General features: G+C 36.6%; 2 protein-coding genes across 3 annotated transcripts; both read right to left on the minus strand.

Annotated features, from left to right (window-relative positions):
- Nucleotides 1–3,004: 3,004 nt before the first annotated feature.
- Nucleotides 3,005–75,435, minus strand: LOC117325421 (prostaglandin E2 receptor EP4 subtype-like). 2 transcript variants are annotated; one of them, XM_033881609.1, is made up of 3 exons: nt 75,123–75,435; nt 16,816–17,873; nt 3,005–6,360 (listed from the first exon to the last, which is right to left on the minus strand). In XM_033881609.1, the coding sequence occupies exons 2-3, from the start codon at nt 17,578–17,580 to the stop codon at nt 5,827–5,829; spliced, it is 1,299 nt and encodes a 432-aa protein (XP_033737500.1). In that variant the 5' UTR covers nt 17,581–17,873; nt 75,123–75,435; the 3' UTR covers nt 3,005–5,826. The 2 variants fall into 2 exon arrangements, with proteins under 2 accessions (XP_033737500.1, XP_033737501.1); XM_033881610.1 differs by lacking the exon at nt 75,123–75,435 and having other exon boundaries at nt 16,816–18,274.
- Nucleotides 75,436–76,774: 1,339 nt separating this feature from the next.
- On the minus strand, nt 76,775–78,634 carry LOC117326423. The gene has a single exon (XM_033883172.1). The coding sequence runs from the start codon at nt 78,632–78,634 to the stop codon at nt 76,775–76,777; it is 1,860 nt and encodes a 619-aa protein (XP_033739063.1).
- Nucleotides 78,635–111,571: the final 32,937 nt, after the last annotated feature.

A 111,571-nucleotide genomic window follows, 5' to 3' on the forward strand; every position in this document is an offset into this window, starting at 1 on the left:
TCAAAAGCAAAATCCAATTATCTCTGAAATCGTGTCCTCTCCGGCACCGATACCAGTATCGTCTGCCACTTAGCAAAAACAATGTTATGGCATTACAAAAATCAATAGCACTTACATGGCAGGACTATTGTATTACCTGAACAAATCAGAATTCATCTTTGTAGACAGAGTGCGTAAACAACATCGGCGTGTGTGCTTAATAAGAATTAAGAACAACTGTTTTATTGTGACAAAAATAACTAATTTTCACCGAGTATCTATGACTTTGTACAGTAATAATCATTATGTCGCTGTCAATATCAGCTTGTCTATAACTATGCAAACAGATAAAATAGTTTTAGTTACCCAAAACACCACAACAGACTGCTCACTAAAATAGGGTTATTTTTAAGAGTTATTCCTGGGAAGATGACGCAGAATTATGGGCCGGGCTCGTCATCCAATCAGCTCACACGATATGTCCGTCGACGAGATCAACCAATCAGCTCACACAATATGTACGTCGGCGTGATCAACCAATCAGCTCACACAATATGTACGTCGGCGGGACCAGCAACTCTCACGTAATGTTGCTTTTTGTAAACGAAAATATAGCATGTAAGGTTTAAACCAAAATGGTGATTAGTCAATGTAGATTTTATCATGCTTTTCATAGAAAATGTATATTCATATTGCCAATAGACCTGATCAATAGCTTCATAAAACTGTGTCCTTCATAACTAAACTTCGTGCTTGATGCGCTGTACTGAATATGGATGCATGTCCCAATTAATAGTAGATCGAATATAGTACATTTGCAGAAATGGTGTAATGTAATTTACACAAAATGGTTTTTTTTCTGAATCTAATTGAATAAATTAGATTACAATGTCGACCACGCTACCTGTCGAAACACATCAAAACCTCTTCTGAAAAAATTTGAATACAGAACATTTCACCACGAATCGTGATACTACTACTGTCTCGGTGATAAAATGATTTACTTTTGTAGTAACTTAAATAGCAAGGAATGTTGAAACCAAGCTATGGCGTCATCACTATTCTCATACTATTCTGTATGGAGAATTATGATTGCATTTCATATTTGAGTGTAACCAAAGTAACGATCTTTCCATTGCTGTCTCTGTTTTAACATATAAGGAGTGTACAAAATAATAATATACAAATATATAATGGATATCTGTGCAATAGTCCTGAATATTTGACACGATGTAGTGGTAATCGATGGTCGTTCTATTGCACGAGACCGAAAGCCAAGCGCAATAGAATATCGGTCGATTACCAGTACCGCGGGTAAACTATTCTGGACTATTGCACAGACACCCATATAATATACTTGTTTTATTACATAATTCACTAAAACACACTTAGACTCACTGAAATCTCTACTTTCATGTAGGCCTAAAAGTCGCCATGACAGTCGTCTGGCAATGTTGACATCTCGGTGAATTAGACGCTTGAGAGGTTAGGACTAAATTCCGAAACGTCACGCGGTGCTCAATAGTTCGCTCAAGACCGTGCAATATTCATTTCAACTGTGCAAAAGTATACAGTTATTGTATTAGTTTGAGGAAAATAACACTTCTATTGTAGCCCAGATATTAACTATTTCTGGAGGCGAAGCCGAAGGAAATAGTAAATGTCAAGTGGGACAGTAAAAGTGCTTTTTCTAGAAATACCCATACAATAACTGGTTTAGTATACCCACATAATAGTTAAATTATGATATCCAATACATATTTACTCCTACCAATGTTCATATCCTCTATTGTTCCTAATGTATTTCCCCCCCAAAGATAGTCTTTTAATATGTTAATTGTCGTTTTTATTACTTGTTGTGTGTTAGCACTGTCTTTTTTCAGAAACAATCCTCTCGGACGCTTTTTCATACCGATTATAGAATCTTGTAGATGACGCCATTTTCCGAAATGTTCCCGTAGCATTCATTCGAACAATTTTAGTAAACAAACTGTGTCTGCTTCGTCTGGGTCGCTAACGTTTTCGAAAGCGCTTTCGGACTTCCCATACAATGGATGATCCGAAGCAAAAAAATCTGCGAAAATTTGAATGCAGGTTGAATAGCTCATCCCGGGTAAATATCACTTTTGACTATTTACCTGGTTAATAACATTTTTGGAGGATGTGTTTCAATTAGCATTTCTATTGCCTACTTTTTATGCAGTGTAAGGTAAAGGAATGTTTAATAATTCAAAATATAGCTTATGCGTATAGTTAAGGAAAATCAAACGTATTACATAATTATTATATTGATTACGGCTGTTCACTTAAAGTTTTACTTCACATGTACTGGCCATACTATTATATCAAACCCGAGATGATTGTTAATTTGTAGATATGAAAGATAGTGATTTAGAGATACAATGACGATCTGAACGAGTCGGTACATCGTATAACTCTTAACTGATTCCATTATACATTGAACCTTCTCCGTTATATCATACATGTTTCAGGAAGACAATTGCCTATTGCCTATTTACTTAAAAGAGCTAGTGCAATCTTGCTTTCAAAGAAACTCTGAAATGTCAATGTTCAGAGCTGTCAGCGAATTTCCGCAGAAAAGTGATGATGTCATAAGGACACTTCACAAAAATGGCGAATTTCAGACTTCCAGTGCCGAAGATGCTCTTGGTGAAAAATGTTCTTTGTAGAGAAATCATGGGCTGTCAATCTAATGGAAAGCAAACATGTTCAGTGTTAATCTCGCATTTCTACAGATATTTAATAGAAATTACATAACGAGTGATTATTGTTCAGTGAATTTCCTTATTCGAGTTTTCAAACATTACAAAAAACACTCGCTAAAGCACTTGCTTTTTGTAACTTTTATCAAATAGATAACCAGAGTGGCAAAAGACATACCATATCCTATAACCTGTAGCATGTATGACCTATTTCTGTTACACTAAAAAGAGAAGGGCTATTCCATGGATGAGTTGACCACGTGTGTTTTGCTGCTAATTGATATGCAAAACTAACAATTTCAGAATATTTGGAAACATTATAATTTATTGAAAATCAAGTATTTTACATGTTTATCATCTTCAAAACATCAAATCGATAGAAATCTATATATAAAAACACATGACATGTATCAGGAAAACAGACGCGAACAACCTTCTGCATTTCCGTGTCCGCAGTTGTAATGATTAATTGATGAATTGAGAGTTGAATAACACCCACCTATTGTATTAGAAAAATGATGCACAACATTGGAAACCATGATGATATTTATTTATGGTATATAAAGATGGAATGTCAAAAATTGTATCATAGTACGAATATAAACTCAACTGTAAAAACAATATCTGTCGAAAGTTAAGCTTATAAATTATTTGAAAATTAGAAACAAATATTTTCTAATCCTGGTTACAAAGATAATGATTATCGTTATTATGGGGCATCATACGTACACTGGTTTCATGATTAATAAACTCTAAAACACCAAGTGTCAAAATATCAGCTTGGTTTATCGTGTTACAATAAATACAGGCACAACTCATTATATCGATGTTTTCATACTTCGGGATAAAGCATACATAATAATTAACTATGCATTCACTGCACTAAACAAAACGTGACGGTTACTAGACAATTATCAGTAATAACCGATATTCTGATAATTTGACTGGCATTGTTACAGTCAATGTAAGGTAGGAAAGCCCAGCACATTTGTTCCCGTAACAAAGAAGAGTTCTAAAATCTTTATCATGTCTAAATGTCCTTTTCCTATTACAAAATGGTATAGAAGACAGAAGATACATATGTATTATGATGCATGTACATTAATGAAAAAAAGGTCTTCTCCAATGGTTATGTGAAGATAAAGAAAATAACGTTATTTACTCATGAAAAAACAAGGATTCTCTACCTTAGTTTTAGGCCTACGTGTGTGAAATCGGTGTTTAAATCTTTCCAAAAAAAAAAAAAAAAAAAATTTAGTGTTTTTTTTTTTATAAAGTACAGAGAAACAACTACATATACATTAGACTGATGCTAAAACTCATACAACTTTTAAGTACGCTACACCTTGAACGTTCTGTTTTGGATCACAGTAACAGTTTCTGGTTTCGTGGTAGGAACCCAACAAGATGTTACATTTAGTGAAAATTATAAAGCAATCTATAATTTTTGTTTTATTTCTAATGTATTCTTGTTTCGCACTTTAATTAAACAGAAACAAAATTAGCAAAAAAAGATTGACCTTTTCAGTATCTAGGTAGGATATAGTTTGTATTAAGCTCCACGGTTGATGATACTTTAACTAATAATTTAAGTCACAGTATTTTCCAATCCACCAATTGTGTTTTCATTGTTAGATAAAATCATTCTAAACATTTTGTCCCGATATTTACGATTGAAGTTGAATGTTAAATGGAATCAACATCAAATTCAGACATAGCTATTACACCTCTTTAAAGGAATAGTTATCAAAGTCGATCAATTTCACCAGTCAAATGTTGGCTTTAACCTGCACAGATATATCAATATTTGCTAAAACGAAGATAAAATTTAATCTGGAATGCTTTCGGAATCATTCAACTTTTAAACCTACTAAATTATAAGCGGAGGCAACTTTCATTGACAAGGGAGGTAGCTCTCATTGATATGATTATCATGGGAGGCAACTCTCATTGATATTATTATCATGGGAGGTAACTCTCATTGTGTTTTCGGATGAGAAAACCTTTGAAAACGGTTAATTTCAGATATCAACAAATGTTATTGTATCGAATATCACGTGCCATTGGGTTAATGAAGGTCGATACAACTTAGCGACGTATCAATATTGTCAGATATTTTCGCGGACCTTGTATCGCCACCAGAACTCCCAGTACCTATTATCAAGGATTTTATTTTTTTGATGCAAATTAAAGTTTTTGAAAATAAATAGCACAATAAATTTATCAAATGTACAATATCTACAGAATTATACAAAATATGGAGCATACCAGCTGTGTGAGCATGGAATACATTGCATTACATTGTTGCATGATATCGTATGAACACTAAACATAAGGAAATCCATCAGTATAAGGGACGAGGTACCACTTCACGAGAATATTATCATTTATCGACATAACATATTAGGTCGCTATTTCTATTTTGATAAAAGGGTTCTTTTTACCACCAGGGAAATACTTATTGAAACAGACAATAATTGTCTGTTCTACCAATGTATTAGCAATCTACTACATGGAAATTTATATATTTCACAAAACTTTATGGTTTCTTTATATCTTATATAAAATACCCCCAAACCTGCATTGTAATGGAGCCCTGATCAGTCAAACTCTCAGAGCGGTATCCATTGTGTCAAAGCGTGGTCTTACACATCTATGTCTTGGAACTTTTTCCTGTGAATAAAGTTAAAATCGGAATAGCGTGACAAAAAAATCGTAGCCTGTATAACACACCTCGTTGTTTTGTCCTTAGAATTGTCATAAGATCAGGTGTGACAATATGGACCATTCATATTGATGACCGATACATTTTGACGAAATTGTCACAGTATATACATAAATTGTGTCTTTGATTAAAACCTGATATCGATATTTGTAATCTACCATACACGATTGTTCTTAGTAGACGGAATGCCCACTAGGTCATACTGTCTTTATAAGACCCGTGTTCATGGTGAAGTCCTGATCATGACTTAACAATACATTTCGTATATCTTTTTTTCAAAAAGAATAAGGTATGCACACACTTTCTTTCAACAAAATAAAACCGCCGTCACTGGAGTCCATTTCCTCTACGTAAATACAAAGACCAATGGGAACAAAATATCAGTATGAACGCGTTTTATCAAAGCTGAGAACAGATGATCGCGCCATTGGAGAGTTCCACAATCGTTGGGGTTTCTTCTGTGTCACTCTGACTAAATCCGCCATTAGACTGACCATTGTCGTTTGGAAGCTTAGTAAATGAACCGTTTTCTTTCACTTTTTGATCACCCCGGCACGTTCCATTAGACAACACAAGTGCGCCATTACTGATGGTGGCGACTGACGTCCCGTTTAATCCATTCAGAGTTATACTACTACTATGGGTCGAGTCTAGATACGACCCATTGGTGTGTCCTGTAACATTCTGACTCGATGAAGATGTAATATCAAATCGATCAACCACATCATTTGAATTATCCGATGTCGATTGATCATTTTTACACCTGCACACTGATCTACGAAGACCTGTTATTATCTTGAACACTAAGTGTCTCCGTAACAGGATGTAAATCCAAGGGTCTAAGATTTGATTAAACGCGGCACATCTGATCACTATGAGGTCTATATCCAAGGAAAAACTCGTCATCTTTGTCTGTTTAAGTAACACCACTACCTGTAACAGAATAAAATACAATATATTATCATAATGTACGTATCACACATATACAACTATGCAGCATGCATATCAAGATTTCATAAAAAGACGAGTGTACAAAAGATAGATGATCTTAGCACCCTTCAAGACCAGGGGTTGTATGTAAAAACACATTTCAAGACAATGGATTAAATGTAAAAACAAATTTCAAGGCAAAGAGCTGTATGTAAAAACAAACTTCAAGACAATGGGTTAAGCATAAATACACCTTTCAAGATAAAGGGTTATATATACAAAAACACCTTTCAAGATAAAGGATTATATGAAAAACACCTTTCAAGACAAACGGTTGGATATAAAAAAATACCTTTCAAGATATAGGGTTATATGTAAAAAAAACACTTTTCAAGATAAAAGGTTATATGTACAAAAACACCTTTCAATATAAAGGATTATATGAAAAACACTTTTCAAGACAAACGGTTGTATATAAAAAATACCTTTCAAGATATAGGGTTATATATAAAAAACACCTTTCAAGATAAAAGGTTATATGTACAAAAACACCTTTCATGATAAAGGATTATATGAAAAACGCCTTTCAAGACAAACGGTTGTATATAAAAAATACCTTTCAAGATATAGGGTTATATATACAAAAACACTTTTCAAGATAAAGGGTTATATATACAAAAACACCTTTCAAGATAAAAGGTAATATGTACAAAAACACCTTTCAAGATAAAGGATTATATGAAAAACACCTTTCAAGACAAACGGTTGTATATAAAAACAGTTTTCAATAGTTAAAAGGTATATAGTTAAGAATATTCTGAATCGTGCAACAATTCAAATGAATTAAAACATGACATGCAGATTACGAAACCTCGGGAAATAACATCCATCGGCAGTGTCTAGGATCTACAACATCAAAGAATTGTAGAACAGACAAACAAGACATTAGCATTATGTTGTCTCGTCCCGTAGAGGAGTTATGGGTTTGTTGTGTACAAAAGGTCGATGTATGTTGTTTTATAGATAGTTACAAAGGTGGCAAATGCACAATTTTCTCAAAATATTCTAGAAATGTAATACTTATTCACGCAGTGTAATTATGTGAGGTTTTAATCTTAACAGTACCGCCAATACCAGTCGGTAAAAATAAAGTACAAATGTTACATAAATATCACCTGCGGATTGGGTTTAATCCCATCACCCGTATTGAAGGAAATGTATTTTATTGATTAACTTCAATTTCCCCTACTTGGCCCGCCTCCTTGCACATGAAAGCGAAATGTTTGTGTGAGGTTTTAAGACATTGTATTGGATAATCTTAGATAGATCCCAACCTTTGTTCTGTTCAAAGCAATTGGTATACATGTTGTATGTCGATGTAGCGACCTGATCTATACCACGAATCCATCCGACATTTATTGTATGTATACCACCGATAATTAAGTTTTAATAATTCAAAATTATTTTCATATTTTCTGGTATAAAATATCATTATATCCAATGCTTGTATTGAAAAGAAAATGTCAGAAAATTATTTAATTTCTACTATACTACACGTAGAGGAGATCCGAGGACAGTATACAGACATGTCCAGGGGTAAAACTGTTCGACAAGCCTGTATTTCGGATAGGTTCTTTCAAAATCAATAACATTTGTTTTTATCTTTAAGAGAAAAGTAAAAATGCTTATTGCACTTGCATGATTTACGGAATGTCGTTTCCCTATGAAAATGTTTTGCAAATGCTATATAGCGTTTTCTTTGAAAAAATATCAATATTTATTTGAAAACACATCCTGTTCTCGCCATTTTTAGTGTTGTATGTAAGTTATTATTTAACACATGCAAATTTACCGAGGGAATATCTCAACTTTTACAAGAAATTATTGTAATGAGAAATAAGCACTGGTCTGACATGTCATGCAATAGTTCAATATGTACAGTGTTATCATAATGTGCATACTTTCATTAGGTTTTACATTCCAAAAAGACCTTGTTGGTATCATTTGATGGCTAATATTGTATGACTATAAGAAAATAGAAATATTTCGTTGGATGGCTTGGACATAAAGGGAAATAAAGAGGAGTAAATGGAAGTAAAGGGAAGAAAAGGGGAGTCAACAAGAGTAAAGGGAAGTAAATGTGGTAAAGGGAGGTAAATGTGGTAAAGGGAGGTAAATGTGGTAAAGGGAAGTAAATGTGGTAAAGGGAGGTAAATGTGGTAAAGGGAGGTAAATGTGGTAAAGGGAGGTAAATGTGGTAAAGAGGAGTAAATGTGGTAAAGGGAAGTAAATGTGGTAAAGGGAGGTAAATGTGGTAAAGGGAGGTAAATGTGCGTCCCGGGCTTCCGGGCGTGCCGTGCCCGCTCGCGCGGCGCTCCCGGCCCTCCCGGCGCGTCCCGGGGCTTCCGGGCGTGCCCGTGCCCGCTCGCGCGGCGCGTCCCGGGCCCTCCCGGCGCGTCCCGGGCTTCCGGGCGTGCCCGTGCCCGCTCGCGCGGCGCGTCCCGGGCCCTCCCGGCGCGTCCGGGGCTTCCGGGGCGTGCCCGTGCCCGCTCGCGCGGCGCGTCCCGGGCCCTCCCGGCGCGTCGCGGGCTTCCGGGCGTGCCCGTGCCCGCTCGCGCGGCCGTCCCGGGCCCTCCCGGCGCGTCCGGGGCTTCCGGTGCGTGCCCGTGCCCGCTCGCGCGGCGCGTCCCGGGCCCTCCGGCGCGTCCCGGGGCTTCGGGGCCGTGCCCGTGCCCGCTCCGCGGCGCTCCGGGCCCTCCCGGCGCGTCGCGGCTTCCGGGCGTGCCCGTGCCCGCTCGCGCGGCGCGTCCCGGGCCCTCCCGGCGCGTCGCGGGGCTTCCGGGGCTTGCCCTGTGCCCGCTCGCGCGGCGCGTCCGGGCCCTCCCGGCGCGTCCCGGGCTTCCGGGGCGTGCCCGTGCCCGCTCGCGCGCGCGTCCCGGGCCTCCCGGCGCGTCGCGGGCTTCCGGGCGTGCCCGTGCCGCTCGCGCGGCGCGTCCCGGGCCCTCCGGCGCGTCGCGTGGGCTTCCGGGGCGTGCCCGTGCCCGCTCGCGCGGCGCGTCCCGGGCCCTCCCGGCGCGTCCCGGGCTTCCGGGGCGTGCCCGTGCCCGCTCGCGCGGCGCGTCCCGGCCCCCCGGCGCGTCGCGGGGCTTCCGGGGCGTGCCGGGTGTCCCGCCGCGTCCCCGGCCCCACCGGTGTTCCGGGCCAGTCCACGGGCAGACCGGGGCGTCCGCGCGTCCCTGGGCCTCCGCAGGTCACGGCGACCGCGTAGTCTGGCCTGCCGCGGCGTCCGGACCTCCAGAGGACGTAACGGGCTTTGCGCCGCGACGTAAGGGTCTCCGGGCCGTAGGGGGGGCGGGACAAAAAAGGGAAGTAAAGAGGAGTAAAGAGTAGAAAGGAGGAGTAAAGGAAGTGACAGAAATGAAGGGAGTTAAGTGGATACAAAAGGGAGTAAAGGGAAAGTAAAGAAAAGTAACGGGGATTAAGGAGGAGTCAAGAGGAGAAAAGAAGAGTAAAGAGGAGTAAAGAGGAGAAAAGAGGAGAAAAGAGGAGTAAAGGGATGAAGGTGAGTAGAGGGGATTAAGGGGAGTGAAAGTGACAGATAGAGAGGAGAGTAAAGGGAAATAAAGGAGAGTAAAGGGGATTAAGGGGAGTGAAAGTGACAGATAGAGAGGAGAGTAAAGGGAAATAAAGGAGAGTAAAGGGGATTAAGGGGAGTGAAAGTGACAGATAGAGAGGAGAGTAAAGGGAAATAAAGGAGAGTAAAGGGATTAAGGGAGTGAAAGTGACAGATAGAGAGGAGAGTAAAGGGAAATAAAGGAGAGTAGAGGGGATTAAGGGGAGTGAAAGTGACAGATAGAGAGGAGAGTAAAGGGAAATAAAGGAGAGTAGAGGGGATTAAGGGGAGTGAAAGTGACAGATAGAGAGGAGAGTAAAGGGAAATAAAGGAGAGTAGAGGGGATTAAGGTGAGTGAAAGTGACAGATAGAGAGGAGAGTAAAGGGAAATAAAGGAGAGTAAAGGGATTAAGGGGAGTGAAAGTGACAGATAGAGAGGAGAGTAAAGGGAAATAAAGGAGAGTAGAGGGGATTAAGGGGAGTGAAAGTGACAGATAGAGAGGAGAGTAAAGGGAAATAAAGGAGAGTAGAGGGGATTAAGGGGAGTGAAAGTGACAGATAGAGAGGAGAGTAAAGGGAAATAAAGGAGAGTAAAGGGGATTAAGGGGAGTGAAAGTGACAGATAGAGAGGAGAGTAAAGGGAATAAAGGAGAGTAGAGGGGATTAAGGGGAGTGAAAGTGACAGATAGAGAGGAGAGTAAAGGGAAATAAAGGAGAGTAGAGGGGATTAAGGGAGTGAAAGTGACAGATAGAGAGGAGAGTAAAGGGAAATAAAGGAGAGTAAAGGGGATTAAGGGGAGTGAAAGTGACAGATAGAGAGGAGAGTAAAGGGAAATAAAGGAGAGTAGAGGGGATTAAGGGGAGTGAAAGGGATGTAAAGAAGAGTAAAAGGGACTAAACAGGTGTTAAGGGAAGTAAAGGGAAGAAAAGGGGAGTAAAGAGGAGTAAATGGGACTAAAGAAGAGTAAAGGGAAGAAAAGAGTAGTAAATGGAAATGACAGGAGGAGTAAAGGGAAATAAAGAGGAAGTAAAGGGGATTTAAGAGAAAGAAAGAAGAGTAAAGAGGTCTAAAAGGAAGTAAACAAGAGTAAAGGGAAGTAAAGGTAAAAGAGGAGTAAAGAGGAGTAAACAAGAGTAAAGGGGGTAAAGAGGAGTAAATTGAGCCAATGTTTTAACACAATGCAGTAGATACAGCCAATAGTTTAATACAATACAGTATATTAGACTGGAGGACCAGATACAGCCAATATTTTAATACAATATAGTATATTAGACTGGAGGACGAGGACTAGATACAGCCAATATTTTAATACAATATAGTATATTAGACTGGAGGAATAGATACAGCCAATATTTTACAATGAGGTATATCAGACTGGAGGACTAGATACAGCCAATGTTTTAACACAATATAGTATATCAGACTGGAGGACGAGGACTAGATACAACCAATATTTTGACACAATATAGTATATTAGACTGGAGGACGAGGACTAGATACAGCCAATATTTTAACACAATATAGTATATTAGACTTGAGGATCAGGACTAGATACAGCCAATATTTTAACACAATATAGTATATTAGACTGGAGGACGAGGACTAGATACAGCCAATATTTTAATACAATTCGGTATATTAGACTGGAGGACTAGATACAGCCAATATTTTAATACAATACAGTATATTAGACTGGAGGACTAAATACAGCCTATATTTTAATACAATACAGTATATTAGACTGGAGGACTAAATACAGCCAATATTTTAATATAATACAGTAAATTAGACTGGAGGACCAGATACAGCCAATATTTTAATACAATACAGTATATCAGACCGTTCCATTGGTAGTTTGTGCCCCAGCTGTCTATTACGATAACTGTACTAAGTTCATTACAGCTTAATCACGGGGTGAGGGGACCAGCAGGTATATTGATATTTATCCTCGTTCCCAGGTATATTGATACTTGTCCTCGTTCCCAGGTATATTGATATTTATCCTCGTTCCCAGGTGTATTGATATTTATCGTCGTTCCCAGGTATATTGATACTTGTCTTCGTTCCCAGGTATATTGATATTTATCCTCGTTCCCAGGTGTATTGATATTTATCCTCGTTCCCAGGTATATTGATACTTGTCCTCGTTCCCAAGTATATTGATACTTGTCCTCGTTCCCAGGTATATCGATACTTGTCCTCGTTCCCAGGTATATTGATATTTATCCTCGTTCCCATGTATATTGATACTTATCCTCGGTCCCAGGTATATTGATATTTACCCTCGTTCCCAGGTATATTGCTACTTGTCCTCGTTCCCAGGTATATTGATACTTGTCCTCGTTCCCAGGTATATTGATACTTGTCCTCGTTCCCAAGTATATTGATACTTGTCCTCGTTCCCAGGTATATTGCTACTTGTCCTCGTTCCCAGGTATATTGCTACTTGTCCTCGTTCCTAGGTATATTGATACTTGTCCTCGTTCCCAGGTATATTGTTATTTATCCTCGTTCCCAGGTATATTGTTATTGATCCTCGTTCCCAGGTATATTGATACTTGTCCTCGTTCCCAGGTATATTGATACTTGTCCTCGTTCCCAGGTATATTGATATTTATCCTCGTTCCCAGGTATATTGATACTTGTCCTCGTTCCCAGGTATATTGATACTTGTCCTCGTTCCCAGGTATATTGATATTTATCCTCGTTCCCAGGTATATTGATACTGTCCTCGTTCCCTGTCAGATATTCAATATGTCTGTATAGTATACCTGCTGTATATCAGGAGACACAGCGATTTCTCTGATTTCCTACATCAATCGAAAAACATACACGGTATTATCCTTTCCAGGATATACTAATGGAAATACGGGAATTAAAGTCAATGAGGTTAATACAAGTTCATTGTTGTAAGTATCATGATCGACAAAAGGTTTCCACTTTCATGCAATTTATATAAGATTAAAAACTGTTTTGCCATGAGACGCCATTCAACAGAAGTTATATATTGCGGGAATGATTGAATTTCCGGTCAACAACATCTTTATTAGATATGCTGACAAGATCTCCCAAAAGACTGTTGGATGCCAAAGTGAATAAATTGTGATCCTCTGTTGGCCGATTTTTTTTCATGAACTTACATCTGATTTTACAGTTACATTTACATATATTAAACTCTTTTTTTTCAAAAATAAATACGTCCTTTATATTCACATGTTTCCACGTATATTCATATGAATTTACCAAAATACGGAAATTTGAACAATTCGAAAACAATATTTTGTTGTGAACTAAATTATAAAACCTTATACGATTATTGTAGATGTTAAATTACTAGATTAATGAAGAATGAAAATCAAACATGAAAATAATACAATACATTACTGTTTTTTTTTATTATCATCCCCATCGCGCTGCTCAGTCGTTTCCCTGGTATCACAGAAACAAACATCTCTCTGACAACATCTGATATGTATCAAAGCTCACAAGGGGATAATTTTCACGAGCTGTACAATGCAGGTCTGATGTTAAGCTGTAAATCTTTTTCTCAGTAGATAGTATTTTATTAGTATTTCATATCCTACTGATCAATCTTTCCTCACAATGGATCGCTTTCTACCTGTACAGAAATGGGTTGTTTACAGCACGGTCCATTAATTAGTTTTTACTCCTTGTTCACCTCCTGAGACTTATTTCAGAAATGGTTTGTTTACAACACTGTCCATTGATTAATCTGTACTCCCTGTTCACCTCAGACTTATTTCAGGGATGATTTGTTTACAGCACGGTCCATTCGTTGATCTTTACAACTTATTTATCGCCTAATTCTAGTTTCAGGGATTGCTTGTTTCAACGCCCATAGACAATATCTAACTCTCCATTCATAGCTAAATACTCAAATATTTGTGCTTTAGACATTGTCAATCAAACATCTACCTCCATTATTGTATCTGAATTGGTTTAAAATACTGTTTCATAATATGACGTCGGCTGAATTTGCTTTCTTTTCATCATCAAAATCCACTAGTAAATGATAATAATAATATTGATCCATTGCCGTGTTGTTTGTAGTATTACAATTTCATGTCACAAAGTGAAATGAAAAACCACATGAAACGAAAGAATTCATCTAATTTTAATCCTTATAACAATTAAATGCTCTGGCCATCAAATTATAATTTCCTGGTAATTATTTACCATCAAATGTCCCCAGGGAGTTTCTTTTTCTGAGAAATATTTACCATCATTGGCAATGCTGATTTTGCCAATAGCCTTATGGATTTTATCATAATATAGGCATAGACCTATTCAACACGTGGATTTGGGACCAACGGGGTTAAAACCATTGACGCAGGTTATACTTCCCCAGTTACATGTAGAAAAGTGTTTCTATTGGTCATATTTTCACGATTTAACCACGACGTTACAATTGTTGTCAATTCATTTCATTTAAAGGTTGTGTTTTCTCCAAATTAAACACTAGAACTACTTCTCTTGAACATAACATATTCATAACAACCTTATTCTCAGGAGTTTACTAAAATACTAGAGTGATATTGCGAACAATAACCAAAGAAACTTTTCTAGATAACAAGTAAATAGTGTAAAAGTGGGGCTATATCAGGTCCTGGTATATAAGCCAGGAAATAGGATTAACTGTGAAAATAAAATATACTAGACAAGCCCTTTAATCCTACTAAAACAAAAAGCTTACAATGTTTTGGACTCGTGAAGTGAAGCGGTTCGCTGACTATAATTTAGCTGTAGATTGTCTTCCGGTGATACGATTTTCAATAACGCCATGTATGATTGTGTCAGCCGAGGTGTGGATCCATTCCCTAATCAGAATCAATATAAAGAAATGTTTTCCGAAATAGGGTCATCCGTATGGTATAGATGGGGCAGAGTTTTCAGTTAGAGTGTTCCCAATACGACACGTGTATACAGAGGTTGGAGACATTCATATCATAAGATGTATGTATCATCAAACCTTCCTTTACCTAGAAAAATACTCGCTACCAGGCGACCTCGATAAGCTCCCCGTTACCTAGAAAAATACTCGCCACCAGACAACCTCTGTAACCTTCCCTTTATCTAGATACATACTGGCCATCAGACAACCTCTGCAAGCTTCCCTTTATCTAGATACATACTCGGCACCAGACAACCTCTGCAAGCTTCCCTTTATCTAGATACATACTGGCCATCAGACAACCTCTGCAAGCTTCCCGTTATCTAGATACGAACTCGCCATCAGACGATCTCGACAAGCTTCCCGTTACCTAGATAAAAATTTACTATCAGCAAACCTGCCGTTGCCTACAGGTATATTTACCGATTTAAGGCATCAACATATTCCCCTTCCCTAGTGACATACCTCAGAGGATACCTGGACACACAGGGCATTAGCTCAGGACATTAGCTCAGGGCATTAGCTCAGGACATTAGCTCAGGACATTAGCTCTTTCAAATATAAATTTAGAGTTCGATAGAATAGAAATAAAAAATAATCAAACTGCATAATACAGCTATATCGTCCTTTTAGGGGGACTAGTAAGTGATGATAAGGGCCTAAAGCGTTGAAGGAAACTCAACATGTAAAACTTACACTCAGAGTGGATTAGCAAACATTGTTTTATTATTGGTATTCATTTGCCAATTGCCAGCACAGTGAATCAACACAACATACTCTTTTCCGTGTCAGCTATACCCGATAAAAATGGGAAACTCGGTCACCATCGAAGCATCAAACGACCACACATGGCAAAACCAAACTTACATCACAGAGGAACAGCCAGCTCTTCTGACTAATAACTTATCACTACATGACAGCAGAATTTTTCTTTTGGGGAAAAAGCTCTTAGAATGAGGAGACCATAAGCTTCCGTTCATCAAAGAAACCTAACATATCGTTAGCTAGCAGCAACAATATTCATTTGAGGAGGAGACTCGCGACATGACAAGACAACGATCTTCCGTTTGTCAAAAGGAATCCTTTATCATCAAATGACTGCGGCAATATTTCATTCAGGAAGGAATTCGCCAAATGAGGAGCCGATAAACTTCCGTTTATAAAAGGGAGTAAACATGCTATGAGTTGACAGCAGCAATATTCTTCTGAGAAAGAGAGACTCGCAAAATCAGAAGAGAGTATACTTCCGTTTGCCAAAGGGACTCGTCATCAAATGCGACAACCAAACCGCCTTTTAACCAGTGGTCTATCTATCTACGACCAGACAATACCAGTATCATGATTACTTCTACTCCTTATCATTATCTCGGACAATTCATTGTCCATACTAGATTCCTTCAAACAGGACATTGGACAGCAAAATTAACTTACAGTCCAGTTATTTAAGGGCATTTTTTTTTCGATCATAGAATAAAATTGTAAAAATCAAATACCTTAAAAACACATTAGATAGAGAAAATGACGAGCTGTTTAATCACTTCCGCGAGAATATGTCAAACAATTAATAAAATCGCGAAATTTTAAACCATAGAAAGTAAACAAAATTTTAATACGCATTTTATGTTATATACATTGTAGGTTTGCGGAAGAGGTGTTTAGCTAGCATTATTTCACTAGTTTTTAAAAAAGTACCATGAGAAGACTATAAAGAAAATATTTTCAATTTAAAAAAGCCACAAATGACCCATTTCTTTTCTTTGGTTCTGACAAATTTTTGAAATAGTTATTAATTCCGATTTTTTCCCTATTTCCTTATAAAAGACTAAAACTTTGTTATGTCATGGTGTGTTATTGTATTACAATATCTTGCAGTACATTAAATGTATGTATGGACACAAACTCAACCCTTTAAAAATTTGCCAAACTACTTACCATTAGAGGCGACCAGCAGGCTACAAAAATAAATGTAATTCCCGAGAGGAACACGATCATTTGGAGTTCCTGTTCCGGTGGTCCTGTGTTACTGCTGTAGTGGGGAAGAGCAGACGACCGTCTCATCTTTATCAGTAGACAAGTGACAATCACATTGGTAAATATCAGCATGAGTATCATCAATATACCTACACAGGAATAAAGAAAGGCATATATACTGTCTTCAATCGTATCACCATTGAAGTTGAAGAAGCACCAAGTATCGGGGTAATGGACAATGTTGGATCCAAGTCCTAATAAAGGCAGTGACCCAAGTATCAACGCCGCCACGAAAAACCCTATCAGTGTCTGGGTCACTTTGGACGTCGTCACCTTTTCATTATACAAGAAAGGATGCATTAGTGCCAAATATCGTTCGACACCCATTACAGCCACCACAAAAACAGTGGCAAATCCAAAGAATATCATCATAAAAGAACTGTAGTTGCATATTTGTGGTTTTTCCTTTAATCGAATCTGATTGGCGTATACCATGAAGGTTACCGGTGACGTTGCACAAATTCCCAAAAGATCCGTAAGGGCCAGAACTCCAACCAGTCGGTAGAAAACAGATCGACGCTGTTCCTTCGGGGATTTGATGAGAACTATTAGGGCTAACACATTTCCTGTTACTCCGGCAGTGAACATAACAATGGCGGGCCAAGGCGTCGCAGACTCGCCGGCATTCAGATCGGCGGTCGAGTTCTGTAAACTATCCGCCATCATCAATATCTACATGGTGTTACCATCAAGGATACCGGAACCGGAAGTGGTAAAGGTAATGACTGTCTATCCCATCATTTCACAATCAGTTTTGATGATATACATGCTGTTGTGAGCCATCTTGTTAACACGACATGTTCACATGTATAGTTTGTTCCAATTAAATATTCATCACTTTCGGGAACATTCCATCCCGGTGTATTTGTAGATGACAATTATCCTCACATAACACCATTTTCTATTTAGATCCACGATACTTCACGTTTTAATCCATACGATTTAAGTCTTCTGTAGGTCTGAAACACACACACAAAATTAAAACTAATTAGATCTTAATTGATAAACATGGTAAGCAACAAGCAATGTCCTCATCTACAAAAACTGATCAATTAAGGCGCGAAGAACTATCGCTTGTCACGCACAGACCTATAACTGTTGTCATCACGATGGCTTCCTGTGTCATAGAGTCATAGAGCCTGGAGTATCTCCCAGACAGGTATATCCAGCAGTTTTCACATAAGAGCTCTATATCTGAGCTGAGCTATGAATTTTTTATCCTGTGTAAAAGCCGTATTTGAAATCGTACCTTTCGAGTTAATAAATAATATTTGACAACAATAGGCTTCAGACGTGCTATTGAAACAGCCTACTCTTGAAGCCCACTCTCAATCTCTCATACGAGAAACCTTAATCGGAGACCTTATGTATTGTTTACATTCTGAGCCAGGATGCAGCTATCACCCAAGCCTCGTACTATAATGTACGTTCCTATCTACTCACGACCCGATTACCGGTGACTATATAACGATCGGATAACACAACGTTAGACTTGCGGTAATGATTTTATCCGTCCCTGAACAAAATTATCCGAATCCTGAATTGTAAGCAGGTGTGTTATTGGAAGAGTTAAACCGATCGATACATCAATACGGTTTATGTGACTTCGCTTTACGTCTCTTCACAAATGTCATTTTAAGGAATTTTAACATGATGCTGTTAATGTAGCGACGATGGCTATCATTGCAAAAATTTTATATAGACATGTCGCCGAGCTGTAAAATTTTATATAGCCATGTCGCCGAGCTGTATAATTTTTATATAGCAATGTCGCCGAGCTGTATAATTTTTATATAGCCATGTCGCCGAGCTGTAAATTTTTTATATAGACATGTCGCCGAGCTGTACGTATAATTTTTATATAGTCATGTCGCCGAGCTGTAAATTTTTTTATATAGCCATGTCGCCGAGCTGTAAATTTTTTATATAGACATGTCGCCGAGCTGTATATATAATGTTTATATAGTCATGTCGCCGAGCTGTATATATAATTTTTATATAGACATGTCGCCGAGCTGTATATATAATTTTTATATAGCCATGTCGCCGAGCTGTAAAATTTTTATATAGACATGTCGCCGAGCTGTAAAATTTTTTATATAGACATGTCGCCGAGCTGTATATATAATTTTTATATAGTCATGTCGCCGAGCTGTATATATAATTTTTATATAGTCATGTCACCGAGCTGTAAAATTTTTATATAGCCATGTCGCCGAGCTGTAAAATTTTTATATAGTCATGTCGCCGAGCTGTAAAATTTTATATAGCAATGTCGCCGATCTGTATAATTTTATATAGCCATGTCGCCGAGCTGTATATATAATTTTTATATAGACATGTCGCCGAGCTGTATATATAATTTTTATATAGCCATGTCGCCGAGCTGTATAATTTTCATATAGCCATGTCGCCGAGCTGTAAAATTTTATATAGCAATGTCGCCGATCTGTATAATTTTATATAGCCATGTCACCGATTTGTATAATTTTATATAGTCATGTCACCGAGCTGTATAATTCTATATAGCAATGTCACCGAGCTGTATAATTCTATATAGCCATGTCGCCGAGCTGTATAATTTGTATATAGCCATGTCGCCGAGCTGTATAATTTTTATATAGCAATGTCGCCGATCTGTATAATTTTACATAGCCATGTCACCGATCTGTATAATTTTACATAGCCATGTCACCGATCTGTATAATTTTACATAGCCATGTCAACGATCTGTATAATTTTTATATAGCAATGTCACCGATCTGTATAATTTTTATATAGCAATGTCACCGATCTGTATAATTTTACATAGCCATGTCAACGATCTGTATAATTTTATATAGCCATATCGCCGAGCTGTATACTTTTTATATAGCAATGTCACCGATTTGTATAATTTTATATAGCCATGTCGCCGAGCTGTATAATTTTATATAGCCATGTCGCCGAGCTGTATAATTTTTACATAGCCATGTCGCCGATTTGTATAATTTTACATAGCCATGTCACCGATCTGTATAATTTTACATAGCCATGTCACCGATCTGTATAATTTTTATATAGCAATGTCACCGATCTGTATAATTTTATATAGCCATGTCAACGATCTGTATAATTTTATATAGCCATATCGCCGAGCTGTATAATTTTTATATAGCAATGTCACCGATTTGTATAATTTTACATAGCCATGTCGCCGAGCTGTATAATTTTACATAGCCATGTCACCGATCTGTATAATTTTATATAGCCATGTCGCCGAGCTGTATAATTTTTATATAGCTATATCGCCGAGCTGTATACTTTTTATATAGCAATGTCACCGATTTGTATAATTTTACATAGCCATGTCACCGATCTGTATAATTTTATATAGCCATGTCACCGATCTGTATAATTTTTATATAGCAATGTCACCGAATTGTATAATTTTACATAGCCATGTCAACGATCTGTATAATTTTATATAGCCATGTCGCCGAGGTGTATAATTTTTATATAGCAATGTCACCGATCTGTATAATTTTATATAGCCATGTCGCCGAGCTGTATAATTTTTACATAGCCATGTCGCCGATTTGTATAATTTTACATAGCCATGTCACCGATCTGTATAATTTTACATAGCCATGTCACCGATCTGTATAATTTTTATATAGCAATGTCACCGATCTGTATAATTTTATATAGCCATGTCAACGATCTGTATAATTTTATATAGCCATATCGCCGAGCTGTATAATTTTTATATAGCAATGTCACCGATTTGTATAATTTTACATAGCCATGTCGCCGAGCTGTATAATTTTACATAGCCATGTCACCGATCTGTATAATTTTATATAGCCATGTCGCCGAGCTGTATAATTTTTATATAGCAATGTCACCGATCTGTATAATTTTTATATAGCAATGTCACCGAGCCGTATACTTTTATATAGACATGTCACCAGTCTGTATAATTATATATAGCCATGTCACCAGTCTGTATAATTATATATAGCCATGTCACCGAGCTGTATAATTTTATATAGCCATGTCACCGAGCTGTATAATTCTATATAGCCATGTCACTGATCTGTATAATTCTATATAGCCATGTCGCCGAGCTATATAATTTTATATAGACATGTCACCGAGCTGTATAATTCTATATAGCCATGTCAACGATCTGTATAATTCTATATAGCCATGTCATTGAGCTGTATAATTTTATATAGCAATGTCACCGATCTGTATAATTTTTATTTAGCCATGTCACCGAGCTGTGTAATTTTTATTTAGCCATGTCACCGAGCTGTATAATTTTATATAGCCATGTCGCCGATCTGTATATTTTTTATATAGCAATGTCACCGATTTGTATAATTTTATATAGCCATGTCGCCGAGCTGTATAATTTTACATAGCCATGTCACCGATCTGTATTATTTTATATAGCCATGTCACCGATCTGTATAATTTTTATATAGCAATGTCACCGATCTGTATAATTTTACATAGCCATGTCAACGATCTGTATAATTTTATATAGCCATGTCGCCGAGCTGTATAATTTTTATATAGCAATGTCACCGATCTGTATAATTTTATATAGCCATGTCGCCGAGCTGTATAATTTTTACATAGCCATGTCACCGAGCTGTATAATTTTTATATCGGCATGTCACCGAGCTGTATCATTTTATATAGCCCTGTCACCGAGCTGTAAAATTTTATATAGCCATGTCGCCGAGCTGTATAATTCTATATAGCAATGTCACCGAGCTGTATAATTTTATATAGACATGTCACGGATCTGTATAATTCTATATAGCCATGTCACCGATCTGTATAATTTTATATAGCCATGTCAACGATCTGTATAATTTTTACATAGTCATGTCACCGAGCTGTATAATTCTATATAGTCATGTCACCGAGCTGTATAATTTTTACATAGTCATGTCACCGAGCTGTATAATTTTATATAGTCATGTCGCCGAGCTGTATATATAATTTTTATATAGTCATGTCGCCGAGCTGTATATATAATTTTTATATAGACATGTCGCCGAGCTGTATATATAATTTTTGTATAGCCATGTCGCCGAGCTGTAAAATTTTTATATAGACATGTCGCCGAGCTGTAATTTTTTTATATAGACATGTCGCCGAGCTGTATATATAATTTTTATATAGTCATGTCGCCGAGCTGTATATATAATTTTTATATAGTCATGTCACCGAGCTGTACAATTTTTATATAGCCATGTCGCCGAGCTGTAAAATTTTTATATAGTCATGTCGCCGAGCTGTAAAATTTTATATAGCAATGTCGCCGATCTGTATAATTTTATATAGCCATGTCGCCGAGCTGTATATATAATTTTTACATAGACATGTCGCCGAGCTGTATATATAATTTTTATACAGCCATGTCGCCGAGCTGTATAATTTTCATATAGCCATGTCGCCGAGCTGTAAAATTTTATATAGCAATGTCGCCGATCTGTAAAATTTTATATAGCCATGTCACCGATCTGTATAATTTTATATAGTCATGTCACCGAGCTGTATAATTCTATATAGCAATTTCACCGAGCTGTATAATTCTATATAGCCATGTCGCCGAGCTGTATAATTTGTATATAGCCATGTCGCCGAGCTGTATAATTTTTATATAGCAATGTCGCCGATCTGTATAATTTTACATAGCCATGTCACCGATCTGTATAATTTTACATAGCCATGTCACCGATCTGTATAATTTTTATATAGCAATGTCACCGATCTGTATAATTTTACATAGCCATGTCGCCGAGCTGTATAATTTTACATAGCCATGTCACCGATCTGTATAATTTTATATAGCCATGTCACCGATCTGTATAATTTTTATATAGCAATGTCACCGATCTGTATAATTTTACATAGCCATGTCAACGATCTGTATAATTTTATATAGCCATGTCGCCGAGCTGTATAATTTTTATATAGCAATGTCACCGATCTGTATAATTTTATATAGCCATGTCGCCGAGCTGTATAATTTTTACATAGCCATGTCGCCGATTTGTATAATTTTACATAGCCATGTCACCGATCTGTATAATTTTACATAGCCATGTCACCGATCTGTATAATTTTTATATAGCAATGTCACCGATCTGTATAATTTTACATAGCCATGTCAACGATCTGTATAATTTTATATAGCCATGTCGCCGAGCTGTATAATTTTTATATAGCAATGTCACCGATTTGTATAATTTTATATAGCCATGTCGCCGAGCTGTATAATTTTACATAGCCATGTCACCGATCTGTATAATTTTATATAGCCATGTCGCCGAGCTGTATAATTTTTATATAGCAATGTCTCCGATCTGTATAATTTTTACATAGCCATGTCACCGAGCCGTATAATTTTATATAGACATGTCACCAGTCTGTATAATTATATATAGCCATGTCACCAGTCTGTATAATTATATATAGCCATGTCACCGAGCTGTATAATTTTATATAGCCATTTCACCGAGCTGTATAATTCTATATAGCCATGTCACCGATCTGTATAATTCTATATAGCCATGTCGCCGAGCTATATAATTTTATATAGGCATGTCACCGAGCTGTATAATTCTATATAGCCATGTCAACGATCTGTATAATTCTATATAGCCATGTCACCGAGCTGTATAATTTTATATAGCAATGTCACCGATCTGTATAATTTTTATTTAGCCATGTCACCGAGCTGTATAATTTTTATTTAGCCATGTCACCGAGCTGTATAATTTTATATAGCCATGTCACCGATCTGTATAATTTTTATATAGCAATGTCACCGATCTGTATAATTTTACATAGCCATGTCAACGATCTGTATAATTTTATATAGCCATGTCGCCGAGCTGTATAATTTTTATATAGTAATGTCACCGATCTGTATAATTTTATATAGCCATGTCGCCGAGCTGTATAATTTTTACATAGCCATGTCACCGAGCTGTATAATTTTTATATAGGCATGTCACCGAGCTGTATAATTTTATATAGCCCTGTCACCGAGCTGTAAAATTTTATATAGCCATGTCACCGAGCTGTATAATTCTATATAGCAATGTCACCGAGCTGTATAATTCTATATAGCCATGTCACCGATCTGTATAATTCTATATAGCCATGTCACCGAGCTGTATAATTTTTTATAAAGCCATGTCATCGAGCTGTATAATTCTATATAGTCATGTCACCGAGCTGTAAAATTTTATATAGCCATGTCGCCGAGCTGTAAAATTTTATATAGCCATGTCGCCGAGCTGTATAATTTTATATAGCCGTGTCACCGAGCTGTAAAATTTTATATATCCATGTCGCCGATCTGTATAATTTTATATAGCCCTGTCACCGATCTGTATAGTATTATATAGCCATGTCACCGAGCTGTATAATTTTATATAGCCATGTCACCGATCTGTATAATTTTATATAGCAATGTCACCGAGCTGTATAATTTTATATAGACATGTCACCGAGCTGTATAATTTTATATAGACATGTCACCGATCTGTATAATTCTATATAGCCATGTCACCGATCTGTATAATTTTATATAGCCATGTCAACGATCTGTATAATTCTATATAGCCGTGTCACCGATCTGTATAATTTTATATAGCCATGTCACCGAGCTGTATAATGCTATATAGCCATGTCACCGAGCTATATAATTCTATATAGTCATGTCACCGAGCTGTATAATTTTTACATAGTCATGTCACCGAGCTGTATAATTCTATATAGTCATGTCACCGAGCTGTATAATTCTATATAGTCATGTCACCGAGCTGTATAATTTTTACATAGTCATGTCACCGAGCTGTATAATTTTATATAGTCATGTCACCGAGCTGTATAATTCTATATAGCCATGTCACCGAGCTGTATAATTTTATATAGTCATGTCACCGAGCTGTATAATTTTTACATAGTCATGTCACCGAGCTGTATAATTCTATATAGTCATGTCACCGAGCTGTATAATTCTATATAGTCATGTCACCGATATGTCTAATTTTATACAGACATGTCGCCGAGCTGTAAAATTTTATATAGCCGTGTCACCGAGCTGTATAATTTTGATAAATCTCCGATCTGTATAATTTTATATAGTCATGTCACCGAGCTGTATAATTCTATATAGCCATGTCACCGATCTGTATAATTCTATATAGCCATGTCACCGAGCTGTATAATTGTTATATAGCCATGTCGCCGAGCTGTACAGCTTTGATTACGTGGTTACATGAAAAAGACGACACAGTCTGGCAATCAGTTTTCCAAGAAGGTGTTCAAGTGACCTTGAATGCAATGTGTTTATCTGACGTCGGTTAAATCGATAAGGTTATACGGTGTTATTTCCCTGTTGTAGAATATTAGAACATTGAGGATTTTCAAATCATCATTTGTATGAACATTTTTGTCTGAACCCAAAAAAATTGTCATCGTAGAAAGTTCTAAGTGAGTTAATCTAGAAAATTTATCAGATTATGGTTATATATTCTAATAGTTATTGAAATGTCATAGAATGTTATAAAATAGATGTCCCTCGATTCCGGTGTTACGTGTGTTAAATCCGGGTCAAGCGAAATATCACACATGTTCGTTAAGCAGTAGCTGTATAGCTCGGGTCGAATGTTTACCTTACCCCTAGAAGACATTCTATTTCTCTGTTTCGATCTACATTGTATTGAAAATACAATATCAAATAACATGTGTTTCTTCATTAATTCAACAACGGTGCGCAAGGGCCATATCAAAAGACCTAAGGCGCCACCTATGTGTGTCATTATTGTTTCACTTCGTTCTGTTAATTGGACAAACATTGATCAATAAATCTTAGTGTTTTATTGTTGATATTGGTAGACACATTTTATTTTAATCAATGAAATCCGTTCACTTTCGTAAAGCCAAAACACAAAGAATCAAAGTAGCCACGCAATACAAAGCTCTCCTCAGCAGCTTGATAACCAGAAAATTGTTTAAGTTCAACACTGGATCATTCAAGCATACTACTGTAAAATTAGTAATATTCGCGGGGGATTCAATGTCGATATATTTGCAGTCAATAAAGATAGCGCGAAAACATATTCATCGAATATTTATACAAAACGAACGCGCAAGCATGAACTAGAAGATGTGTGTTTACAAGGCGGTGTTGCAAGAAATTAATACCCGTAAATTAGTTCCGATAAGGTTAACTGGGAAATAGTACACCCGTGAAAGTTAACAAATAAAACATGTCATGTGGGCTTACCATCAATAGCTGCATCAACAGTCCTCCTAAAATACTAGCCCTGTGAATACTTGGGAAAATGTTCACTTCTCAAATTGAGAAACAATATTCCCCGTGAATACTAAAGAAGTTCTCCTCAAACTAGAAGGATCTAACACCACCAGGTGACATATATCTACATCACCAGGTGACATATATCAACACCACCAGGTGACATATATCTACATCACCAGGTAACATATATCTACACCACAGGTGACATATTTACACCGCCAGGTGACATATATATAAACACCACCAGGTGACATGTATCTACATCACCAGGTGACATATATCTACAACACCAGGTGACATATATCTACACCACCAGGTGACATATATCTACACCACCAGGTGACTTATATCTACACCACCAGGTGACATATAACACCACTACCAGGTGACATGTATCTACATCACCAGGTGACATATATCTACAACACCAGGTGACATATATCTTCATCACCAGGTGACATATATCTACAACACCAGGTGACATATATCTACATCACCAGGTGACATATATCTACAACACCAGGTGACATATATCTACAACACCAGGTGACATATATCTACATCACCAGGTGACATATATCTACACCATCAGGTGACATATATCTACACCACCAGGTGACATATATCTACAACACCAAGTGATATATATCTACACCACCAAGTGATATAATCTGCAACATCAGGTGACATATATCTTCAACACCAGGTGACATACATCTACAACACCAGGTGACTTATATCTACAACACCAGGTGACATATATCTACACCATCAGGTGACATATATCTACAACACCAGGTGACATATATCTACATCACCAGGTGACATGTATCTACATCACCAGGTGACATACATCTACAACACCAGGTGACATACATCTACATCACCAGGTGACATATATCTACACCGCTGGTGACATATATCTACATCACCAGGTGACATATATCTACATCACCAGGTGACATATATCTACAACACCAGGTGACATATATCTACACCATCAGGTGACATATATCTACACCATCAGGTGACATATATCTACAACACCAGGTGACATGTATCACCACTACCAGATATATATCTGCGATATCCGATTGTCTCCTCTCATGGTAGCACACATATTTCTACCACAACGTGCTGACTGGAGGATAAATATATGTTGTATACCACTATTGGTACATGTATATGACCTTCCGGTCTTTTGATTGTTAGAGAAGTTGAACTTTGACGGAACTACTTTTTCTCGCGTGCATTGTTTCTACGTGCATGTTCCACGAGCTCGTTTGTTTACACCGTCTGCTGTCAACATTTGCAATGTCAACACGGAACTGTGGACGAAGACATGGTAAATATTGGCGACAGAAAGGTTATGTGATGGAGAAAGGGGTTATCACGGCAATCTCAAAAACAGATTGGAATTTTTTGTTTGGGTTGGTTTCAAATCGAATTAGATTCTGGTAAGATAGCAACAGTGGGCATCACATACAATAGATTAACATCTTGTGACGTAAAGGTTATGTAAACAGAATAGGTCAAGGTCAGTCCGTTGTTTACGTTTGTACACAGGGGCTTGTATACAAAGATTAGATGAAAGATGTAATAACTTGAAATAGAGTCGAGATCGGTATTACAGTACTGTAGCTATTTCCAACTCGACTGTTTTACATATCGGTATTACTGCTGGGCGCCACACAATAAATGATAAATTTTGTTATCAGGTCTGACGAACAAGTCGGTGGATTGTGGGAAACGCTGCACGAATCACAGCGCCAAAAACATCTTTGTAGAGAAATTGAATGGCAAAGGATGCATGTAGGCTGCATACTTGATATCACATACATTGAATTTAATTTAATCAAGTAATTGAGTGGCCATGGTCTATGGCATTGAAGTTACCAGATTTAAAAAAAAAATATGTCATTTACCTGTTTTTATGGAAATAAAATCCCAATCACTGAATATAAGGCCCAGTAAAATATAGCTAGGTACAAACAGACCAATAATCTCTAACACTGTAAACACACTTTATTGCGATCAACGTCCAGTCAGCCGATAGAACTAGGACACTTCATCACTTAAAGTAATGACAATATGGCATAACGATCCGGGCATGCTGTTTGAAATCTTGTTAGTTCCTTCCATATTTCAGGACACGATAACATACAGAGTATTAATAGCCTACACATTCAACACCAATCAACAAACGACGAACTTAAGAGCTCTCGAACTCGGAGTAAGTTGTCAGACCCGCCCGTTGGCTAGATCATCCTTGAACGAGGTTCCAGGAACAAGTGAGAGCATCACCAGACACAAAATGTCCTTCCATCATTATTTGCAGGTCCTATTTACGATGGTTCCTTTACAATAAACATAAAACAGTACGTCCGTCCGCGAGAAACGTCCCAGACCAAGGTGTTGAACTCCGATAGTGATGGCGACTAGTTCGTGGCGGAAAACTGACGTCATCGCTTCAAAGATACTTGTTTCCGCGCATATACAAATGTAGTCCAAAATTTATTTACAATGGACTAAATAAAAATGACAAATTCAGGGTATAAAGACTTTCAAATACCATTATTTTGTCAAACATAGTTGTTAGTTATTAAATAAATTGGAAATTAATAAAAGAAAATGAGAAATACTATTTTTTAATACTAATTTGCTTCTTTTTCATATGGGTCATATCACTACGCCTATTTTGCATATGTTGGATTGTTTGTTCAAACCACAAAACAACACTGCCACTACCTACTGAATCTACCGTGGTAGAAACATGTCACACGACTCGTGCGTATTGGAAACGGAATTCGCTAAAGATCATGTCTTCTCTAACTTTTCAAAATTGGACCATATCCAACAACCACTCGTTGTTTGACCTCTTTATACCTATTAAAACTGAATTGTTTTAATTAACATATAATTTGGTAAATGCTAAATTATTAATATTTTCGTTTCTGATTTGTCGTTCACCTGTACTCAATATATGTTCTGCTACAATACGCTGTGTTATTCCATTCTCGGACTATCGTTAAAACGTGTTGTCTGGTGGATATATTGATATACCACTTGAGGTATACATATGGATTTCAGGCATTTGATTGGTTGATATTTTGAATTTTGTTTACGTCATCAGGAAAAGCTTCAATACCATACCGTGGTGTCCATGTCGTGACGATGTACAGAGGCTACTGAAACTAGATATGTCGCGGTATCGGAAACTGTTACGTTCTCCACACTCATTTAAATATATACATGATCAATGTAACGACTTGTCCTACAATGATTCCAAGAGCGATTTTAATACCATAAGCTTTGTTGCAACAATGTCACCATACACACAGGGACTTGAGAATTTGTTACAGTCTACATGCATTTGGACCTTCCCTAGTGTGTATAGCAAGCACATGTTGAGACATTAAAATTAGATTAAACTAGATTAAAATTCGTCACGACGGTAAACATGACACCCCCGGTGTTCATATATACGGATATGAACACAGGAGTGTCATTTTTACCGACTTTTATTCTATCCACCCAAAACGTCTCAAAATATGCTATACACACTAGTAAAGGTCCAAATACATGTAGACTGTAACAAATTATCAGGTCCGTGTGACCATACATAGGACATACCCGGTACCTGTCGTTATACCTGGTACCTGTCGTTATACCCGGTACCTGTCGTTATACCTGGTACCTATCGTTATACCTGGTACCTGTCGTTATACCTGGTACCTGTCGTTATACCTGGTACCTGTCGTTATACCCGGTACCTGTCGTTATACCCTGTACCTGTCGTTATACCTGGTACATGTCGTTATACCCGGTACCTGTCGTTATACCTGATACATGTCGTTATACCCGGTACATGTCGTTATACCTGGTACCTGTCGTTATACCTCGTACCTGTCGTTATACCTGGTACCTGTCGTTATACCTAGTACCTGTCGTTATATCTCGTACATGTCGTTATACCCGGTACCTGTCGTTATACCTGATATATGTCGTTATACCCGGTACCTGTCGTTATACCTGGTACCTGTCGTTATACCCGGTACCTGTCGTTATACCCGGTACCTGTCGTTATACCTAATATATGTCGTTATACCTGGTACCTGTCGTTATACCCGGTACCTGTCGTTATACCCGGTACCTGTCGTTATACCTGATATATGTCGTTATACCCGGTACCTGTCGTTATACCTCGTACATGTCGTTATACCTGGTACCTGTCGTTATACCCGGTACCTGTCGTTATACCCGGTACCTGTCGTTATACCTGATATATGTCGTTATACCCGCTACCTGTCGTTATACCCGGTACCTGTCGTTATACCCGGTATCTGTCGTTATACCCGGTATCTGTCGTTATACCTAGTACCTGTCGTTATATCTCGTACATGTCGTTATACCCGGTACCTGTCGTTATACCTGGTACCTGTCGTTATACCTGGTACCTGTCGTTATACCTGGTACCTGTCGTGATACCCAATACCTGTCGTTATACCCGGAACCTGTCGTTATACCCGGTACCTGTCGTTATACCCTGTACCTGTCGTTATACCTGGTACATGTCGTTATACCCGGTACCTGTCGTTATACCTGATACATGTCGTTATACCCGGTACCTGTCGTTATACCCTGTACCTGTCGTTATACCTGGTACATGTCGTTATACCCGGTACCTGTCGTTATACCTGATACATGTCGTTATACCCGGTACATGTCGTTATACCTGGTACCTGTCGTTATACCTCGTACCTGTCGTTATACCTGGTACCTGTCGTTATACCTAGTACCTGTCGTTATATCTCGTACATGTCGTTATACCCGGTACCTGTCGTTATACCTGATATATGTCGTTATACCCGGTACCTGTCGTTATACCCGGTACCTGTCGTTATACCCGGTACCTGTCGTTATACCTGATATATGTCGTTATACCTGGTACCTGTCGTTATACCCGGTACCTGTCGTTATACCCGGTACCTGTCGTTATACCTGATATATGTCGTTATACCCGGTACCTGTCGTTATACCTCGTACATGTCGTTATACCTGGTACCTGTCGTTATACCCGGTACCTGTCGTTATACCCGGTACCTGTCGTTATACCTGATATATGTCGTTATACCCGCTACCTGTCGTTATACCCGGTACCTGTCGTTATACCCGGTATCTGTCGTTATACCCGGTATCTGTCGTTATACCTAGTACCTGTCGTTATATCTCGTACATGTCGTTATACCCGGTACCTGTCGTTATACCTGGTACCTGTCGTTATACCTGGTACCTGTCGTTATACCTGGTACCTGTCGTGATACCCAATACCTGTCGTTATACCCGGAACCTGTCGTTATACCCGGTACCTGTCGTTATACCCTGTACCTGTCGTTATACCTGGTACATGTCGTTATACCCGGTACCTGTCGTTATACCTGATACATGTCGTTATACCCGGTACATGTCGTTATACCTGGTACCTGTCGTTATACCTCGTACCTGTCGTTATACCTGGTACCTGTCGTTATACCTAGTACCTGTCGTTATATCTCGTACATGTCGTTATACCCGGTACCTGTCGTTATACCTGATATATGTCGTTATACCCGGTACCTGTCGTTATACCCGGTACCTGTCGTTATACCCGGTACCTGTCGTTATACCTGATATATGTCGTTATACCTGGTACCTGTCGTTATACCTGGTACCTGTCGTTATACCCGGTACCTGTCGTTATACCCGGTACCTGTCGTTATACCTGATATATGTCGTTATACCCGGTACCTGTCGTTATACCTCGTACATGTCGTTATACCTGGTACCTGTCGTTATACCCGGTACCTGTCGTTATACCCGGTACCTGTCGTTATACCTGATATATGTCGTTATACCCGGTACCTGTCGTTATACCCGGTACCTGTCGTTATACCCGGTATCTGTCGTTATACCTAGTACCTGTCGTTATATCTCGTACATGTCGTTATACCCGGTACCTGTCGTTATACTCAATACCTGTCGTTATACCCGGCACCTGTCGTTATACCCGGTACCTGTCGTTATACCCGGCACCTGGCGTTATACCTGGTACCTGTCGTTATACCTGGTACCTGTCGTTATACCTGGTACCTGTCGTTATACCTGGTACCTGTCGTTATACCTGGTACCTGTCGTTATACCTGGTACCTGTCGTTATACCCGGTACCTGTCGTTATACCTGGTACCTGTCGTTATACCCGGTATCTGTCGTTATACCCGGTACCCGTCGTTATACCTGGTACCTGTCGTTATACCCGGTACCTGTCGTTATACCTGGTACCTGTCGTTATACCTGGTACCTGTCGTTATACCTCGTACCTGTCGTTATACCTGGTACCTGTCGTTATACCTAGTACCTGTCGTTATATCTCGTACATGTCGTTATACCCGGTACCTGTCGTTATACCTGATATATGTCGTTATACCCGGTACCTGTCGTTATACCCGGTACCTGTCGTTATACCTGATATATGTCGTTATACCTGGTACCTGTCGTTATACCTGGTACCTGTCGTTATACCCGGTACCTGTCGTTATACCCGGTACCTGTCGTTATACCTGATATATGTCGTTATACCTGGTACCTGTCGTTATACCTCGTACATGTCGTTATACCTGGTACCTGTCGTTATACCCGGTACCTGTCGTTATACCCGGTACCTGTCGTTATACCTGATATATGTCGTTATACCCGGTACCTGTCGTTATACCCGGTACCTGTCGTTATACCCGGTATCTGTCGTTATACCTAGTACCTGTCGTTATATCTCGTACATGTCGTTATACCCGGTACCTGTCGTTATACTCAATACCTGTCGTTATACCCGGCACCTGTCGTTATACCCGGTACCTGTCGTTATACCCGGTACCTGGCGTTATACCTGGTACCTGTCGTTATACCTGGTACCTGTCGTTATACCTGGTACCTGTCGTTATACCTGGTACCTGTCGTTATACCTGGTACCTGTCGTTATACCCGGTACCTGTCGTTATACCTGGTACCTGTCGTTATACCCGGTATCTGTCGTTATACCCGGTACCCGTCGTTATACCTGGTACCTGTCGTTATACCCGGTACCTGTCGTTATACCTGGTACCTGTCGTTATACCTGGTACCTGTCGTTATACCCGGTACCTGTCGTTATACCTGGTACCTGTCGTTATACCCGGTACCTGTCGTTATACCCGGTACCTGTCGTTATATCTGGTACATGTCGTTATACCCGGTACCTGTCGTTATACCCGGTACCTGTCGTTATACCCGGTACCTGTCGTTATATCTGGTACATGTCGTTATACCTGATACCTGTCGTTATACCTGATACCTGTCGTTATACCCGGTACCTGTCGTTATACCTGGTACCTGTCGTTATACCCGGTACCTGTCGTTACACCCGGTACCTGTCGTTATACCTGATACCTGTCGTTATACCTGGTACCTGTCGTTATACCTGATACCTGTCGTTATACCAGGTACCTGTCGTTATACCCGGTACCTGTCGTTATACCCGGTACCTGTCGTTATATCCGGTACCTGTCGTTATACCCGGTACCTGGCGTTATACCTGGTACCTGTCGTTATACCCGGTACCTGTCGTTATACCTGATATCTGTCATTATACCTGGTACCTGTCGTTATACCTGGTACATGTCGTTATACCTCGTACCTGTCGTTATACCCGATACTTCTCGTTATACCTTGTTCTTCTCGTTTAACTTTATTTGAAATCCAGGCTTGCCATCACAATCAAAGAATCCATCAATCAAGAAAACTATCAGGTTTTTTTTCAGGGACACATTACGATGTATACATCGTCAGTTTTCTGTGTCGGTACCAGTATCGTACGTGTCATATGAGACAGCTTTAAATCGATAACGTCACACTCATTTCATAGCGGTAATCCCTGGTGGAGTGTCCTGATTGTGTTCATGTCGATAGCAATATTAATCTTCTAAATGCCGATTAGATGACTAGCATCGTCCTATCAACGTGATATATAACAAACTATACTATAGTACAAAAACCTTATGTAAATTAAATTACAGAAATAAATATTCATAAAAATACACTTATCAATAAGAATATATATGTTTATGTCACAGAGACGTTCCTAACGATACAGCATCAGATACATAGTCGCTATATATGGCGTAGGTATCCCAAAGTATTTCAGGATTTAAATAACCACAAGCTTCAAGGAAACACGGAACTCTGAACCTGGACCACAGTTCCTAGTTCCGTACGGAAGTCTGAACCTGGACCACAGTTCCTAGTTCCGTACGGAAGTCTGAACCTGGACCACAGTTCCTAGTTCCGTTTACGGGAACTGAGATCCTCTCTCACGCTCCCAGGAAAAACGATTATCAACTTACGGAAAATGACAAGGAGTATCTAGTACGTCACTGTAACCTTGACACGGCACGTTCGAGTTGAGCCATAGAACTTTAGAAATGTGAATAATACGTCTGTAATCTAGTCACCCCAGCTGACACAATATCAAAATACTATTGATTTCATCTTTTGATGATTTTGCATGCATTCGTCTAATGGCGACAGAAACACTGCGGGTAGTACGTGTCTACAGGAATGTCTCTTCTTTAACATGTAGTTTAGGTCCTATTATCATATTATCCGCGTTAGCCGTATCAGCTATACATCCTAGCCGTATAACCTATACTTCCGCACGATTTACAACATTACACACTTACAACAAAGTTCGAATAAAACAATGAACAGTTGTGTCGTGAATGACTTATATACAAGGAAACCTAAGGATATTGACTGGAACGTTAACTATGCATTAAAAACCAACATTTTATTATTTAGCAATAGTATTAATGTAGCCGTGTGGGGTGAATCATTCACAAAACTTACACACAAATCTCTTTCTCAAATATACTGTGAAATCGCCAGACACTCAGTTACTTTTAGGCCACAACTATGTTTTGAACATTCTAGATACTATTTAGACGTGTGATCAGTAACGTATTAGAAACTCGTGTGAATATATGAGATCGATACCGTTTGCAGAATGCATGAGCCAACATTGTCATATATCGAACCTTTACCAACGTACACGAACCTATACCTGCGTACACCAACCTATACCAACATACACCAACCTAAACCAACGTACACCAACCTTTACCAACGTACGACAACCTATACCAACGTACACTAACCTATACCAACGTACACCAACCTATACCAACGTACACCAACCTATACCAACGTACGACAACCTTTACCAACGTACGACAACCTATACCAACGTACGACAACCTATACCAACTTACACCAACCTATACCAACATACAACAACCTATACAAACGTACACCAACCTATACCAACGGACACTAACCTATACCAAAGTACACCAACCTATACCAACGTACACCAACCTATACCAACATACACCAACCTATACCAACATACACCAACCTATACCAACATACACCAACCTATACCAACGTACAACAACCTATACAAACGTACAACAACCTATACCAACGTACGACAACCTATACCAACATACAACAACCTATACCAACGTACGACAACCTATACGAACATACACCAACCTATACCAACATACACCAACCTATACCAACATACACCAACCTATACCAACGTACACCAACCTATACCAACATACACCAACCTATACCAACGTACACCAACCTATACCAACGTACACCAACCTATACCAACGTACGACAACCTATACCAACGTACGACAACCTATACCAACGTACGACAACCTATACCAACTTACACCAACCTATACCTGCGTACACCAACCTATACCTGCGTACACCAACCTATACAAACGTACAACAACCTATACCAACGTACACCAACCTATACCAACATACACCAACCTATACCAACATACACCAACCTATACCAACGTACACCAACCTATACCAACGTACGACAACCTATACCAACGTACACCAACCTATACCAACGTACGACAACCTATACCAACTTACACCAACCTATACCTGCGTACACCAACCTATACCTGCGTACACCAACCTATACCAACATACAACAACCTATACCAACGTACAACAACCTATACCAACATACACCAACCTATACCAACGTACACCAACCTATACCAACATACACCAACCTATACCAACGTACACCAACCTATACCAACATACAACAACCTATACCAACATACACCAACCTATACCAACGTACACCAACCTATACCAACATACAACAACCTATACCAACGTACACCAACCTATACCAACATACACCAACCTATACCAACGTACACCAACCTATACCAACGTATAACAACCTATACCAACTTACACCAACCTATACCAACGTACGACAACCTATAACAACGTACACCAACCTATACCAACGTACAACAACCTATACCAACGTACAACAACCTATACCAACGTACTACAACCTATACCAACATACACCAACCTATACTAACGTACGACAACCTATACCAACGTACACCAACCTATACCAACGTACACCAACCTATACCAACATACACCAACCTATACCAACATACACCAACCTATACCAACATACACCAACCTATACAAACGTACAACAACCTATACCAACGTACGACAACCTATACCAACATACAACAACCTATACCAACGTACGACAACCTATACCAACATACACCAACCTATACCAACGTACACCAACCTATACCAACATACACCAACCTATACCAACGTACGACAACCTATACCAACGTACGACAACCTATACCAACATACACCAACCTATACCAACGTACGACAACCTATACCAACGTACGACAACCTATACCAACATACACCAACCTATACCAACATACACCAACCTATACCAACATACACCAACCTATACCAACATACACCAACCTATACCAACGTACACCAACCTATACCAACCTATACCAACGTTCACCAACCTATACCAACGTACAACAACCTATACCAACATACACCAACCTATACCAACATACACCAACCTATACCAACATACACCAACCTATACCAACGTACACCAACCTATACCAACGTACACCAACCTATACCAACGTACGACAACCTATACCAACGTACAACAACCTATACCAACGTACGACAACCTATTCCAACGTACACCAACCTATACCAACATACACCAACCTATACCAACGTACAAAAACCTATCCCAACGTACAAAAACCTATCCCAACGTACAACAACCTATACCAACGTACTACAACCTATACCAACATACACCAACCTATACTAACGTACGACAACCTATACCAACGTACACCAACCTATACCAACGTACACCAACCTATACCAACATACACCAACCTATACCAACATACACCAACCTATACCAACATACACCAACCTATACAAACGTACAACAACCTATACCAACGTACGACAACCTATACCAACATACAACAACCTATACCAACGTACGACAACCTATACCAACATACACCAACCTATACCAACGTACACCAACCTATACCAACATACACCAACCTATACCAACGTACGACAACCTATACCAACGTACGACAACCTATACCAACATACACCAACCTATACCAACGTACGACAACCTATACCAACGTACGACAACCTATACCAACATACACCAACCTATACCAACATACACCAACCTATACCAACATACACCAACCTATACCAACATACACCAACCTATACCAACGTACACCAACCTATACCAACCTATACCAACGTTCACCAACCTATACCAACGTACAACAACCTATACCAACATACACCAACCTATACCAACATACACCAACCTATACCAACATACACCAACCTATACCAACGTACACCAACCTATACCAACGTACACCAACCTATACCAACGTACGACAACCTATACCAACGTACAACAACCTATACCAACGTACGACAACCTATTCCAACGTACACCAACCTATACCAACATACACCAACCTATACCAACGTACAAAAACCTATCCCAACGTACAACAACCTATACCAACGTACGACAACCTATACCAACATACACCAACCTATACTAACGTACGACAACCTATACCAACATACACCAACCTATACCAACGTACACCAACCTATACCAACGTACAACAACCTATACCAACATACAACAACCTATACCAACGTACACCAACCTATACCAACATACACCAACCTATACTAACGTACGACAACCTATACCAACATACACCAACCTATACCAACGTACACCCATACCAACGTACAACAACCTATACCAACATACACCAACCTATACCAACATACACCAACCTATACTAACGTACGACAACCTATACCAACGTACACCAACCTATACCAACGTACAACAACCTATACCAACGTACAACCCATACCAACGTACAACAACCTATACCAACATACACCAACCTATACTAACGTACGACAACCTATACCAACATACACCAACCTATACCAACATACACCAACCTATACCAACATACAACAACCTATACCAACATACACCAACCTATACCTGCGTACACCAACCTATACCAACATACACCAACCTATACCAACATACACCAACCTATACCAACGTACACCAACCTATACCAACATACAACAACCTATACCAACATACACCAACCTATACCTGCGTACACCAACCTATACCAACATACACCAACCTTTACCAACGTACGACAACCTATACCAACGTACGACAACCTTTACCAACGTACGACAACATATACCAACGTACACCAACCTTTACCAACGTACAACAACCTATACCAACGTACACCAACCTATACCAACGTGCGACAACCTATACCAACATACACCAACCTATACCAACATACACCAACCTATACCAACATACAACAACCTATACCAACGTACAACAACCTATACCAACATACAACAACCTATACCAACATACACCAACCTATACAAACATACAACAACCTATACAAACATACAACAACCTATACCAACGTACAACAACCTATACAAACATACAACAACCAATACCAACGTACGACAACCTATACCAACGTACAACAACCTATACTAACGTACAACAACGTACAATAACCTATACCAACGTACAAGAACTTATATCAACGTACAACAACATATACCAACGTATACCAACGTACAACAACCTATACAAACGTACAACAACCTATACCAACGTACTACAACCTATACCAACGTACACCAACCTATACCAACGTGCGACAACCTATACCAACGTACGACAACCTATACCAACGTACACCAACCTATACCAACATACACCAACCTATACCAACATACAACAACTTATACCAACATACAACAACCTATACCAACATACAACAACCTATACCAACGTACGACAACCAATACCAACGTACTACAACCTATACCAACGTACGACAACCTATACCAACGTACACCAACCTATACCAACATACACCAACCTATACCAACATACACCAACCTATACCAACGTACACCAACCTATACCAACATACACCAACCTATACCAACATACACCAACCTATACCAACGTACTACAACCTATACCAACATACACCAACCTATACTAACGTACGACAACCTATAACAACGTACAACAACCTATACCAACGTACACCAACCTATACCAACATACAACCTATACCAACGTACGACAACCTATACCAACGTACGACAACCTATACCAACATACACCAACCTATACCAACGTACACCAACCTATACCAACGTACACCAACCTATACCAACGTACACCAACCTATACCAACATACACCAACCTATACCAACATACACCAACCTATACCAACATACACCAACCTATACCAACATACACCAACCTATACCAACGTACAACAACCTATACAAACGTACAACAACCTATACCAACGTACGACAACCTATACCAACATACAACAACCTATACCAACGTACGACAACCTATACGAACATACACCAACCTATACCAACGTACACCAACCTATACCAACATACACCAACCTATACCAACATACACCAACCTATACCAACGTACACCAACCTATACCAACGTACGACAACCTATACCAACGTACGACAACCTATACCAACGTACGACAACCTATACCAACTTACACCAACCTATACCTGCGTACACCAACCTATACCTGCGTACACCAACCTATACCAACATACAACAACCTATACCAACGTACAACAACCTATACCAACATACACCAACCTATACCAACGTACACCAACCTATACCAACATACACCAACCTATACCAACGTACAACAACCTATACCAACGTACAACAACCTATACCAACGTACTACAACCTATACCAACATACACCAACCTATACTAACGTACGACAACCTATACCAACGTACACCAACCTATACCAACGTACACCAACCTATACCAACATACACCAACCTATACCAACATACACCAACCTATACCAACATACACCAACCTATACAAACGTACAACAACCTATACCAACGTACGACAACCTATACCAACATACAACAACCTATACCAACGTACGACAACCTATACCAACATACACCAACCTATACCAACGTACACCAACCTATACCAACATACACCAACCTATACCAACGTACGACAACCTATACCAACGTACGACAACCTATACCAACATACACCAACCTATACCAACGTACGACAACCTATACCAACGTACGACAACCTATACCAACATACACCAACCTATACCAACATACACCAACCTATACCAACATACACCAACCTATACCAACATACACCAACCTATACCAACGTATACCAACCTACACCAACATACACCAACCTATACCAACATACACCAACCTATACCAACATACACCAACCTATACCAACATACACCAACCTATACCAACATACACCAACCTATACCAACGTATACCAACCTACACCAACATACACCAACCTATACCAACGTACGACAACCTATACCAACGTACGACAACCTATACCAACATACACCAACCTACACCAACATACACCAACCTATACCAACATACACCAACCTATACCAACGTACACCAACCTATACCAACCTATACCAACGTTCACCAACCTATACCAACGTACAACAACCTATACCAACATACACCAACCTATACCAACATACACCAACCTATACCAACATACACCAACCTATACCAACGTACACCAACCTATACCAACGTACACCAACCTATACCAACGTACGACAACCTATACCAACGTACAACAACCTATACCAACGTACGACAACCTATTCCAACGTACACCAACCTATACCAACATACACCAACCTATACCAACGTACAAAAACCTATCCCAACGTACAACAACCTATACCAACGTACTACAACCTATACCAACATACACCAACCTATACTAACGTACGACAACCTATACCAACGTACACCAACCTATACCAACGTACACCAACCTATACCAACATACACCAACCTATACCAACATACACCAACCTATACCAACATACACCAACCTATACAAACGTACAACAACCTATACCAACGTACGACAACCTATACCAACATACAACAACCTATACCAACGTACGACAACCTATACCAACATACACCAACCTATACCAACGTACACCAACCTATACCAACATACACCAACCTATACCAACGTACGACAACCTATACCAACGTACGACAACCTATACCAACATACACCAACCTATACCAACGTACGACAACCTATACCAACGTACGACAACCTATACCAACATACACCAACCTATACCAACATACACCAACCTATACCAACATACACCAACCTATACCAACATACACCAACCTATACCAACGTACACCAACCTATACCAACCTATACCAACGTTCACCAACCTATACCAACGTACAACAACCTATACCAACATACACCAACCTATACCAACATACACCAACCTATACCAACATACACCAACCTATACCAACGTACACCAACCTATACCAACGTACACCAACCTATACCAACGTACGACAACCTATACCAACGTACAACAACCTATACCAACATACACCAACCTATACCAACATACACCAACCTATACCAACATACACCAACCTATACCAACATACACCAACCTATACCAACGTACACCAACCTATACCAACGTACACCAACCTATACCAACGTACTACAACCTATACCAACATACACCAACCTATACCAACATACACCAACCTATACCAACATACACCAACCTATACCAACGTACACCAACCTATACCAACGTACACCAACCTATACCAACGTACGACAACCTATACCAACATACACCAACCTATACCAACGTACAAAAACCTATCCCAACGTACAACAACCTATACCAACGTACGACAACCTATACCAACATACACCAACCTATACTAACGTACGACAACCTATACCAACATACACCAACCTATACCAACGTACACCAACCTATACCAACGTACAACAACCTATACCAACATACAACAACCTATACCAACGTACACCAACCTATACCAACATACACCAACCTATACTAACGTACGACAACCTATACCAACATACACCAACCTATACCAACGTACAACCCATACCAACGTACAACAACCTATACCAACATACACCAACCTATACCAACATACACCAACCTATACTAACGTACGACAACCTATACCAACGTACACCAACCTATACCAACGTACAACCCATACCAACGTACAACAACCTATACCAACGTACAACCCATACCAACGTACAACAACCTATACCAACATACACCAACCTATACTAACGTACGACAACCTATACCAACATACACCAACCTATACCAACATACACCAACCTATACCAACATACAACAACCTATACCAACATACACCAACCTATACCAACATACACCAACCTATACCAACATACACCAACCTATACCAACGTACACCAACCTATACCAACATACAACAACCTATACCAACATACACCAACCTATACCTGCGTACACCAACCTATACCAACATACACCAACCTTTACCAACGTACGACAACCTATACCAACGTACGACAACCTTTACCAACGTACGACAACATATACCAACGTACACCAACCTTTACCAACGTACAACAACCTATACCAACGTACACCAACCTATACCAACGTGCGACAACCTATACCAACATACACCAACCTATACCAACATACACCAACCTATACCAACATACAACAACCTATACCAACGTACAACAACCTATACAAACATACAACAACCAATACCAACGTACGACAACCTATACCAACGTACGACAACCTATACCAACGTACACCAACCTATACCAACGTACGACAACCTATACCAACGTACACCAACGTACAATAACCTATACCAACGTACAAGAACTTATATCAACGTACAACAACATATACCAACGTATACCAACGTACAACAACCTATACAAACGTACAACAACCTATACCAACGTACTACAACCTATACCAACGTACACCAACCTATACCAACGTGCGACAACCTATACCAACGTACGACAACCTATACCAACGTACACCAACCTATACCAACATACACCAACCTATACCAACATACAACAACTTATACCAACATACAACAACCTATACCAACATACAACAACCTATACCAACGTACGACAACCAATACCAACGTACTACAACCTATACCAACGTACGACAACCTATACCAACGTACACCAACCTATACCAACATACAACAACCTATACCAACATACAACAACCTATACCAACGTACGACAACCAATACCAACGTACTACAACCTATACCAACGTACGACAACCTATACCAACGTACACCAACCTATACCAACATACACCAACCTATACCAACATACACCAACCTATACCAACATACACCAACCTATACCAACATACACCAACCTATACCAACTTACACCAACCTATACCAACATACAACAACCTATACCAACATACAACAACCTATACCAACGTACACCAACCTATACCAACGTACAACAACCTATACCAACGTACACCAACCTATACCAACGTACAACAACCTATACCAACATACAACAACCTATACCAACATACACCAACCTATACCAACATACACCAACCTATACCAACATACACCAACCTATACCAACGTACAACAACCTATACCAACATACACCAACCTATACCAACATACACCAACCTATACCAACGTACACCAACCTATACCAACGTACACCAACCTATACCAACATACACCAACCTATACCAACGTACAACAACCTATACCAACGTACACCAACCTATACCAACATACACCAACCTATACAAACGTACAACAATCTATACCAACGTACACCAACCTATACCAACGTACAACAACCTATACCAACATACACCAACCTATACCAACATACACCAACCTATACAAACGTACAACAACCTATACCAACGTACAACAACCTATACCAACGTACACCAACCTATACCAACATACACCAACCTATACAAACGTACAACAACCTATACCAACGTACGACAACATATACCTACTTACACCAACATATACCAACGTACGACAACCTATACCAACATACACCAACCTATACCAACGTACACCAACCTATACCAACATACACCAACCTATACCAACATACACCAACCTATACCAACGTACTACAACCTATACCAACATACACCAACCTATACTAACGTACGACAACCTATACCAACATACACCAACCTATACCAACGTACACCAACCTATACCAACGTACACCAACCTATACCAACGTACACCAACCTATACCAACGTACACCAACCTATACCAACATACAACAACCTATACCAACATACAACAACCTATACCAACGTACACCAACCTATACCAACGTACAACAACCTATACCAACGTACACCAACCTATACCAACGTACAACAACCTATACCAACATACAACAACCTATACCAACATACACCAACCTATACCAACATACACCAACCTATACCAACATACACCAACCTATACCAACGTACAACAACCTATACCAACATACACCAACCTATACCAACATACACCAACCTATACCAACGTACACCAACCTATACCAACGTACACCAACCTATACCAACATACACCAACCTATACCAACGTACAACAACCTATACCAACGTACACCAACCTATACCAACATACACCAACCTATACAAACGTACAACAATCTATACCAACGTACACCAACCTATACCAACGTACAACAACCTATACCAACATACACCAACCTATACCAACATACACCAACCTATACAAACGTACAACAACCTATACCAACGTACAACAACCTATACCAACGTACACCAACCTATACCAACATACACCAACCTATACAAACGTACAACAACCTATACCAACGTACGACAACATATACCTACTTACACCAACATATACCAACGTACGACAACCTATACCAACATACACCAACCTATACCAACGTACACCAACCTATACCAACATACACCAACCTATACCAACATACACCAACCTATACCAACGTACTACAACCTATACCAACATACACCAACCTATACTAACGTACGACAACCTATACCAACATACACCAACCTATACCAACGTACACCAACCTATACCAACGTACACCAACCTATACCAACGTACACCAACCTATACCAACGTACACCAACCTATACCAACATACACCAACCTATACCAACATACACCAACCTATACCAACATACACCAACCTATACCAACATACACCAACCTATACCAACGTACAACAACCTATACAAACGTACAACAACCTATACCAACGTACGACAACCTATACCAGCATACAACAACCTATACCAACGTACGACAACCTATACCAACATACACCAACCTATACCAACGTACACCAACCTATACCAACATACACCAACCTATACCAACATACACCAACCTATACCAACGTACACCAACCTATACCAACGTACGACAACCTATACCAACGTACGACAACCTATACCAACGTACGACAACCTATACCAACTTACACCAACCTATACCTGCGTACACCAACCTATACCTGCGTACACCAACCTATACCAACATACAACAACCTATACCAACGTACAACAACCTATACCAACATACACCAACCTATACCAACGTACACCAACCTATACTAACATACACCAACCTATACCAACGTACAACAACCTATACCAACGTACAACAACCTATACCAACGTACTACAACCTATACCAACATACACCAACCTATACTAACGTACGACAACCTATACCAACGTACACCAACCTATACCAACGTACACCAACCTATACCAACATACACCAACCTATACCAACATACACCAACCTATACCAACATACACCAACCTATACAAACGTACAACAACCTATACCAACGTACGACAACCTATACCAACATACAACAACCTATACCAACGTACGACAACCTATACCAACATACACCAACCTATACCAACGTACACCAACCTATACCAACATACACCAACCTATACCAACGTACGACAACCTATACCAACGTACGACAACCTATACCAACATACACCAACCTATACCAACGTACGACAACCTATACCAACGTACGACAACCTATACCAACATACACCAACCTATACCAACATACACCAACCTATACCAACATACACCAACCTATACCAACATACACCAACCTATACCAACGTACACCAACCTATACCAACCTATACCAACGTTCACCAACCTATACCAACGTACAACAACCTATACCAACAAACACCAACCTATACCAACATACACCAACCTATACCAACATACACCAACCTATACTAACGTACGACAACCTATACCAACGTACACCAACCTATACCAACGTACAACCCATACCAACGTACAACAACCTATACCAACGTACAACCCATACCAACGTACAACAACCTATACACCAACCTATACTAACGTACGACAACCTATACCAACATACACCAACCTATACCAACATACACCAACCTATACCAACATACAACAACCTATACCAACATACACCAACCTATACCAACATACACCAACCTATACCAACATACACCAACCTATACCAACATACACCAACCTATACCAACATACAACAACCTATACCAACATACACCAACCTATACCTGCGTACACCAACCTATACCAACATACACCAACCTTTACCAACGTACGACAACCTATACCAACGTACGACAACCTTTACCAACGTACGACAACATATACCAACGTACACCAACCTTTACCAACGTACAACAACCTATACCAACGTACACCAACCTATACCAACGTGCGACAACCTATACCAACATACACCAACCTATACCAACATACACCAACCTATACCAACGTACACCAACCTATACCAACATACAACAACCTATACCAACATACAACAACCTATACCAACGTACACCAACCTATACCAACGTACAACAACCTATACCAACGTACACCAACCTATACCAACGTACAACAACCTATACCAACATACAACAACCTATACCAACATACACCAACCTATACCAACATACACCAACCTATACCAACATACACCAACCTATACCAACGTACAACAACCTATACCAACATACACCAACCTATACCAACATACACCAACCTATACCAACGTACAACAACCTATACCAACAAACACCAACCTATACCAACATACACCAACCTATACCAACGTACAACAACCTATACCAACATACAACAACCTATACCAACATACACCAACCTATACCAACATACACCAACCTATACCAACATACACCAACCTATACCAACGTACAACAACCTATACTAACGTACAACAACCTATACCAACGTACACCAACCTATACCAACATACACCAACCTATACCAACGTACACCAACCTATACCAACATACACCAACCTATACCAACATACACCAACCTATACCAACGTACACCAACCTATACCAACATACACCAACCTATACCAACGTACACCAACCTATACCAACGTACAACAACCTATACCAACGTACAACAACCTATACCAACGTACTACAACCTATACCAACATACACCAACCTATACTAACGTACGACAACCTATACCAACGGACACTAACCTATACCAACGTACAACACCCTATACCAACATACAACAACCTATACCAACATACACCAACCTATACTAACATACACCAACCTATACTAACATACACCAACCTATACCAACGTACACCAACCTATACCAACGTACAACACCCTATACCAACATACAACAACCTATACCAACATACACCAACCTATACCAACGTACAACAACCTATACCAACATACACCAACCTATACCAACATACACCAACCTATACCAACGTACAACAACCTATACCAACGTACAACAACCTATACCAACGTACACCAACCTATACCAACGTACGACAACCTATACCAACGTACAACAACCTATACCAACATACACCAACCTATACCAACGTACAACAACCTATACCAACGTACGACAACCTATACCAACATACACCAACCTATCCCAACGTACAACAACCTATACCAACGTACGACAACCTATACCAACGTACAACAACCTATACCAACATACACCAACCTATACCAACGTACAACAACCTATACCAACGTACGACAACCTATACCAACATACACCAACCTATCCCAACGTACAACAACCTATACCAACGTACAACAACCTATACCAACATACACCAACCTATACCAACATACACCAACCTATACCAACATACACCAACCTATACAAACGTACAACAACCTATACCAACGTACGACAACCTATACCAACATACAACAACCTATACCAACGTACGACAACCTATACCAACATACAACAACCTATACCAACGTACAACAACCTATACCAACATACAACAACCTATACCAACGTACAACAACCTATACCAACGTACGACAACCTATACCAACATACACCAACCTATACCAACATACAACAACCTATACCAACGTACAACAACCTATACCAACGTACACCAACCTATACCAACATACAACAACCTATACCAACGTACGACAACCTATACCAACATACACCAACCTATACCAACATACAACAACCTATACCAACGTACAACAACCTATACCAACGTACAACAACCTATACCAACGTACAACAACCTATACCAACGTACGACAACCTATACCAACATACACCAACCTATACCAACATACAACAACCTATACCAACGTACAACAACCTATACCAACATACAACAACCTATACCAACGTACAACAACCTATACCAACGTACGACAACCTATACCAACATACACCAACCTATACCAACATACAACAACCTATACCAACGTACAACAACCTATACCAAAATACACCAACCTATACCAACGTACAACAACCTATACTAACGTACAACAACCTATACCAACGTACAACAACCCATACCAACGTACACCAACCTATACCAACGTACAACCCATACCAACGTACAACAACCTATAACAACGTACTACAACCTATACCAACGTACGACAACCTATACCAACATACACCAACCTATACCAACGTACGACAACCTATACCAACGTACGACAACCTATACCAACGTACAACAACCTATACCAACGTACAACAACCTATACCAACGTACGACAACATATACCAACGTATACCAACCTATACCAACGTACGACAACCTATACCAACGTACGACAACCTATACCAACGTACAACAACCTATACTAACGTACACCAACCTATACAAACGTACAACAATGTAAAACAACGTACGACAACCTATACCAACGTACACCAACCTGTACCAACGTATCTTCAAACATTCTCATATCTTATTTCACGTACACCAGAGTATTCGCCATTTTCTTTTCCTTTTTTTCACTTTGGCATACGCTGGCTAATTCGTCAAGGTATGAACGGGCTTCTGTAAATAAACCAGCTTAATTTACTCAGAACGACAAACACAAGTTTAACTACGTTAAAGTAAGTTTGAAAACGATTTACTAGGCAAATAATAAAAGTATGTACGTTTATATTTTGAAGTCCTTCGACTGGTATAAATGGAAGTACCTTAAAGTATGTTACAGAAGTACGTCAAAATAAAACTACAAATTAGCTACAGGACTTGCGTACATGTTCAAAAGATATAGATCGCCACTCACGGCTCTTCCATCGATTTTAGGAATTATTTGGAAGTTAAAATACCACTGAGTATGTTATTTAACGCATATGTGATATAGGTTTAAGATTTATATTAACAGTTAAATTTAATAGTGAAACATATCAAAACATTTTGATCTGAAGTCCAATTATTGATAATTAAATACATTATCTAATAATTAATAACCCTTCCCTTCAAAAACGTAAAATTTTAAATAGAAACCGTACAAGGTATAACAGATCTAATACTTAATTCTATTTCCTCAAACGCCGTATAAAAACATCGATTGTCTTGACAAACTCTCCGTGAAAACGTTCATGAATAAATAAAACGTCCATAATCAAATAATCAATAATAACATTCTATTGAATACAAAAACTAAAATTAAACGGGAATTCTAAACAGTTGTTTTGTTGTTTAAATCGATCGCACCGGAAATGACGTTGCAATGAACAATATGAGTAAAACAAAACATCCGGAGTACCCCGACTCTCGTTACCGATAAGGTATGTAATGGTCCGATCATTACATCACAGATCCATAGTTTAGTATCCGACAGTGACACACGACAGTTAGAATTATTTATAACAGATGAAGCCTAAAACTATTTCTGTGTTTGTCATTTACATTGTCTGTGCATCGATCCAACCTTGTCAAAGACAATGGTGTCTGTATAGTATCAATCAATTCAATAGTGAGAGGCTTTATAACTAAAACATTCAATACACCAGCTCGTTAAGTTGATATACGTCATGTTTATACTATTCAAAAACACATAAGTAGATTTTAAATCTATTCTAGGAATAAATGTATGAGAACTGTATTAACAGACCTTCATTGACCAAATCATTCTCACCTAACTTCCTATCGTACAATTTTAATTGACGATGTAGTAATTATATTGTCACAATTATGAAGTATGCCAGACTTTTCACATTCTTTTCCCGATTGCATTTAAGCATTGATGTCATTTTTGTTTTAGTTCCGCTACGCGGATTCTTACAGAAGTTTGCAAACAAAATTTGTTTCATACCCCGATGAAACTAAAAAATAATTGACATCAACGCTTATAATTAATTTTTGAAAATGATTTTCTAATTTAAAACATGTTTTATGTACAATTTTACTGGTTTTAAATGGGATTCTTTTTCACAAATCAATACGCAACGTCAATTGTCGTATTGTGACGTCACATTTTTCGCGCCATTCTCGGAATTTCTTTCATAGAAGAATATTTATATTCTGTGTTGCATTTGCCTATATATCGTTAGTAAACCAAATTGTATTCATGAGACTGTATACTACAATTTACAGTGATTCGGTCAGAGTAGGAATACAGCCCCAGGTGTTGCTGGTCAAAACAATGGCGCCGGTTACTTTCGGCCTGGAGAGATTTCGAATACTAGCAATTATTATCCACAACACAAAAAATAAAGCAACTTCACAAGTTATGAGAGTAATATTTTATAATTAAAACAAAATGTAGTCAACACAAAATAACTATAAGCGCCGTTTTTGATCTAAGAATTATCAAATTGTCAATGTCGTCGCACTCACAGGGGCTCGTTTCCGAATTTTCAGAAATGTAAGACACGACAACATTAAAAGTCCAGTATTTATAAAAAATAATAAAATAAAAATCTTGTGAAAAATCGGGAGCATCGACATGGTTTCCGGTTGTGTATGTACAATGTATATTGGATTTTAGTTTTGTGGTTTTTCACTGATGTTAAAGGCCTACCTTACAAAATCGAGCCCCTTTGAAGTTGAAAATCGTCTGCTAAGATGCGACGGGTTAGACTTGAATCTGTTTCGACCGAAATATCGTTGGAATCGTTTTCACCTACTGTCAAGACGACTTTCATTTAGAATTTAAGAACTGCTATTCTTCTGAAAATAATGTAAATCCAGTCGACAGAATCTGAAGTATTTCCGAATAATCGAGTCTGTCCTGTGCAATACCCGATCAAAGCCGCATCACGTCTAAATGTTAACCGTATAGCATTGCGCCGAAAAACGGCTTGGATTTTAAACAATCAGAAATTATGCAATTGTGAATAATTTGGCGACATCAACAAACGTATATGAAATAGAAAATAAAGCCAAATTTGTGCAAAACCATTGTATGTGTTTGGTATTAATAACGGCATGAGGGACTATATTAATCCTTCTGGAAATTTCGGCTGTTCCGGTATTTGAACCTGATGACGTCAGTGGTAGGGGAAGCGGCAAATTTAAACGCGTCTTAAGCTACAGTAAATAAAAAAAAATATGAATGTAAATATAAGCATTGAACTGTTAGCAAATGGTAGTATACAGTCGATATGAATACAATTTGGGTGACAGATAAATAGAATGTCGCCCGTTAATTGTATTCATATCGACTGTATACTACCATTTGGTAACAGTTCAATGCTTAAATATTTACCATTGTATGGCACTGCCACTATATAACCCTACCAATTCAGTTGCGAGTTCACCAGCCTATGAACTGCCAACTGAAATTTGAATTTGAAAATTTCAAAAAAAAAATCGCACCACAAATAAAAAATCGCAGATGGTAAATATAAGCATTGAACGGTTTTCAGTTGGCATTCATAGTCAATATAAATGCCAACTGGACAGAGGCAAATTCCATGAAGCGCGCTAGTTCAATGCTTAAATGAAAAGAATTTTTCGACCAATCACATTTGAGTATTTACCATGAAAACAAAGAAAAATTAATTATTTAATTGTGGAAACGGAAAAATGACCGTTTACAACCAGCGATTAATAAACGTGAAAACATAAAGGTGCATGGAAGAATGTTTCCGAATTCCGCAGGGAAAAGAGAGGGAATTCGTTTCCAAAGATTTTATGAGGAGTGTTTTCCAGAACAAATAAATACATGTACAGTATGTTTTCCATATATCAATTTTTATTCACAATCAATATGAATCCCACATGGAAACGCTGTATTCTATGAAGTGGTTATTATATGAATGTCATTGGAAAGCAATGAACTCGTCGATGAGACGGTTGAGTGTCCAACTAACCTGTAAACAATTCATGGAATAGCTTTGTCCTCCAGATAAAATAGCCCAGGTGGCTCTAAACAATCAACACCAACAATTAAACTACCCTTTCTGGCACCTGTTTTGATATGGTTAATACATTATTGATAGACAGGTTAACTGTGTCATGCAGATCAAGCCCTGTTAAACGTAATATATATATTTATTTATTATTTTACTCGCTTGTCCTCGCGTACGGTTGACAAGCCACGCACAATGAGCCGGCGAGTTCATTGTTCTGTTAACGAAAGTGGGTTACAGTTCATGCATGTATGAATCTGTGTAGGAGTGGGAATTCAGCGGGGTATATTCATTCATTTGTAGAAGGACTTGTACATATAAGAATATATTTACATTTGCTCCGCATTTCCCCATTGACACAATGCTAAGAGGCAGTTGCCACCATACGCCTATCACACCCAGTGCCTCAGGCCATAACACCCAGAATTTACTCAAGATTTCTTTATTCACTCTGACACACAGTACAGCGTGTGTAACAAGAGGTCAAATATTTTTTTCATGTTACAAGCATGACAGGCAATATCAATACATGTAGTTTTCTTACAATATTGGAATCATTCAAAATATTATAATATAGATAGAACTGGTGAAAATATTGAATGCAAAAAAGGAAAACAGTACCACTAATTATTGTGATATCATCATAACATATTACATAGTTTTTGGACAAATAGGCTAACGTTTATTAACAGATTTTTATTAAAGATTGTAAACATTCCTTTCATTTTATAAGAATTGGTTTTTTTGTTAAAGTAGGCAGGAATATATCTACGTCTTAGCTGTATTGCGTTATCATTATTACAAATAAATAAAAAATGGAATTCATCTCCTATACCGGTATAACAAAGTGGACATATTCTGTCTTGTCGTTGAATGCCTGTCCATCTTCCTGTTTCGACCGGAAGCTTTATGTTGGATGTTCTAAATTTACAAAGTACCTTTCTGTCCTTTTTGTTTAATCGTTTAAGGTAATCTTCCATGCCAAAGTTGTCTTCAAATATACTATAAGTTTGCCCTCGTGGCGAGTTTTCCAGCTGATCAAACCAAGTCTGAATGAACTGATCGTGTAATTTTTGTGCAATTATTCTTTTTTAAGTGATTAATATCAGGTAAACATATTTTCTATTGCATCCACACAAAACTTACTCCAACATTGTCTAAGAGATCTTTAACATAATCAATCCATTTAAATTTAATTTTACCAGATTCATGGAGAGAATACATCAATTTGTACATACGGCTAGACAGTTTATTTTCACTTTTAATAAGAGTATACCAGAATTTAATAATTCTCAATTTAATATCAACTGTAATTGGATACCTTCCTGTCTCACTATATATCATGAAATTAGAGGTATTTTTTCTTAAACCGAGAATTCGTTTGCAAAATTGTAGATGTATTTTTTCAAGTTGACTTACATTCTCATACCCCCATATTTCACTCGAGTATAACAAAATTGGAGCAACTAATGAATCGAATAATTTAAATTGTAGGTCAACTGGTAGATTTATATTTCTTATTTTTCGATACACAGCAAAAAGTGCTTTTTTGGCTTGATCAGATAAATGGTTTTTAGCCGTCGTAAACTTTCCATTATAATTGAAAAATACCACTAAGTAGGAAAAAGTGTCTTGGATGTCTAATTGCTGATCATCGAATAAAAAATTATGTATTGTCTTTGTCCTTCTTTTAGAGAATATAACAATCTTTGATTTCTTAGCATTAACTGTAAGCTTCCATATTTGACAGTATTCGTTGAACTTATTCAACATTGTTTGTAAACCTTCTGCTGTTTCCGACATTAAAACTGTCTCATCGGCATATAAAATAATAAACATTTTTTACAAACATACCCATATTGTCACGGCATAACTCATCAAGTTTAACTAAACATTCAACATTTTTTTCAGCAAAAAATGTTTCAATGTCGTTAAGGAACAAAGCAAATAAAAAAGGTGAACAATTTTCTCCTTGTTTTAACCCGATGTTACACGTGAACATTTGAGATACATCATTTCCATTTGTCACACAAGATTTGGTATCGGAGTACATACCATATAAGACATTAAATATTTTGCCAGTTATCTTACTTTTGAGGATCTTTTGCCAGAAACCTATACGCCACACCGAATCGAACGCTTTTCTGAAGTCGATGAAAGCGCAACAAAGTTTTTTGCCCATAGACAAGTAAATAGATGTCAGTACATGTAAAATAAAAATATTGTCCATGGTTGAATGACCTTTTCTAAAACCCGCCTGAGCGTCACTGATAAGATTTTCATCCGACAGCTGGTACAATCTCGAGTTAAAAATTGATGTAAAAACTTTACCCAAACATGAAACAAGCGTTATTGTCCTATAATTATCCAAATCCTTACGATCACCTTTGTTTTTATATATGGGTTTAATTATCCTAGTACTCCAACTTTCTGGTTTATACCCGTATCTAGTACAATGTTAAATAGTTTCACATATCTCGGTAACATAGTATCAATCGTACTCTTAATGTACCCATTATATATATGTTATCTATAGACCTATCCACATAAAGCCGCCATATTGGATTTTTAGAGTTACGTGCCCTTTGATCGGAGTAAAGACACTTCCGGTTCCATTCATTCACATGGCCGATGGTCAATAGTTTACCATATTAGAGACGCTGTTCTTTGACAATCGGAAGGTATGAATTGTTCGTTGTTCATAACACTAACTTAAGGAGTTTTCGGTTTTATTTATGCCACCAAATAAAAATATTACAATGATCATGACAAATTACGATCATCTGTTGGACTGACCCGCTTGGCTGGCTGTATTCCTATAACATAAAAGGCCGCTGGTCGGCTCTTTTTCTATCGGATATGATTTTGCCGACTGCGACGCCTGTCAAAATTATCTCGCCGTGTAAAACCTCTAACATCGTTGGAGTAGGCTGGCTGGTGATCATAATCAGATGGTCACGTCACCAGTGTATGGTTTTGTGTATGTTTTAATAAGTGCATTGATTTATGGGTCTTACATTTAATCATAGAACTTGGGTGTTATACTTCGTTGATCACCAAAGTTCACCACACAGACACGTACCTCAAGGAAAACAAGCTGAACATAGTCCTTCCTCCTTATTTAGTGGAATATTGAAATGAATCGACACCAGTTAAATGAAAAGAAAACATTTCACTTATTCCATCGATTTCGATCCAAGTATGACATCTCTATTCTAACAAATACACATAATGATTCAATTACTGAAATGTATGGAGAAATGAATGGAGAGGAAAAGTATTTTTGCCTCTTTCTCTTCTCAAAGCAGGGGTATTGCAATTCTTTTTACAAACTCTTTTGAATATTAATTAAGTTAAAGATATTGTCCAAGACCAAAATGGAAACTATTTGTTATTAAATATTATGATACAAGATATAAAACTAACCCTTTGTGGCATATATGGCCCTAGTGATGACAATCCAGAATTTTTTACTGACATACAAAGGAAAATTGAATTCCTTGGAAATAATACTGTAATGATTACAGGCGATTGGAATGTCCCTTTAGAATATGAAATTGATACAGCTAATTATAGGAATCATAATAATACAAAGGCCAATAGGGAATTCATAATATCATGCAAAACACAGATTTAATGGATGTTTGGCAAGAGTTAAAAGTCAAGAAAATATACATGGCGTAGCCCTTATAGGAAAAAATGTCAGTTTGACTATTTTCTGATCTCGTCAAACTTGCAAAATTATATTCAAAATGCAGATATGGACATAGCATATAAATCTGATCACTCGCCTGTCTATATTGAGTTAGAATTTAACAAAACAGAAGATATGGTACATTGAAGTTTAATAATAGTTGATTGGGGGATCCAGAATATGTAAACATAATTAAAAATACCATAAACGAAGTGATTTCTCAGTATATAAAGGACAGATGATAACAATGATATAGAGAATGCAGTATATAGCATAGATGATAAATTGTTATGGGAAACTCTGCAATTAATGATAAGGGGGAAAACTATCAGTTACTCGATCAGCTTTTAAGAAAAAAGAAAGAGATAAGTCAGAAAAAGAGATTTGTATAATATACATCGGTCAAATGATGTTGATAGCGTAAAACATGATATAGCAGACATTGAAGGACAACTTAAAACACTGAGGGATAAAAAAAAATACAAGGTATTATAACCAGAGCAAATGTAAGATGGAAGATTGGGGGAGAAAAGAGTACCAAGTACTTTTGTAACCTAGAAAAAAGGCAATATACTGAAAAGGTGATTACTAAACTAATTTCATCAGAGGGAAATGAGATTTATGACATTCATGATATATTAAAAGAACAATCTCAGTTTTCTTCAAATTTGTATAGTAAAAAAAACACTGTTTTTACAGAAACACACATTTTTGGGATGAAATTTTACAGATTTGGGGTTCTCTTTATGAATAGCTCCCCGCCACCCCTGAGGATATTCTCTCCCAGCCTTTATGGTTTAATGAAAGTATTAAAATAAATAGACGCCCTATTTTTTTTAAAGAAATTATGTGATGCTGATATATATACTGTCACGTAGTTAGTTTTTATTTATGTATGACATGTAATTATTAGCCTGTGTATGTATGTATAGATACGTGTGTTGATGTGAGTGAACGAGTGCCTTTATTTATTGTCATGTTCATGTGCACGTGCTGCTCTCCAGGTGAGGCAATCTATATTTAGCCGCCACACCTGGATAACCGGCTCGGGTACCTGTTCATTGCGTGTGTGTGGGTCGGAATGTCTTGTCACAAGAGAGAGATGGCTTGTGTTCTTTAACGTAATAGTGTGAAGTCGAGTCGTAATGTGCGTAATAGTGTGAGGTCAAGTCGTCACAGAGTTTCTTTGTAAATCGTCTGCCTTTGTTCAGGCAGACTGAGCCTGTTCGTTGTGATGAATGGACGTGTTTTTGACACTCTGTTTTATCATTGCTCATGTCTTATCTTATTGTGCCTATGCTTATGACATAGTATTCGTACATGTTTTCCTGAATACACATTATTTTAAGTAATACACAGGCCTTTTGAGTCGTTATTCCGATATACAACTATTCGTCCCGTGAAACATGGCCATTGGCCGAGTCCAATTCAATATGTTGACAACAGCATTTGTCACAATACTATGTAAAGGACCTTGTTGCTGGAAATGGAATTTTTTTTGACATATGAACAATTTATACAAAAACATCAAGTTCACATTAATTTCATGAACTTCAATAGTCTCATTAGTGCCATTCCAAGAGGCTGGAAGAGATTGGTCAATGACCACAGACAAAATATTAAAAATATAGTACATAACAACTTAAATCAAGTTAAAAGTATTGAAAAACCATCAAGATACTTCAATAAAAAGATTATTTTAAAGGTGCAGAATGGCCTGTTAAATCTCATGAGAGATGGCATACCTTATTAGATACATTGTAATGCAAAAACGAGTTGGGGAAAAAAACCCATGTTATTTCGTTTCAGGAAACAATTGTCTCTAAACTACAAAGTCTCCCATACAGAATTACTAATAGAGTGTTCTTTACTAATGCACTGTTTTTAAAAATGAAAGTTCTTGAACACGGAGAGTGCAGTTTTTGTAGTGGAGCACCAGAAACAATTTGCCATCTGTTTTGCTATAGTTTAAGGCTAGAAAGAAAACCAGACTCTTTCTTACTTGGTGTCATATATGATAGACAACCAATGGGTCTTAATCTAGTAATTCTTTTGATAAAGAAATACATATCTCTGCAAAAACAATACAAACACATTCCAAATAAGGAAACTTGTAAAACCTTTATTAAGAATTATAGAAGTTTAGATCTATATTAGGTCTACAATCTTCCAACCAGTATGGCTCAAAAGACCCGGCAAAAGTGGGAAAGTGTCTGATCTATCCTTATCTAAATCTAACAATTTCAACTATATAAGTCATGGAATTTACTGTTGAAACTTTGTAACATGATGTAAATCAAATGTTGAAATTAATGATGCAATGTAAAATTAAAAAAAAAACAAAAAAAAAAAAACACTTTTCAAAAGTTTAATACATTTTTAAGTAAAAAGCAAAGTTTAGTTCACAAGAGGTCGGAGGTAGCAGATTCAACAACCAATAAGTCCTCGTAAGCTTTGTTATTGACTGCTTCTATTTCTTTTGATGAAAGTTTTATTGGGATGCTGAGTCTATTGGCAGCATAACAAAGAGCTGCAAGTTCTGCTTTCGTTCTTTCTGTAGATATACCTCGTTTCTCTAGAAATTGTTTGAGGGAATCGACTCTCCACATAGAAAATAACTCCAAAGTCATATCACTAGGATCGTCTATATCCATGATGCAGCCGGCTGCTTACGTTGTAAATATGCGTGTAATTAATAATATGGCAAACAATAGGTTTTGAAAATGTAGAAAATTGATGTATTTATCGCAAAATATCATACGAAATCAAATAACATGGGAAACGTAGTGTTGATAGTAAAAAACACAACTCACTTCGATAGCGTATCCATAGACGCCTACCAAAACCGGAAGTGTCTTTACTCCGGGCGCCACTATCGCGTTACAACGGGGGATAACTCAAAAAAAGTTATGTGGATAGGTCTATACCACATGCTTTGTCATTATCTAATTTTTTGACCGAGTTAACGATCTCTACGGAAGTGATTTGGCCATTTAATATATTATCATATTGACCTTCGTACTACTTATTCTTCCTCTTCTCCATTATAAAAATTCAAAAAAACTTCGCCACCAGATTGCAAAATTCGGTCGCAACAGTGTGACGCAAGTGCGTCACTTTGTAACATTGTTATACTTATCGTACATGTGTGCAACAGTAGTGGAACAGCAGACAGTCAACTATTCTCGTCGCCAAGGCAACACAAAATATAGTGCCATACACGTTTTGATTATTAACGATGTTGATACACATAGATACGATATTTTCAAGGTAAAATATTCATTTATAACAAATATTTATGATATTGTATAATAAAAACTTAGCAATACCCATATAAATACGAATTTAAAGTACAGTGTTGACAGTAACAGTATGTGTGTGATTTGGTCACTCGAGACACAGGGACTCGGTTAAAAAAATGATGTGATGCAGTCTAATAGCCGGAATATTCAGAGCTCGAGAAAAGTGTAACAATGTGGATTTTAGTCGCAGGTTAGCTGGTGATATACATGGTGTTCTTGAAATATTGGATTTCATTGTCGCACTGGCGTTTTGGGATGTAAATTCTGATAATAGTAAGTAAAGAAACATTGATTTGAAAATTGGCGGTATTCGACGGCCGGAAACTTGTGTCCTCCATGTTTAAATTGGGTCAAATTACGACAATAATGTGTCCCTGTTCTCGATATAGCATACTTCTGCTACGTTAAATAGTGTTTAAATTGAGCTTTATTTTCAGTGACCACTGAAATGGTATTAAGCATGGCATTCGAGATACAGCTAACGTTAGACCTACTGCGCTACGTAGGTCATGAGCTCGGTGCTATCGAGAATGTCAGTGTTCTGTCAGATCCTGTTTTCTAAACTGCCATTATACTGGCATTTTTATTAGCACATAAAGCTGCTATTCCACTTGTGTTCATATACGTTTATAACAATTGTACACAATTCACAAAGTGAAAGTGCATTCAAGTCTGAGGCGGTACAGAACTCGATCGCCATTGTAAACTCAGTGAATGTATTCACACGCCGGCAAGAAAGTGATTCCTCTCTCAATATATTGGATTGCGATGCATCATGCTTCAATAGGAGATTTCTGCATGTTATCAATTTTCATATTTAAATCTCGCAATTTATGATTGGTATCCGTTCGTACTTTGTCTATAAACTCGGGTTTTTTTCATTCTCCCACTTCCCTACTTTTTCACTTATATGAAATTGCTCTTTCTTTTCATTTGACATGTCAGAACATTTTAAATGAAACACTAATCTACAGTGAGGGAATCAAAATCAAGAACTTCAAAATGATTCAATAATGTAAAAACATTTGAGGATACAATCAAGTAGTCAACTAGGCTCACATTTTTACATGTATTCTTTTCAATATACTTGTCGTTGCCGACTCTGCCGTTAGCAATATAAAGATTATTATTTTTACAAAAATCCAGCAACTTTATGCCAAATGAATTTGGTTTAGCAAGATGTTTGCTATTTCTTTGCAATGGGATCCCTTATTGCGGGAGAACTTCATAATCATACAGATAATTATGTAACTCATTATTCTCAGATATGTTTGACGCCTTAATCAATTGATCACCTGATAATGTATAATCATTATAACAATGTGTTCTGGCGTTAAAGTCTCCAATAAACATAACTTTTTGTTCGTTTTTCATCAACGTTATCATTTCATTTTCAATCTCAAAAAATACCTCATCAGATGTATATTTAGATGTTTCGGGTGGTACATACTCACAGCCTAATAGTAGAGTAGATGAAGTAGTACATGTACGTATCTCTACCCACTGGATAAATTCTGATGGGGTTTTGAGAAATACAAACAATGAATTGTGTATCTCTTTATGAATTACGATTACTCCACCCGACTTACGTTTCGCATTTGGTCTATTTTTAACTACATAACTGTAACCAGATGGCAATTCCAGAATGTCAAAATCATCAGGTTTGATCTCAACTAATACAATGACGTCATATGATTTAATAATGTCAACAAATTCTGGTAATAGTAGCTTTGATCGTATGCCACACGCATTCAAAAATGTAAATTTCAAGTCCTGGGTCACATGACCTCTTGTCGCGTGGTCCTAGGGACGGTCCCTCTGTCTATGTGTTGGTGGTTCGTTTGATGGGTTTCTGGAGGGTGGGGGTCTGTAGGGTTCTCCGTTCACATACAGAGTGTCATAGTTGATGACGGCCCTGTTACCACGCCGCTTCTGTTCTCTCATCATTGGGTACAGGGCACCTCGCCTTCGCGCGATTTCGGGCGGAAATTGCCGCAATACACTAATCTCGGGTTTGTCGCGGAGTTTGGTAGGAGCCGCCTTAAGGACACGTTCCAAGTCATTATACCTGGCTACTATGGAGCGTGGTTTGCGGTCGTTTCTCTGTCGGAGACGATGAACGTTATCGAACATTATATCCTCAGCGTGCTCGACCTCCAGCGTTTCGCATAGAAAACCTTTCACGACGACTTCAGTGTTTTCCATTGGATCATTGTTGTCTGGGATTCTCGAGAATATTAGGTTGATTTTCATTGACTGGGTTTGGAGTTTAAGAAAGTTTTCATTGAGGTCGTTATTCTCTCTCATCAAGTTTTCATTAGTTTTCTCCAATTCACATACACAGGATTCCAGATTAAAGTGATGTTCCTCCTGTTTGTCATTGATCTTTTTGTTCTGTTCGGCCATTTGTTTTACATCTGTTATTTCTTTTTGAAAATTTCTAATGCAACTTTCAAAACTGTTTATTTTGTCATTAATTTGATCAAGTAAGCTCAACTTTGGTAAGATTTGATCTAATTGAGCTAGCCTCGCATGTAAGTCATTGATCAAAAACATCGATGGTGAAGGTGTCGTCGAAGGAGGAGGAGGAGGAGGAGGAGGAGATATTTGCTGTTGTAACTGTTGTAACTGTGGTGCTGAGCTGTCGCGTCGTACTACTGGTATGTTATAGCAACTTGTGTATTGGGCTGGTGATGCCCCGCACGTGCTAGGCGACATTACGAGACTCGGTATACAGTATGTACGTTATCGGGCACTGGAGTAGATGTACACTGGCCACTGTATCCATTTAAATAACTACCCATCATAATTGGTGCTGAAAGATTGAATTGGTCTTGTCTATTATAAAGTGACCCATGAGCGTCTGTAATCACCGACGATAACACCGGGGTGGAGGTAGGGGTGGCCATTTGCATTACGCGCAACTTGTCGGTTGGAGAGACACCGGTTGACGAAGTTTTTCTTCCTTTACGTTTGTTTTTCCCCATCACAAAAGTCAAAATCTATCCACTGGAACATTATTGAGCATTAGTTGAGCAAATAACACTTTTGTAAATCTCACAAAGTGGATGTAATGTAGAAATGTAAAAAATGAATCCGGAGCACATACCTGGGACACCCATTCACCTGCCTGTCATGCGCACTTCCAAAACAGAAAACTGTAAGAATCATCATATAACTTGGTCACGGTATTGTACACATGGTTAATAAAGAAAGTCGGTTAGGTTCCGTTGTGGCGGTCATACCCCGGCAAATGCTAAAGCGTAAAATAACAAAGTCGTGCTTAATTGCACAATTAACAATTGAAACTTAAACGAGAATTATTTATCTTTTATTTTCAAAATATGCATGTTCGTTGATTTATTCTTCAAATTGACATCATACACAAATGACTGCTTTTTCACATAATTAAATTTGATTAATGGCGATTTGTCGTGACTTCCTGTTCCTATCTTAAATACAACAGTGTCGGCCATGACGTTTGTCGATGTTGATATAAACAAGGTTTTTACTATTACAAGTACAGAAATAGAATTCTTTGGTGTTATTTGCTCACGGAAAATTTGAGGAATAATCTCGGTTTGGTCAACAAAAATGCACGCTGTTATATAAATTAAACAAACAAGATATTATCATAACAGACTTTGTCATTTTTTAGTTTTGAAATCAAATTATCAGGGCTGAACTACACACAACGAAAATCGAAGTGACTCTTTTTTACAAATCGTTTGGCTGTTTATTAAGAGTACACCGCGATAGGCCTTTTGTCCGATCCTTGAACGTTTGGTGGTGATATTGTGGATCATCTTCCGCTCAACACAATTAATGTAATCGTTAGCAGCTATCACATCAAGTGAATTGTTATCCAAATTAGTAAACAGTCCGACCAGAAAGCAAATGTTTCCAATGTTATTAAAATCAACAGTTTATAAATTAGAATTAACAGTTTACAAATTAAAATTAACAGTTTAGAAATTAAAATTAACAGTTTATCAATTAAAGATCCGATTATATTCTGAGTGTTTCTTTTATCCATTGTTTTTTTTTGTTTTTTTGTTTTGAAATTCATAAACATACAAGATTGGTTTAATCTGTTTGAGATACCGCCCGTATACATAAACCACCTGTTAGAAGAGCGCATCTTCTAAATCATCACCCCTGTTAATAGATCACCTGTATCAAAACCAATTACAAGTACAATTGGACTGACATCCCGACAGTGACGTGTTGTGCTTTTTTCTTGTTTTGTAACAATTCCGCGGACTATGCGCCCTTAATAGTGTATACATTCATTATTCTCAGGATGTGATAAGATTTGAATAATCGTATATTTCTGGTGCTCTCCATACTTACATAATTTTGTATTTGCATGGCTATAACAAATTATGATCCAGTTTATCTAAAACACACATACATTGTATCTATATTATCGCACAGCACCAATTAACATATACTCCAACGTCCTAGGTTTTACCTTTACAGAAACAAAAGGTGCTGTTATACTATATATGATGCAAACCACCGAATTTTAGTGTCTATTACGAATTGAAATATCAACAAATATATTGTAGTGCTCAGTGATTCTTATGTCAGCTATATTACGGTTTTACTCACATATTATATTTTGAACTGTTATTTATACATTATGTACTCGAATTAAAAAACATTCTAAGCTAGAAAAGCTAAAATGCTATCAAATGCTAGCCTATACATAGTCAGAAAATTGTATTTATATGTATATATTGTATATACATATTGTATATATGTATACATTTCTCTCGGTACAACTGCGACAGGAAATTCAAATCTTTATCTTCGGATCACCAACACATAGTGTTTATGATACATTGTGCTAATAAATAGATATAGCTTAGAAACACAAATGACGAAGGAAGACAACTTTTTGACTCGTGCCCTGACCGGGCCTCGAACTCACGATCTACGGCACCCAATCGCCTAGCCAGAAATATCCGCAGCCTATACCGCTGCGCCACATCGGCGTTTTTAAAAAAGAACGTTTCAATGGCGCAGTGATGGTCGGCCCGATACCCTGACATGATCATTGTGGAAGTCGTCTATAAGATGATATAGAATACCTGGATCGCAATGTATTTACATACATGGATACGAATTGTACATATATTATATATATTTCTCTCGGTACAACTGCGACAGGAAATTCAAATCTTTATCTTCGGATCACCAACACATAGTGTATATGATACATTGTGCTAATAAATAGATATAGCTTAGAAACACAAATGACGAAGGAAGACAACTTTTTGACTCGTGCCCTGTCCTATTGTATATATACATTGTATACAAACGGTTTCGAATATTGAATACAGTGTCCACGTGCTTGTACGACTGATCTCACTCGCTAACACAGTCAGTTGAGTGTACAATGTTTAAAGTTGTAAACATCTATATTTGTATGAATTGTGCACTATGCAATCATTCTATCCACGTCGCATTATGATGGCTGAGTATTTAGTGCTTCTAAGTATACGTCATATGCATCAGTGGTAGTAATGTGTCCCGTATTGAATTTAAAAAAAAACAACAAACAAACAAACTTGCAGTCGAAACTATAATCTAGTGATTCCCAGCTATCCTATTGCCTTTTTGTACATACTCCCGAAATATATTACTGCCTAAACAATATATTTATATATACATAAAAACCTATTGTTGTTATACAAACCTAACCCCCTTCTTATTTACACGATGGATATTTCACCCATTATATTATGTTTCTCTACTATTCATATTCTCTCATCCTACCTAACTTTTATTCTTACACTATTACCTCCCCTTTCCCTCTACCCAGGTGAATAAGCGCGCTCTGCCTCACAGTACATACTACATAGCTGACTATATACTCCATATTGGTATATGTTTTTATTGTCCTATCCGGATACGAATTTTAATATTCTTACTGAGGTTAACCTCTGTAACCTGAATGCCTATATGTCCTAATCTTTTCTGTGTCCGGATAGGTCTTTTTTACAACCGAATCAATTACGGATCCTGTAATTATATATACCTGGGCGGGTCTGTGCTTGTGGGTATCTTATTTGTATTAATTATATTATATGCATTACATAGACTAAAGCATGTTCTAAGAGCTTCGATTAAACTTAAATGTGTATTTCATACCCAAACCCATTATATGCTTTACGAAGTGAAGAGTGTCATATATCTCTGTTCTACATTGTGTATATCTCTTGTATTTCTCCGAATATTGCTCATCCTCTCCGGTGATATTGAAAGTAATCCTGGGCCTAGCGAGTCTGACTTATCGTCAGTCTCCTCGTGTGCATGTAATTATACTACATTATTTGACGAAGAAAAATACACTTTTGTTAATCTAAATGTACAAAGCATAAAGCAAAAAATTGATATTCTCCTCAGCGAGCTGCACAAGATTAACATCCTATCCTTTACTGAAACATGGCTTAGTCCAGAAGAAATAACTAACGATACCGATTTACTGGTTACTCTCCCCCATTCTGTTACGGTAGACCTCATAGGCAAGGAGGAGGACTTTCAGTATATGTTAGTAATACTATAGCATCCAAACGACGATCAGACTTAGAATTACCCTCTATCGAGTGCGTATGGGTCCAACTTAACTGATCAGGTAATGTATTTCTATATGGGATATTCTATAGACCCCCTGACGAACCTGTTTCTACTTGGGACCATATTGCCCATTTTATCGAACTTGCTATCATTACTGGAACATCTAACATTATCATAACTGGAGATTTCAACGCAAACTTACTTCCTGATAATAATCACTCTCTTCATCTTCGTAACCTACTAACCACTTATAGTCTAACAAATAGTGTCACTAACCCTACCTTTTACACTGAATCTTCTTCTTCTCTCCTACAGTTGTTGACTGGGGTTGAGGGCAACAGATGATTTGTTGAACCCGAAGACAAACTGTTGCCCGAGGCCGAAGGCCGAGGGCAGCAGTTTGTGTGAGGGTCCAACAAATCATTTGTTGCCGAAAACCCAGTCGATAACTGTTTTGTTATACACCGTTGACGTCACGAATTGTAGGTGTGACGTCACTCCGGTCCAACAGCACATTTTAACAGTCGATTTTAACAGTTCTTTGGACCGCTCGACGGAACAGTTCATTTATTGGCATTTTTGTCAATAGAGTTTATATAGAAACTATTTTATAGGGGTATAACAATCTGTGCTAGTGATCCTTCCCTAATCAATCTGTGTGTCATGTTGGTGAAAGCTTCCCTAGATCAGCCAGTTAGATATCATTGTCCCGTGTATGATAGTATTAATATTTCCAAACCTATTCAATCATGTTTTAAACGTAACATCTGGTTATATGACCTCGGTAACTACGACGAATACAGAGACTTTCCAAAATTGACTGGGACTCCATTTAAGACAATAATGACGTCGACAGAAGTACCGAGATGATTACCAACAATGTACTTAAAATATCTAGAGAATGTATACCAAATAAAACTATAACTGTAACGCTCCTGCATGGTTAACAACACCGCAAGAAAACCTATTCGCAAAAGAAAAAAACTGTCATCAGAAAGGTAAACGGGAATATCTAGATAAACTCTGCGATAAACTTAACCACAGTAATAACACTAGTACTAAGTAATGGTGGAAAATTATAACTGCTTTTATGTCTAACTCTAAAAGAAAATCCGATATCCCTCCTATCTCTGTCAACAATGACATTCTATACATACGACGATCTCGATAAAGCCAACTCTTTTAACACGTTCTTCTCCTCACAATCTACTATTGATGACTCTAATATCGACCCCCTGTAATAACTCGAATAATCATATACTTACCGACATCGTAATATCTCGCCAAGACGTCCTTGATTCTATACACTCCCTCAACACGAAGAGAGCCTCTGGTCCCGACCTCATTAGTCCACGTTTGATAAAGGAAGCTGCTTATATTCTCAGCTACCCATTGCATATCCTATTTAACCTCTCACTCGCTGCATGTACTTATCCGTCAACTTGGAAAACTGCTAATGTTACACCGGTATTCAAAAAAGACGATCCATCTATCTTAAGTAATTATCGCCCCGTATCTCTATTGTCCATTGTTTGTAAACTGATGGAACGCTGTGTATATAAATACGTTTACAACTACCTTACTAACAAATCTGTATTAACACCCTTTCAATCTGTATCAACCAACATGTATCTATTTCTAATGATATTTTCTCTGCTCTAGATGAAGGTAAAGAAGTCCGGATGGTCTTCTGTGATATCAACAAAGCTTTTGACCGGGTATGTCATCGAGGCCTTCTTTCCAAATCAAAATTTTTCGGCATCACAGGAAATCTGCTTAGCTAGTTTTCTGATTACTTACATAATCGCTGTCAGCGTGCCGTTATAAATGGCAAACAATCTGATTTAGTATATATCTCAGCAGGAGTTCTACAGGGATCAATTCTAGGACCACTTTTATTCTTGATATTCATAAATGATATTGTTCATGACACTAATTGCACCATTACGCTATTTGCCGACGATACATCTCTATATGTCGAAGTGGATTCACCTGGCTTGACCGCAAACCTGTTAAATAATAATCTTTCGAAAATTCACGAGTGGTCTAATAAATGGCTTGTTAATTTTAATCCTAACAAAACTGTAACAATGACCGTTAGCAAAAAACTCCATAAACCATTCCATCCTCCCCTGCTTATGAATAACACATCCTTAACAGAAGTCACGTGCCACAAACACCTCGGTGTGTCGTTTTCATCTAATGGAAGTTGGACTGACCATATACAATACCTTATTGGTAAATCCTCTAAAAAACTTAGTTTGATTAGGAATTTTAAATTCATCATTGATAGGAAGTCTCTCCAAACTATCCATTATACTTTTATAAGACCATTACTTGAATACGGAGACATCATATGGGATAATATAACTTTAGGCCAAAGTCAGATGTTAGAAAATATACAGCTTGAAGCAGCCAGAATCGTCACTGGGGCAACCAAGCTCACAAGTCACAATAAATTATATATGGAAACCGACCCCCTTGTCGTCCGAAGAAGAAAACACAAAATTATTCAATTTCATAAGATTGTTCATGGTATTTATCCTTCATATCTTACTAACACCCTGCCTGCTCGCCGTTTAAATATACATACATACAACACAAGAAGAGCTAATGATTTCTGTCAAGTTAAGTGCTGAACTAATCTATCTAAAGACTCTTTCCTACCCTCCTCTGTCGACTTATGGAATTCACTACCCGACGACATAAATATTGTCCCTCAGTTACCAAACTTAAAGCATTCTTAAATACCGACACTCACTCTGTCCCTAAACACTATTACTGCTGCAATAGCAGACATGGTCAAATTCATCATGCAAGGCTTCGAATGAACTGCAGCTCTTTAAACGATCACATGTTTAAACGGAATTTAGTTGATAGTCCTCTTTGTTCATGTAAATTGTCTTCTGAAACTACTGAACATTTTCTCCTCCATTGTCCTAACTATCAACAGCTTAGAATCAAATGCTTTAGTCATCTACCCCCACATATAATGTTAACATCTTACTTTATGGCAGTCATGAAATACCAGATCACATGAACGAAATTATTTTTGATTGTGTACAAAGTTTCATCTGTCAGTCTAGACGCTTCTAAAAATTCAAAATTACATCATGTTTTTTTACGTACTAATAATTAGTTACTTCATACAATATGCACAGACCCAATGCCCCCTCTTCATATACGGAATTCGATGAATAAATCTGCGCTTGTCCTACCTTCACCGTAAGCATTATCCCCAGCCCCTTTCAATCCCCTGCACCCTTTCCCTTAATTTCCATGCACATGTTAATATGTAATTAAATGTTCAATGATATACTATATATCAAATAGCATTAAGTATTGTCAGTACTGTTCCATTAGCTACTTTATGTCTACAAGGTGACAGATTTACATAAGTACTTAGTACTTGTTTCGGAATCCTTTTTGAAATTATATTGTATATATCATATTGCCATGTATTATTGAATAAAATACAGTTTAAACTAAAATCAATTATGTTTATATATCAGCAAGTGCTATGCTATATATATATATAAGAAATTGAAATCTGTCCTTGCGAAGGTGAATGTATTAAAAATAACAAAAAACAGACTTTGCCGCAAGGCCTTTCTGTCCTCTCAGGCTTCTTCAGGCGCCTGAAGAAGCCTGAGAGGGCAGAAAGGCCTTGCGGCAAAGTCTGTTTTTTTTTTTTGTTATTTTATATATATATATGCACAGGCACAATCCCACTGCTAATCGAGACGATGGTTATTGGTCTAATATGAATATGTCTAAAGAAAGTAAACTTAATGTTGACATGTATCATATGTACTATCATGTATTTATTAATGAAAAAAGAGCTGTCCCATACATAAGTTTTATACAAAATATTTTAAACGAATGTGGTTTAATGTATATATGGAATTCTCAGTTCAGTTTCAAGACAATTTGAACTCGCAATGGGCAAAATTAAGGAAAAGCAAACATTGTATGATCATTTTATTTTACAAAGATGGGAAGGTGATATTTCAATCTCTTCGATGTCACTTTGTCGTAGAATATACATAAAAGAATAGTTGGATATACTAAATGACGAAGAAAGAATGTTGTTCTGTAAATTGTAGAAACTGGTAGATGGAATAATGCAAATCATCAAAATAGAATTTCTCCATACTGTGATACCGACAGCGTCGGTGATGAGTTTCATTATTTATTAAAATGCTCCTTTGTTACAGTGGAACGAAAGTTAGATATTAAGAAACACTTTTATGATATACCCAATCTAATAAAAATTAGACTTGTAATTTCCACTGGAAATTCCAAGTCTAATTTTAATTAGATTGATGATATACCTAATATCGTTAAATTTTCACAGCTAATGAACTCTACCAACATCAAAACTATGAGGAATTATGTCATCAAAGAATTGAGTTGTCCTCCATAAATATATATTGTATTTGTTAAATGTTGTAAATATGTTCTCTTTAAACATTGTATTTTTGTAAAGAGGAGAAATACATGAAGTTGTATCCAGACAAAATGTTTTGAACCCACTCCTATAAGTAAAAAGCATGCATGAAAATTTCAACTAATTTATGAACTTTCCGGAATGTAATCTGTGAACACAAGTTAAACTGTATCAGGGTGGGCCGACTGTTTTCATGTTAAAATCACCTAAGAAGCTAGTATCCTACTTCTTCAACGTTGTGATGTTGCCAAGTCACATGCCGGAAGTTAATGTATTACGATCATGAAGTCGAGTATTGCGACGTCGTGATCGTCATAAAGGTCGCATGTTTCTATCACGGCATATAAAATAGTCATACATGTATAATTGTGCGATTAATTCTCTTTTTCAAATCTCTTTTGAAGTCTGCAACATCCAATCTGAAATTTCTTTTTATGTAAAGGGGAAATACCACACCCATGACACCTGTGATGCTACAGAATTGTTTTCGTTGTCATCCTGAAGCCCACGACAACATACGGACTCGCTCGAATAACTCTTCACCAAGCGGTGTACCTAAATTCTGGTCGGTGAGGATAGAGGCACGTTGATGACAGATCTATATAACTGTTAAAAAGGACTGGTTAGAATGACCTAATTACAATCACCGTAATGTTGTGAACATGTGTTACTACTATACAGCACGTGCAGAGGTGCTCATTTCCCGTGTTGATTTCACAATCTAGGTCAGTGGTGATCTTTACTCTCTTGGTACGGTTATTGACTTTAGAATTCTCTTGGGAACAATCTATATATCGTATTCTATGAAATGAATCCTTTCGACACAGAAAATACTATTGTTCTCGTTAACAGTATTTTCAGTAATCACAGTTAGCGTCAAATATGGGAAATATGTGTTTAATTTTGAAAGTTAACCCTTGAAAATCAATTGATTCACGGGCAATGTGATGCTGATTTTTAAAGTTCACACCTGAAAATAAATTGATTCACGGAGAATGTGATGCTGATTTTGAAAGTTCACCCCTGGAAATCAATTGATTGAATGTTTACTCCTGGAAATCAATAGATTCACGGAGAGTGTGATAATAAAGATGAACAATGACATTAGATATTAAAAAGGCCAGTAAAACTTCATAAATATTTGTACTTGATGTTTTAAAATTGAAAAAGTGACAAAAGCATTTAATAGATTTTACTGCACAAAATGGAATATTCGTGGGTTCTTACTTTCGTGGGTTACTGTCACTTGGAGGTACCCTATATAAACAGTAAACAGTTGCCTATTATTGCAAGCCAACTAAATGTGTTGCCTTTATTTTCGTTGTACCTTACCAACAGTCAAGACCGCGAATATGTTTACACAACGAAAAATTTAACTTAAACAGTATCGGACACGTTTGACAAGAAAACGTGTATACATCTCGTCCTTCTGATTAAATCTGTAACATCAGTTTCAAAACAGTGCCTTTTTGAGTGTAAATGTGTATATGTCTGCTTTACGCGTGCTACTGGGATAGTTGTGGTAAGAATTAACTGCTAAGAATGTATATATATATTCTATAAATAGATTTTATAGTATATTATGCTATTTCTAAAAGCATTGACGCGTAAATCAGAAGCTGTGCTCACACCTTACCTGTGCTGTATCCTATAGACTCGTGATCGTAAACCTACAGCGTTACACAGGGGACACATATCTAAACCCGATATAACATAGAACCCACTCCTTGTTTTACACTGTGTCTCTCAGGTGTCGGTAGGTATAACACAGCTTACGTAATTTCCATTTCATATGAGATTTATGAAAGGAGTCTCCAGAATTAAATTTTGCCGAGCCTCAGGCGTGTGGTACAAGGATAAATTAATGATGACATGATTACCAGGTGATACACATGTACGGCTGTATTTATTACATAACTTAAAATATCAAACCTCAGACTTTAACATCAAATCCAAAATGGCAATATTCTCAGTCTCCCCCCTCCCCTTGGGTGTCGACACAATACATATCGATACGTTATTCAAATCTACTGATGCCTCTTTCCTGACGCGGTGCCACCACGTCTATCTATCAGATCACCAGTGCTGGATTGGAGCCTGTCGAAACATTTTTGAAAATGAAATATATTTCACTTTGCCTACTATGTTCCATCCTCAAAATACATTCATGTTAAGATATGCTACATCTCCGACAAAGAGTAATTATGATCGATTAAAATAACATACCAAAGTTTACATACAAAAAACAATACCAAAGTTTACATACAAGAATACATTTGTACATACAAAAGTTCATATACTTTACGGTATTACCACCCTTCTAACATGAATATAAACCAAAGCTTACATACTTTACGGTACTACCACCCTTCAAACAAAAATATAAACTAAAGCTTACATACTTTACGGTACTACCACCCTTCAAACAAGAATATAAACCAAAGCTTACATACTTTACGGTATTACCACCCTTCAAACAAAAATATAAACCAAAGCTTACATACTTTACGATATTACCACCCTTCTAACATGAATATAAACTAAAGCTTACATACTTTACGGTATTACCACCCTTCAAACAAGAATATAAACCTAAAGCTTACATACTTTACGGTATTACCACCCTTCAAACAAGAATATAAACTAAAGCTTACATACTTTACGGTATTACCACCCTTCAAACAAAAATATAAACTAAAGCTTACATACTTTACGGTATTACCACCCTTCAAACAAAAATATAAACTAAAGCTTACATACTTTACGGTATTGTCTTCAATAGTTTGAGCTGATCTTTTGACATATTCAATCGTAAGAACATTATTAAACACTTTTAAAGAGCATCTCAAGTTTCTGAATGTTTTTCAAACTCGATTTCTCTAGATTCTCCCTTTTTGACAACTTGACTGGTATGATATATCACTCATAAGGGTCAGTTATGATTAGTCATGTTGCTCAAGTGGCCGTTTACAATGACTCTGGAGTGACCCATCATCAGTGGACAAACACACATTATCCACACATACACTACGTGTAAGTGATGTTAAGTGTCCTCGTCATCCGTGATACGAGGAAGACCAATGATGTATTGTGTACTCATACATGTTTAGTGAATTTCTTTCCAGTAACATCTATACTACAGCACAGACATTCGATTTAATTTAATTTAGACATTGTTATTTGAGAAATAAATATATTGAAGAATCAATAAAAACAACATCATTTTTTATGAACAGATTAATAATAATTGACAATTCATTAGACAAAATATAAATGAAATTAATGAACACTTCATTTTGTTTCGTAGAATTTTGGGGAACGATGATGCGTTACACATGTACGTTTTATATCGTTTGTGACTATAGCTGATACATATACACTTCGGTATTACTATATTTGAAACACAAATGTTGATCTACACAAACATTTGGAAAAAAACAATACTCACCTAAATGCAATGAAATAAACACGGGGCTGTAACATCCATTTGAGCTGACGGCTCTTTGCAAAAAGGTTACAAAATCGATAAACAACGTAATTGTAAGGGTTTCAACACATCGACCGATGTATTTTAAAAATACACATGATGATTTGTTAGATCCATCAAGGTTACTCCAGATAGCAAATTGTTTCCTCCACTCAACATCGTCGTGTTTGGAATACAGTTATAACAAATTCATACGCGTCACCAGACCCCGGCAAATCACATCCAAAGTGAGGTGGTGAGGTCGGTCGTTGTGGTAGCGACATTAGGAATTAAGTCTCACCTGGTCGGTGTAGAATAGCTAAGTGCAATACATTAACAGCGGGACAGGATCAGCCAGGTATATAAATAAATAACTAGGAACAAGTCTAGTCCATCCGGTGTGATGTAGGTAAATAATCTATATCAGTATTAATGACATTCATCTGTCAGGTGTGATACAGGTAAATAAACTATATAATTACTAACGACACCTACCTGTCAGGTGTGATACAGGTAAATAAACTATATAAGCATTAACTACACTCACCTGTCAGGTGTGATACAGGTAAATAAACTATATAATTACTGACGACACTTACCTGTCGGGTGTGATACAGGTAAATAAACTATATAATTACTGACGACACTTACCTGTCGGGTGTGATACAGGTAAATAAACTATATAATTACTAACGACACCTACCTGTCAGGTGTGATATAGGTAAATAAACTATATAAGCATTAACTACACTCACCTGTCAGGTGTGATACAGGTAAATAAACTATATAATTACTGACGACACCTACCTGTCAGGTGTGATACAGGTAAATAAACTATATAATTACTTACGACACTTACCTGTCAGGTGTGCTACAGATAAATAAACTATATATTTACTAACGACACCTACCTGTCAGGACAGACAGACAGACAGACAGACAGACAGACAGACTTTCTTTATTTCCTCTTTTCAGAGATTTACAATATCTTGTCTTTTACATTTCTATTACAAATTTACAATGTTTAAGTGATTATATTCGTATATGAAATCAGAAAGCTCTTTTCATTCAGTTAAAGAAGAGTGTTCATTTGCATAATCAGCGATGGAATCAAGTCAGCAATGTTGATCATCATCGTAGCCCACCTATCTTGTTCCAGAGGAATATCATGTACGCTACCCAGCAAAAAAATGGCACTGTCTTCGTCTGGAAGATAGTCAAATTTTACATAATCTGTTACGTGTAAGAAATTGACCAGGAAGTCTAAAATTTTATCACGACTTATTAACAATGCCGGACACTGGATAAGAAAGTGCGTTGTGATATCGTCCGCTTGTTTTTTACAGAGTCTGCACACTACAGTGTTCCGTTCATAACGATATGATAGCTTGATAAGCTCACCTAGTTCCCATGTATAATTAGGATAATGGAGACTCAATAGCCAGATAGGGTTGGGACCATGTACGGAGTGAATGCTGCTATAAGTTTTTGACACAATTGAGTTGTCCATAGCATTCCGCCATTTATTGAAATAATAGTCTTCCACAATTCTATTTACGAAGTTTCTCCATGAACCGCGTGTGGGACAAAAACCGTCAAACATGAAATCGAACAAAACTGAGTTGATATTAAGTCTAAGCGCTGTAAGGAAGACGTCTGGTATGAAACTTTTCCACTTGAAGCATCTTATCCCCGAATATGAAAGCGCAAAGCCGAATCAGGAAGAGAGTTTTCCAGACATATGTGTTACTTGCAGCGCAGAGCTTGTTCCAAAATAACAGTTTTCTTTTATCGACTTCGCCAAGAATATCAAGTAGACCGATGGCACGAGTTGTTGGTGATGTTTTCTGTAACCCTTGGCATCTCCGAGCAGCATATCGTTGAACTATGTCGAGTTCTTGTCGAGAATATTGCATAGGGTTAGCCCACAATTCAGATCCGTACAAAACACGCGATTGTACTATACTTTTGATAAGCTTACAGCTTATTAACGGATTCATGCCGTCCCCGTGAACACCAACACTGATGAGTGAGTTCAATGATTGTCTCCCCTTTGAGCATGCTATTTTTATGTTCTCGTCACAGTGAAGATTTGGGGTCAAGGTTATCCCGGCATATTCTTTTGTTGTAACCAACGGAATAGGTTTTCCTCCGAGCGTACAATCGATTCGTGGACCGCGTTTTGAGTAACCACACTGAAACTGCATTAGGGAACTTTTTGCCGGGTTATAATTTAGGCGCCATTTTCGGGAGAAATTATGAACAGTGTCAAGGATGTTTTGCAGGTTTCCAATGGAGCAGTCCATGAGTAAAGTGTCATCCGCAAGAAATATAGCTGGTATATGTAAGTTATGAACAGTAAGTCCAAGGCTAGATGAGTCAAGTTCATGAATTAGGTCATTGATCATGACCAGAAAGAACCACGCAGATAAAGTTCGACCTTGACCTACCCCTTGCTCAACTGGGTATGGACTTCGGGTTTTACCGTCATGTAGTACGCATGACGTGACTCCTTTAAAAGAATTTGCTATAATTCGCCAGATTTTACCATTGAAGCCTAGGTTGTAAAGCTTAGAAAGGAGCCCATTTATCCAGACACTGTTAAAAGCTTTCGCGTTATCCAAGAATGCCGCGTATACTTTCGTGTTGCGTTCGAGGTGATGACATACAGCTTCTTTCACAGTGAAGGCAGCAACAATACTTCCACAATCTGGCCTAAACCCTTGCTGAAGGCGATGAGAAAAGTCGATTTTTGAACACACTTTTGCTATTCTTTGATATAGGACCTTTTCAAATGATTTCTGTAGGACAGGAGTAAGAGTTATGTCTCGGTAGTTGTTCATGTCCAAGCGATCTTTTTTCCCGCCTTTAAATAACGATATAACAATTCCATGTTTGAAGCACGCAGGGTAGTCTTCAACGTCAAATATGGTGTTGTAAAGACGAGTAATTAGTGTTAAGAGTTGTAAACCTCCATATCGAATGTGTTCCGCTACAAGGTAGTCGTGACCACTGGCTTTCCCGTTACTCATTTCCTTAAGGGCATTCGACACCTCTGGCTGAGTGATACTCTTAAGACATACCTTATTAAGATTAAGATGGCTCTTGTCATAAAGCGTATTAATATTGGAGTCTATATGCTGTTTATGTACAGCATCAAAGTCTTCGCTTTCCGACACGCTAGCAAGCCTACAGTAATGTTCCGTCCACGGTGTACGGTTGACATCAACGTCTCGAGATATCGTACCGTTAATGCGTATCTCGGATGACTCATGGCCCCGGATTTTCCGCGCACGAACCGCCTTGTAGAAAGTCCCGCTATCAATTTCTGCTGCTTTCTGTAGTTCATGCAGTTGTTCCTGCTCGTATTCCCGTCGTGCAGCCGTAAGTGCCTTTACAAAGTCTCGTTTGGAAAGCTTGTATTGTCTGTACGAATGGAAATCCATTCCACGAGGGCGTCCCTCAAGAATCCAGCACAAACGTTTTTCGCGCATTGTGGAGTGCAAGTTTTTAACTTGTCCATGTTTCCAATACGGCTTTAAAAATGATCGGTTTTTCTCGGAAGCGTTTCTTTTGCGGCTTCATGTATACAGCTTGCAATGAGTTTGAACTTTTCGTCAAGAGATACCACATCAACAGTTGTAGAATGTTGACTTTTGGAGTCACGAAGCTTCACACTCAAGCATTTTGCATAATCAGACTTCTGTTCAGGGGAACATTTCTTCCAATTAACGGAGAATACGCTGCATTCATGTTTAGTAGCGATAGCAGACACGTTATATAATGCAATTGTATCGGAAGATGGTCAGAAACGTTCAAATAGTGATCGTCCAGGATAGTACAGCCAAGAACACAATCAACTTTACGGTTTTCGATTAGAATATGATCAATGAACGACTCGTGTCCGTCTTTGGACATATACGTTGCAGACCCGCCGCTAGACCAATCTTGAGAATTAACTGAGACAAGGTTATGATCACGCATGAAGCTCTCTAAGTGGAGACCTCTTTCGTTTGCGGCGAGATGATTTTTCGTTCCAAATGCTTTGCTGATTTGAGCGTTAAAATCCCCAAGTAGAATAACATGTCCTTGCTCTGAGATTCGATCATACAGATCCCATACACATCTGAGAGTGTCTATATCAATTTGTATAGAAACATTGGTAGATGGTAACAATACTCCGATAACGAATATGTGTGACTTGTCGTGAAGCTGGACAGAACAACATGTAACTCTATCGTTGCCTTCATCAATAATCGGCGAAACGTTTCTACTTTTCTTCCATAAAAGAGCTATTCCACCGAAACCTCTCTTACATGATCTCCTTTCGGGTTCTAGGGATATACGGTCGTCACATACTCCGTACGCTCGAAAATTACAGCCAATGGTATTGAAGAAATTCATCTGCTCCGGGAGGAGCCAATGTTCAGTTATAACTGCAATATCAGTTTCATTTAAAAGCTGTGACAACAAGGGGGTTCCGTACAAACACCTACCTGTCAGGTGTGATACAGGTAAATAAACAATATAATTACTTGGCTGAAATTGATCAAATGTGAGAATATTGTTCTTAAGTCGGTTTATGAAGATATGGAGGATTGCAACCACAGAAATTGTAATTGGCGTTGCCAAGTTAAAAAAATATTATTGTCTTCTGGTTTCGGTAGTGTCTGGTTAACTCATTTTGTTGATAATGAAAAGGTATTTTTACATTGCTTTAAGCAGAGTTTGATTGATGCTTTTATTCAAGCAAGACATGATTTATTGAAAGATCTTCTAAATGTTATCTGTATAAATATATTGTTGACACCTTCACACTGCAATTCTATCTAACAAAATCTATTCCTGATCCGTATCGTAAACTTATTTCGAAATTAAGACTTTCATCGCATACGCTTTATATAGAAGAAGGCCGGTATCGTAATATTCCAAGGTCAAATAGGTTATGTCGTTATTGCAACCAGAACCAAGTAGAGGACGAATTCCATTTCATCCTTATTTGTCCACTATATGTTGGTATTCGAAAAAGATTCATTAAAAAATATTATTGGAATCACCCGTCTTCTTTTAAACTTGTCCAATTGCTTTCTGTTCACAATAAAAAAGAGTTATGTAATCTTGGAAAATATTTACAGTCAAGCTGGTTACTACGGTCGGGATTCCAACCTTTAGTATAGATCAATATCGTGTTGTACGTGTTTATCTCCAGCTATACCTATTTTTTGTTCATACCCTAACTATTCATCTAAATTATGTACACTTTGTATTTAGTGTTGTATTAACGATGTTAGTTACTTATCTCTATTTATATCTATTTATATATATTGTTTGTTCATCATGTAATTATTCTCACGAAGTATATATTTGCATTTGAAAAATCCTATATACTTATATTAGTTATACCTATTGTTTGGTAACTACTATCTATCTACTCTTACAAACTGTATTATTTACTTTTTATTAATGACTTAAGGTACTTGTCTCCAGTTATGTTTATTGTTTTGTCCACCCCCCTGGATACTCTGATTGTGTTTTTGTTGTTAAAATCAATGTTTTCGGATGCTTTTCACCAGTTACGCCTACTGTTTTGTTCATCCTCTATAACAATTAGTTACATATTGTATATATGTGTATGTTGATGCTTCTATGTTATACTTATGAGCCGTAAGGCTTCAAGTTGAATAAACTAAACTAAACTTACGACACTTACCTGTCAGGTGTGATACAGATAAATAAACTATATAATTACTAACGACACCTACCTGTCAGGTGTGATACAGGTAAATAAACTATAAAACCATTAACGACACCTACCTGTCGGGTGTGATACAGGTAAATAAACTATATAATCATTAACGACACCTACCTGTCGGGTGTGATACAGGTAAATAAACTATATAACCACTAACGACATTGATCTGCCAGGTGTGATACAGGTAAATAAACAATATAATTACTAACAACACTCATCTGTCAGGTGAGATACAGGTAAATAATCTATATAACCACTAACGACATTGATCTGCCAGGTGTGATACAGGTAAATAAACTATAAAACTACTAACGACATTACTCTGTCAGGTGTGATACAGGTAAATAAACTATACATGTATAATCACTGACGACTTAACGTATATCGCTAGTGAAATCGACCACCGATTATAAATGAAACTTGTCGGTCTGTAACACACATGACGTGTCATTTTCCATTGTTTCGTGTTAATTAGTGAAGTCGGGAGCTGCGTGCATGATTAATTAGTTCATTAGCTACCTGGCTGTGACGTGTGGTTGTTTGTGGGGCCTGTACCACTACCTGTTGTTATATACAGATATAATAGTACGACAGAGGGGATTTGTTTACGTCGATTCCTTGTCTACCCTCGAGTAATTAACATTGATTGACTAGTTGTCCGTATACAGTGTATGGAGTATCTACTATATATGGTATAATTTCTGTAATAAAATAGGCTAGAACTCGATGGTACAGTTTGTAAATATCACGCTGTGTGTGGATATACCAGTAGCATTTCATTTACAATACTGTAACGTGTATTAAAAGCCTTTTTATTGGTTTATTTATAGAAAACAAAATTAAGTACGTGTTTTATGACGTCATGGACACACTGCGGTTTTTCACAGAAATACATTGGTTACACCTATCGTATACAAATACTTAATTACTTTTCATTACGGGGTCGTAACTTAGTACTTAGTCCTAAAATGGACTTGTTTAGAATTGGAAACATGGTCTCTGTTTGACAAACATTAAATTCATTGTGCCACAGATAAAATGAAGAAAAAATAAATAAACGAAAAAAAATAAAAACATTAGCAACTTTTCCTTACACACGTTTTCTGTTTAAAATTAAATCATTTGGCGGTTGATCCAGGTGAAGACTGAAAAAAAAATGCGAAAGCCAATGTATTTATAAACATTTAAACGCTAATTATCAAAAGAATTGTTTTGGGGTTGTTTAGACGCTGTGACGTCATCACATCTATTGTCGACATCATCGGTTTTCTAGTCTAGAGAGCAGTGCAAGTTAAAGATATATTTCTTTTACATGTTTTATAATGTGTCGCTAGCAGATATATAGGTCACGTGCTATGAATCAGTCATGAGTCAGTGTCATTTTAATTATTTCTGTTCCGTTCTGTTCCGTCACCTATAATTTGGGAGACCATCATGCACCACAAACATTTCGATGACGTTGTGCACTTTGTCTGGAATGACGTCAGTACTGACGCTTCATGAACTGTATACCGGATCAATTTGCTGTTTAGATAATAAGTACAAATTATCATTGGTATTACAAACATTAATTAACGATTTCATCAAGACATTTAATAAGTTCAAGGTGCATTTGACACCAATCAGTTACATTCTTAATCTTTAACATAAAATCCGAAATAACGTTACGCCCGATATCATCACGATTTAACCACATAAATCGAGACTTTACATGTGCCCCGTTATTCGGTATCATTAGGCGAAAGCGTGATTAAAATAATTCTAAAAGGCCCGAGAGACAATGTTTCGATTACTTATGAACAACTTCATTGTTTATTGATGCTTTAGATTGTCGAGAATCTCTCCCAATAACATATCATGTAAAAAAAAAAAAAAGACAGTTTTTCGTCATACACAGTCGGTCCCATAGGAAGGGGGACAACTCCTAAACTAGATCTAGAAGTTTTCTACGATTAGCATTTTTCAATAAGCTTATCAACATCGTCAAATAGTAACTCAGAAATGAAGGCTCTGACTTACTATCACAAATTTCGAAAGTCCTTTTTAAAATAACGGAAACAGGCCTAACGCTAACAAGCCAAAACGCCAACACGACACATTTTAGCGCGCAAACAAGCCATTTAATTATATGCACGCCAATTAGCGAGTTAAAAATGTCGTGTTGGCGGTTTGTCGCGATTTGAAAACGCGTCAAGACGACATTTTATCTAATAAAGCTCACTTTGGCGCAGTTTGAGAACGCGCTAAATTCAATTAAATCCAAGTTTGTTACGAAGGCCTTATGGCTCATAGGTATACTGTACATATACCTATCTGGAGAGTGATTTGTATAACATACAACATCAACATATCTGTAAAGAAAATTTAACTTAAGTTAGATTTAAGTTTACAAAATATTGAATCACTCTACCACTTAATAGTGAGTTTAATAAATATATGTCGTGCAGCATCAGCAAAATTATGTATATTAATAAACAGAAAAACAGACAGAGAGACAAACGGATGAATAAAAGTAGAAGTAATTATTCAGTTTCATTGAAGATATGCTTTTCTTTGTACTCAAAATAATACCTGAAGAAGATCTATATATTACTTATATGTAATGGATTAAAAGGTTTTTTTTCTTTTAACTAAAGTGTGTTTTCTTTTCTAAATCAATATATTGCCGAAATTATTCAGTTCCTTCACATTATTTATGCTGAACACTTGTTTAAAGACGCTAGGTGATTAATGGTAATACTTTTTCGTTATTCTGACATGTAGTGTAGTTTTTGTATCTAATGTGTAGTTATTGAATATCATTATACTGACATGTAGTGTAGTTATTGTATCTCATTATACTGACATGTAGGGTAGTTATTGTATCTCGTTATACCGACATGTAGTGTAGCTATTGTATCATTATACTGACATGTAGTGTAGTTATTGTATCTCATTATACTGACATGTAGTGTAGTTATTGTATATCATTATACTGACATGTAGTGTAGTTATTGTATCTCATTATACTGACATGTAGTGTAGTTATTGTATCTCATTATACTGACATGTAGTGTAGTTATTGTATCTCATTATACCGACATGTAGTGTAGTTATTGTATCATTATACTGACATGTAGTGTAGTTATTGTATCTAGTAATACTGACATGTAGTGTAGTTATTGTATCTCGTTATACTGACATGTAGTGTAGTTATTGTATATCATTATACTGACATGTAGTGTAGTTATTGTATCTCATTATACTGACATGTAGTGTAGTTATTGTATCTAGTTATACTGACATGTAGTGTAGTTATTGTATCATTATACTGACATGTAGTGTAGTTATCGTATCATTATACTGACATGTAGTGTAGTTATTGTATTTAGTTATACTGACATGTAGTGTAGTTATTGTATCTCGTTATACCGACATGTAGTGTAGTTATTGTATCTACTGACATGTAGTGTAGTTATTGTATCTCATTATACTGACATGTAGTGTAGTTATTGTATCTCATTATACCGACATGTAGTGTAGTTATTGTATATCATTATACCGACATGTAGTGTAGTTATTGTATATCATTATACTGACATGTAGGGTAGTTATTGTATCTCATTACACTGACATGTAGTGTAGTTATTGTATATCATTATACTGACATGTAGTGTAGTTATTGTATCTAGTTATACTGACATGTAGTGTAGTCATTGTATCTACTGACATGTAGTGTAGTTATTGTATATCATTATACTGACATGTAGTGTAGTTATTGTATCATTATACTGACATGTAGTGTAGTTATTGTATCTAGTTATACTGACATGTAGTGTAGTTATTGTATCATTATACTGACATGTAGTGTAGTTATTGTATCTAGTTATACTGACATGTAGTGTAGTTATTGTATCTAGATATACTGACATGTAGTGTAGTTATTGTATCTAGATATACTGACATGTAGTGTAGTTATTTTATCATTATACTGACATGTAGTGTAGTTATTGTATATCATTATACTGACATGTAGTGTAGTTATTGTATATCATTATACTGACATGTAGGGTAGTTATTGTATATCATTATACTGACATGTAGTGTAGTTATTGTATCTAGTTATACTGACATGTAGTGTAGTTATTGTATATCATTATACTGACATGTAGTGTAGTTATTGTATATCATTATACTGACATGTAGTGTAGTTATTGTATATCATTATACTGACATGTATGTGTTTGTATCATTATCTGACTTAGTTTTGTTTTGTATCTTGTTTCTGCATTGTGTATTTTTTGTTCTGATATACTGACATGTAGGGGTTATTTTTTCATTAACTGACATTTGGTAGTTATTGTATCTAGTTAATTACAGTAGTTAGTTTTGATCTCTTTACTGCCTTTGTTTTGGTATATATTTCTGACATGTAGAGTTTTGTTCATTATGCTTTGTGAGTTATGTAAACTCATTAACACAGTAGTTATTTTGTTCATTTTTCTGACCTTAGTGTAGTTTTTTTACATTTTGACATTTATGTAGTTTTGTACTAAAAATCCGAGTAGTGTAGTTATTGTATCTAATTACGACATGTGTGTAGGATTTTACTTTTACTGACTTGTGTAGTTATTGTATCTATTAACTGAATGTAGGTAGTTATGATCCATTTTACGACATTAGTAGTTATTGTTTCAAATTTTAAAGACGTAGTGTAGTTATTGTATATCATTATACAGACATGTAGTGTAGTTATTGTATCTCATTATACTGACATGTAGTGTAGTTATTGTATCTCGTTATACTGACATGTAGTGTAGTTATTGTATCTAGTTATACTGACATGTAGTGTAGTTATTGTATCTAGTTATACTGACATGTAGTGTAGTTATGGTATCATTATACTGACATGTAGTGTAGTTATTGTATCTACTGACATGTAGTGTAGTTATTGTATCTCATTATACTGACATGTAGTGTAGTTATTGTATCTAGTTATCATTATACTGACATGTAGTGTAGTTATTGTATATCATTATACTGACATGTAGTGTAGTTACTGTATATCATTATACTGACATATAGTGTAGTTATTGTATCTAGTTATACTGACATGTAGTGTAGTTATTGTATCATTATACTGACATATAGTGTAGTTATTGTATATCATTATACTGACATGTAGTGTAGTTATTGTATATCATTATACTGACATGTAGTGTAGTTATTGTATATCATTATACTGACATGTAGTGTAGTTATTGTATCTCTTTACTGACATGTAGTGTAGTTATTGTATCTCGTTTTACCCATGTAGTTAGTTTTGTAAAACATTATCCCACATGTAGTGTATTTTTGTTCTAGTTATTGACTGTAGTGTATTATTGTATTATTTATACTGACTGGTTTTAGTTATTTTTCTATGACATGTTGTGTTATTGTATCTCATTTCTACATGTATTTTTTTTATGGGTTTATTTATATGACATGTAGTGTAGTTATTGTATTCATTATACACATGTAAATGTAGTTATTGTATCTCTTTTACTGACTTTTTGTTTTTGGTACATTATACCGACATGTAGTGTTAGTTATTGTATTCTTTTTCTGACATGTGTGTGTTATTTTAATCATTTTCGACATGTAGTTAGTTATTTATTCATTTACTCTGTAGTGTAGTTTATTTTCCTTTTTTTGCATGTGTGGAGTTATTGTCCCCATTTTACCGCATGTAGTGTGTTATTGCTTTTAAATGACTTAGTGTAGTTATTGTATCATTATACTGACATGTAGTGTAGTTATTGTATCTCGTTATACTGACATGTAGTGTAGTTATTGTATATCATTATACTGACATGTAGTGTAGTTATTGTATCTCATTATACTGACATGTAGTGTAGTTATTGTATCATTATACTGACATGTAGTGTAGTTATTGTATCATTATACTGACATGTAGTGTAGTTATCGTATCATTATACTGACATGTAGTGTAGTTATTGTATTTAGTTATACTGACATGTAGTGTAGTTATTGTATCTCGTTATACCGACATGTAGTGTAGTTATTGTATCTACTGACATGTAGTGTAGTTATTGTATCTCATTATACTGGCATGTAGTGTAGTTATTGTATCTAGTTATACTGACATGTAGTGTAGTTATTGTATCTCATTATACTGACATGTAGTGTAGTTATTGTATATCATTATACTGACATGTAGGGTAGTTATTGTATCTCATTACACTGACATGTAGTGTAGTTATTGTATATCATTATACTGACATGTAGTGTAGTTATTGTATCTAGATATACTGACATGTAGTGTAGTTATTGTATCTCATTATACTGACATGTAGTGTAGTTATTGTATCTCATTATACCGACATGTAGTGTAGTTATTGTATATCATTATACTGACATGTAGTGTAGTTATTGTATATCATTATACTGACATGTAGTGTAGTTATTGTATCTCATTATACTGACATGTAGTGTAGTTATTGTATATCATTATACTGACATGTAGTGTAGTTATTGTATCTAGTTATACTGACATGTAGTGTAGTTATTGTATATCATCATACTGACATGTAGTGTAGTTATTGTATCTACTGACATGTAGTGTAGTTATTGTATATCATCATACTGACATGTAGTGTAGTTATTGTATCTCATTATACTGACATGTAGTGTAGTTATTGTATCTCATTATACTGACATGTAGTGTAGTTATTGTATATCATTATACCGACATGTAGTGTAGTTATTGTATATCATTATACTGACATGTAGTGTAGTTATTGTATATCATTATACTGACATGTAGTGTAGTTATTGTATCTAGTTATACTGACATGTAGTGTAGTTATTGTATATCATTATACTGACATGTAGTGTAGTTATTGTATATCATTATACTGACATGTAGTGTAGTTATTGTATCTCATTATACTGACATGTAGTGTAGTTATTGTATATCATTATACTGACATGTAGTGTAGTTATTGTATATCATTATACTGAAATGTAGTGTAGTTATTGTATATCATTATACTGACATGTAGTGTAGTTATTGTATCTCATTATACTGACATGTAGTGTAGTTATTGTATATCATTATACTGACATGTAGTGTAGTTATTGTATATCATTATACTGACATGTAGTGTAGTTATTGAAAAAACCCCCTTTTTTTTAGAATTTATCAAAAGGGATTTTACTTTTCTACCTTTTTTTTTTCTAATTTTCCAAAAACCCCCCCCTTTTTTTTTAACCCCTTTTCCACTTTTTAAAAATTTTTTTTTCCTTTTTTAAAACAACACAATGAAACAAAACCCCAGATTTTTTTACCCCCCCCTTTTGTTTTGTACCTTATCTACTGTAGGATTTTTTCATTTTCGCTTTATTTTTAACCCAACCATTTTTTTTTTCCCCCCATACTCAAAGTTATTGTTTTCCCTTTTTCACATTTTAAATTTTTTTTCTTTCCACTTTTTTTGGTTCAAAACTCTTGGAATTTTTTCCCCTTTTCAATTTTCTTTTTTACCCCCCATTTTTTTAACCCCGCTTTTTTTAAAAAATTTTTTTTCCTTTTTTTTCGGGGGAATTTTTATCTCTTATCTCTTTTTTTTTCTTAACCCCCCTTTTTATATTTACTTTTCTCATTTTTTTTACCCCTTCTCTTTTTTAACATTTCACTTTTTTTTTTCTCATCCTTTTAATTTTCTCTTTCCCTTGGGGACCAATCCCAAGGGTTTTTTTTTTCCCTTTTCTCTTTTTTTTTTCCCCCCCCAAACCCCATTTTTAAAAAAACCCCCTATTTTTAAACATCTCAATTTTTATTTTCTTTTACCAAAAATCCTTTTTTTTTTTTTTTCCCCTCCCCTTTTTTTTTTTTTTTCCCTTTTTTTTACTTTTTTCCCGGGGAAAACTCAAATTTTTTTTTAAACCTTTTTTTGACTCCCCTTTTTTTAAAAAACCCCCTTTCCCCCCCCCCCAAAATTTTTTTTTTTAAACCCCCCCCCCCCCCCCTTTTTCCTTTTTTTTTTTCCCCCCTTAAACCCCCCTCCCCCCCCCCCCCTTTCCCCCCAAAAATTTTTTTTCCCCCCCACTTTTTTTTTCCCCCCCCCCCTTTTTTTTTTCCCCTTTTTTAAATCCTTTCCTTTTAAAAAATTTTTTTAAACACCCCCCAAAACCCCCCCCCCCAAATTTTTTTCAAACCATTTTTTTTCCCTTTTTTTTTCCATCCTTTTAAAAAAAACCCTTTTTTTCCCCCCCCCAAAAATTTTTTTTATTTCCAATTATTTTGCCCCCCCCCCAAATTTTTAAACAACACAAACCTTTTCGCAATTTTGTTTTGTTTCATTATACTGACATGTAGTGTAGTTATTGTATCTAGTATACTGAAATGTAGTGTAGTTATTGTATCTCATTATACCTGACATGTAGTGTAGTTATTGTATCTAGTTATACTGACATGTAGTGTAGTTTATTGTCATCTCATTATACTGACATGTAGGGTAGTTATTGTATCTAGATTATACTGACATGTAGTGTAGTTATTGATATCAATATACTGACATGTAGTGTAGTTATTGTATCTAATTATACTGACATGTAGTGTAGTTATTGTATTTATTATACTGACATGTAGTGTAGTTATTGTATCTCGTTATACTGACATGTAGTGTAGTTTAATTGTATATCATTATACTGACATGTAGTGTAGTTATTGTATCTCATTATACCGACATGTAGTGTAGTTATTGTATATCATTATACTGACATGTAGTGTAGTTATTGTATCTCATTATACTGACATGTAGTGTAGTTATTGTATCTCATTATACTGACATGTAGTGTAGTTATTGTATATCATTATACTGACATGTAGTGTAGTTATTGTATCTTATACTGACATGTAGTGTAGTTATTGTATCATTATACTGACATGTAGTGTAGTTATTGTATATCATTATACTGACATGTAGTGTAGTTATTGTATCTCATTATACTGACATGTAGTGTAGTTATTGTATATCATTATACTGACATGTAGTGTAGTTATTGTATATCATTATACTGACATGTAGTGTAGTTATTGTATCTCATTATACTGACATGTAGTGTAGTTATTGTATCTAGATATACTGACATGTAGTGTAGTTATTGTATCATTATACTGACATGTAGTGTAGTTATTGTATCTAGTTATACTGACATGTAGTGTAGTTATTGTATATCATTATACTGACATGTAGTGTAGTTATTGTATCTAGTTATACTGACATGTAGTGTAGTTATTGTATCTAGTTATACTGACATGTAGTGTAGTTATTGTATCATTATACTGACATGTAGTGTAGTTATGTATCATTATACTGACATGTAGTGTAGTTATTGTATCTAGTTATACTGACATGTAGTGTAGTTATTGTATCTCATTATACTGACATGTAGTGTAGTTATTGTATCTCATTATACTGACATGTAGTGTAGTTATTGTATCTCATTATACTGACATGTAGTGTAGTTATTGTATCTCATTATACTGACATGTAGTGTAGTTATTGTATATCATTATACTGACATGTAGTGTAGTTATTGTATCTCATTATACTGACATGTAGTGTAGTTATTGTATCTAGTTATACTGACATGTAGTGTAGTTATTGTATATCATTATACTGACATGTAGTGTAGTTATTGTATCTAGTTATACCTGACATGTAGTGTAGTTATTGTATCTCATTATACTGACATGTAGTGTAGTTATGGTATCATTATACTGACATGTAGTGTAGTTATTGTATCTCATTATACTGACATGTAGTGTAGTTATTGTATCTCATATACTGACATGTAGTGTAGTTATTGTATATCATTATACTGACATGTAGTGTAGTTATTGTATCTCATTATACTGACATGTAGTGTAGTTATTGTATCTCATTATACTGACATGTAGTGTAGTTATTGTATATCATTATACTGACATGTAGTGTAGTTATTGTATCTAGTTATACTGACATGTAGTGTAGTTATTGTATCTCATTATACTGACATGTAGTGTAGTTATTGTATCTAGTTATACTGACATGTAGTGTAGTTATTGTATATCATTATACTGACATGTAGTGTAGTTATTGTATATCATTATACTGACATGTAGTGTAGTTATTGTATCATTATACTGACATGTAGTGTAGTTATTGTATCTCATTATACTGACATGTAGTGTAGTTATTGTATATCATTATACTGACATGTAGTGTAGTTATTGTATATCATTATACTGACATGTAGTGTAGTTATTGTATATCATTATACTGACATGTAGTGTAGTTATTGTATATCATTATACTGACATGTAGTGTAGTTATTGTATCTATTATACTGACATGTAGTGTAGTTATTGTATCTCATTATACTGACATGTAGTGTAGTTATTGTATATCATTATACTGACATGTAGTGTAGTTATTGTATCTCATTATACTGACATGTAGTGTAGTTATTGTATCTCATTATACTGACATGTAGTGTAGTTATTGTATATCATTATACTGACATGTAGTGTAGTTATTGTATCTCATTATACTGACATGTAGTGTAGTTATTGTATATCATTATACTGACATGTAGTGTAGTTATTGTATCTAGATATACCGGCATGTAGTGTAGTTATTGTATCTAGATATACTGACATGTAGTGTAGTTATTGTATCTCATTATACTGACATGTAGTGTAGTTATTGTATCTCATTATACTGACATGTAGTGTAGTTATTGTATCTCATTATACTGACATGTAGTGTAGTTATTGTATCATTATACTGACATGTAGTGTAGTTATTGTATCTCATTTATAACTGACATGTAGTGTAGTTATTGTATATCATTATACTGACATGTAGTGTAGTTATTGTATATCATTATACTGACATGTAGTGTAGTTATTGTATCTAGTTATACTGACATGTAGTGTAGTTATTGTATCTATTATACTGACATGTAGTGTAGTTATTGTATCTATTATACTGACATGTAGTGTAGTTATTGTATCTAGTTATACTGACATGTAGTGTAGTTATTGTATCTCATTATACTGACATGTAGTGTAGTTATGGTATCATTATACTGACATGTAGTGTAGTTATTGTATCTTGTTATACTGACATGTAGTGTAGTTATTGTATCTCATTATACTGACATGTAGTGTAGTTATTGTATCATTATACTGACATGTAGTGTAGTTATTGTATCTAGTTATACTGACATGTAGTGTAGTTATTGTATCTCATTATACTGACATGTAGTGTAGTTATTGTATCATTATACTGAAATGTAGTGTAGTTATTGTATCATTATACTGACATGTAGTGTAGTTATTGTATCTCATTATACTGACATGTAGTGTAGTTATTGTATCATTATACTGACATGTAGTGTAGTTATTGTATCTCGTTATACTGACATGTAGTGTAGTTATTGTATCTCATTATACTGACATGTAGTGTAGTTATTGTATATCATTATACTGACATGTAGTGTAGTTATTGTATCTCATTATACTGACATGTAGTGTAGTTATTGTATCTCATTATACTGACATGTAGTGTAGTTATTGTATCTAGTTATACTGACATGTAGTGTAGTTATTGTATCTACTGACATGTAGTGTAGTTATTGTATCTCATTATACTGACATGTAGTGTAGTTATTGTATCATTATACTGACATGTAGTGTAGTTATTGTATCTAGTTATACTGACATGTAGTGTAGTTATTGTATATCATTATACTGACATGTAGTGTAGTTATTGTATATCATTATACTGACATGTAGTGTAGTTATTGTATCTCATTATACTGACATGTAGTGTAGTTATTGTATATCATTATACTGACATAGTAGTGTAGTTATTGTATCTAGTTATACGACATGTAGTGTAGTATGTATCTATTATACTGACATGTAGTGGAGTTATGGTATCATTATACTGACATGTAGTGTAGTTATTGTATCATTATACTGACATGTAGTGTAGTTATTGTATCTAGTTATACTGACATGTAGTGTAGTTTTTGTTCATTTTACTGACATGTAGTGTAGTTATTTTTATTCTTTCCTGAAAAGAGTGTAGTTATTTTATAATCCCCGTATTTTTTTTTTTGGTTTTAAAGACATGTAGTGTAGTTATGTAATTTTTATACTGACATTAGTGTATTATTGTATTAAAATCTGGACTTATTTTAGTTTTTTTATCAATACTGACATTTTAGTTTTTATTATATTGTATTTAACATTTAAAAACATTTTTAATTATTTTATCTAGTTTTACTGACGTATGTATTTTATGGCCTTATCTGACATGTGTGTATTATTTTTATCTTTTTTAAATGAATTAGTGTTTATTGTATTTTTTTACGAATTGGGTTTTGTACTCATTATAAATGACATGTGGTTTATTTTTATCTTTATGACTGTAGTGTAGTTATTTTATTTATTATATGACTGTAGTGTAGTTATTGTATCTATTTTATGACTGTAGTGTGTTTGGGATCATTTTTACGAATTATGTAGTTATTGTATCTCGTTATACTGACATGTAGTGTAGTTATTGTATCTCATTATACTGACATGTAGTGTAGTTATTGTACTCATTATACTGACATGTAGTGTAGTTATTGTATCTAGTATACTGACATGTAGTGTAGTTATTGTATCTCATTATACTGACATGTAGTGTAGTTATTGTATCTCATTATACGTGACATGTAGTGTAGTTATTGTATCTAGTTATACTGACATGTAGTGTAGTTATTGTATCTCATTATACTGACATGTAGTGTAGTTATTGTATATCATTATACTGACATGTAGTGTAGTTATTGTATATCATTATACTGACATGTAGTGTAGTATTGTATCTCAGTTATACTGACATATAGTGTAGTTATTGTATATCTATATACTGACATGTAGTGTAGTTATTGTATCATTATAACTGACATGTAGTGTAGTTATTGTATATCATTATACTGACATGTAGTGTAGTTATTGTATATCATTATACTGACATGTAGTGTAGTTATTGTATATCATTATATTGACATGTAGTGTAGTTATTGTATCTCATTATACTGACATGTAGTGTAGTTCATTGTATATCATTATACTGACATGTAGTGTAGTTATGTATTCATTATACTGACATGTAGTGTAGTTATTGTATCTAGTTATATTGACATGTAGTGTAGTTATTGTATCTCATTATACTGACATGTAGTGTAGTTATTGTATCTAGATATACTGACATGTAGTGTAGTTATTGTATCATTATACTGACATGTAGTGTAGTTATTGTATCTCATTATACTGACATGTAGTGTAGTTATTGTATCTAGTTATACTGACATGTAGTGTAGTTATTGTATCTAGTTATACTGACATGTAGTGTAGTTATTGTATCTCATTATACTGACATGTAGTGTAGTTATTGTATCTCAGTTATACTGACATGTAGTGTAGTTATTGTATCTCAGTTATACTGACATGTAGTGTAGTTATTGTATATCATTATACTGACATGTAGTGTAGTTATTGTATATCATTATACGCATGTAGTGTGTTTTTATCATTTACTGCATTATGTATTATTGTTTTATTTAATGACATGTGTGTTTTATTGTATTCATTATACTGACTGAGTGAGTTATTTTATCTTTAAATGACTGTAGTGTGTTTTTGTAATCTTTACTGAATGTGTGTATTATGATCTGTTATAACGACATGTGTGTAGTTTTTGTTTTTTCAAATGACATGTAGTGTATTATTGTATTTATTATTGACATGTATGTAGTTATTGTATTTTAAAAAAAATGACATTTGGGTGTTTTTGTAAAACCTTATACGACATGTAGGTTTTTTGTATATCTTATATGACATTTAGTTATTATTCTTATCTGCATTAGTTAGTTATTTAAACATTTAATACATGAGGTAGTTATTGTATTTATTATACGCATTTGTTTATTGTATCTATTTATACTGACATGTAGGTATTATTTTATCATAACTGACATTAGTGTAGTTTTATTTTTATTATCGACAGTATTATACTGACATGTAGTGTAGTTATTGTATCATTATACTGACATGTAGTGTAGTTATGGTATCATTATACTGACATGTAGTGTAGTTATTGTATCTCATTATACTGACATGTAGTGTAGTTATTGTATCTCATTATACTGACATGTAGTGTAGTTATTGTATCTATTATACTGACATGTAGTGTAGTTATTGTATCTAGTTATACTGACATGTAGTGTAGTTATTGTATCTCATTATACTGACATGTAGTGTAGTTATTGTATCTCATTATACTGACATGTAGTGTAGTTATTGTATATCATTATACTGACATGTAGTGTAGTTATTGTATCTAGTTATACTGACATGTAGTGTAGTTATTGTATATCATTATACTGACATGTAGTGTAGTTATTGTATCTAGTTATACTGACATGTAGTGTAGTTATTGTATCTCATTATACTGACATGTAGTGTAGTTATTGTATCATTATACTGACATGTAGTGTAGTTATTGTATCTCATTATACTGACATGTAGTGTAGTTATTGTATCATTATACTGACATGTAGTGTAGTTATTGTATCTAGTTATACTGACATGTAGTGTAGTTATTGTATCTCATTATACTGACATGTAGTGTAGTTATTGTATCTAGTTATACTGACATGTAGTGTAGTTATTGTATCTAGTTATACTGACATGTAGTGTAGTTATTGTATCATTATACTGACATGTAGTGTAGTTATTGTATCATTATACTGACATGTAGTGTAGTTATTGTATATCATTATACTGACATGTAGTGTAGTTATTGTATATCATTATACTGACATGTAGTGTAGTTATTGTATCTAGTTATACTGACATGTAGTGTAGTTATTGTATCTCATTATACTGACATGTAGTGTAGTTATTGTATATCATTATACTGACATGTAGTGTAGTTATTGTATATCGTTATACTGACATGTAGTGTAGTTATTGTATATCATTATACTGACATGTAGTGTAGTTATTGTATCTAGTTATACTGACATGTAGTGTAGTTATTGTATCTCATTATACTGACATGTAGTGTAGTTATTGTATATCATTATACTGACATGTAGTGTAGTTATTGTATCATTATACTGACATGTAGTGTAGTTATTGTAATCTCATTATACTGACATGTAGTGTAGTTATTGTATCATTATACTGACATGTAGTGTAGTTATTGTATATCATTATACTGACATGTAGTGTAGTTATTGTATCTCATTATACTGACATGTAGTGTAGTTATTGTATCTAGTTATACTGACATGTAGTGTAGTTATTGTATCTCATTATACTGACATGTAGTGTAGTTATTGTATATCATTATACTGACATGTAGTGTAGTTATTGTATATCATTATACTGACATGTAGTGTAGTTATTGTATCTCATTATACTGACATGTAGTGTAGTTATTGTATCTAGTTATACTGACATGTAGTGTAGTTATTGTATCTAGTTATACTGACATGTAGTGTAGTTATTGTATCTCATTATACTGACATGTAGTGTAGTTATTGTATATCATTATACTGACATGTAGTGTAGTTATTGTATCTAGTTATACTGACATGTAGTGTAGTTATTGTATCTCATTATACTGACATGTAGTGTAGTTATTGTATCTCATTATACTGACATGTAGTGTAGTTATTGTATCTCATTATACTGACATGTAGTGTAGTTATTGTATCTCATTATACTGACATGTAGTGTAGTTATTGTATATCATTATACTGACATGTAGTGTAGTTATTGTATCATTATACTGACATGTAGTGTAGTTATTGTATATCATTATACTGACATGTAGTGTAGTTATTGTATCTCATTATACTGACATGTAGTGTAGTTATTGTATCATTATACTGACATGTAGTGTAGTTATTGTATATCATTATACTGACATGTAGTGTAGTTATTGTATCTCATTATACTGACATGTAGTGTAGTTATTGTATCTCATTATACTGACATGTAGTGTAGTTATTGTATCTCATTATACTGACATGTAGTGTAGTTATTGTATCATTATACTGACATGTAGTGTAGTTATTGTATCTAATTATACTGACATGTAGTGTAGTTATTGTATCTAGTTATACTGACATGTAGTATAGTTATTGTATCTCGTTATACTGACATGTAGTGTAGTTATTGTATCTCATTATACTGACATGTAGTATAGTTATTGTATCTCATTATACTGACATGTAGTGTAGTTATTGTATATCATTATACTGACTTGTAGTATAGTTATTGTATCTCATTATACTGACATGTAGTGTAGTTATTGTATATCATTATACTGACATGTAGTGTAGTTATTGTATCATTATACTGACATGTAGTGTAGTTCTTGTATCTCGTTATACTGACATGTAGTGTAGTTATTGTATCTCATTTTACTGACATGTAGTGTAGTTATTGTATGTCATTATACTGACATGTAGTGTAGTTATTGTATCTAGTTATACTGACATGTAGTGTAGTTATTGTATCTCATTATACTGACATGTAGTATAGTTATTGTATCATTATACTGACATGTAGTGTAGTTATTGTATCTCATTATACTGACATGTAGTGTAGTTATTGTATCTCATTATACTGACATGTAGTGTAGTTATTGTATATCATTATACTGACATGTAGTGTAGTTATTGTATCTCATTATACTGACATGTAGTGTAGTTATTGTATCTCATTATACTGACATGTAGTGTAGTTATTGTATCATTATACTGACATGTAGTGTAGTTATTGTATATCATTATACTGACATGTAGTGTAGTTATTGTATCTCATTATACTGACATGTAGTGTAGTTATTGTATATCATTATACTGACATGTAGTGTAGTTATTGTATCATTATACTGACATGTAGTGTAGTTATTGTATCTCATTATACTGACATGTAGTGTAGTTATTGTATATCATTATACTGACATGTAGTGTAGTTATTGTATCATTATACTGACATGTAGTGTAGTTATTGTATCTCATTATACTGACATGTAGTGTAGTTATTGTATCTCATTATACTGACATGTAGTGTAGTTATGGTATCATTATACTGACATGTAGTGTAGTTATTGTATCTCATTATACTGACATGTAGTGTAGTTATTGTATCTCATTATACTGACATGTAGTGTAGTTATTGTATCTCATTATACTGACATGTAGTGTAGTTATTGTATATCATTATACTGACATGTAGTGTAGTTATTGTATCTCATTATACTGACATGTAGTGTAGTTATTGTATCTCATTATACTGACATGTAGTGTAGTTATTGTATCATTATACTGACATGTAGTGTAGTTATTGTATATCATTATACTGACATGTAGTGTAGTTATTGTATCTAGTTATACTGACATGTAGTGTAGTTATTGTATATCATTATACTGACATGTAGTGTAGTTATTGTATCTAGTTATACTGACATGTAGTGTAGTTATTGTATCTCATTATACTGACATGTAGTGTAGTTATTGTATATCATTATACTGACATGTAGTGTAGTTATTGTATATCATTATACTGACATGTAGTGTAGTTATTGTATATCATTATACTGACATGCTAGTGTGTAGTTATTGTATCTCAGTTATACTGACATGTAGTTTAGTTATTGTATATCAGTTATACTGACATGTAGTGTAGTTTATTGTATATCATTATACTGAAATGTAGGGGTAGTTATTTATCTCATATACTGACATGTAGTAGTAGTTATTGTATCTCATTATACTGACATGTAGTGTAGTAGTTGTATATCAGTATACTGACATGTAGTGTAGTTATTGTCTATCATTATACTGACATGTAGTGTAGTTATTTTATCTCAGTTATACTGACACTGTAGTGTAGTTAGTTGTAATTCATTATACTGACATGTAGTGGTAGTTATTGTATCTCATTATACTGACATTTAATGTATTTATTTTATATCGTTATACTGACATGTAGTGTAGTTATTGTATATCGTTATACTGACATGTAGTGTAGTTATTGTATCGTACTATACTGGCATTAATGTATTTATTTTATCTCATTATACTGACATGTAGTGTAGTTATTGTATATCGTGATACTGACATGTAGTGTTGTTATTGTATCTCATTATACTGACATGTAGTGTAGTTATTGTATATCATTATACTGACATGTAGTGTAGTTATTGTATCATTATACTGACATGTAGTGTAGTTATTGTATCTAGTAATACTGACATGTAGTGTAGTTATTGTATCTAGTTATACTGACATGTAGTATAGTTATTGTATATCATTATACTGACATGTAGTGTAGTTATTGTATCATTATACTGACATGTAGTGTAGTTATTGTATCTCATTATACTGACACGTAGTGTTGTTATTGTATCTCATTATACTGACATGCCACACAGACTATTTGTTTTATTGATGTTGCTGATGTTCAAACTTTATACTTAGTTTATCATATCCACGATCAACATTACTGTAATTTTGTATAGTTATCCCATTATTTACCGGTAATGTGAACTTATCTGTAAAGGTTTGAATCAAATAGTGAATCACCGGAAAATAACTGCTTCCAGTCGATCACAAATTACTTCTTTTGACTTATGCATGTATTGCTTTTAATATTTTCAAAGTTGATGACAATTTATTGTGACATCTGTGACGTTTATATGCCCATGATTTATATTACCAATATCCATTCTGATCTATCGGAGTTACTTCCCTTTGTTTCACTAACGCGATAACTCGACAACCGAGTTGGAATCACGCGCTGTATCACTTCCAGTCCCTCAGTGGAAATTTCCCGAGGTAAATAAATAACAACATCAAAGTATAAATGCGTCACGTTATTTGTTTTCACTCCAGTACAGGAGGACAAGACATGATCTAGGTGTCATTAGCAGGCTTGATATAAACTCCCGAAAGCTTTAATTCAACCTGTTAATAGAACAAGGGGGGCATACATGTAGTTAAACCAAACCCAAGTCTAAACACTGGATAACTAATATACACAGTAAATGTATACTATAAACACCTGTCAGAGGGACAGATATTTGTCTGGCTTGTTTGCAAAACAAAAAAGTTAGTGTGAAAAGGAAAAACGAACAACAACACCATATGATACGTGTCTTACGAATACATATTCGGGAATGTGATAAAGATATAGCTAGGTAAAACACGCGGTCAAGGACAGACGGCAACTCCTGTTATTGTTCAACGACAGATTTATCCGGTGTTGTTATCTACGCATCACCACTTCAAGATTTTAAATAAAATTTATCAGCTATTTATGTCTATCATCTGTAAAACTTTAACAAAAATGTGATGTCATCTATTGTTATCCGAGTCCTTTATCCAGTAGAAAAAAATTTCCAGCAAATCACCTGTAGCTGTCCAATAAGTCAGATGTAACCCAATAAGTCACCTGTAGCTGTCCAATAAGTCACATGTAACCCAATAAGTCACCTGTAGCTGTCCAATAAGTTACCTGTATCTGTCCAATTAGTCACACGTATCTGTCCAATAAGTCACATGTAGATGTCCAATAAGTCACCTGTATCTGTCAAATAAATCACATGTATCTGTCCAATAAGTTACCTGTAGATGTCCAATAAGTCACCTGTATCTGTCAAATAAGTCACATGTAGCTGTCCAATAAGTCACATGTATCCGTCGAATACGTCACATGTAGCTGTCCAATAAGTTACCTGTATCTGTCCAATAAGTTACATGTATCTGTCCAATAAGTCACACGTAGATGTCCAATAAGTCACCTGTATCTGTCCAATAAGTTACATGTATCTGTCCAATAAGTCACACGTATATGTCCAATAAGTCACCTGTATCTGTCCAATAAGTCACCTGTATCTGTCCAATAAGTTACATGTATCTGTCCAATAAGTCACACGTATATGTCCAATAAGTCACCTGTATCTGTCAAATAAGTCACATGTAGCTGTCAAATAAGTCACATGTATCTGTCCAATAAGTCACATATATCTGTCCAATAAGTCACCTGTATCTGTCAAATAAGTCACATGTAGCTGTCAAATAAGTCACATGTATCTGTCCAATAAGTCACATGTAGCTGTCCAATAAGTCACCTGTATCTGTCCAATAAGTCACATGTAGCTGTCCAATAAGTTACCTGTATCTGTCCAATAAGTCACCTGTATCTGTCCAATAAGTCACATGTATCTGTCCAATAAGTTACCTGTAGCTGTCCAATCAGTCACCTGTAGCTGTCCAATCAGTTACCTATAACTGTCCAATACGTCACCTATAGCTGTCCAATTAGTCACCTGTATCTGTCCAATACGTCACCTGTGGTTGTCCAATAAGTTACCTGTAGCTGTCCAATAAGTTCTTATCTATTTTGGCAATCCAATAGACAGACTTCTTCCTCAAAAATACCTTCATCTTAGAGTCCTTTCAATACCTTCATCTAAGGATTATCTCAAGATCTTCACTTCAGAATCATCTCAAGACTTCCATTTCAGAATCATCTCAAGGCTTCCATCGCAGAATCATGTCAAAACCTCCTTTTCTGAATCATCTGAAGACCTCTATTTCATATTTATCTCAAGTCTTTCATCTCAGAATTGTCAGAATCACAAAAAAGAAACTACCCAAGATCTTTCATCAAAGATGGTTACCCATCTTGAAAGAAGCATTTTAGGTAAAAAAAAAAACATCACCCCGTGCTACACCCTATCTCTCATCAAGAGGTAGACCTTTGGAGTACACATGATTTCTATTGGTTTTTGTTCTCTATTAAGATGTAACAAAAGGCTGCTTTGAGTTGCCCTGGGTCTAAGGACCAGCCAACACAAGTCATTAATCCACCCCTACCCCCTAGGGACCAATCATAGTCTGACCTTCCCCTAGGGACCAACCGTAGTCTGACCTACCCCTAGGGACCATTGTCTGACCTACCCCTAGGGACCAACCGTAGTCTGACCTACCCCTAGGGACCAATCATAGTCTGACCTACCCCTAGGGACCAACCGTAGTCTGACCTACCCCTAGGGACCAATCATAGTCTGACCTACCCCTAGGGACCATTGTCTGACCTACCCCTAGGGACCAATCATAGTCTGACCTACCCCTAGGGACCAATCATAGTCTGACCTACCCCTAGGGACCATTGTCTGACCTACCCCTAGGGACCAATCATAGTCTGACCTACCCCTAGGGACCAATCATAGTCTGACCTACCCCTAGGGACCATAGTCTGACCTACCCCTAGGGACCAACCATAGTCTGACCTACCCCTAGGGACCATAGTCTGACCTACCCCTAGGGACCAATCATAGTCTGACCTACTCCTAGGGACCAACCATAGTCTGACCTACCCCTAGGGACTAACCATAGTCTGACCTACCCCTAGGGACTAACCATAATCTGACCTACCCCTACGGACCAACCGTAGTCTGACCTACCCCTAGGGACCAATCATAGTCTGACCTACCCCTAGGGACCATTGTCTGACCTACCCCTAGGGACCAACCATAGTCTGACCTACCCTAGGGACCAATCATAGTCTGACCTACCCCTAGGGACCAATCATAGTCTGACCTACCCCTAGGGACCAAACGTAGTCTGACCTACCCCTAGAGACCAACCATAGTCTGACCTACCCCTAGGGACCAATCATAGTCTGACCTACCCCTAGGGACCAATCATAGTCTGACCTACCCCTAGGGACCAACCATAGTCTGACCTACCCCTAGGGACTAACCATAGTCTGACCTACCCCTAGGGACCATTGTCTGACCTACCCCTAGGGACTAACCATAGTCTGACCTACCCCTAGGAACCAGCCGTAGTCTGACCTACCCCTAGGGACCAAACGTAGTCTGACCTTCCCCTAGGGACCAACCGTAGTCTGACCTACCCCTAGGGACCAATCATAGTCTGACCTTCCCCTAGGGACCAACCGTAGTCTGACCTACCCCTAGGGATCAATCGTAGTCTGACCTACCCCTAGGGACCAACCATAGTCTGACCTACTCCTAGGGACCAATCATAGTCTGACCTTCCCCTAGGGACCAAACGTAGTCTGACCTTCCCCTAGGGACCAAACGTAATCTGAACTTCCCCTAGGAACCAACCGTAGTCTGACCTACCGGTAGGTCAGACTATGATTGGTCCCTAGGGGTAGGTCAGACTATGGTTGGTCCCTAGGGGTAGGTCAGACAATGGTCCCTAGGGGTAGGTCAGACTATGATTGGTCCCTAGGGGTAGGTCAGACTATGATTGGTCCCTAGGGGTAGGTCAGACTATGGTTGGTCCCTAGGCCTAGGAACCACAGGCGCTTGCATAGAAAATATCACTTTCGATTTTTTTTTGATATGACAGCGGTATGTGTAATGTGTAAAAGGGCCCTCTTACACCTACCGCTGCCATATCAAAAAAAATCGAAAGTGATATTTTCTATGCAAGCGCCTGTGCTAGGAACTAGCCGTAGTCTGACCTACCCCTAGGGATCAACCGTAGTCTGACCTACCCATAGGGACCAACCATAGTCTGACCTACCCCTAGTACTTATTAGGGACCCCGTAGGGTCGCTGTATTGTCGTGTGACATCACGAAAATTGGAACTCACCAAGCTTTAGGTTACGTTGAATTAAAGTCGGACAACAATAAAACACACATCTTCTCTGTACCTTAATAGTTTCAATTATAAAACAGCAATAAATCAAACCCCGGAAAACAAAACACTAAAAATTGATAATATATTTTTTATTTCTGATAGGATTGGTTTTTACAATCCTCGGTTTTATGATACAGAGAAGTATGATTATTGTAGAGAGTGAGAATTCTTGATCCTCTGTGATAGAAAAGACGTACATCTGTATCATCTTAACTATCGCCATAAAGCAATATACTCAGATCAAAACATCAACGTCTGTGCATTTTTATAAAACAATATTGAGATTATTGGATTTTAACTAATGTTGGTCGCCGTGTAACCTTTCCGTGTGCTTTAAAGGGGCATTCCTTCATTTGAATAAAGTTTAGATCGTCAAAATCAAACTCACCGAAAATATGTATTTTTTCCAAGTAGTAAAAGCTTTAATCTTTACATTCATAAGGCAGTTTTACTCTCAAGATAAACCAAAGTTCTTCGAGTGTTAAGTCCTGAAAATTCTTAATTAGACCCGAAGTATCACTAATTAACGCAAAGACATACAGTATTTGTGTACGATACATCTTTTTTTCCTTGTACATTTCTGTGTTTATTTCATTACATGTAGGCAGTCACTCACATAATCATCGTTCGGACATAGCTTTCATCAATAGAAATTGTACATGTTTCTGATGTCCGAACGAAGGAATGCCCCTTTAATTGAAAACTGATATTTCCTTTCACATACAGTATCTAAAATCATAAACGTTTTGTTCATGGTTTACGACCTGTTATTAGAATGATAAATGTAACAGCAAACAAAGTATTGTCTGCATATTTATATTTTAACACAAGCTTACCACTGAATAATTCATTTTCTGTTCATAAACAGCGCAGTAGCGTTGATATGAGAGGCGCCATTTCCCAATCGTAAACCGCTACTGCTGACACATTGGTGTTCCTGCAAAAATAATGATATTGTTTTCTCGCTTTTTGTATTCTATATGAGAAAAAAAAATTGTTTATTGTAATGATCGACCGATATGTCAACGTGTATTTTGAAACAGCATTGACATGTAAGCTATGATTTAACACAGATATACAATAAAATGTAAGCGTTTATATAACACAGATATTCTATGAAATGTAAGCGTTTATATAACCAGAGACATATATATATATGTCTCTGTCCATACTAAGAGACGTGTATATCACAAAACAAACAAAAAAATAAAAGTGTTGGTGTTTGGACCTATCCTGACTTACATTTGGACCTATCCTGACGTATATTTTGACCTATACTGACGTGTATTTGACCTATACTGACGTGTATTTGACCTATCCTGACGTGTATTTGGACCTATCCTGACGTATATTTGGACCTATACTGACGTGTATTTTGACCTATCCTGCCGTATATTTGGACCTATCCTGAAGTATATTTTGACCTATCCTGACCTATATTTGGACCTATCCTGAGGTGTATTTGGACCTATCCTGACGTATATTTGGACCTATCCTGACGTATATTTGGACCTATCCTGACGTATATTTGGACCTATCCTGACGTGTATTTTGACCTATCCTGACGTGTATTTGACCTATCCTGACGTATATTTGGACCTATCCTGACGTATATTTGGACCTATCCTGACGTGTATTTTGACCTATCCTGACGTATATTTGGACCTATCCTGACGTGTATTTTGACCTATCCTGACGTATATTTGGACCTATCCTGACGTGTATTTGACCTATCCTGACTTATATTTGGACCTATCCTGACGTATATTTTGACCTATCCTGACGTGTATTTGACCTATCCTGACGTGTATTTGGACCTATCCCGACTTACATTAGGACCTATCTTGATGTACATGTATATTTGGACCTATCCTGACGTGTATTTTGACCTATCCTGACGTGTATTTGACCTATCCTGACGTGTATTTTGACCTATCATGGCGTGTGTTTGGACCTATCCTGACTTATATTTGGACCTATCCTGACGTGTATTTGGACCTATCCTGACTTATATTTGGACCTATCCTGACGTGTATTTTGACCTATCCTTAGGTATATTTTGACCAATCCTGACTTATATTTGGACGTATCCTGACGTTTATTTGGACCTATCCTGACGTGTATTTGACCTATCCTGACTTATATTTGGACTTATACTGACGTGTATTTGACCTATCCTGACGTATATTTGACCTATCCTGACGTGTATTTTACCTATCCTGACGTGTATTTGGACCTATCCTTAGGTATATTTTGACCAATCCTGACTTATATTTGGACGTATCCTGACGTTTATTTGGACCTATCCTGACGTGTATTTGACCTATCCTGACTTATATTTGGACTTATACTGACGTGTATTTGACCTATCCTGACGTATATTTGACCTATCCTGACGTGTATTTTACCTATCCTGACGTGTATTTGGACCTATCCTGACTTATATTTGGACCTATCCTGACGTATATTTGGACCTATCCTGACGTATATTTGGACCTATCCCGACTTACAGTAGGACCTATCTTGATGTATATTTGGACCTATCCTGACGTATATTTGGACCTATCCCGACTTACATTAGGACCTATCTTGATGTATATTTGGACCTATCCTGACGTATATTTGACCTATCCTGACGTGTATTTTACCTATCCTGACGTGTATTTGGACCTATCCTTAGGTATATTTTGACCAATCCTGACTTATATTTGGACGTATCCTGACGTTTATTTGGACCTATCCTGACGTGTATTTGACCTATCCTGACTTATATTTGGACTTATACTGACGTGTATTTGACCTATCCTGACGTATATTTGACCTATCCTGACGTGTATTTTACCTATCCTGACGTGTATTTGGACCTATCCTGACTTATATTTGGACCTATCCTGACGTATATTTGGACCTATCCTGACGTATATTTGGACCTATCCCGACTTACAGTAGGACCTATCTTGATGTATATTTGGACCTATCCTGACGTATATTTGGACCTATCCCGACTTACATTAGGACCTATCTTGATGTATATTTGGACCTATCCTGACGTATATTTGGACCTATCCTGACGTATATTTGGACCTATCCCGACTTACAGTAGGACCTATCTTGATGTATATTTGGACCTATCCTGACGTATATTTGGACCTATCCTGACGTATATTTGGACCTATCCTGACGTTTATTTGGACCTATCCTGACGTATATTTGGACCTATCCTGACGTGTATTAATTGGACCTATCCTGACTGGCGTTTGGACCCTGATATGTATAAGACATGGTGCCGCGGGTCTATATAACTGGCGGTCTCTTTAAATCTCCTCTTTGTTCAAAGTCTACCGGACATAAACCATCAATAAGTCAAAGTTATGTTTGTTTTTATCCTTAACTATGATTAAGATTATTTCACTTTCACGAAAACGCGTTATAAACAAGATAATTACGTGTTAAATTAAGAAAATGTATTTCCTTTTTCATATTAGCCCAAGTAATTGTTTCTAAAGGCAAACCTTTATTTTTACATATGTTCCGATAGTTATAATAAGGACAATTTTGCCGTGGTAGTGATCATAAAATAAAAACAGATTGATTTATTTTTCTCTTGTCTCCGCCGGGATGATGTTGTAAAGAGAAAAATATCAACAAATTTCGTTGGTAGCTCGTCATTCATTAGGCGATAATGAGGAGGAAATAGAAATATAAAGGAAGAAAATTATCGCTGATTATTTCATTACACGTTAACGATTACTTTTATAATTTACCACATCAATAGTCGAAACGAAGTAAACATACAGCAAAGGAGGGTCTCTTTGACGGGTATAAAAATTCGGTTTTGTTATTAAGTATCAGATGATAAATTATCCAACCTTAGCTGTATGACGGGAAGTTATGATGTTACCGAGTTCTAATATGTTGGGGTTTTTTTGTGAGTGTAAACATCAATTCTGGATACAGATACTCTTTGTATTGTTGTATTGTTTACGGTGTCTGTAGCTGTAGATACTGTAATGAAGACATATACTGGTCATTATACCGTATTTTTGTCCTGTTTACCGAAAACTTTGCTGCATCAGATCTAGTTTGTATAAAAAAATCAACTTGTTTTCTAATCCTCCATATACTCTGTGAAAAGTGTTTATTGTAGTAGATATTAATGAAATTAAATGGTGTTAAAACTACATTGTTAGCAAAAATACCCATAAAGTGTCCAACAAATAAAAACGACAGAGAATACGCCATTAAGACGAAACCGTAGTTTTAACTCAAAACATGGAAAAATACGAACACAAGTACAGATTTGCATGGCAACCCCTTGAAAAGTAAAATGACAAATACAGTTTTGCATGGCAACCTCTGAAAAAGTACACAAGACCAGGGGTTTCGGAAGGATAAGCGGGGGTCGACGGGTTAAACATAAAGTACTGATCGTCCTGACTACTGGGTCGAAGGTCTAAACGTGTATATGTCCTCCTGAGTGGTATTAGTCTAATATTTTAACAGTTCTGATCAAAATACTATTATTAGGTGTTGAAACTGGTCACGCGTTGTTATAACATTAAATATAGGTTTCTGTTTCAGACGTTTATTTGTTCGGGTTATTTCTCACTTTTGCGACTTAATGAGTTTTCTCTCCACATGACGACATATACCTTTACGATCTGTTATGTAATAACGTTTTACAGTATGACACATTTCAATTTTCGAAATTCAACTTGACATTACAACTTCCAACGACTATAAAGGGAGATGTTCGTTACATATTATAAATAGAAGTCGTGTTGCGATGTATTCATCATTTACTGCAGCAATAGTTTGAAGACCGATGAAGTCCTAATGATTGACTATGATGTAACAGTTGTCACATGTAAGTTTCTCATTCCACATTTATTTAAGATAACATACGTAAAACTATCAGTATAGTGTTACACGGGAGGACGATACAGAAAGATAATAACACTCAATTTATTGATTCACAACATGTGAGAGATCCCTGTGACAATACACAGACTGTTTCTTTACGCTATTTGATTTCCTTGATAAGGACAAATAACGTTTGCTCAGCCCATCTTTCCTTTTGTTTTAGAACCTAGGCGTTTATTCCGGTATTTTGGTGTAGACAAAAACAGGTTGCAAGAATCTAAATCGATAAAATGCCGATGAGCCACTGATTGTTAGATTTACGAGGATCTGATTTCTTTGATAATTCGGTCAGGCTCCCTATAAATGAATCAGTAACAACAGGTGGCAATGTTACGACAGTTTATATACCCTGCTATATGTCTTGTATGTTTTCTCGGGAAGACGATATCTCAGTCCTGTGCTATCGTGTCTGTGCGCCCTAGTAAGACTTTTTACCACAGTCGTGCTGGGAAGCATGAGGCATCGCGTATGTTGTTCAGTGAGTGAGGTAGCGACCATCTACTACAAACATATTCTGCCTCAATAGCATTGGCTGTTTATGGACCTAGAAACCTTCTACTACAAACATATTCTGCCTCAGTAGCATTGGCTGTTTATGGACCTAGAAACCCTCTACTACAAACATATTCTGCCTCAGTAGCATTGGCTGTTTATGGACCTAGAAACCTAGCAAACAATATTAAACTAACAGTTTTATCACCCTAGATTTAGCTGAGACATACCACGATGTATCATGTTGGCCTTAGCCAAACTATTATTTCATATTCATACCGTAAAAGTAGTATTCGTGTGAGTATACAATTGTATTTTCGCGGAGTTGAGTTGTTGCTGTCTAAATCGTATTATAACAGGTATCGTATCGTCAGGTTGTTCCACACGTTTCGATGTAAGGGACAATCTCATTGGGTATAGAGCAGGCCACTCGTGCGCCTACCATTAAAGAGGCCAATACTGAACAGCGAGATTCAAACATGTATGTGTTTATGTTAATGTTGGCCCTTTGTATGAACAAAATACATCATAATATATTTAGATATCTAAGATTGTTTTTGTTTTGTTTTTATACACTATATATATAAGGCTTTAATATCCCCTGAACGGAGAATAATGTAATTCTGTTTTCCGTCCGTCATCTTACCCGGACGGACGTATCACTATTTCCGGACAATTTATCTTCAGGTCAAAAGGTAAACGGGCAAGACAACTTATACTATAAACAGAAAATCGGTTTCCGGACAAACCTCATTTCAAAGTGGACCGATAAAGCTCAAACTTCACATACTACTTCCTTATGGTACGGAATGTCACTGTGTCTATAAACTGAAAAGCTGTTTCCGGACAATAACTCATGTTCAAGTGAACCAATCAACCTGAAACACCATATCGTATCGCTGTATGTTTCGGTTTGTGGAAAAAGACTTTATTTATTTATTTATTTATTTATTTATTTAAGACATTTAAATTTACTCTCTGTAAATCGAATCCAGACCACAATTAGCTTCGCTATATGTTTCATTATAACATTAAAATTCATGATAAATTCCCAAAATCTCAAATGCAACTTTCCATCTCACCTGGCCAAGACCAACATCTGAGAAGCAAAATATAAAAGTTTCAACCCAGCATGTTGGGCATTTTCTGGAGATAGCTGTCAAAATGTGTCACCATTGTGGATTATATACATCCGGGTCAGAGGTAGAGGTCAAATCAGGACTCATCACATAGGGTCCTGGAGCACATAATAAATGATCAATATTATTATTTTACATCACAAAACCTAGATTGACATCTCTACTATAAATCCACATTAAATTCATCAACAAAAATCAAGTTCAAGGAGGCATTTGATTTGTTTTCCTGAAATACATACATTTTTGAGGGGACTTCATTCGTGGGGCCTGAACCCGGACGTACTTAATTGTGGTCTCAGTCCGAATGAAAGGAGAGGACGAGGAAGATGCTATGTGTAGTTTTTAGGACCTTACGTTAATCCGTCTATCCTTGGGCGGCACGTTCTTGTTAACTCGGTAACTATATATAGAACACGTCCCTATCACCAGGAACGTGACAGGAACACAAACAGAACGCCCACAAAACTTATCCTTATTAATACGCCATTGGTTATACTACGTATGCGTTCATGGTTGTTTCCCTCCGTTTTAGAATGTTTAACCTCCACTTTATAACCAGTTTCTGATGAAGGGGCAGTATACCTAGATCAATCAAGGCTTCTTTGATATCCACTGAGCAAAAGACAAAAAGGAAATCTACGCCAAATAATTAGTACCATGTCAATTTTCAATTATTCTCGGCTAACATTTGCGGACAAGATATCATTTATGATAACAGTATAGCAATTTCCCATATCATCGATGACTTCTGAACACAATAATATGAACGACACACAGACATTTGGCAGTGTACATTTGTATGTTGTCACAGCGCCGCCATCTTTGTTCTTTATGTTTGTCCTCGGAATATGTTTTATACTTTGTTCTTATATCAGGGCGATAAGAACTTGTTCCTGCATTCGAGAACAACCAAGAACAGTGTTCTTGCTGTCGCCCAAAGATACGCATGTGGAAAACAACAGACTTTTCATCACCATAACACGCTTGTCAGAACCTAGACAAAACCTGTATGTTAGACTTCGGGGTTAGACGATAACATCTTAAAACACAACACAAACTGATTATGATAATTGAATTGAATATCTCTATTTCCTCCAACGTGTGAAGATCAATTCGACAATATTGAAAATATGAAAATGAGAACGTATGTACATTGATTAAATAGACATTAATTTGATATTATGTATGTATTAAATTAATATTGAAACTCAGTACATGGACTGAAATTCGCCGAAGTCATATGAGCTGATTATTGTTCAACACAGTTCGTCAATCTTATGATAGAACACTACAGGCGGGATAGCCAATGTACAAGAGCTGATTTCATTAG

The sequence above is a fragment of the Pecten maximus genome, chromosome 4 (assembly GCF_902652985.1).
Source record: "Pecten maximus chromosome 4, xPecMax1.1, whole genome shotgun sequence".
NCBI classification, from domain to species: Eukaryota; Metazoa; Mollusca; class Bivalvia; order Pectinida; family Pectinidae; genus Pecten; species Pecten maximus.

What these genes read in the sequence shown, in the direction of transcription:
- LOC117325421 (XM_033881609.1), bottom strand. Translation starts at nt 17,580, where the DNA reads ATGATGGCGGATAGTTTACAGAACTCGACCGCCGATCTGAATGCCGGC. An exon ending in CCTGCTGGTCGCCTCTAATG is followed by an intron (nt 6,361 to 16,815) that starts GTAAGTAGTTTG and finishes ATTCTGTTACAG; the next exon opens with GTAGTGGTGTTACTTAAACA.
- LOC117326423 (XM_033883172.1), bottom strand. Translation starts at nt 78,634, where the DNA reads ATGCGCGAAAAACGTTTGTGCTGGATTCTTGAGGGACGCCCTCGTGGA.